This window comes from Mustela lutreola, chromosome X (genome assembly GCF_030435805.1).
Source record: "Mustela lutreola isolate mMusLut2 chromosome X, mMusLut2.pri, whole genome shotgun sequence".
NCBI classification, from domain to species: domain Eukaryota; kingdom Metazoa; phylum Chordata; class Mammalia; order Carnivora; family Mustelidae; genus Mustela; species Mustela lutreola.
In genome coordinates, this window is record NC_081308.1 from 131575315 (window position 1) to 131716371 (window position 141057).

The window sequence follows — 141057 nt, forward strand, 5'->3', positions numbered from 1 at the left end:
AAGGTTGGGGGCAAGTGGCGCCAGGAAATCCATCACTGTCACGGTGAGAGAGAAATGGTCACCGCATGTCAGGCCAGGCGGCGGGCGTGCCAGTGAGTGTCCCCAGGGTCGAGTGGGTTCAGGGAGACCAAGTTACATCGCACACAGGCTGGGCAGGCTAATGGGGAATTCGAAAGCCAAGGTCACGTAGCAGAAGCCCCATCATTTCAGGTCCTTTGTGGAACAAGGCACAGTGTGTCTACATGAAGGAAGCACAAACATCAAAAGTTGAATTCTGGAGGGTGGGGTTATGGACATTGGGGAGGGTCTGTGCTATGGTGAGTGCTGTGAAGTGTGTAAACCTGGCGATTCACAGACCTGTACCCCTGGGGATAAAAATATATTATATGTTTATTAAAAATAAATAAATAAATTTCTTTTAAAAAGTTGAATTCTCAACAGAGGGCCCCTGGGTGGCTCAGTCGGTTAAGCGGCTGCCTTCTGCTTGGATCATGATCCCAGGCTCCTGGGATCGAGCCCCACATGGGGCTCCCTGCTCGGTGGGGAGCCTGCTTCCCCCCTCCCTCCGCCTGCTGCTCCCCCTGCTTGTGCATGCGCTCGCTCTCTCACTCTCTCAAATGGGTAAATCTTAAAAAAAAATAAAAATGAATTCTCAACAGAACGTTGCCATGGGAGCCAGGGGGTGGCTTAGATGTCCTTAGCGGCAAGGCTTACTGAAGGGTCCTGTGGAGGTTTCCATCGGACAGACCCAGCACCTGGGCTCGGCCAGCCCTGCCTCCCGCTTGTCAGTGAGTCCTCCACCTGCTCGTCTCATCCGCTGTCATCGGAAGGACATCTGTTCGTCAGAGACAAAGGTGAAGGCAAAGTTAAAGAGGACACCGTCTCTGCCCACATGTGCCTGCTCGGTGTCCCCCAGGGCCCCTCCCTGGGGCATGCGTGTTGGCATGGGGACCATTGCAGTGACTGCTGAGATGCTTTTGAAACTGGGTACCTGGACGCCTCCCAAGTGTGTGGTGGGTCTGAAGCAAGCCGTCGCCTGGAGAACCCGACCTCTACCCCTCCCACGAGGCCCGGGCAAATGGTGTGGCCTGGCTCGGGGATGGGGGCCCAGAGGCCGGGTATGCCAGCAGGTGAAGAGCAGGGTGGCACTTCTTTGGGGAAACAGCTTTGTCCCGTCACGGTGTCCCTAGGGAAGCCAGCGGGAGGGAGGGGAAGATGTGCTTCCTTGGGTGGCCCAGGTAGGGGTGAGGGTAGGAGGGTGGTGGCAGAGGAGACCAAGCTCTTAGAGGGGCTTCGTTCTTCACCGAGTAGCTGAGGGGTCCCCCCCACTGCCGCCCACATTTGCGGTTTGCCTCGTTGCCGGACGCATCCTTCATTTGATTTCACCCCATTTCAGTAAATAAGCCTGAGACCCTTCTGGTTTTCACGACACTTCTGTGTCAGTCTGGGTCTGCAGAGGAAACAGGTGGCATGCCGAGATTCGGGTGACTCAGGACAGTTTCATGGAGAACTAGACACACCGCGGTGGGGGTGGGGGGGCCCTCTACCACGCCGGGGCCAGGGCGACACAGGCCAGGGCAGAGACTTCTTGAAGCCCAACCCCTTCTGGGCTGCCGGTCTCCCCTCCAAGGCCGTCAGATAAAATGTAGCACCACAACGATGTTTTAGTCCCATCTTGTCCCAAATACCACAGGAGACAGCTTGTACTAAGAAATTGTTGCACTGCTTATCTTAAATTCAGATTTAACTGGGTGTCCTGACTTTGTATTTGCTCAATCAGCTAACCCAACCAAAGCCAGGGGCCTGGAACCTTCTCTCCGTGCCCCCTATCTTCTCAAAGTGTGGCTTCCTGCGTCTCCTCCAGCCATGGTGAGCCCCAGGTTCTGGGTCCTGGGCCCGGAGTCTCACAGCCCAGCAGTCGGAGCCGCCAGAGGAAGAAGGCTGGTGGCCGTGCCACCCCTCCCTGTCTCCACCCGCATTCCCCACCCTCTCTGTCTGCTCTGTTTCTCCATCTTACCGCTACACGGCTGAGAAGCCAGTGGTTACCACAGGGGCCCTCTGCCTGCTCTTGGCCTAAATGGCTTAGAGGTCCCCAAAGCTGGGAGACGTCTCCGAAACCGTCTGCCCCAACCCCCTCATTTCACAGAAAGGAAACTCTAGAAGTCCGACTTGGCTGACAGTTGCATCAGAAACCCGGCCTCCCAGCCCCTGCCCAAAGTCCTGCCCATGGCCGTGGCTCGACCCCTCCCTGGTGTCTCAGCCTCTCTTCCTTGTGCTCCCATAACCACAGCCTGGGGATGTGCCCCCCAGTGAAAACAGTTGGGGTGCTTTTGCTGACAGTGGAGGTGACACAGGCTCCTTGGGGTGGGACCGTGGGAGTGGGGGTCGGTGGACACGCCGCAGCAATGTACTGTCCTTGGCGGGGCCGGTCCGGGCTCCATGCTGTGCACGCACCTCTCCCCGGAGAGGGGTTAGCACACTTTTCGCTTTGGGCCAGCCTGATAGGGGCAACGCGTGATCGCACCGTGAGTTTGCCTCCTGTGCCCACGTGCCCCGCTGGAGCTCCTGCCCTCGCTGGAAGTTTGGGGTTTGTTCTTCCTCATTCTTGACTTGTCTTTTTTCTTCTTAGTTTGTAGGAATTCTGTTTTCTATTATGAACAGTAACTGGCCATCTGGCATACAGATGATGAATGCGTTTTCTCAGTCTCTCGTTTGTCCCTTGACTTTGTGGATATCTTACAGTGCCGTGGCTAAAGGTTTGCACGGTCCCGGGTGTCTCTGTGTCCGTCTTTCTCTACATTGCTTTTGGGTTTCTGGTCTCGCATTGTCCAATCCTAACATCTCCTGTAGCTGCTTCAGATATTTTTGGCTCTGAAACTCTCATTATGAAATTGCTAAGCATAGGGGCACCTGTCTGGCTCTGTCGATGGAGCGTGCAGCTCTTGATCTCAGTCAGGGTCATGAGTTCAAGCCCTGTGTTGGGCATAGAGATTACTTTTTTTTAATATAATCAGAAAGACTCCCTGATGGGGTGTAAGGGAGGAGGGGAAACTGAATCCTCAATTTATTTTCTTTCTTTCTTTTTTTTTTTTTAAGATTTTATTTATTTATCAGAGAGAGAGAGGGCGAGAGCGAGCACAGGCAGACAGAATGGCAGGCAGAGGCAGAGGGGGAAGCAGGCTCCCTGCCGAGCAAGGAGCCCGATGCAGGACTTGATCCCAGGACGCTGGGATCATGACCTGAGCCGAAGGCAGCTGCTTAACCAACTGAGCCACCCAGGCGTCCCTAGAGATTACTTTTAAAAATTGTTTAAAACAGCAATTATAAAAATAGTTAAAATTTACGTTTAGCAATAAAACTGTTCAGCTGTCCTTGTCAACAGGCCGGAGCCATGCAGGCGCTCTCTGTGATCTCGTCCACTCGAGGAGAGGAGACCTTCTCCCTGTGAGAAGTTTCGTCCCAGCCCGGGAGGGCCGAAGCGCTGCCTGCAGGTAAAGCACTTCCCTCTCACGTCCGAGATCTCTGGAAGCTGCAGTCTTGGAAGAGCATAACCCAGGGGGTTCGGGTCCTCCGGTGTGATTGGAGAGCCCCCTCTTCCCCTTCCAAGTGGAGGCTTGGGTCCCGGGTCCTTTCGACAATCCCCATGGCCGTTGCAAAGACAAGCAGCCTTCCTGCTACGAGACCAGTGCTCTAACCCCTGAGCTACCCAGCCCCGCTAAGCAGCCTTCCTGCTAGCTGCCCCCTTGAGCCCCTGCGGCCTTTCTGCCCCGAAAGCTGGCAGCCACTGGGCCACATGGCTGCGAGCCAGGAGGCATTGCCTGCGGTGGCCGTGGGGCTCACGGACGCCAGGGCCTGGCCCGCGTGGGTCTGGTGAGCCGCCCGAGCCTGCCTGCTGTTTGCGGCCTGGGCCAGGGTGGCAGAACAGCTCCTTCCAACCATGGTCATGTTTTTCTAGTCTTTTCTTCCACTTCCTGCCCTTTGCTTTGATCTTTGCCCTCTGTTTCTCTTCAGAATCGCTGACTTCTGGTTTTACTTCTGTCTCTTTTCTCTCGGCCCTGCCTGACTGCCACTGGGGCCTCTGCCGGGGTGTGTGCACTGTCCCCGCCTCGGCTGGCTCAGGGCTCTTCCTCTGAAAGACACGAAACCTGGCAGATGAAGTGGGAGCCCCACCCCGGCCTTCCTGCCCCAGAGGTAACCCCCACCCAGGCTTGGGGATACCCTGTTCCCCCACCTGCTCATCCCTTTCCTGGGGGGAGAGTATGCACTAGCGATATTCGCGACTGTCTCACGTGCATCGTAACTTTCTATAAACGCCACGCAGGGTCCAGGCCCTTCTCCCACAGGCTGCAGAACTGGTCTCCTGGGGTGTCCAGTGATGTAATCCCTCCCTGGGTGCTGTGTCCATGCCTCCCTTCTGAGTATCTGCCTGTGCACAAGTCCCCAGATCTGTCACCAAGAAGTCGCCAGAACCACCGCCCGCCAGAGTCCCCATGGCTCCCTGTCACCCCCGGCACTCGGTGCTGGCCGAGGACTGACTGCGGTCCATGCAACGGGGCTGAACGGGAATTTCATTTCCTCCTTGGTTGCCTCTCCTGATCTAAAGTAGAGGTGAAAGCAGGGGGCTGGGGAGAGATGCGCACCCACGTTCGTAGCAGCATGAGTCCCAGTAGCAGCCCCAAGGGCCCGAGGGCTCATCGAGGGATGAACGGAGAAGCCAAACGGGGTCTCTCCAGGCAGCGGAACATTCTTCCGTCTTCAGAAGGCAGGAGCTCAGACACCGGCCGTGACCGGGGTGAGCCCGGGAGCTATTCCTCGGAGCGAGGGATGCCGGCCGCAAAAGGGCAGGTGCCGCGGGAGTCGATCCGACCCGGGGCGGGCGCCCGGAGCAGTCGGGCGCAGAGAGATGGGGCGCGGGATGGCGGGCGCCGGGGGGCTGGGGGACACCGAGGGGGCACTAGTATCCAGCGGGGGCCGAGCGTCAGTCCGGGAAGATGGGAAGGTTCTGGGGAAGGATGGCGAGGACGATCGCACCGCACGACGTAGGAATGCGCTTCGTGCCGTGGATCTGTGTGCTTGCGCATGGCTAAGGTGGCACATTGGATGGGCTCTGTATTTAACCACATTGTTTTTTAGAGTGAGCAGTGGGTTGGGGAGAGGAGGAGGGCCAGAGGAAAAGGGAGGGAGGGAATCTCAAGGAGGCTTCATGCCCCACATGGAGTCCCAACATGGGGCTCTATGTCAGGACCCTGAGACCATGACCTGGGCAGAAATCAAGAGTCAGCTGCTCAACCGACTGAGCTCACCCGGGACCCCCTAACCACATTTAAAAAAATCAGTGTTGATTCTTGCCACTGGCTAGTTTTGGGAGTATTCTGGAAGTTCTCTGGGCCTCACTTGCTTCTCTTGTTCCAGGACTGGGGGGTGGGGGCGAGCAGCTCAGCGGGCGTCTGTGTGGGTAAGTGCCCTTCGTGCCTGGCAAAAGCTGCCAGGCACTAATTAGGGGCTTCCTGTCTAGGAGAGCGAGTTCAGAGAAGCTGAATGACCTTTGAGTTCCTGTTGCTGCTACTTTGTTGTTTGTAACTGGAGCCCTCATCACCGGGACTCGGGATCCAAACATCATTTTGAAAACACACTTTTCAGTTGAGACAGAAGTCACATCCCGTACCGTTCCCCGTTCGGTGGGTTTTAGTCCACTCACAGGGTTGAACAACCACCACCGCTGTCTCCTTCCAGACGGTTGTCATCATCCGTCGCTCCTCATTCCTTCTTCCCCCTTCCCCCGGCGCCCACTCATCTCGTGGATTGACCTGGAACGCACATCCGGTGTAAATGTCTTTTGTGTCTGGCTCCTTTCGCTCAGCGTGTTTGCAAGGCTCATTCATTTTGTGATGCGTCAGTAATGACTTATCCATTCCTCTGTCACCACGTTCCCCCCTTTTGGCTCTTACGAAGAATGCTGCTGTGAACAATTCTGTATCCGTTCCTGGGTGCACAGATGTTCTCCCTTTTCTTGTTGCTATTGTTTCCTTACGGCCATTCTGGTGGGCGGGAAGCTTTGAAAAAGACATTCTTGATTTTCAAAAGCCTCCGATCAGAACTGTGATAGCACACGCTCTGGGATGGGGTGGAGGCCAGCGGTGGACGAAGGAGGCCCCCAGCACCAGCTCCACCCGGGAGAACCCCACCCTTGTCCGGTGAGCAGTTCGGAAATACCTGACATGGGAAACTCTTCCTCTCTGCCATTTGGATGGGCTTTTTTTTTTTTTTTTTAAAGATTTTATTTATTTATGTAACAGACAGAGATCACAAGTAGGCAGAGAGAGAGGAGGAAGCAGGCTCCCCGCTGAGCAGAGAGCCCGACACGGGGCTCGATTCCAGGACCCTGAGGCATGACCTGAGCTGAAGGCAGACGCTTTGACCCACTGAGTCTCCAAGGCGCCCCATCAGATGGGCTCCCTCCCCCCACCGATGATTGTTGCTTGTATCGTACAACCCCAACAGGTCAGGGTCGCTGAGCCTGCGACACCCACAAGGGACTGAGCCAGACCCACTGCAGATAACGCATGTCACCTCTGAGGGGACTTCAGCAGGGACACTGTCAGAAACTGTCATAGCGTATCAAAACTGCGATGTCCAGGCATATGCCGGCTACCAGACACACCTAAATAAAGTACGAGTGCACAAGGTTACACGTGAAAGACTAAGAGGAAAGACACACTTCAGCACCTGCTATCAGGCGAAATATGCTTTGGGGACCAAAGAAGAACATTTTGGGAACAATGTGAAAATCGTTTCGAGTCACATAAAGCAAAACCGGGCAGGACTGCCGGGCGAGATAGACGAATCCAGCGGCGGAGAAGGAGGTTTCTACGGGTTTCCTTGAGGGTATGTCAGTCAAACAGAAAATAGTTTGATGCCATTGCCGGAAATGTGAACAAGCCTGTGACTCTGGTTGCTCAGATGGGTCGGTGCCCCCCGTGCCTGTCCCCACGCCCATGAGTGGCATCAAAAACCAATGATGGCCTCATAGCCACAAGCAAGAAGCTAGTACGTTTGCAGACCTGCTGTCAGACCACGCTCTTGGAGCCCAGCGCAACTAGGTCAGAAGCAGTAACACAGGCGTCGCACGCTGCAAAGTTGTACAAACCACAGTGAGAATTTTTTTTTAAAGATTATTTATTTATTTGACAGAGAGAGAGAGAGATCACAAGTAGGCAGAGGGACAGGCAGAGGGAGAGGGGGAAGCAGGCTCCCTGCTAAACAGAGAGCCCAATGTAGGGCTCGATCCCAGGACCCTGAGATCATGACCTGAGCCACCCAGGTGCCCCTATAGAATTTTTAAAATACAACTACATTAATAAAAAAGAACTACATAATAACACTGGTGGGTGATGGGACTTCAAGTGAGCCTTACAGCAGGGGAAGGTGACATAAATTCTTTCTATGAGCCTATTAAGGGTATTACTTGAACTTTCCACACACGTACACTGGAGGCCCCAGGAAACCAATCCCCAACGGTAAACACTACTATGACCTCTATCACCACAGATTGGTTTTGCATGTTCTAGAACTTCCCATAAATGGAAACATATGACTTGGCACATCTATACACACACTAGCGTGTACATTCCTTTCTAGTACTAAGCGTCATTCCATAGTACTGAGTCACGGAAAATAAAGGGACCCCAGGAAAACCTTCTCTTTTTTGTCTCCTATTCCTGCTTCTGTTCTTGCTAGGAGCTACAGCCCCACCTTATACAGCACTTGGCCTGCTATGCACCTTTGCTTTAACTGGGTGACGTCTGTCCATTCAGCAGTGTGGCCTTGAGCAGATGGCCTAAACTCTCTGAACCTCCCCCCTTTCACCCCTAGAGTAGAAATAGTATTTGTGGCTTCACTGTATTGAACTCTGCCCACGGAACCTATCGTCTACAGGAGGACACTTTGGAGAGTGATGAGGGCACTGTGCAAGCCAGCGAGAGTGGGAGTTCATTCCAAGAGCGCAAAGATGAATCAATTAGGAATCATGTTGCCATTGTTAGTGATATTAATGTGTCAACAGAGAAAACCATGACATCAGTAGATGTCTAAAAGGTATTTGAAGTAATTCCACTTCTGGGTGTCGACTCCAACAAACGGAGACAGGGCCTGGAACAGACACTCACATACCAGCGCACAGAGCAGCGTGACTTACAGCAGGTGGAGGGGGCCGCCCAGGCACAGTCACCCGATGAACGGAGGATCACATGGGAGAGCCTACGACGGAATGTTATTCAGCCTTAAAGGGGAATAAAATTCTGTTTTTAAAGATTTTATTTGGGGGGGGCACCTGGGTGGCCCCATCAGTGATGGGTCCCGCTCTTGGTTTTGGCTCAGGCTGTGATCTCCATCCTCAGCTGAGTCTGCCTGAGACTCTCTCCTCCTCCCTCGGTTCCCCCCCACAAATAAATAAATAAATCTTAAAAGAGAGAGATTTTATTTTTAAATAATCTCTATTCTCAACATGAGGCTCAAACTCACAACCAGCAATGGAGAGTCATGGCCCTACTGACTAAGCCAGCCAGGGGCCCCAAAAGGAATAAAATTTTGGTATCTTTCAATGCCGATGAACTTCAAAAACATCCTGAGATAAGCCAAGAGAGAAAAGGGTACACAGTGTGTACAATTCCATTCTATGCGATGCCTGCAGTAACTCAGAACGACAGAAAAGTAGGATGGGGGTGCCGGGGGGCGACTGGGGAGCAAACATCTAATCGGGGCAGATTTCAGTTTGGGAAGATGGAAATACTCAGGGACAATGTGAGCGATTTGAGCTTAAACGGCGCTGAACTGTACTGTTAAAAACAGTTGAAATAGGGGCGTCTGGGTGGCTCAGTGGGTTAAAGCCTCTGCCTTCGGCTCAGGTCATGATCTCAGCGTCCTGGGATCGAGCCCCGCATCGGGCTCCCTGCTCAGCGGGGAGCCTGCTTCCTCCTCTTTCAGTCCCCCTGCTGTGTTCCTTCTCTCCCGGTCTCTCTCTGTCAAATAAATGAATAAGACTTTTTTTTTTTTTTTTTTAAAGATTTTATTTATTTATTTGACAGAGAGAAATCACAAGTAGATGGAGAGGCAGGCAGAGAGAGAGAGAGGGAAGCAGGCTCTCTGCTCAGCAGAGAGCCCGATGTGGGACTCGATCCCAGGACTCTGAGATCATGACCTGAGCCGAAGGCAGCGGCTCAACCCACCGAGCCACCCAGGCGCCCCAATAAGACTTTTTTTAAAAAGAAAAAGAAATATACATCCCAAGCCAAAAGGCAGTGCTATGCCTAATGGTGAAAGCCAGGAGCATTTTCATTAGCCAAGAACAAGATGGTATCCTCAAGATCACTGTTATTATTTGACACTGAAAAAGAGAAACACAAGGAGTGTATGTTGGAAAGGACAAAGCCAAGTTCTCGTTATTTGCAAATCAGATGATTGTACAGCGGAAAATTCCAAGAGACTCAACTGCGAGAGAATTTTAAGAAACTCGCGGAGGGCCCTGTTCTGTACCATTTCCTGCAGCTACGCCACAACGAGAGAAAGTAACCGACGCGTGAGGGAGCTGGGGTCGTCACTCTACCAAGCGTCGCTGGATGAGATGCCCGTCAGTGCTCCTCTTGGTGACAGCCCTAGCCCCCCCGTGGAGAGGGTTCCTGCCCCTGCCGCGGCTCTGACTGTGGTCGCAGGAGACATACGGCGGCCGCGAGCCCAGCAGGCAGCCCCCCTTGGTCCGGGAAGCGCCCTGCGGTTTCATCTGCCAGAATCATCTTGCCAGCTTGGATTCTAGTCTCTTCTCTGGGCCTGACTCAAGACTGGGCCCCCCGGGCTCTTCAGGCTTGTCCGACTTCGCCCAGGCTCGGAGCCGTGCAGGCCTGCGGGAGTGGACACACGCGCTGGTTCTGCCCGCATGGGCGACCACCTTGCTTCCATGACTCGGAATCCCTCTCTGCATAGCAGAGGCCAAGCCCGTCGCTTCTTAGGACTCCCGTGGTCCTTCTCCTTCTGCTTCCTGACATCCAGGCTGTTCATCTTCAAGCATGAGCCTAGCGCCCAGTTCACAGCACCGCCTGCACGAGCACTTCTGCGCACCCTTTGCCTCGCCCGTGCCACGGCTCCGGGCTGCTGGCCCTCCCGTGGGCGATCCTTGCAGCCGGAGCCTGCGAGACAGGCCGCTCAAAGGCCACGATCTCCTGGCGTGGCCCAACGGTGGCCACCGATGGCTCCGGCTACACCACGCTGGGAGCCCCGCCACTGAGTCGTGCAGAGGACCAGCCCACCAAATCCCCTCAAATGTCACGCCAGCTGGCACTCCCCGTTGCCAAGGCGCTGGCGTGACACAGCAGGGTTGCTGGGAGGGCCACTGCCACTCCCTTACGCCCCTCAGCAAACTCCAAGGAGAATTGGTTCCCTCGAGCGCGAGCGGGGCAGCTTTTGACCTCAGGATGGGAGCTACTCAGCCGGGACCTGAAACTGTGGACGGTCACCCGGCCTTGGGAGTCCGGGACTCACGCTCCCCGCCACTCCCGCACCCCCTGCGGTTCTTGTCTAGGAAGAGGAAGTTGCAAATCACTTGATTGTGTATTTCAGGAACTTCCCCCAAATCCATTTATCCAAACATTAAATTATTCGAGTAGCCTTTGTCGGGGTAACAGCTCCCGCCAGAGGACACTAGTGGGTGCCATGGGGCCCTCGTCAGAGGGCCTGTCGGAGGCCTGCAAGCGCTGCCCCCCCCCCCGGCCTTCCGCAGCCGCGCTCGGCCCCCGTCGTCGTCTGCGAAGGACCCGCCGAACCCGCTAAAACCAGCGCGCCTGGGCCTCACGCTCCCAAGAAGCTTGGTTTGGCCCAACTCGCAGGGGAGCGGCCACCACCGCGGGCGCGGGGGTCTGTCGTGTGCGACTGAAACCGATGTCCCTTCCTAGACCCGTGTGACTTCCTGTCGCCTCAAGGAGCAGGTCCAGGACCGGAATCCCTTCCCGCGCCGTCGTCAGCCTGGGTCAGAGCCGAGTAAACGGGCACCTCCCGGTTTCCGCCGCCGAGGCGGTGTTCTTCCTCATTGCACGGAGTCCAGTCAACTCGGCTTTGCTTGATCAACAGGTTTTCCTGGGGGTCACTTAAGGGGGCCCAGAACCCAGAGCTACAATCAGGATGGGCTGGGGACCCCCTCATTACCTTTGGTGGCTCTGGTGGAAAGAGACGGTGCGTGTCCTTAAAGCAGGTCGTGTTCGGTTCCCAAGTTAACTAGCCAAAGATGCAGACGAGTGTCCAAAGCCAGCTGGCCACACTGGCAGGGCCACATCTGCCCCCCCCCCCAGTCCCCGTGTGCCTCAGCTGGACGGGGCCTCCGAGTGTGGGAAGAGTTCGTGTCTTCTAACAACCGAGGCTTCCTGGGCTCCCACCTTACATGACCACCTTCATGGAAGGCAACATCGGTTTATTGAACAGGACTGTGAATTGTGCCTGTCACATGGCCGGGCCTCTGGCCCTTTACAGTCTGGATCTGTGCCTGGCAACTCCACCCCGGATACGATTTTTGTCCTGTTCCGTTTTTTTGCTTCTTTTTGAGACAGTTTTGGAGAGTTCTCTTTTTCAAAAAATGTCGTTCAGTTCATCAAGGATTTCAAAGGTATCGGCATAAAGTTACATGTAGTATGTAGTATTATTTTTTTAAAGATTTTATTTGACACAGAGAAGATTTGACACAGAGAAAGATCACAAGTAGGCAGAGAGGCAGGCACAGAGAAAGAGAAGCAGGCTCCCTGCCGAGCGGAAAGCCCGATGCGGGGCTCCATCCCAGGACCCTGAGATCATGACCTGAGCTGAAGGCAGAATTTTAACCCTCTGAGCCACCCAGGAACCCCAGTATGTAGTATTTTTAAATTAAATTTCAGACTCAGGCCAAACTTTATTTAGAAGGCTGTTTTAAAACTTCCCGCTGAAAGGGTGCCTAGTTGGCTTAGTGAGTGGGGCCATGCAGCTTTTCATCCTGAGGTTCTGAGTTTGAGCCCCATGTTGGATGTGGAGCCTCCTTAGAGAAAAAGTAAATAGTATAGGGGTGCCCGGATGACTCAGCGGGTTAGGCCTCTGTCTTTAGCTCAGGGGCTCAGGTCATGATCCCAGGGTCCTGGGATCAAGCCCCAAGTAAGGTTCTCTGCTCAGCGGGGAGCCTGCTTCCCACTCTCTCTCCGCCTGCCTCTCTGCCTAATTATAATCTCTCTCTGTCAAATAAATAAATAAAATCTTAAAAAAGAGTTAATAGTATATTTTTCAAAATTTCCAGTTGGAGTGTACAGAGAGGAAGTACTGTCTTTTCCTGGTTCATCCTAATTTCTTAGCACTGCACTCCGTAATCTATCTGATTTTCATTTCTTGGAATTGGTGAACAATTTCTCTGTGGCCCACAGCATGGTATTTTTCTGAATGTTTTGTATGTGCTTGAAAAGTGTGTATCCTCTGTTTGCTGGGCACAGTTCTCTGTGTATCAGATCAATGTTGGTCTTTTGCATCAAACATTTAAACGTTAAAAGATAAACTGTTAACAAAGAAAACACAACTGACCTTTCTTTTCTTTCTTTCTTTCTTTTTTTTTTAAGATTGTATTTATTTGGGCGCCTGGGTGGCTCAGTGGGTTAAGCCACTGCCTTCAGCTCAGGTCATGATCTCAGGGTCCTGGGATTGAGTCCCGCATCAGGCTCTCTGCTCAGCGGAGAGCCTGCTTCCCTTCCTTTCTCTCTGCCTGCCTCTCTGCCTACTTGTGATTTCTCTCTGTCAAATAAATAAATAAAATCTTCTAAAAAAAAGATTGTATTTATTTGCTTGACACAGAGATATCACAAGTAGACAGAGAGGCAGGCAAAGGGACAGGGGGAAGCAGGCTCCCCACTGAGCAGAGAGCCCGATGCGGGGCTTGCTCCCAGGACCCCAGGACCATAACCTGAGCCTAACGCAGAGGCTTAACCCACTGAGCCACCCAGGCACCCCCACAAGTGACCTTTCAAAATGATCTTGAACTGGGGATAGCCAGAAGCCTTGAAGTCAAAGATTAGTAAATTTTTGCATGGAAACTACCACGAATCAAGTCAAAGACACATCACAAACCAGGCGTATTCACAACACATGTGTGTGTAGGTCAAAGTTATGATTGGGAATACGGAAGGACCGCTCTGTACCAATAAGAAAAAGTTGTGGGAATCTGAGCACAGATATGACTAGATTGGGCACGGAAGGGAACTTTGGGGCACCTGGGGAGCTCAGTCAGTTGAGTGTCTGACTCTTGGTTTAGGCTCAGGTCATGATCTCAGGGTCATGAGATCCAGCCCTGTGTTGAGTTCTGAGCTCAGCGTGGAAGCTGCTGGAGATGCTTCTTATGCCTTTACCCACCATGCTCACAAGTCCTCTCTCTGGCTTGGTCTCTCTCAAATAATTAAATAAGTCTTTTTCTTCTTTTTTTTTTTTTTCATTTTTTTAAAAAGATTATTTATTTATTTGACAGAGAGAGATCACAAGTAGGCAGAGAGGCAGGCAGAGAGAGAGAGGAGGAAGCAGGCTCCCTGCCGAGCAGAGAGCCCGATGCGGGGCTCAATCCCAGGACCCTGGGATCAAGACCTGAGCCGAAGGAGAGGCTTAACCCACTGAGCCACCCAGGCGCCCTTTTTTTCATTTTTTTTAAAGGAAGGAACTTCAAAGTCTAGTAAAGAGAATAAAGGAGTGTCTGACCTCACTCCTACTGAAAGAAATGCAAATAAAAAGCAAACTCTGCTTTTTCGCTGATTAGATTTACAAAGGTGAAACTTTTGCTCCAACGCAGCCAAACGACCTAGTAATCCGGCTTCTAGAAGTCTCAGCTAACGATACCCTTGCCCAAGTCCACAAAAATACACGTGCAGGGATTCCAGATTGTTTATGGTGGTAGAGGCACAGACAGAAAAGCCGGGAACGATGCAGCTGCCGCCCCCAGAGTACCAGCTGAAGCTACGTAGAGCGTCTTCGTACTGTGTCGACACGGCAGTTTTGCCGAAGAGCAAAAATAAAGCTCATCTGCACGGAGCCCGGAAGGGGAGGTCGGCGAGTGTAGCTTGAGTCCTGGGAGGCGGCGGAGGTTCGTGGGGCCCGCTCCTGGCCGGGAAAGCGAGAAACGGTTCTTCTTGTTCTGTGCAGTTTGGATGTCTTTGTAACGAGCAGGTATTTTTAAAAGGCAAAGTTTGTTTAAAAAAAAAAAAAAAAAAAAAAGGACTCTAAAAAGTGTTCTGGCTAGGGAGGGGAAACAGGCCCCGTGGGGCCGGGACCCCTCTGATCCCAGGTTGGCGGGACTCCCCGCGGCTCGCTGGTCGCCGTAGAAACGAGCTGGAAGCGGGGGCGTCGGTGCTGGCTGGTAGCCGCGAAGGCAGTGACTCAGCAGAAAGCCCGGCCCATTCACTGTTCCGCCCGGTGACTTCCATTCTCTTCTAGAAAAACAACAGCCGGGAATGCTTCGGTGTCACAGTTGCAGTCTGGTGAGGGGACACGGAACGAAGGCGGCCGAAGTCGCCCCTCTCTGCCCGCGGCTCGTGCGCCCGGGCTCTCCGCCCGCCTCTCCTCCGGCCTCTCCTCCGCCTGCGGAGCCGCGGCCCACCCGGGCCCTCCGGCCAGAGCCTCCCCCGGGCAGCCTGAAGCCTCCTCGGGCTTCCGCGGCAACGGGCGGCTCAGAGACCAGGACTTGGCTCTCGGGGATCTTTAGGAAAAACGAAACCAGACCAGAACGACCCCCGCCCGCCGCTAGTGGAGGAGCTGGGTCGGAGCCCACTCGCTGCCTGGCCACGGCTCTGTCGCGGCGGGCGGTAAACCCGTGGCCGAGTTGAACATCTTGCTATTCTTTCTTTGTGAAGCCACCGCGCTGTGCTCACACTGACAGAGCTGAGGCCAGAAGCTGGGCTGTGCTGAGCCCCCGCGGGGGCAGGACGCGAGGCCAGAGCGTGAGGCAGGGTCGGGCGCGCTCGGAAGCGTGGCCGGGTCGGCGGTGGCCTGCCCGGGCCCAGGGCGCGCAGGGGAGACGGTACAGGGCAAATGGGAGAAGACAAGATGTGCTGGTTCTGGTTCCTCAAGGTGAAGCAATACTGGAAGAGATAATGGCTTGGAATTTTCCAAAACCCCAGACTGAAGGAGGTTACAAAATTACGAGCATTAAACAATGTAGATATAAAGAAAACCAGAAGCCGGCACAGGACAGTCAACCTGCTGGAAATCCCAGACAGAGGACTCTTCAAAGTGGCCCGGGAAGGCACTGTGACGGCCGCCGGCTCTCCAACGGAAAGACCAAAAGCTGATAGGACAGTGCCTGTGGGGGTTGAAAGAGAAAGATGGCCAACATGCAGGTCCATACCCAGAAGAGGAACCTTTAAAAGTGAAGGCAAAAAAAGAAAAAGAAGGAGGAGAAGGAGAAGAAGGTGGCGGGAAAATCAATACATTTCCCGCCAAGGTTGGGGCCGCTCGAAGCTAACCAGCCCATACTGTAAGAAGTGTAGCAGGGAGTTCTTTAAGCTGAGGGAAATGATCCTACACATGAAAAGAGACTCAACATCATCGGTCATTAAGGCTGTGGACATTGAAAGTGCCGGAAGATAGTACTTCTCACCGACAAGAATGGCTGCCATCAGACGGATGGATAGTACCAAGGCTTGACAAGAACATGGAGAAACTGGAACTCTTGTCCACGGCTGGGGGGATGAATCCTATCTTAAGAAAGTTGTCCAGGGCCACCTGGGTGGCTCAAAGCCCCGCATCGGGCTCTCTGCTAAGCAGGAAACCTGCTTCCTCCTCTCTCTCTCTGCCTACTTGTGATCTCTCTCTCTGTCAAATAAATAAATAAAATCTTTAAAAAAAAGAAAGAAAGAAAGAAAGTTGTCCAGGGGCGCCTGGGTGGCTCAATGGGTTGGACCTCTGCCTTCAGCTTGGGTCATGGTCTCAGGGTCCTGGGATCGAGCCCCGCATCAGGCTCTCTGCTCAGCGGGGAGTCTGCTTCCTCCTCTCTCTCTGCCTGCCTCTCTGCCTACTTGTGATCTCTCTCTGTCAAATAAATAAATAAAATAAAATAAAGAAAGTTGTCCAGGGTCCTACCGTATTCGCCCCAGCCCTCTTAATAAACACATGAAGGAAATGCACATTTCCTCTATAGCATATTTATTATGTACAATCTTACTTTGAAATAGACCCAAGTCTATGCTGTGGGACCCGCGTAGGGTGTTTGGTAATGTTTATAGGAGTAGTTAAAATCAGAATATTTATTGGCGTCTCCTATAGTGATGGTCCCCGCTCCTTTTCTTGACCCAATTTGCTGCTAAGAAATGAAGTAACTTGAGAAAGAACGGGAGGGAGGGAGGAACGGATGGATCCAGGATGGAAGAACCAGTCTGCACTAGGAAGGGAGCATGTGAGTGAGCGCACGTGAAAATAACAGCAGCAATGCCTTTGGGGGATTTAAAATATATGAAAAGAACAGTGTCAAAGGCAAGAGGGGATAAATGCAGGGATGCATGAGGGTAAAGATGAAAAAAAGGAGAAAGGGGGGGATGCCTGGGTGAGGTGTCTGCCTTGGGCTCAGGTCATGATCCCGAGGTCTTGGGATCGAGCCCCGCATCAGGCTCCCTGCTCAGCGCGAAGCCTGCTTCTCCCTCTCCCTCTGCTGCTCCTCTTGGATGGCGCAACTGCCTGAAAGCAGAACTGTGTGTGCGCCTGCATGTGTGTGTGTCCTGCGGGGGGGGCAGTACTGGTTCAAGGGCGCAGAGCTCATGCTGGTAGGATGGAAAAGCTCCAGTGTGCAGAGAGTGGGGAATGCTACATCACAGTGAAGATGTAATGCACAGAACTGTATACAAATACCCGGTGATATGTATTGTCATTTAAATTTGGCAACACACACACACACACACACACACTCCTACACACATCTTGGTAAATACATTAGAATGTTAATGGATAAACAATGATTGCCAGGCTGGATAAAAGCAGGGAAAAGGGGCGCCTGCGTGGCTCAGTGGGTTAAGCCTCTGCCTTCGGCTCAGGTCATGGTCCCCGGGTCCTGGGATCGAGCCCCGCATCGGGCTCTCTGCTCAGTGGGGAGCCTGCTTCTTCGTCTCTCTCAGCCTGCTGCTCTGCCTACTTGTGATCTCTCTCTGTGTCAAATAAATAAATAAAATCTTAAAAAAAAAAAAAAGTGGGGGAAAAACTCCAAGAAGATGCTGCTTAAAAGAGACATTATGTTTTTTAAAAAATTTATTTACTTGAGAGACAGAGAGGGACAGCACCAGCAGGGGACTAGGTGGACAGAGAAGCAGACTCCCTGCTGCACAGCGAGCCTGAAGCAGGACCGATCTGAGCCAAAGGCGACACTTAACTGAGCGAGCCACCCAGGTACCTCGAGACATTATATTTTTTAAAAAAAACAACTTTACTGAACTAGAATTGATACAAAAGGAACTGCACAGTGAAGGTTTTATCTGTGAAACCATCATTCCCCAAAGTTTCCTCATAGTCCCGGCAGCCCCTCCCGCGGGCACCACCGAGGAGCTCTCTGCGCCCAGAGGTGAGTCCGCACCGCCCAGAACCCGGAGCTGGTGCCATGGGCACGCGCTCCTCCGCCCGCTGGGTCGCTTCCCAGCTTCTCGCACAGCCTTCTTCCGTTGTATGGAGCATGCACTTTGCTTGTGCGGTTGCCTGATGTCCATGTGGGTTGTTGCCACCGGCCAGCTGTCGTGGGTAGGGACGTCGTGAGCATCTGTGTCCCGGTCTGTGTGTGGACGCATGAGTGCAGTTCCCCTGCGGAAATCCTGCAAGCGGAATGGTCACACCGCATCGTACAGGTGTGCAATGACCTTGTAAGGCACCGTGAGACCGTTTTCCAAAGCGACAGAACCGTCTTACAGTCCCACCAGCTGTGTGTGTGCAAGAGCAAAGCCGATCTGGAAAGCCCCGCGTGCTCACCGGCCGTTGAGATGAACACTTACTCCATGGTCCTAGTAACAAAGCTAGTGCGGTGTGGGTGTGATGGGTGTGGTGGGTGCGGCAGGACCCACGCTAGACAGATACCGAGTCCCTGCTTTCGTTCGGGGCGGAAAGATAGTCATTTTACAGCCTGCTGTGGGGTAAACGGGCTGTCCACGTGGGGGGAAAAGACCCCGTGATGTCCGTGCACCAACAAAACCAAACATCAACCTAAATGTGAGAGAGAAAGCAATGGAGCATCTTGGGGTCGAAGGAGACGGTCCTCCTGCCCTTGGATGGGCATGACGCTCTTCAACGGAACTAGGCTTCCCTGCAGCTACGAACCACTCACCAAAAGGCTTCATTGGGAGAGTGAAAAGGTGGACTCGTGGCGTCCAAGACGTCTGTCCTGCCTGCCCACTGAGGTTTAGCACCTCTTGTCCCTGCGGGGACACGCCCCCGAACCGGGGACACAGCTGTGAGCCGGAGACACAGCGCTCGAGCGCAGTGAAGATGGGGAAATGCGGGTACCGGGCTCGACGGGCCTGCACGGACGCCAGCCCAGGCGGGACAGCCCCTGGCTCGGCAGGAGGCCAGGAGGCCGTGGGTGGGCTCTAGTCACACAGGGGGACAGTCCACAGGAACGCAAAGCAATGAGGCCCCGCTGCGGGCCGCGCCGAGGAGCTCCGACTGCAGTCTATGTGTGGGGCTCTTCCGCGTGAGGGATCTTTCTAGAACGACGAAAGTGTCTTTGTACTGCTTTTAAACGTGCCCATGAGCTCTTTGGCACTCCGGTCACCCAAAGTTGGGCTGTAATTCCTGTCCCCCGGGAGTACAGACCGGTCTTAGCCGCTGGCTTCTCCCGATGACAGTGCCCAAAGACCAGGCGGCGAAGGTGACACTGCCTGCCCCGGGGCTCTCTCAAGACACTCTGCCTTAAATAAGTCAGACAGAGAAAGATAATTATCATATGACTCCCCCTGATAGGAGGAATTTGAGGGGCAGGGCCAGGGTCGTGGGGGGCACGGAGGGAAAAAATGAAACCAGATGGGACCAGGGAGGGAGACAAACCGTAAGAGACTCTTTTTTTTTTTTTTTTAAAGATTTTTATGTATTTATGTATTTATTTATTTGAGAGAGAGACAGTGAGAGAGAGCATGAGAGGCGGGAAGGTCAGAGGGAGAAGCAGACTCCCCGTGGAGCTGGGAGCCCGATGCGGGACTCGATCCCGGGACTCCGGGACCGTGACCTGAGCCAAAGGCAGTTGCTTAACCAACTGCGCCACCCAGGAGCCCCAAGAGACTCTTTCTTAAAAAATTTGTATTTATTTTTTAAATTTCTCTTCCGTGTTCCAGATTTCATCATTTATGCAGCACACCCAGCACTCCATGCCGTCCGTGCCCTCCCGAATACGCACCACCACGTCCCTCAGAGTCCACAGTCTGTCGTGGTTGTCTCCCCCTCTGATTTCCCCCAACTCCCTTCTTTGTAAGAGATTCTTAATCTCACAAACAATCTGGGGGTGGCTGGGGATGGACACCGGGGAGGGCATGCGCTACGGTGAGCGCTGTGAAGCGTGTAAGCCTGACGATTCACACACCTGCACCCCTGGGGCTAATAATACATTATGTGTTAAAAAAAAAAAAAAAAAAAAAAAGATGCTCCACCTCAGCAGCCAGCAACCTTGCTGGGAAGAGGCCACATGGTTACGTTCGGGGGTCTTCGCCCCAGCAGGGCCCGCGGCTGACCGTGGGGTGCAGGGGCCTCCGGATGGTGCCGACTCCCAGCCCTCACTCCGCCCCCACCGACGTGGAGTAGAGCAGATGAGGCGACCCGTCCGAGGCCTGTCCAGACTGCAGGTTCTGGGGCAAAAGGGAGGTCATGGTCTCAGCCCCGAAATTTTGGGGTGCTTCAGGGCAGACAGATCACGGTCTAAGCCATGCCTGCCACGTGGCTGGACACATACATGAAAAGTCACCGAGTCATGCAGACGCAGGTGGTATACTTTTCCACTTGCCGGTTGTCCCTCCTTAATGACGTCTATCAAAAATGCGCAGCCTCTGAGGGTCTGGCTCGGCCAGCCGGGCGGAAGGTGGGCGGTGGTACTGCTACACACTGACGCCGGAGGCTTCTGGCAACCGGGCAGCCCAGGTTCCATGTTCTCACTGAGGCTGGTGTGGTCTGTGAGACACAGACGAGGATATGTCCAGGGACAGCTGGAGTAGGGGTAAAAAGCTTGGGGGAGGGCACACTGCTAGGGATGTCATTTGGGAATGACCGATACACAGATGGTGTTTCGAGCCCTGAGGATGAGTGAGGTCAGCACAGGGGGGAGTGGAGGCTGCAAAAGGGGCCCAGGGCGCTCCCTCGCGGACTCCCACCTTCTCGAGGCTGTGCAAAGGAGACGGAGAGGGCAGTGTTTCAGAGATCGCAAGAGGAGGGCGGTCAGAAGGGTCCATAGGATAAAGTGAGGAAGGAGCCACTGGGTTTGGCACCACGATCATTAGTGTCCTTGACATAGCACTTGGGTGCAGAGTGGCGGGGTGGGGCAGATCAGAAGGGGTCCAGTATTCAAAAAACTATAAAGTACTCCTGAAAGAAATGCAGGAGGACACAAAGAAATGGAAAAACATTCCATGCTCATGGATTAGAAGAACAAATATTGTGAAAATGTCTATGCTACCTAGAGCAATCTACACGTTTAATGCAATCCCTATCAAAGTACCATCAACTTTTTTCAAAGAAATGGAACAAATAATCCTAAAACTTATATGGATCCAGAAGAGACCTCAAATAGCCAGAGGAACGTTGAAAAAGAAAGCCAAAGTTGGTGGCATCCCAATTCCAGACTTCAAGCTCTATTACAAAGCCGTGATCACCATAACAATAAGGTACAGGCACAGAAACAGATACATAGACCAGTGGAACAGAGTAGAGAGCCCAGATATGGACCCTCAACTCTATGGTCAACTCATCTTCGACAAAGCAGGAAAGAATGTCCAGTGGAAAAACAACAGTATCTTCAAAAAATGGGGTTGAGAAAACTGGACAGCCACATGCAGAAGAATGAAACTGGACCCTTTTCTTACACCACACACAAAAATAGACTCAAAATGGATGAAAGACCTTAATGTGAGACAGGAATCCATCAAAATTCTAGAGGAGAACACAGGCAGCAACCTCTTTGACCTCAGCCGCAGCAACATCTTCCTAGGAACAACGTCAAAGGCAAGGGAAGCAAGGGCAAAAATGAACTATTGGGATTTCATCAAGATCAAAAGCTTTTGCACAGCAAAGGAAACAGTCAACGAACCCAAAATACAAGTGACAGAATGGGAGAAGATATTTGCAAGCGACATATCAGATAAAGGACTAGTATCCAAAATCTATAAAGAACGTATCAAACTCAACACCCAAAGAACAAATAATCCAATCAAGAAATGGGCAAAGGACACGAACAGACATTTCTGCAAAGAAGACATCCAGATGGCCAACAGACACATGAGAAAGTGCTCCACCTCACTCGACACCAGGGAAATACAGATCAAAACCACAGTGAGATCCCACCTCACACTAGTCAGAATGGCTAAAATCAACAAGTCAGGAAATGACAGATGCTGGCGAGGATGCGGAGAAAGGGGAACCCTCCTACACTGTTGGTGGGAATGCAAGCTGGTGCAACCACTCTGGAAAACAGCATGGAGTTTCCTCAGACAGTTGAAAATAGAGCTACCCTACAACCCAGCAATTGCACTACTGGGTATTTACCCCGAAGATACAAATGTAGTGATCCGAAGGGGCACGTGCACCCGAATGTTTATAGCCGCAATGTCCACAATAGCGAAACTATGGGAAGAGCCTAGATGTCCATCAACAGATGAATGGATGAAGATGTGGTGTAAATACACAATGGAATACTATGCAGCCATCAAAAGAAATGAAATCTTGCCATTTGCAAGGACGTGGATAGAACTAGAGGGCATTATGCTGAGCAAAATAAGTCAATCAGAGAAAGACAATTATCATATGATCTCCCTGACATGAGGAATTCGAGAGGCAAGGTCGGGGGTTTGGGGGGTAGGGAAGGAAAAAATGAAACAAGATGGGATCAGGAGGGAGACAAACCATAAGAGACTCTTAATCTCACAAAACAAAGTGAGGGTTGCTGGGGCAGGAGTGTAGGGAGAGGGTGGTTGGGTTATGGACATTGGGGAGGGCATGTGCTATGGTGAGTGCTGTGAACTATGTAAACCTGACAATTCACAGACCTGCACCCCTGGGGCTAATAATATATTATATGTTAATAAAAAATTAAAAATTAAAAAAAAAAGAAGGGGTCCAAGACGGGTGCCTGAGTGGCTCAGTGGGTGAAGCATCTGCCTTCAGCTCAGGTCATGATCCTGGAGGCCTGGGGAGGAGTCCCGCATCAGGCTCTCTGCTCCGTGGGGAGCCTGCTTTTCCCTTTCCCTAACTCTTCCCGTTCATTTGTGCTCTCTCTCTCTCTCTTTCATCAATCAATCAATCAATCAATCAATCAATCTTTTTAAAAAAAGGAGTTGACGAGGCCATGGGGAGATGTAAGGAAATAGACAACTATTTTGAGAAGTTTGGCTACCAAGAGGAACAGGGGCATGTGGGTGGCTCAGTCAGTTAAGCATTAAACTTTTTAAAAAATATCTTATTTATTTGAGAGAGAATGAGAGAGAGCGAGCGAGCATGGGGTGGGGAGGGCAGGACAAGCAGACTGAGTGCAGAGCCCAACACAGGGCTTGACATCAGGACCCCGAGATCACAACCTGAGCCAAAGACACTTAACTGACCGAGCCACCCAGGTGCCTCCAGCATCCGACTCTTGATTTCCACTCAGGTCACGATCTCAGGGTTAGGGTTAGACTGAGCCCTGTGCCGGGCACCATGCTGGCAGTGGAGCCTCCTCGAGATTCTCTCCCTCTGCCCCCTCACCTGCTCACTCCTTAAAAAAAGTAAATGAAATAAAATAAACTGTTTAAAGATGAACAAAGAATTGGAGTTGTAATTGGAGAGAGGTGTTGGGTCGAGAGCGGATGCTACTGGGACAGGCGTGGTGATGCAGGAGAAAGGCGGGGCGACCTTAGGAGTGAAGAGCTCCTCAGAAGAGAGGAGAAACTTGTGACTCTGGCCATGGCAGATGACAAATACTAGAATAGCCTTCTGATTGTAAACAACTAGAATGCAGGCAAAATATTGAAAATAGGCAGTGCCAGACTGTGATCAGAAGGAAACCAAATGCAGCGACCCCAGTGAGCAGCCTGGACTTTGGCCTTAAGGCTCTTTCAGATCATGGTGCAGGAAGGGGTCTCCTGAGTTGAACCTGTGGCCTCCGTTGTTAGCCCTAGCAAGCCAAGAGTGGAGAGAAAAAAAAAAAAGAAAAAGATCAGAAACATCTGATTAATCCCGAAGAAGTCCGGAATGGAGGAGAAAAGGAACGAAGGACAGACGGGACAGAAACAAATAGCAAGAGGCGGCCTTAAAGCCGACCATTCAACAGGCCAATTAAAAGGCAGAGATTATCAGAATGGTTAAAAAAGAAAGAACAAACCACGTGCTGTCTACAGGTGCACTTTAAATAAAGACCCAGGCAAGTTCAAAGAACAGAACAGAAAAAAAGTATCGAGAAATCAGTTAAGCATAAGGAAGTGGGAGTGACTACACCCAACAAAGCTGATAGCAAAAGAAGGAACATTTCCAGAGATGAAGAGGGGTGTTTCCTGATAATAAAAGGGTCAGTTTGGGGCGCCTGGGTGGCTCAGTGGGTTAAAGCCTCTGCCTCCGCCTCAGGTCATGATCTCAGGGTCCTGGGATCCAGCCTGTATCGGGCTCTCTGCTCAGCAGGGAGCCAGCTTCCTCCTCTCTCTCGGCCTGCCTCTCTGCCTACTTTGTGACCTCTGTCTCTCAAATAAATAAATAAATAAAATCTTAAAAAATAATTGATAAAAGGGTCAGTTTATCAAGAACAAGTAACAGTGCAGGACGCCTGGGTGGCTCAGTTAGTTAAACGTCTGACTTCAGCTCAGGTCATGATCTCAGCGTCCAGGGATGGAGCCCTGCGTCGGGCTTCCCCACCCAGCGGGAAGCCTGCTTGTCCCTCCACCCCTCCCCCTGCTTGTGCTCTCGCTCCCTCTCTCTCAAATAAATAAAATCGTTCAAATGGAAAGAGCACATAACATTCCTAAATGTGAATGCAGCCAACGGAACTGTCTTAGATGTAGCAAAACCTGACAGAACCCAAAGGAGAAGGACAAATTGACAGTTACATTTGGAGACTTCGCTACTGTTCTCTCAGTCGGCCAGAGCAAACTGGGAGAGAAAATGAGTTAGGATACTGAAGACTTGGACACCCCTAGCAACCACCTCGAGCTAATCTACATTTATAGAACACACCACCCAACTGTACAATGTACGCGCTCTTCAAATAAACGTGGAACGTTCACCGACCTAAACCATGTGCTAAGCCATACACCAGGTCTCAATATTTTTAAGACATGAAATCAGAGTAAATTCTCTGTACTACAATGTAATTAAAAACACCTAGGGGCGCCTGGGTGGCTCAGTGGGTTAAGCCGCTGCCTTCGGCTCAGGTCATGATCTCAGGGTCCTGGCATCGAGTCCCGCATCGGGCTCTCTGCTCAGCGGGGAGCCTGCTTCCTTCTTCTCTCTCTCTCTGCCTGCCTCTCAGTGTACTTGTAATTTCTCTCTGTCAAATAAATAAATAAGAAAGAAAATGGGTTAAGAAATTTTAAGAAAAAAAAAAAACAAAAACAAAACACCTAAAAAGTGATAGGCAAAATCCCCAAATAATTGGAAATTACGTCTAAGGGGCGCTCGGGTGGCCCAGTAGGTTGAGCGTCTGCCTTCAGCTCAGGTCATGATCTCGGGGTCCTGGGATCGGGCCCTGCATTGGGCTCTCTGCTCAGCAGGGAGCCTGCTTCCCCACCTCTCTCTGCCTGACTCTCTGCCTGCTTGTGATCTCTCTCTCTCTGTGTCAAATAAATAAATAAAATCTTAAAAAAAAAAAAAAATCTCCTTCCCTGGGGCGCCTGGATGGCTCAGTGGGTTAGGCCTCTGCTTTCGGCTTGGGTCATGATCTTGGGGTCCTGGGATCAAGCCCCGCATCAGGGTCTCTGCTCAGTGGGGAGCCTGCTTCCCCCTCTCTCTACCTGCCTCTCTACCTACTTGTGATCTTTCTGTCAAATAAATAAATAAAATCTTAAAAAAAAAAAAACTCCTTCCAAGGAAGTCATTGGTTGAAGAAGTAATTAAAAGGGAAATTAGAGAACATTACGAACTCAATGATAATGACAACAGAACATACCAAAATGCACAGAATGTTCTCAAAGGGAATTTATAGCTTTAAATGCTTATGTTAGAAAAAAGATTTATTTACTTTTTTATTTTAAGTGATGTTTTACTGACCAAGGCATCCAGGTGCCCTGAGAAAAAGGTTTAAAAGAAACGATTTAAGGTTACACTTTAAGAAGCTGGAAAGGAGGGGCGCCTGGGCGGCTCAGTGGGTTAAGCCGCTGCCTTCGGCTTGGGTCATGACTCAGGGTCCTGGGATCGAGCCCCGCATCGGGCTCTCTGTTCAGCGGGAGCCTGCTTCCTCCTCTCTCTCTCTCTGCCTCTCTGCCTGCTTGTGATCTCTCTCTGTCAAATAAATAAATAAAATCTTAAAAAACAAAAAAAAAAAAGCTGGAAAGGATGAGTAAATTAAGCCCCAAATAATTTTTATTACTCCAAAATAAGCACAAGAAAGGAAATAATAAAAGAGTGGAAATCATCAAGAGAAAATGGAGAAAAGGAGAAAAACTGAGACCAAAACTTGCTTCTTTAGAATGACCAAACAAACTGATAAACTTCTATCTATGCTGATCAAGAAACAAAGAAAAGACACAAAACACCAATGCAAGCAATGAGGGGCCATCAGTGCAGATCCCGTGAAGGGTGGGTGAAGGGGTATTATCAACTCCAGGTCAGCTGAGATACAAGCAAATTCCTTGAAAGACACAATTACTGAAACAGACACAGGAAGAAACAAAATCCGAATGGCCCAGTTATCTGAGGGAATTTAATCTTAAGATTTTATTTTTATGTAATCTCCAGCCCCGACATGGGGCGCACACATGACCAACGGAGCCAGCCAGGCATCCCTGAAGGAACGGAACTTGTGGGCCCGGGTGGAGATGGCTTCATTGGTGAACACTGAGGGACCCCAAGCACTCCGAGCCCTTTAAGGACATAGGAGAAGGGAAGGCTTTCCAGCTGCTTTTATGTGGGCCCTGGTACCAAAACCAGAGACATGTTACCAAGAAACTGCAGGTCAATGTCCCTCAGGAACACACAGGCAAAAATTCCCAAGAGATACCGGCAGAGGTGAAAGACAGAATGACAGCCATTTCACACCCAGGTCTGAGAACAAGGCAATGACGTCCGTCTTCACCACCTCCACACAACACGGGTTCGAGGCCCTAACCAGCGCAGTTGGCAAGAAAAAGAAGGGAAAGGCATACAGATTGGAGAAGAGGCGAGAAGTACCTTTATTTCTGGAAGAAATGACTGCATATGGAGACTATTCCAAGATGTTTACCCCCAAAACGCCTAGAGTTTGGTCCATTCCTTGATTTTGGTACCAAAAGATGAAACAGAAACCTGCTGGAGCTATTAACTGAATTTCAGCAAACCTAAGTAACGCGGACACAACTCCGTTGCAGGGATCGAGCCTCACATCAGGCTCCCTCTCCGTCCCGTGGTTAGCGAGAAGACAAAATGAAGGGGCGCCAGGTGGCTCAGTGGCTCGCCTCTGGACTCCTGGTTTGGGCTTAGCTCGTGATCTCGGGGTTGGCTGACGGAGCCTCAAGATGGGCCCACGTGCTGGGCATGGAGCCTGCTTGGGATTTTCTCTCTTCCTCTCCTTCTGCCCCCCACCCGCAACCCAAAGGAAAGAAAATAAAATTAAGGTACCATCTACAATAGCACCAAACCCCACAAAAAGCTGCTGGCAGGCAGGGGGAACAATGGCCCCAGAGGACTTGTTGGGGGTGGGGCAGGGTGGCGGGTCTGACGCTGGGCTGGGTGGGCTGGGAACCCCGAGGTGAAAAGCATCGGAAAGACTCGAGCCTCTTAGGGCCACAAACTCCGGGAGCACAGCCAGAGATCGACACGTGAGCGTTTATTCCTCCCGGCCAGCTAGCACCTGGGCGGCGCCGGGCTCCGCGGGGCATGTAGTGTGACTGGTGACCGCAGCCGGGAGCCCGGGCCGCTTTCCGAGCCGCACAAGGCCGTGAGACCGACTCGCTCTTCGGAACGGGAGTCCCATCTTCTTCCTCCCTCTCTGTCTCGCTTCCAACTCCCACCTGCCAGGGGCCTCTCGCTGTCGGGGGAACTGGAGGTTAGGGCCCAGCCCTGAGTGAGACCCAGCCAGTGGGCTCTGGAGCCTGGGCAGGCTTGGCACCCGTCAGTGGGTGTCCCCCGGGGGGGGGGAGCGGGGGCCTGGCCAGCAGGCCATCACATTAGGCTTCGCCCCCCAGGTCCCCAGGGCAGCTGGCAGACACGGGCCCGATGAGAGGGGAACCCCAGAACAGACACGCCTCGCTTTTCCAAGTTACAAACGGCGGGGAGGGCCCCGGGACCCACAGGCTCTGTTCTACGGAGAGGCCCCAGTCCCCTGGGGCTTCAGCCACGTCCAGAGAGAAGCGTTAGGGGCCGCCCTGGCCAGCTCCCAGGGGAGCCAGCCCCCTGCTCCACGCTCCTGGACCGGCGCCCCCCCTGCTCCTCCCGGGCCTGAGCAGCCAGCAGCCCGGGCACAGGCATTCTTCTCGCGCCCCTCCCCCCGCCCCCCACCCCCCGGCTGCTGAGGACTCGGGAGAGCATGAGAACTTCCCGACTATGAGAACTTCGGCTTCCAGGCTTGGGTTATCCGCCGCGTGAACAGATCAGCTCTGAAACTCGTCACTCTCCTCGGGCCCAGGCCTGCCTTGGGGTCCCACACCTGAGCCTGTGGAAGGAAGGGCCGCCGGTTAGCACACAAGGGCCCAGTGAGCACGCAAGGGCGATGCCCCAGCTGCCAGGAGGCGGGGCCCAGGGCCCGGCCAGGCCTCGCTCTCAGCCCGGGGCATCTGTGCGATCAGGAGTTCCTGTTCCTGAGCACTTCTTCAAAGGCCACCTGGAAGGGAAAGTACCTGCTGGAGCTTCGCATGTTCTGGAAGCAACTGGAGGGGGGACTGGCACCCTAGGCTAAGGGAAGGTGTTGCTGTCGGGAGGAGTTGAGAAGGCTCCCACAAGGCCTTGTCCCCAAGCGGGGGGATAGCCCCGCTGCCCTGGAGCTGCCCCACACCCTCAGGGAACAGACGCTGTGCTGCTCGCCAGTCAGGAGGAAGCGGGCCGGGCGGCCCTGGAGTTAGTCCCAGGCTACCTCGGAGGGAGCCGGATGACAGCAGCTGCAGGCTGTCCAGGACCCCGTCCTCGTACAAGGCCAGCTTCCGCACCATCTTCTGTCGGGCCGGGTTGATGATGATCTGCGGCGGCTGCGAGGCCACCGAGCTGCTCAGGAGCGATCCTGGGGCGGAGAGAGCACCGTCTCAGCTTGGGGGGTGCTGTGCCACGGGCCCTGGGAGCTCCTCCGAGCCGCTGCTGGCCTCGCAGCTCTTCCCAGCCCCCAGCTCAACTTCCGCCCCTTTGGGACAGAAGTCCTCTGTGCCGTGTCTGCAGGAAAGGCCTGGAAGGGGCCGCACTGCTGCCCCGGCTCCCGGATAGGCCGGGAACCTGGCCCTGAACAAAGCCTTCCTTGTTCCTGGCTTTCAGGAAGTGAGCTCCTGGCCTCTTGTCACCCACCTGGAGGTCAAGGCCCAGAGCTTGCTGAGGACAGACTGGGGGTGGGGTGTGGGGACTGTCACCAAGAGAGGCCCCTGGTCCCTCTTCCCGGCACCTGTCCCCAGCTACCTTCCATAGCTGTCAGCTGCAGCCCCGGGCCACTCCCCCAGCTCGACTCCTGGGTCCAGCTGGCCTTCCCCAGGGGTGTCGGGGCCCACGCGGTGGCCTCTTGCCCTGCGCTGCCTGGCCAGGCCGGGTCTGGGGGGCAGCTCGGGGTCAGGCGCCAGGAATGCAAGGCGGCAGACAGGCCGGACACACTCTCATCACTCTCCACGGGCTGGTTGGGGCCCTTCTGGAGCCACTCTGGGGCCTGGGCTGGTGCTCCCGAGGGGAGCGCCCGGGGCTCCGGGGGGCTGGCACCACACGGGGCACTGCTGGGCTGGGAAATGTAGGAGTTCTCCTGCGGGGAAGAGGGGCTGCGGCCAGCAGAATCGGGCTCCGGGACAGGTCCTGCCACGACCGCCTGCAGCTTCTCTAGACTCTCATACACCTGTGGGGGGAGAAGGGACTCTCAGGGCGGGACAGGGCCCTGCCCCAGCATGCTGCCGTCCTACCACAGGGCAGCTCTGGGCCACCCGGGGACCTCGGGGCTTTTTATCCACGTCGCAAAGACTGCCAAGAAGTCACTGGCCACTAAAGCGAAGGACTGAGCGTGGCTTTTGTCCGTCTTCTGGAAAGCAAATTCACGGCCCTACTGCCCTCACACAGAGCCTCCCAGCTGCCCTAGCGTCAGAGGGAAGAAGCGGCGCTCGGGCGGGGGCCAGAGAAAACGCAGGTGCAGTGGCACTGGAGTGCCCCGAAGGGGGCCCAGTAAAAGCCCTCTGCTCCTCTCCATCTCCCAGGTGGGGTCTGGCGAGGGGCTCCAGCCACCCCAAGCAGAACTGAAGAGCGTGCTAAAAACGTCTGGAGACTCTGTCCCCAGGAAGCGGTGTGGCAGGTGCCTGGGTAGCACCCGAAACCTGGGGTTTCTGACAGCCACCCCCTGCCATGGGCAGCCGGTCTCAGTGGCTTTCCCTCCCTACCCCCACCTCCTCCCAGGGCTACCTGGGTCATGGGGGGTCTCCTCTTGGCCCGGCGGTGCAGGCAGCAGCAAGCCAGGTGGCCCAGGGCCAGCCCCAGCTCGGGCGGGCATGGGCCAGGCCTGGGGTCCAGGTGCTTCTTACAGATCTGGGCGGCAATGGGGGTAGCCCATGCATCTGTGGCCAGACCCGCTTGCACTGTGGTCCGGGTGCTTTTCAGAGTCACCCCGGCCTCCTCAGCCTCTTCTTCAACGAGGTCCTTCTGTGGGACAGATCCTGTGAGCTCAGCTATCCCTGGGTGGGCATGCCTCCAGCCCTCTTCCCCAGGCTCTCATCGCTGACTCCTGTGGTCCTTTCTGAGATTGATGAAGCACCCACCGTGTGCCCAGCTTTGCCCCAGGCCCCTGGGAGCCAGTGGTAGAGCGCCCCGGGGCCCACCTTCGGAGAGCTGACTTCCCGGTGCGGCAGAGACACCAACAAGCCTCTAAGGCAACGGGAAAGCAAAACAGACGGGCCACGGGGCTTCTGACTGGGGCCCGAGCAAGTGGTCACTTGGGAGCTGGGATCTGAAGGCACAAACCAGCCAGAGGTCAGAGCCAAAGAGGACAGGGAACACCCCGCAGAGAGGTACCCACGGGCGCAAATGAGGCTGGAGGCCATGCTGGCTTTTGAGATGAAGGAGGAAGCACCTGGGTCAGGGGGTGGCCTCTCAGGCAGAAGGAAAGGCTCAAACCAAGGCCCTGGGGCAGGCAGTGGGGAGCTGGCTGAGTCTGGGGGACAGAGAGAAGGCTGGTGGTGGCAGGACCTGGGGGCTAGTGGCCACATTAAGGGACTGGGCCTTCCTCCCAAGCACAGTGGGAAAGCGGATGGGCTGCCACGATCTCGTTTTGTCTCTGAGACATCGCTTTGGCCCCGGCATGGAGACGAAATGGGAAGGATGCAAAGAGGCCCAAAGACAGACCCGGAGGGACCCGGCACGCAGCCCTGGGGCAGCTACGACGAGGAGAGCGGCCCGAGCTGGCTCAGCAACGCACACGAGACGCGCAGACGGACGCAGACAGCCACCGGCTGGCTCCCCGATTCCAGCCCAGAGCCCCCGAGACGCGCTCCCGGACACACACAGCCCCGAGCCCGGGAGGGAGCAGAAGACGGCGCGGGGCCTGGACCGTAGGGAGCCGGTGCTGTACGCCGCGCTCCCGGCACGCGCCCAGGGTCTGTTCGCAAGTGGCAGAGCGGGCCCAGCGCGGAGCACCATCAGGCTGGGACTAGAGCCCGCGCCACCTCGGCCCACAGAGAGGCAGACAGAAGCGACGGGGTGGGGGTAGCCCCATTTCCCCCCACAGCCTCTCCCAGGGCCCTGTGTTCTGTTTGCCACTGCAGCTTCTGGCCCCGGAGCCCCCGGGATGGCCCTGCCGGGATGGCCCCTTCCCCTCTCCCAGCCCAGGTGGATTCTGGAAAGGCCCCAGCGTCTGCAGCAGACAGACAGGTTTTTCCTCAGCAAGGTCAAGGGAAGCTGCTTGGAGCCCTGCCTACTTTCATAGATGAGTCAGCAGTAGCCGAGGCTGGCTTCTGTGGGGCACTGATTCCAGATCATTCCACCCTCCAGGGCTGCACCTGTTGGTTATCGGGAGTAGCGCTTCCCGCCTCCCTCCCTGCTTCTCTCCCTCCTCCCACCCCCTCTCCCTGCCTGCCTGCCTCCCTCTCCCCTCTGCCTCCCTGCCTCGCTCCCCACTCCCACCCCCTCCGCCCGCCTGCCTCCCTCTCCAGTCCCTGCCCCACCTCAGGACGCTCACCAGGTACTTGGTCCGGGCACCATGCGTCCTCACGGCCCTCTGGCCAGCCAGGGTCTCCAGCACTACCTGGGGAGGGCAGGACAGAGGGTGTGGCGGTGGCTTCCGGGGCCGCAGCAGGGAGGGCCCCGTGTGGGGGGGGGGGCTGTGGGCTGGTGGGGCAGCCAGGCCCGAAGAGGCCACCGAGGCTGATGGGCACAGCCCTCGGACGAGCAGATCAGGACAGTGGTTTGGAGGGCTCACGTGAGGAAAAGGATTGCAAAACTGCAAACCGGAAACGAGATGCAGGCAGTGCCCCACGGGGCGGGAGGGCCGTGTCAGGGGCAGAGGGGCCCCAGAGCCAAGGCTCCTGTCAGCTTGCTGCCGGGTTGGCCTCTGGTCCGCTACGGAATGATCCAGGCCCTCCTGTCTTTGCGTTGCCGAGGAAAGGGGCCAGGTGCTCACCACGCCAAAGCTGAAGGTATCTGTGTCCACGGCCAGCCTCCCCGTCTTGACATAGTCCTCGGGAAGGTAAGCCAGGGTGCCACGCACGGTCTGCGTCCGGGCCACTGTGCTGCTCTGGCCGGGACTGGCCCCCGCAAAGCGGCTGAGGCGGGCCAGGCCGAAGTCTCCCAGCTTGGGCATCAGTCTCTCATCCAGGAGGACGTTGGAACTTGGGGAGGGAAGGAACAGGGTCAGGTCAGTCCTGGGCAGCTCCGCAGCCCATGCTTGCTGGGCCCTGACAGCACCGGACTCGGGGTGGCCCAGCTAATGGGGGGCTCCCTCACACGGTTCAGTCCCTGCTCGCCGAGGGGCGGGACGCCCGTCCTTGACCTCTGCTTCCACACCTGTCCCACTGCAGGTGCTCAGTGACCCAGGGCCCCCAGCTCTGCTGTCCCAGGCCTCAGGGTTCCACCCCCTCCCTCACCTCGGCCTCCAGCGGGAGAGGGCGGGCCTGCTCTCATGGGAGACACCCAGAGCAGGGCTCCTTGGGACTCAGAGGGCAAGGGCCTCTGCTGCCTGCTGGCAGAAGGTTTGGGAACATCATTCCCTTGCCACAGCCTCCATCCTCACGGCGCTCAGAGGCCCCGAGGGCCTGGCTTTGTCTCCTCCTCACCTCTTGATGTCCCCGTGGATGAGACTGGGGCTGTCCTGATGTAAGAACTGAATGGCGCGTGCTGTGCCCAGAAGGATGTCCAGTCGCTGAGGCCAGGAGAGTGGGGGGCAGGCCTGGGTCTAGAGCGGCAGAGCAAGCAAAGGGCACAGGAGAGGCTGTGAGGCCGTGGTTCCTTGACCCGGACTCTCCTTCCACCTGTCACTGTGGCTTCTACACAAGCCGCTTCATTCTCTGGGTCTCACTTTCCTCTTCTGGGAAACAAGGAGTAAAGTCTGCAGGAGCCGCTTCCCCAGGAGGCGGGCCCCGAGCTACTGCGCTGCTCTGTAGGAACGAGCACTGTGCTTCCCGGAGGCACCGGGACTCAGGGTGCTCTTCCTTCTCCCTGGGGCGACCGGGATGGTGTTAGAGGCATTCTCTCTGGCTCCCCCCGGCATAGCACGCTTGCCCCAAGAGCTGAAATGCCCTGCGTACCGCTGCCGGCCCTCGTGGCTTGCACATGCGTGGCCAGAGGAAGGTCAGCTTCAGGTCCAGACAGGGCGGCTCACTGGCCACTGCCCCCCGTCCTCGAGGGCCACGCTGACAAGACCCCCCAGCTACTCTGCTAGTAAAATGAAGGGGCATGAATCGGGGCCCTGAGTCCATAACCCCCTTGTCAGAGGCAGCACGACCCAGGCTCCCAGGCCTGCGGGAACGGCCCAGGGGAGAGCACGGGAAGGGTGCCAGGTGAATCGGGCGGCCCGCCTCGGGTCCAAGCCTGGGGCCCGGCCCCTGCCCGCTGGCAGGATCAGCTCACAGGGCCCGAGAGCCCAGGCCATGCACCCCGCTTCAGCCAGGCGCTGAGAGTGCTGTGGGCCCCGGGAAGGGGGCCCCGCCACGGACGGCTACCTGGAAGTGGAGGCGGTCTTCCAGGGAGCCGTTGGGCAAGAAGCCATAGACGAGGCAGTAGAAGCCGCTCTGAGCACAGTAACCAGCAAAGTCCACGATGTTGGGGTGACGGAACCTGCTTGGAAAAGCAGGACCTGAGCACTCTGGCCCCCAGCCTCCGCCATGCTTTCCAGCTGGTTGTGGGGGTGGGCCGGGCCTGGTGGGCTCTGGGGCCCTGACCCGGTTCTCCCTCCGCCCGTAGCCAGGAGGGGTGCCCCAGACTCACCGGGACAGCTGCTCCACTTCCGTCAGGAAGCTCTGCTTCACTGCGACCCACGGCAGGTCCGCCCCCTGCAGCCCCCGGCAAACGAGAGCGGAGAGGCGGCGTGAAGCTCCAGTAGCCCAGGCCTGGTGGCCACTCTCACTGGCTCCTGCCCCGGGCCCAGAACCACCAAGGGGCTGGGAACCTTGAACTGGGCAGTCAGAGCGCTGAAGGAGGTACGTGGGGAAGCAGAGGAGAAGAACCAGAAAGCGAGGGTCTGTCAATGACCTGCCAGGGCCTTCGCGGGGAAGGTACACCCACCTCCTTTAGCCTCTTCACCGCGTACGGCGTGTTCCTCATCACCGCCCGGTACACACACCCGAAGCCACCCTCTCCGATCTTCAGCTCCTCTGAGAAGTTGTGGGTGCCCTGGGAGATCTCACTGAGGGGCCAGCAAAAGGGAGAGGCCTGGGCTCCCTGCAGGGGGGACACTGGGCTCTCCCGGTTAGGCTGTGGGCAAAGATCCTGGATCAGGTGAGGTCCTTTGTTATTCCTGCGGTCTTAAAGTCACAAGTGCCCCCCAGCCCAGCTGCCTCCTGGCTGGCCCTGTTAGGCTGGCTGGGGTACCCACAGTCTACACTGTTTTGCTCCTTGTCTTGAATCTTTCCCTGGGGGCAGCACCAACCTACCTTGGTGGAGGAAGGGGCTGGGTATGGTGGTGGTGGTTGCTGGCGGGAGGCAGGGCTTGGGACAGGACCGAGCTCAGCCCCAGAATGGGTCTGGGAGTCTGGAAAAGCTTCATAAAGTTACCAGTGAGAGGCAGGCACAGAGCATGGTCAAGGTGGCCCTTTCCAAAGGTCCATCAAGGCCGACACCCGGGCCCTCTTACCTGGGGAGGGGACTGTGGCGGCTGACGTCGACAACTTCCGGGGGCGGGGGACCTTGGCCTCACAGGGTGCAGGGGGGCTGCTAGGCCTCGGGGTGCTGGTGCTGGGGGGCAGGAGAGGGGCAGGAGGGTGCCCTGGGACACATGGGAAGAGAAGGGCAGTTAGGGCTAGGTGGCGGGGGTGGGGGGGTGGGGGGGGAGTGGGGGAGGGAGGGGCCCCGTGGCAGGCTCCGGCCCCAGACCGGGGTCCCGGGGTTCCCCGGGGCCGGGCGCTCACAGGCTGTGATGATATCCCGAGCGCGGAGCAACTGCAGGTGCGTGAGGATGCTCACGAGGTCGGCCACGCGGGCGTTGCGGTTGATCCAGGGCCAAAGGACGCTGGCCGTGCGCTGTCCGGAGCGCTCACACAGCCGCAGCTCCGTCTGGTCGCGCACGATCAGGGCGGCTGCGGGCCGGGAGGCGTCAAGTCTGGGCGCCCGGGACCAGCGCGCCCCTCCCCCGTCCCAGCGTCAGCCCGCCCGCCGCCACCCACCGAACTGGCACCAGTCGGCGGGCTCCAGGGCGTCCATCACTTTGTAGAAGCGGCACATGATCCAGGGAGGCACTTCGTACAAGAAGTGCTGGGTGCCAGGGGCCGCGGGGTCTCCCGGCCCCGGCCCACCGGCCATGGCCGCCGCCGCCGCAGGGCCAGGGCCTTTCGGGGCCTCTCCGGGCCTCTGGAGGCCGCGGCGGGCGCGGGCCTTGGCCGGCCGGGTCCGCGGACACTGACTCACTTCCCCTTTAAGCCGGCCTCGTGCAGCGTCCCGCGAGACGGAAGGGGCGGGGCCCGGGGCCGCCGCCATCTTGCCCTCGGCGGCCGCCGTTTTCCACCCCGGCCCTCGGCCGCACGGGGGCGCCGCGCGCGGTTTCTCCCCGCGAAGGCCGCGCCCCTCGGTCCGGTTGGGCGGCGAGGCGCGCTTCTCGGAGGAGGGGCCGCCTGAGCGGGACTCTGAGGGGTGGAGGAGCGTGGATCCGAGCACCGGGGCAAAGGGCATGGCAAGGGCCGGGACGTTCCGGAAAGGGCTCGAGCCGGGCCTGGCGGGCGCCCTGGGCCGCCTCCTTATAAACTCTCGGGCTTCTTTCGGGAGGCAGCGGACATTGTCAGAGATCCCGGGCAGGGTCAGGCGTGGGTCACGGCCGCGTCCTATCCCTGTTGGCTGGCCCTGAGGCCGGGTGCAGGGAGAACCATCTGGAAGCTGGGACGGCGGGCTGCCCCGGCTCAGAGCGCTGTTGGCCGCCGCCTCCGCCCCTCGCATCGCATCTTTTCCACCCCAGGCCCCTGCTCCAGCAAGTGTTGGCGCTTTGCGGTGTTTGCAACTTTTCCTTCTTTGGTGCCTTCTTCCCACGAGCGCATAAAACGGGTTTACGTCTCTTGAAGACAGGCCTTCGGCTTCTCCGCTTCCTCCCTCCCGCGTCGTGCTTCCGGCTCCGGGGGCCCTCCCCGCCCGTGAGGACAGCGGGCTCCGGCCTCCCGGGCGCCGCGTGCGCTCCTAGCCTGTCTGACGCCCTCTTGGCCACCCGCAGCGCCCGGCCGCTCCTCCATTCCCACAGCCCCGTTACCCGGCCGTTTCCCCGAACGTCTCTGGAGTCCATCCTTCCCCCAGCCCACTGCTCCCACGACGCCCTCCTCCCCTGAGGACCCCCGGGAAGAACCCACCGAGCAGCCACAGGACCTTCGTCTTCTGTTGGTCCAGTCGGACGAGCGCTTGCATGGCAACGGGTCTCCTTCACTCACCACCCGCCCCCTCCATCCTGGCCCCAGAGGGCTCCCCTTCGGGAAGGCTGTCTTCTCAAGCTGGGCCTCCACGGGAGCCTCTCTCCCCGGAAGCCAGAGCCATGGCAGGTCCCACCCTGGCCCCAGCGGCTTCGCGCGGGCACGGCCTTGACGAAGACCGCGGACTCGGGCTCGGGCAGGGAGCACGCTCGCACGCCCGCAGCTCTAGCGGGGTCGCGCCTCTGTCCTCGCTCCCAGCGGGACAGCAGCTCCCAAGACGGGCCTGGCACGCGACACATGCCCAATACACATGGGTCGAATGCCAACCCTTTGTTTTAACCTTCAAAGCCAGGACGTTCGAGTGCACCTTCTAGCGGCTGTGCCCGCATTTGTTTTCCTGTGATGCTGGCCTCTGAGCGCTTGTTCCTTCTGCCTGCTGGGAACAGCTGTGGCCGGGCAGGCAGCTCCTGAGTGCCAGGTTGGCAAAAGGTCTGCAAACCCCACAGTGATGACAGCGACCCCTCTGGGCAAGGGGCCTGGTGAGCAGAGGCCACGGGAAGGTGTCAGGTTAGAGGTCCAGGGGCCAGACAGCCAAAAGCACCTGGACAGAGGGGGCACCCTGCCACTGCCCCCTGGAGCGGGGCACTTGTGTAGCTGTGCAGGGTGGCCGAGGCGCGCTGGCCTCCGGCCCTGGGGCTCGGCAGCCAAGCCTGTGCCAGGTCCTTCCCAGCCTGCCACCCCAGAGCTCCCCATGACATGCGGCAGCAGTGTGCCTACGAAGGTAGCCTTGGAAGCCAAGGGGAGGCAGTAAGGGTGTGGAGCAGGCTGGTCTTGCCTCCCAAGACAGTCCTGAGAGCGGCTGGTGGTGTTCAGGGACAGCCGGACGGAATCCGGAAACACAGCAGCAGGCTGTCCTGTGAGCTGATAATGAAAGCCCAGACCTTGAGTCACTTTCACAGAGAGATTTATCGAGAATGCTAACAGCACAGGATACAGTACTTCCCAACAAAAGGTGCAAACGCGTCACTTAGAAAGGCATGCTGAGTATTCTTTGCTTTCACACGTATTAAAAAACTTACAAAAATAAAATAAAACTGCGTGCTGCCCATCTTTTCAAATAGTAAAAGAACCTTATGAAAAAAATCACTTGATTTTACAACAAAAGACACAAACGGACATTTTTATGTAAATTTATAAGGCAAACTCTTTATATAATAAATAGGTTACAGGGATTCAGTGGGAGGGGGGTGTTTTTGAAACGTATACAGGTACATTCAGACAGGTTTACTGAAATGGTACAAATTTCCTTAATAAATTGCCTTTTGTTTTTAAATATATCAGTGCTTTCAGTCATTTGGCTATACACAAAGAACCTTTTTTTGAACACTACAAAAAAGCAATCAATATTTTTTGTTTTTAAAACGACCTACTTATTTTCTAAAGTAATTGTCCCAAAACACAAAAACTGAAGGTGAATGTGATGGAGGGCTTTGGAGCCATCTCTAGCCAAGTCTGTCCTAGGCTGCTCCCTATCCCGCACACACCTCTCTCCCACCCTCACCGGGCTTCTGAGCTAGAGCCCCTCTGTCTAGAGTGGCCAGTGTCCCTGTGACTCGGGGGGGGAGCAGCCACCTTGCCTGGTCCTTCCTGATACTAAACCCATGTGCAAATACTCATGAGAGTCAGCACTGTCTTCGCCTTGGGGGGGGGGGGCGAGCAGAGAGGGACAGGGGACAGGGATGTCCCTGTTCTGTGAGCCCAAAACAATGTCTGGTGGGGGTAATGGCTTTTCTCAGAAGGATCTGCTTTGGCCAGGAGAAGGGAAGTGGGGTTTCTCATGTCCAAATTGTGCTGGGGATCAGATGGCAGCAAAGAGAGTGCACCCCTCCACCACTGTCCCATCACCCAGGACGGTGAAGAATCTAGAGGTCACGTTACTGTTGTGTACTCTGGGACTGGGTGGGATGTGATGGGGGGTTGTCCTGAACGGTACCGCCCACCACCTGGCCCGTCCAGGAGGAGCTGCGTCAGGTGGAGAGTGGCCCATCGGTCCTGTCAACATACACCGGACCTGTGGCCACAGCGGAGGTCTCCAGGTAGACGGCCACCTGTATCCTGAGCTCTGCTCCTCAGGCCTGCCCTATGCCTCTCCCACTGAGGCAAGGTCGGCTCTGTCACACCCCTCCTGTCTCCCTTTGAAGGAACATCAACCTCGTCTGTCCTTAAAAATAATGATGATGCTAATAATCTCGGGAGTTGGGGGAAAGGCAACAGAATCCACTGGGTGGAACAAAACCTGGTTTTGCTCTGACTTTGAAAATGGCAACACATCAGCTGTTTGGTCCGTTGGCTTAGGCTTAATTACTTCGGGTGGCATCTGGCTGCTCGGGGCCGGGGTCACCTCTTCGGATCTCCCCTCCTGTGGAAGAAGGACAGCCCCTCTCATCTCGGTCACCATCCCCTCCCTCCAAATTCTTTTGTTTGTAAAGAAAAGGTGTCTAGAAGCATTTGTCTCTGGAACAATTACTTTAAACATGGTTACAATACAGACTTCAGTTCAAACACAGAAGAGATTTACTTAGCAAATTTCCTTTCACCCACCAAAATTACACAAATATAAGCCTCAACACCACAGTTCAGAGGACCAGTAGAGAGAACCTCATGTTTGGAACACAAAAGGAGAAATAAAAACCAAACCAAACCCAAACAGAAAAGCCCCGGAAGAAATGATGGAAGGATGAGGGAGGAGAGGAGGGCAAACACGTGTACGACACAGCACACGCTACAGTGTCCGGGTACACGGGAGCCCAGCGCGACGAGAGGGCTCGGCACACACTGAGTAACAGTCCTGGTGATATTTGGTCAAATATTCAGCAACTACTGACTCTGGAGCGGCCGCTATTGATTGAAGCAGTGACAAATCGAACGGAAAAGGAGGCCTTGGTAGCAAGGGAAGGAGCAGGCTTCAAGTTCTGCAAGCCTTTTTGCACTCCACCGTCCGGCTCCCCAGAAACACTCAACTGGGTGGGCCCTGCTCCGTCCAGGCGGGCAGGAGGTCACCGGGTGAGGCTAAGTTGGGCGCCGATTTCGGATCTCAGTCAGAGAGCGCACCCGTGGACACATGCGGACACCCACCTGTTAGCGGCAAGCAGCAGCAGCAACGGCCTCCTCGCCTCCTCCGCCCCCGTCCCGGGCTGGGCGGGCAAGGACACGGCGACGCACTGCTAATACTGAGCGCAGGCGGGAGCGGGCCCCAGACTGGGCCCAGAGGCTGCCCCAGCTCGGGTCCTCCGAGGGGCACGCGGGCAGCCTGGCCACCCGAACGGCTTACGAGTGTTTCTCTTTTGGTTCAGGCCTCAGAAGAAGTAACGACGCAGGGAGGGAAGCTTTTGGCCCTGGTGATTATAATGCTCTCTGCTTTGGAAGAATGAGTTTCTGGGTGGTGGTGGTGGTTGGTTTTTTTTTGGTGTTTTTTAATTACTTAAAAAAATGATCAAAAAGAACTGTTACGGCTAAACTCTCTAGCAGGTATTGCTCATTAAGAATTACAAAAGCAAATGCAGTTACTCGTAGGATCGGGAAAAAGAGAAAGGGTGTTTCTGGAGTCTTTGCTACCTCCTAGAGGGGACCCAGTGGACTCTCGTATGTGGTTGTGGGGTCCCTGGTGTCTACCCGGTGCAACTCACACATTCAGAGATGTGATGGGCCTCCCATCTGCCCTCCAGCCTCAGCGAAGTGGAAGCCCTACTGGCGGGGAGGCCCGCCGAGCTGGCTGGCTGTGCAAGACCGCTCTGCCTGCGCCCCTGGGAGGGCTGGGGGTGGGTCAGGCCAGCCCCTCCCTGGTGCACTCCAGCTGCCCCACGCGGAGGTCGCAGGGGGCCAGGTGGTACCAGCTACATTCCCGAATTTGCCAGGGCAAGGAAGCGCTCCTACACCCGCCCGCGCCAGCATCCCGGGACCTCTCTCACAAGCATGGGAGAAACAGTGCAAAACCCGGATGCTGCCCGGAGCCTCCTTCGCTTGGCACAGGGAAGCCCTTGAAAGAAGCGAGGAAAGACCACAGATCTGCTTGGACAGAGGAAGTGACCAGCAGACAGATTTGTAGTTTTTTTTTTTTTTTTGTGGTATTTTTTTTTTGTTTTTTTTTTTTGTTTTGTTTTTTGTTTGTTTGTTTTTATTTTCCTTTGTTCTATGCTATGGTTATCAGAAATATTGTAATTAAGCAACAGGTATAATTTTAACAGGTGTTTGTGTGTGTGTGTGTAGCCACAAGCAAAATGAGTGTATAATTGTGCAATATACAGATATATATATAAAAATTCAACTGCTCTGTGTGTCTAGTCAGTGCATTAAATTAAAGGGACAGAAAAACTAAAAGCAAAGCTAAAAAGCAAAACAAAAGCCCGGGATAGAGGAGACCAAGCAGGCCTATGCGTATAGCGTCTAAGATACTGGATATAATCAGGGTCACCAGGAAGAACACCTTTGTCACTGGACACACAAACACTGAAGGGAGAGGGACTACCAGTGAGCAGGAGCCAAACCTCTTGGCCTTTTCATCTCATTGTCTCGCTGCTGAGGACCTGAGAAAAGGTAAGCTAGAAGGGGGCAGGGAAGCAAAGGCAATTTGCAAGTTTCGCTAATGCTCTCCAGACTCAAAGGCCGGACTTCCCTTGGGGAGGGTCTGGGTGCCTGCTCTTGTGCCTGCCTCCCTCTGGCCCAGGGGCTCTCGCTGGTGAGGGGTGAGGGGGACACACACCACAGGACGTGCTCAGGCCTCTGTCGTCACCTCTGAGTGCAGAAAGGCGCATCACTTCACCTAGACCCTCGGCCCCAAGGACAGCAGACCAGGGGGAATGTCCTCAGGGGACAGGCAGAGACCAAGGGGGAGACCTCACCCTCACCTTCCTAGTTGCGGGGACACTAGTCAGAACTCCCTTTTTCCCCACCAAATCAGCACTTGGGGCACATCCTGCAGAGATGAGAAAGGAGCAAGAAACAGGTGGTGCTGGATGGTGAGGACGTCGCAGGCCTTTGGAGTCACTGGTGACACTGCTTCCCACACCAAGCGCGGGGCTTCTACAGCCGGGGGACCAGGCAGGCAGCCCCACAGGCAGGGGGCTCTTCAGTGCTAGGACAGGCCCGAGTCTCAGATCCAGCTGCTTCAGGCTGGACTCCCCTTTTCCTGTAGCACAAACATGGCAGGCCAAGCTCCAAATATTTTTAGATTGGCAGTTTTGCAAAAGCTTGCTCTTACTCGTTCGGAAACATCGAAATGCAATTTTCTGCCAAATGTTGTCTAGGTTTTCCTTCTGAATTGTTGTTGTTCACTTTCCCCCCTTTAATATGTAACTTTAGACCCCGGGGGAGGCAGTATCCTAGTGGTATATAACAATTAGACTATGCCTCTTCTAAAGACTGAAACAGCATCTGAAAGAGAAAGACGCAAAAATGGAGACTCGACAAACCCCTCCAGAGTGGACGAGTTTACTGCTGGGGAGAGCAAAGGTGGGACCCTTCCAGGGAACAGAGTAAGACTAGGAGCGCGACCCGGTGGGGCCGCAGGCGCAGGGGCTCCACCACAGGCCAGGCGACGCTGCCTTGCTTGCCCCCTTCCCCGACACCATGAGCCAGGACTCTGGGAACCGGCCAGGCAAACACCCACAGGGCTCTAAATGCAGCTCGCCTGCTGAGGGCTGGGCCATCAGTCCTAAAATCTGTGTGTGAAACTCCCATTAGGGAACAATTCAGAGCAACACTGACTAGAAAAGGAGAACCAGCCCAGCGACCTTCCCTGGCTCCGCCCACCCAGAGCTCCAGGTGCAGAGCTCTGGGAAGGGGGCACAGGAAGGGGGCCCAGAGCCTGGCTGCCAGGCTCCACCTGGTTATACCTGTGGCTCCCTCCTGCGCTGCTGCAGCTCACTAAGTTACTGAAATCCAGAGGTCCTGTCAGCTAAAGAAACTCCTTTCCCCCCAAGCACCATAGCTTGTTGCACGCTAGTACCTTCGTTCACGATCCCTGTCAGCAACCAAAAGCTGCACGGAAGAGCAGGTGACAACTTGGGCCTGGCTCTGGGTCCTGGTGCCACCGTCTGCAGCCTTTAGCCTGGAATGGTGCCCCTGAACAGACTGTTGCCCATCCCCGCACGGCGGGGGGGATCTCAGGAGTAGAAACCTGGTGCCAGCTGTGGCCAGTGTCCTTGGGCCACCACCACGGCTTTCCCCTTCCCGGGAGCTGAGGTCCTTGGGTAGTTTGGCACGGACAGACTGGGGAACAGGGCGTTTCTAGGTGTCGCCTGTGCCTTCTGATAATGGGAATAGAGTAGCAGCGGAAGGGAGCTGTCTTTGAGCCTGGCTGTGGCTCAGTGCCCTGGTTCACTACAGTGTCAAGGCCAGCGATTCCACTGGTTAGGGCAGGCCCACCAATGGGCAGGGCAGGGCAGAGCTGGGCTGGGCATTGTGGGAGGAGCTCAAGGGCATACAGCATTCTGTTGGGAGAGGAGGTAGTAACTAACAACTAGAATCAGGGCTGGGGAGACCAAAAGTGACTGTGACCTACCCCTACAACAGGCGTCTGAAAGCTGTTAGTTAGTTTTTAAATTCTTCACACAGTCCCTAAAAGATGCCCCCAATCTTCGTGATGTTCAAGCACACACAAAGTCAAGGTCACACCCCCAAACTGGGCTGGACATAGCTGGTGAGAATCCCATGGCCTGGCTTTCCCTCCAACCTCCTGTCAACCTGACCCAGGACCAGGGTCGTACGGGAGCTGCAGGGCCCCTGCCTGCCAGAGTAACAAACCACCAAGGCGACCTGCTTAATGGTGACTTACTTGTGATGCCTTTATTAGGTGAAAAAGTGGGACCGTGGAAGAAAGGGGAGGGGTGAGAAAGCCCCAAGGAGCCTCAGGGGCTGCCTGCAGCTTTGGAACTATAAGAAGCAGCTGGGGAGCGAGGGGGCTGAAGGTCAGGCTGGGCCAAAAGGAAATGATACTTGAATAGCTGTGCTCTCAACCACCAATGCCCAGTCAGCCCCTGAATGGTCTCACGTGGAAAAGGGGCGTGGCGGGCCCCACACTCTTCTTCCCAGGACCAGACGGTACTGAACTGACAGAGAGGCCGGCTCTGGACACTGGTTCCAGACACTTATTCCACTGGACTAAGTTTAATGCATAAAAACCCAACCGACCCGAACGGACAGCATCTCCAGGACAAACTGGCCGGACACTGTACTCGCATGGACAGGCATCCTTTGTGGGTGCCTGGAGTGCAAGGCCCCTTCAGGGTCAGGAGCCTTTTGTCCTTGAAGGAAGAGGGATCCTGAAGGACTTGCCCCCTCCTCCGACCCCCCTTCCCTTCCTAGGGAGGAGTCAGAAGTGAAGCCCAGAGGGCCAACAGCAGGGCGGGTCTGGTTGTGGGACTTGCTTTCACAGAATAAGGAAATGGGTACAAAAATGCTACAAAGGCCAACTATGATTCTGCAAACAGAATGGGGGAAAACTCCCTTGCTTCTAACCATTCTGGAAGAGACAAACGCGTTTTTTCCTTAAGCTACTGATTGGAACTGTCAGCTATGGTTCCTGATCACTAAGGGCTGGCAAGGAAGTGCTGGACGGTTAGGGTGTTTCACTCCTTCATGGTTACACCGCAGTAAGGAAGCCAGGGGACAGTAACTGAAATACACAAGACAACACGCACTTGACAGTTCATGGCGGCAGCTCGCATGGGGCGTGCTTGTGGGTGTTTCTGGAAGCATTAGACTGCTGTCTCACTTGCTACTTTGATAAGGTACTTCTCAGGTGGACAGATTTAGATACAAGAGACATCTCTGTAAACACAGAAAAGGACAGACCAGTATGATGACGATGTGCAGCTAGATAAGGACTTCCTGAACACAGAACGCAGGACGGGCTCCCAAATGGAGACTGAGCAATGAACACCCACAGCAAAGCCAAGCCTCTCGGCCCCCACACCGTCCCCCGGCACAGAGGTGGACATGTGTCATACACTGGCCCCACCCAGTCTCCAGCCAAAGCCAGACGTCTCCCACCAGAGGAGAACTCATGGTTACCTTACAGCAGGAGCAGAGAGGTGGGGGGGGGGGCAGCTCAGGCCTGGGGCAGCTGCATTTCTTCCCATCAGCTGCGTCGTCGCACCACACTATGCTAGCTGGGCCTGGCTGAGGCCAAGGTCAGGGCTGGGCTACTTGAGGACTATGGCAGGCCACGGGGGCCTCTGTGCTACCCTCAGCTCCCAAATCCAAATCTGCCCAACTTCTCCTGCCTGTTTCTCTCGAGTGGAAGGTTGGGAAGGCCTGGAATCCAAGGTCTTCCCAAGGGAAGGGCGCTCCCTAAGAGAGCGAGACCTTGCCGCCCTCTTGCCCTTCAGAGAGGCCAAGGCCTTAGGGCCAGGAGGACTCAGCAGAGCCTGGGGCTTCCTCAGGGCTCGAAATGGGGTGGGGCTAGGGCTAGAGCTGGCAGTGGGAAGGCCAAGGGCAGGGTGTGATCTGGTGGCCTGAGCTGGCCAGCATCAGCTCAGGTAAAGCTGGGAGCTGCGGGTGCCTAGTACCGAGGGGACGAACAAGGAGGGGCAGAAATGAAAAGATGCATGGAAGAAGGCAGAAATGGAAGGACAGAAGAGAAAGCAATCAGGAAGTCCTTATAAAATTGCAGCAAACACTTAGAGTTTCGGAGCTTCGTGGGAACCCTATGTGCTGAGCCCACTTTAAAACAAGCGCAGGTACAGGTAGTTGTGAACACCGTCACGTCTGGTGGCTTGAGGGACAAAGTGTCACCAATTCAAGCCCGTTTGCTCTCAGAGCATGTTTGTTTTGAAGTGGGAACATGAAGACTCAATAGTGCAAATAGTTCTAAGCTGTCCCTAAAGGAGTAGAATTGGAAAGTTTTGGAAGAACTTTTTCCCCTCTTTCCCCCTGGCACCCCAACTTGCCCACTAGGCCTCTACCTACCAGCCACAGACTGCTCGGAGTGACTAGGAATTCCATCGGCCCCACTGCCCTCCGCCACCCAGAGAAGCCCAGGAGCCCGGGGCCAGCCTGCCTGTGCCTCGTCCTGTTGCTGCCATGCCCCCACCCCCTCCCTCTCTCTGTCTCTCTCGCGCCACTCACTGGAGAGTGGCCCTGCGCCTTCCTCTCACCTGGCTCCGGCCAGTCCGCACCGGCAGCACAAGGACTGACCCCTTCCAAGCCAGGCCAGAGCTGGAGCAAACAAGTGCTACTTCCCTGTCTTGTGAAATATCCTAGTCAGTTTTGGGTTGGGACCGGCCTGGGGCCGGATTTGTGCCATCATGGGTGAGATCGCGCAGGGCCACAGCCACGGGCCATCTCTTGTCTTTTTCTCTAAAGGATCCACCTGTCTCTCCTGCCTCACACCTCCTTGTCCCAGTGTGGGTGGGGATGGGGAAGGCGGGCGAGCCGGAGGGTGGGGGTGGGGCAGGGTTGGCGGGGAGAGGAGAGCGGAAACGGGGGCACCAATGGCACTCGCTGTCCCTAATGACCACATGGGGGGGGCGGGGTGAGGTCGGATGGGAGGGGAGGTGCAGGCATACCCTAAGAAGCCTGGTCAACAGCTTGTCTGGTCAGTAGTATCTGCAGCAAGCCTTGTTGAAGGAGCCTAGTTTAGAAAAGTGCAAAGCTACTTCTGGCCCTGGTTAGGTCTTCAACCTGACTGTGCTTGTCAGTAAGAAAAACATCCCAATGCTCCAACTACTCCCACCCTGAAGCCACGAAACTCTAAGTTTACTGAAAGAAAAAAAAATATTTTTTATTTCAGTTAATCGGGAAGCTTTGTCAGAGCCCTACCCATAAGGAGAAGAGACAACAGCTGCCTTTAATCTTGTTGGTTTGCTCTGCGATCCGCCGGGGAAAGTCAGCTAACTCTCTCGGTCACGGGCGTCCGGCTGTCCACAGGCTCCTCTCTGTTTGGCCTTGGCATGGAGGACGAAACAATGTCTTTGCGCTCTCCCTCCCCTCGGTGTTTGTACTTGTCTGCGGCCGCGCCGGCGGTCGCGACTGCGGGCTGAGTCTTAGCCGGCTCCTTGGGGCAGCCGTCGCTCTCCAGCGAGCCCGCTCTAGCCATCTCCTCCTCTTTGCAGATGCCGCTGCTCAAGTCCTGGGGCTCAGGGGGGCTGCTGGGGTCCTCGGAGCTCTGCGGCTCGGGCGGGGGCGGGGGCGGGGGCGGAAGCAGCGGCGCCGGTGCCTTCGGGGGCTCCGCGTGGTGGTGGTGGTGGTGGTGCTCCTTCTTGGGGGGCGACGAGGCGCTGCCACCGCGCCCCTTCGGGCTGCTCTCCTTGCTCTTCCGCCCAGGGCTCTTGCAGGTCTTCAGTCCCTTGCCACTCTTCTCGCCCAGGGTGGACACCAGCAGGGGCTTCACTACCTCCTTCACGTCGATGCTGACGGCCTCCCGGGTCTTACGCTTCTTGATGGGGAGCACGGTCTCGTGCACGGAGCGGATGGAAGACTCCTTCACGGCTTTCTTCTTGGCCTCGGCGGCAGCAGCCGCCACCACACTGCCTGGCTTGCGCCCCCGCTTCTTGGGAATGGCCTGGGGGTCAGCCTCGGCTTTTCGCTTCCGGCCAGGGCGTTTGATAACCATGACCTGGGTGGACGTGGTGGCCCCGCCCCCTTCGGCCCTGCTCCCCGGTGAAGCTTGAAAAGGCATCTTGACGAGCAGCTTCCCGGGACTTTTCTCCAGGACCCTTTTCACCTGCACACCCTCTGATGCCGCTGCCTTGGGTCTCGCAGTGCCGCTGCCTTTGGGGCGTCCCCGGCCTCTGCCAGTTCCTGGAGCTTTGGGAGATTTGGGCTTCTTAGGTGGTTTCTGCTCTCGCCGGGAGGGGCTCCCTCTCCCAGTTACCGTGAAGTCAAAATCATTAGGGTCCAGGGAGGTGTCGCCTACCTTTTCGAAGTACGCAATCAACTCCACTTTAGAGCGAAAGGCTTTTCCCTGGGGACTGTGGGGACAAACGGAGAGACAGAAAGAATGATTAGAAGCTTCCGCGCTACTGTACAAAGATGGGGCAGAGCATAAGATGGTGAACTCTGTGACAGCACGTTCTGCAACTGACCTGCCTGATGACATGACTGCATGAGAGTCCCATGAGAGAAAAGCCCAAACAGGCGAAAACTAGAGGGGCATGGCCACGGTCCCACAAGAAGTGACTGGCTCGGTGGGCGGTGGGCACCTGTAGGGTGTGCTCTAGTGACTGGACAGCTGGGTGCCGGCTGCTCTGCAGCTGCTGCCTGGACGTCCCTGAGGGTCCGCCTGCCACCAAGGCCCCTCCTCTGGCCCCCAAAGGGGCCTGGCCTGGGGACCCTCCTGAGCCATCAGGCCGGGGGGGCCACTCTGCTGGCTGGGGCCTGGGCCTGGTCCGTAAGTAGAGTACTCCTTTGCTGGAACCTGGGCATGGCGCTTAGCCTCTCTGGGATCGGCTTCCTCATCTGTCTGCAGGACAGTGCTCCGCTCCCCCTTATCAGAGTTGTTGGAATCAAACGAGGTTGTCTGCAAATGTCCTTCCAAAACTGTTAACCTTTTCTGGATTGTCTAAGGGCCAGAACTGAAATGTACTTATTCAGTCCTCCTCTGAAGCTCTGGCTTGGAAGCTGCTGTTTGGACACAAAATGCCCAATGAGCAGACCAGCTCAAAGCAGGGCAGCGTACCAGTGACAGCTGGAAAGGCACAGGAGAGATGGAGAGGACGTCTCACGGAGCGGACTGAGCCCTGTGAATTCCTACTTCTCCTGGGTCATGAAGACACGTCACAGAATGACTCCCAGGAAGGGGAGAAGTTTAATAGGTTTCGAGAAGAGCCCCTCAGCTGACTGTTTTCCAGTGAGGAAATAAATGGGAGGAACCCAGAGAGCTCCGCTTGCCTTCCAAGCACAGGCTACTACATGTGGCGGGTCTGGCCTGAACAGGGCCTTGTGTCCTCAGGGGACCTCTCCTGATGTCCTCCCTGTGGCCCTGGGGAGGCCCTACTGCTCTGCTACCTGCTGATAAGACCTCAAGGGCTGGTGGCGAGAAGTCGCACTCTGCTACCCTGTGTCCATCTCACTCAGGGTGGCGAGCTCTGCACACCATCGTTCCAAATGTACCTGCTGCAGTCTTCAAGCGGTCTACTGAAGCCCCCAACACAAGAGGGGGAGACGCACACATTTTCTTGATCTACAAGCAACAGAGGGCTGCCACTCTAAGGGATCCGCACCAGTGTCTTAGCACCTGTCCCTGACCTCCTGCCTACCCAGCCTTCCCTGCTCTGCAGGCGGGAGTAGCCCCTACTTACTTGATCAAATACACATCATACTTCCCAGCGGAGCGGCCCGACTTCCTTTGCTTGAGCTTTCGGGTCCAACCTTCGGGCAGAGTGGGGTCGTCATACATGGGTCCCCGGTCACGAATGATGGAGCGCCGCTGTTTGGGGGAGGCAGAGGCTTCCGGTACAGCTGGGGCCGAGCCCGAGCCTTCTGAGGTCTCCGCTTTGCCTGCCTCTGCCGGTTCAGCGGAGTGGTGAGCTGGGGGCTGCAGGGGCTCATGCTTGCCCTCTTTGTCTTCCTTCTTATCCTTCTTCACCTTTTTGAGCTTCAGGGGTTTGTCCTTGAGGCCTTGGAGATCCTGGTCTTCTGACTTTTCTTCCCTGAAGTGTTAAATAAGCATGTAAGTGCCACAGGGAGCGCACGGATTTCTCAAGAAAGTGCGCGGAGGCAGGCAGGGCGTGCCACCGCCCGCCTGCCCAGGTCCTGCCACCGCTCCCCTTCATGGATTACTTTAGGGCCTTGGGGCTTTGCCCGACCCGTCCTGTGACCACTCGGAGTCCCCCTCCTAGCATACAGGAGAGCAAGCAGCCTGGACAGGGGACACCTTCCTGGGTGGAAGCAGCGTGTGGCTTCCTGGTGCAGCGCCGTGGAGGGGGCCACCTTACAGCCTGTGCTTGAGCACCCGCAGGCCGGACGGCTCACAGGAGACCCCTGACTGCCAGAGGGGGCTGCCCACCCAAAACACGGCGGCTCCTGTGCGTGCAGACCTGGCCTGGGCATGACTCTGGCTTCTGCAGTTTTAAGTTCTCTCAACTGCGTGCTTGGTAAAAGCCAGTCATGGGGCACAACATGACTTACTGACGGTGACAGAGCCTCACACTGCCCCCTTGGGAGGCGGGCACAGCACAGTGCTGTGGAAAGAACAAGCTTCGGAGCCAGACAACCTGAGCTCAAATCCTGACTCTGCAATTTTAAAAAATGGGCCCAAGCAAGTGACCTCAACATCCTGTGCCTTAGTTTCCTCATCATGACAATAGGTACCAACACCCCAGAGGGAGAGAAATCGCAAAGGCATTACGTAAACACTGGCCAACTAGGGCAACCAGAAACTGCTGCCCGGGGTTCTGGAGTGAGAAGAGAAGCCATCCGGGGTCTGATGAACTTTTATCATCGGACGTTCCCTTACCACGTGACCGCCCCGGGAAGAGCAAGGACGAAGGCACAGAAGTGCACCTCCCCACCCCGGGGCGGGCGCCTCCTGTTCTCCCGCACTGACAGAGTGGCTCCTTTCCTGGACTTTGGCTCCACGGGGCAGGGTCCCTTCCTTGCGTGCACTGGAAATGACCACCATGAGGCCCCGGACCCTGGAATCAGAGTCTGGCCATGATGTTCTCAGGGCAGGGCTAAGAGGGCAGAAACACGACCCGGGCTGGGGAGGCTCAGAAAGAATCATGGGCTTGGAACTGGCTGTCTGCTGGCCTTTTGGCAATTCATTCTTTTTTTTTTTTAAAGATTTTATTTATTTCAGAGAGAGAGAGCATGAGACAGGAGAGGGTCAAGAGAGAGAAGCAAACTTCCTGATCCTCAGGGAGCCCGATGTGGGACTCCCTGAGCCGAAGGCAGACGCTTACCCAACTGAGCCACCCAGGCGCCCTTGGCAATTCATTCTAGAAAAGAATAAGACTATTCTTGTCCTCAGTATCTCAGCCCTAGAGCTGCCCTGTCCCACAAGGCTCGTGTCAGTATTGGTCATTGCCTCCTGGCTGGTCTACCCCAAGCAACTTCCCCCTTGTTCACACTGTGGAGACTCCAGTGGAGGCACTGCGGTGCGCCCTGGAAACCAGACTCAAAGAATATGGGTGAGCTGCCAAAGGGGGGGTCCATATCAGGACTCACTTGGCACCATGAGGACATGCCTTTTCTAAAAGGCTCAGGTCAGGGGTCTGGAAACAAAACTGCTCCTGAGTTCCTCCCTATCCTGGGACATCCCCTAGCAGTTCAGGGCTCTAACCACGGCTGCCAGGGTCACCCCGATTCAGTCCGTGGCCCACGGATCTTTTCCTGCTGTGAAGTGAGGGTCTCTAAACTGCTACAGCACAGAGCTCAGTTTTCAATTCTCACAGTCTTAATGTCTCAGCAGGAAATGAGGAAGAATCTTGGGAAGGTAGGTGTGGTCTGTAGCCTGTATGCCCCATCTGAGAGGGGCGAAGGGGAGCTTGCCAGAGGCACAGTGGTAGATGGACTGGAATGACCACTTCTACACAGGCCACCAGAGGGGCACTGCTGAAGGCCATGGCTGCTCCCTGAACCTGGACAGTCCTGGAGTCAGGGGACAACACCGCACCCACGGGAAAGATCTCTGACTCCTCCAGAATGCTCATTTATATGCCCCAAATAGTTTAACCACCATAAGGTCAAGTAAAAAACCACATGCCCCAGCAATGCCTCTTGGAAACAACCAAGAGTATCAACGCCATCAGCGGCAATCCTTTCTAAAACTCTACCCTAGAGAGACAACCCCAGAAATGCAAAACAACAGGTATATGATATTTGTGATGGCATTGTGTTTCCTGCCCTGATGCTGCAGACAACTCGGGAGTGCTGCCAGCAAGGGATGAAGGAATGAATGGCTGCCACTAAGCCTACAACCTGGGTAGCCACGCAGGAGAGGGCTGCGAAAGAGCACCCCCGGCTCGCCCGCACCCTGTCCGCAGCCTCTCACGGAAGAAACAAGGGAAGAAGGGCTTTCTAGTCCCAGGAAGGGTGAGAATGAGGTAAGGTATTGGCGTGAGTCAAAACCTCTCTGAATCACGTGGAAGTTTACATAACCAAAATGAAAACAAAAGCAAATGGTAACAAAACCCTACTAATACGGAAGAATGGAAGCACAACCACATGAATTTAACTATACATCAAACTGGTACTATACCACAGAGAAAAGATTTATTTCAAATACCTCTGACCACAGTGCTCTGCACATCCTTGGTGGGATGTATTTTAAGGCCTAATATGGCACCCGAGCGCAGGGAACGCATCCCGTGTCCATGGAGGGAACCAGGCTGGCCCTGAGAGAAGTGGGTGGTTGTGGTTCTAAGGTGGCCTGTAGGGGCAGAAAGGCAAGGGAGTTCTTGGACGGAGAAAGAGAAAGTCAAAGGGCATAGTTGCTGGTCTGGCTGAAAGGGTTCCTTGCACTAGGTGACACTGTGACAAGGTGAGTGTCCAAAACAACAAACTGACTGGAACACAATGAGGAACAAAAGAAGGAAAAGCATATAGGAAGCAAGGGGGCTAGCCATGTGGCTCTGTGCCAGAAGAAGGTTCTGGGTAGCAGAGAGGCCTCAAGGGGGATGTGGAGAGCTCTGTCAGGGTGCTACTGGGGAGCCCTGGGCAGGGGCAGGGATGAGGGCTCTTATGTTCAGAGGGTCACTCTACTTGCTGGGTGGAAAGCAGACTTCAGGAAGCCAGAAAGGAAAGCAGGGGGACCGGTGGCCCTGGGTGGGGACAGTGGAGCGTCTGGGAAGTAACCAGGAGATGGAGCGACAGAGCTGAAGACAGGCTGGTGTGGGTGAGGGGGACGGATGAATGAAGGACCATGGCCAATGCCTATGAGGACAGTGGTGTCACTGAGGACAGGGAAGCCTGGGCCAGGAACAGGTGGGGGTTACAGTCACGTCCATGGTTAGAAGTTCGAGGACAGGTGAATATAGCTCATTGATACTAGCCACCGAGGAGAGACCCAGCTGTGCCCAGACTCTGACTTGGCCTTAAATGAACTGTCTTGGGTTTTCCTTTTTTTTTGGTAGATTTTTTTTCTTGTGGTAAACATTCATAAGATAAAACTTACCTTTTAAACCCTATCTAACTGTATAACAAATGAACTTTTAATAGCACCAAAGGTGAGGACTAAAAGAACCTTTAACTCAATCGTAATATTTTAGTTCTTTTAAATTAAGATTACTTGAATCAGGGGAGCCTGGGCAGCTCAGTGGGTTGAGCCTCTGCCTTCGGCTCAGGTCATGATCTCAGGGTCCTGGAATCGAGCCCCGTGTCGGGCTCTCTGCTCAGCAGGGAGCCTGCTCCCCGCCCCCTGCCTGTCTCTCTGCCTACTTGTGATCAGATGAATGAATGAATGAATGAATAAAAACTTTAAAAAAATTACTTGAAGCAGTTATGACAATAGTGATATTCAAATCTGTGCACCGAGGGGGCACACAGGTTTGTCACTCTACTTCTCTGCAAGAGCATACGACAAACACCTACAAAGCAGCTGGAAAGTCAGTCCACTGGGTGGAGACTGGGGGTAAAAATGATGCAAAACAGGAATCCACCTGCTTGGTCCCAGGGCAACCCAACTCCCTAAGGCCTCCTCACCTCACCAGGGGGTTACGGAGTTTGCTGAAACACACATTTAAAAAAAAAAACCTAGTCCTCTTTATCCTCCTTTGAATCAGACTATACACACCATACACACACATGCACACGCACACGCACTCACAAACCTGAAATGAGTAGGAGAACTGAGCGAGCACCTAGTTCACACATTCGTTTATTCTGGAGTTGAGAGGATCCCCAGAAAAACCACCCATCCAACTCGTCAGTGCTACAGATGAAAAGAAAAAGGACACGAAGTTCCCTTCTGCGCTTGGGGAACTTGTCTGCGGTCCTGGTTGAGCTGATGTATGTTCATCAACAGCCCTTGCCCTGAGCCAGACTCTGCCAGAGGCTGGAGCGACACGGCAGAATTACCATCATTCTCTGGTATTCAAGAGCCCCCAGTTTAGTCAGGGGAACAAAGAAGTAACGAAAGAACAGTGATACCCTTCCCTGTTCCAGGGCCAGGAGAAGCCCAGAGATGGGGATTCCCTGAAGGAGGAAGGCCTGAGCTGGGTTTCCAGGGTTGAAGAGTTCTACTGGCTGGCAAGGAGGGCTCAGGACAGACCAGTGACAGTGGGCGGGGGTATGAATAGCTCCATCCCTAGAGGCAGGAGTGCCTAATGACTCCTACCCCGCGTCACCAATGGCTCTGGGCTGGATTAAGATGGCACTTCTGAGGAGCCTTCCCCAACCCTATGAGCAAGAAGACCTCATGCCCCCCATGTAGTTGGAAATAGACCACTACACAGGTCAACCCCTCCATGCCCTGACAGCGTGGGCCTTCTTCACAGTCTCTCCATTCAACGCACAGTGCCAGGCACAGGAGCCCCGTGGGACCATCACAACCCAGAGGCTGTACTGCCTTTGCTTCTTTTGGTGACTGTATCCCTCTGACCAAGAGCTTCGAGGAGTGGGGGCTAGGCTTAGCACCCAAAGCAGGCACGGTCTGAGGAAGTGAATAAAGGGTGAGTTTGGGTGCTGTCATAGCCTGCTGAGCACTGGTGAGCTGCGTCCGCAGAAGATGAGGCTGGGGCAGTAAATGAGGGCCTAGGAGAATGGGCAGTGACAATCTGTGGTCACAGGGGCAGCATGAGGGGAATGGAGTAGGCTCCTTGAGGGTCAAGAGTGCACTGTATGCCCCTGGGAGAGCCAGGCTCGAGCAGCACTCTGTGGGCAGTGCAGCGACAGTGACTCAGGGAAACGCACAGTGCTCAGGTGGCGGCACGCTGGGAAAGCAGGGGGTGGGGCGGGTGACATCAATGGAAGTGGAAACTGTGCAGGCTGACAGCGGTATTTGGAAGCAGTCTCGGGCAAGTATTCTAACGATTAAGGAGAACACTTTCACATTATACGAATACATTAAGAGGGAAAGCTAGAAACCTTGTTCAAGTGCCTTCTTTCAGTGGCTCAAAGAACCACAGTGGTGTTATCCCGCATACAGTACAGCTGCTGAGTGTGAAGGAAGGGAAGGCATCAGGGTTCTTTCCCTGTGTTTGAAGAAAAATAATTGTAAGGGGCACCTCGCTGGCTCCGTCAGAAGAGCATCTGACTCTTTTTTTTTTTTTTTTTAAGATTTTATTTATTTATTTGAGAGAGAGACAGTGAGAGAGAGCATGAGCGAGGAGAAGGTCAGAGAGTGAAGCAGACTCCCCATGGAGCTGGGAGCCTGATGTGGGACTCGATCCCGGGACTCCGGGATCATGACCTGAGCCGAAGGCAGAGGCCTTAACCCACTGAGCCACCCAGGCGCCCCAAGCATCTGACTCTTGATCTCGGGGTCATGAGTTCCAGCCCCACGCTGGGTGCAGAGACGACTTAAATTTAAAAAGAAAAGAAAAGAAAATTACTGCCAAAGGGGGCCTTGCCTAGGCCCCCACTTCAAGCGTCACCGGAACTGCGCAACAGGACCCGCATGGGCGCCACGGCCATTTCAGTGTGTTATGTCTCTTCGCCAGAATTTGAACCAGAACTGTCAATGACTTTGTTAGTGAGCTCTAATCACGTAGCTTCGGTGTGGTCTACCCCTCCCATTTTCCCCGTAGCAACGTTTACTTTTTACTGTGTGACTTGTAGAACGTAGGAGTCTTTCAGGAACGCACGTACCACACTGAAGCACAAGGGCCCTCTCAAACCTTAAGTATCTACGAGGCAGGAAAGAAGGCTCTTGAATAATGAAACATCATCTAGTAACTGTGCTTCTAGAACACAAACGTTAGATCAAATCTTTCCTTTAATCTAGCGAAGGAAAATCAGAGTTGCGGGCATCTTGTTTTCAAGCCGCATTACTGTACCCCAAGGGGCCTGGTGGAGAGAACTGCCTGCACTTTCACAAGGAAAGAAACCTCCAGTAAGCCCGCAGAAGGCTGCCCTGGGAAGCTGTACCTGGCACTCGTGTGACACCAGGCCCCTGTACGATACAGGGGTGCCGGCAACCAACAGCCGGCAGGTGCGGCTGGCCAGACACCTGCGACTGAGGAGGGACTACTCAACCCCTAAGGATTTCAGATGAAAAAGATACCAGGTGAAAGCAGCAGCTAACAGGTGTTTTCCACCTGCATTGGAATCCAGCCCCCTCCCGAGTGAGCTCCCGGAATCCTTCCAGAGGCACAGCAATATCCTGGCCCCATTTCAGTCATGTTTGCACAAGGCCAGTTTCAGGATACAGCATTTCTCAGCACGGTTCATGTCTAGTCACCCATTCCACTGAGCTGCAGGAGGAGGCCAAGTCCCACAACGAGGACATGACCCACGGGGCCAAGGCAGGGGCTACTCCCAGGGCGAATGGTCGGGCACCAAAGGGGAGAAACGGCCGTCTTGCAGCAGCTACCTCCACCCTGCCGCGTCGTTCACTCCGTGCCTCCAACTCCCTCTACCTCCAGCATGCGCTGCAGACTCCCAGAATCAAGGAGGCTTCTGTGCACGGAACAGTAAAGGCAGCCGCGCCTGGAGATGCCAGCTGCAGTTCCTTTAAAGATCTGAGAGAAATCCAACTGGCACAGGAAGAGAGTGTCTCAGTGGTCTCTGGGGAGCAACAGAGTAAATGGGGTTCAGCTCCAAGGCTATGGCAGTAGAACCCGAAGTTCAGCGGCTCTGAATTCCGTGTATTTTTAAATACTTCAGCTTTCAGAAGATGCAAGAGAAGCTGTGTTTTGAAAAGCTAAATAAAATACAGCTCGTGATCGTCAAAGGGAGCTCCCTCCGCAAATGAAGGCGCCGGGCCCTACGACAGATCTCACGTCCACAACATGTGTCTGTCGCACAGTGGGGAAGAAAAGCAGGTTTACACAAACATTGCGACTGCGGAGAACGGCCAGGCAGTCCCTCTAAAGGTCAAACACAGAGTTCCCACAGGACCCAGCATCTCCACTTTAGCTGTAGACCCAAGAACTGGAAACAGGGACCGGATGAACCGCACACCCGTGCTCAAGGCAGCGTGGTACACAGGAGCCGAGATGCGGAAACGGCCCGAGGGCCCGAGGACGGATGACTGCGCAAGCAAAACGTGGTCCATCCACACAATGGAATGTTATTTAGCTTTAAAAAGAAATGAAATTCTGGCACAGGCCACAACATGTATGAACCTTGGGGACACTATGTGAGTGACATCAGCCAGCCACAAAAGGACAAATACTACCTAATTCTATTTACATGAAATGTTTCAAATTGGCAAATCCACAGAGAGAGAGTAGATCAGTCATTACCAGGGGCTGAGGGTAGTGGGTAATAGGGAGTGACTCCTAACGATTGTAAAGTTTTGGGTGTGTGTGTGTGTGTGCGCGCGCGTGTTTTAGTGGTGATAAAATGTTCTGGGACCAGATAGAGGTAATAGCTGCGCAACATTGTGGACGTACTAAATGCCGGTGAACTGTTCACTTTAAATGGCTGAATTTCCCAGTATGTGAATTGTATCTCAATTTTTCTAACACCCCACTAAAATGACAGCTGACTCTATTACCCTAAATCGTAAAGGTAGGTTTTACAATGCCCAAACAGTGCTCAGAACCCACAGCTGTCTCCAAGCAACCCTGTCTGGCTAAAGGTAGAGCCCAGGAAATCAACACTGCCACCCATCTGAGAGAAAGAGGCCCGCGTAGGACGGAGGGTGATATACACCAGACTAGACCAAGCCGATGTGCATGCCATCTCTGAAGCCTAGGACATGGTAACCATGGCAGCTGCAAAGAATTTAGTTCAAGAAGTTTAATGACATAAAAAAAGTTTAATGACTAGGCATTCAGCCAAGTTGAAGGTTGCTGGCGAAATATTCTGAGGGCATTTGATGAATCTTTTTTTTATTGTGGTACAATGCATGTAACATAAAATTTGCCATTAGCAGCACTTAGTACGTTCACGGAGTTGTGCAACCGTCACCACTAGCTAGTTCCAGAATATCTCATCACCCCCGGAGGAAACCCCCTACCCATTAAGCAGCTACTCGCCCAGGTCGCCTTATTGCCAGCCCTCAGCAGCTACTCATCTGCTTTCTGTCACTCTGGACTTGCCTATTCTGGACATTTCATATAAATGGAATCAAACGAGAGACGGCCTTTTGTGACCGGCTCCTTGACTCAGCGTCATACTTTCTAGGCTCATTCGTGTTGCAGTGCACATTGCGACTCGATCCGGTTGTTCGGGAACGGCAGGCTTCGTCCGTGCGCCTGCTGACGAGCAGCTGCCGGGTCTCTGCCTTTTAGCTGCTCTGAACGTCTGCATGCAAGTTTTTGCATGAGTCCGTTTTCAGTTCTCTTGGGTCTACACCCAGAATGGAAATGCTGGGTCATATGGGAATTCTATGTTTAACCTTTTGAGGAACTACCAGGCTGTTTTCCACAGGGTTTCCTCTGGTGTTGAAATGGGGCTGAAAATGGTCTGGAGCTAGACAGGAGTAGAGTAGGGTAGTGGCACTTTTAAAGTGCTGCCACTCTGGGACGCTCAGCAGGTAGGGACGAACTTTCAACCGAAGTCATCACAGGAAGACCAAGGGGCGGGGCACGCACAGGGCAGTGTCGCAGCCGCTCGCTCACTCAGTAGCTGACAATTCTTCTGGACACTGAGGATGAGCTGCGCTCGGGCCAGGAATGCTACAGCAAGAAGACAAGCTTTCTACCTGCACCTATGTCTTTATTTTATTTTATTTATTTATTTGGGGGGAGGTCGGGTAAGGAGGGAGGGAGAGAGCGCACACATGAGCAAGGAGAGAGAGGGAGAGGGAGAGAATCTCCAGCAGACTCTGCAGAGCCGACCTGGGGCTCCATCCCAGGACCCTGAGATGACCTGGGTCCAAACCAAGAATCGGAGACTTAACTGACCGAAGCGCCCAGGCAACCCCTACCTTCCATTTCTTATTTTTCTCTGGTGTGGTCTTCCGAGCAGAGTCGGTCATGAAACCACTGCAATTCTACCATGTGTTGTGACAGGGGAGATACCGAATTTAGGGGAAGAACTCTGGAATACGGACGCAGGGGCAACAGGATGGCCTGATGATGTGAGGTTACTGGGGCTGGGGTGGGGGCAGGGCCCAAGCTGGTCAAGCCGGTGAGGTTGTGGTCAGGAAGCGGCTTCCCCACGGCTGCACCACGAAGGCAACTGGAGAGGGAGCTGGCCGGGTGAGTTAAGAACGGGAGAAAACCAAGAACCCAGTCCTCACCACTGATGTTTCTGCTATTTTCTCTCTTCTCCTGGAAAGCCCATGTTGTTTGAATTTGCTCTCCATTCTCTAGCTTTCACATCTGGAAACTTCTCTTCCATCATGTCCTCAAGTGCCTTGGCTCCTGTGCCACGGGGTGCTCACAGTCATCACGTGCATGAACGGCTGGACACCTCCAGCGACAAATACGACAAATACCCAGTCCTCAGCATACCAACGGCCCGTCTCCACATGCGCTCACGTTACACTTGCCTTTTTGGGCCCAGCAATACGTTCCCACAGCTGCTTCTTCCCCGACTCATCCATTGATACTGGTTTCTTCTTACCTTTGTATACTTTATGTAAGTTTTATAGGTTTTCATCAAAGCGTTGGCTGCTTTTATCAAAAATCAGAATTGCCAAAATAAATTTTCAACAGAGGCAATGTATTTTTTGGGGGAAAAGAGGCAGAAAGGAAATCTCTAATAATGGAAGCGAGAACTCTGTAAGAGCCTCTCACTAGGATAGGTCACCTCCTACCTGCATTCTTAACAAGGTTCTTCTTCCCAGTGATGACATCTGAGCCCACCGAAACAGCCAACGACATAGAAAAAAAAGGGGCAAATCTGCCAGTGCTGGCGAACAGGAAGGGAGCCACTGACGGCTGCGGCAGTCTGAGCGTCTGCGCTGTTCTCCCCGGCTCAAATACAGGAGCGCAGGAGGGACCCACCAGGAAGGTCTGTGGATAGGATTCCCCAATAGAGCCCTAAGAAATCCTCAAGGCCAGAATAACAGGACCCTGGAGCCAGGCCGGCTGGAGTGCAGTCTGCTGGTGGCAAAAGGAAGGGTCTGGAATACCACTCGTACCCTCCAAAGAAAGGCCAGTAAGAGGCTGAGGCTTCCCTGGGCACTGCTGAGAAGGGGGACAGCAGAGAAAGGCTGCAGTGCCCCAGGGAGCCTGCATGGCTGGGATACCCAGAAAGCTACATCACAGATATGGATGGAGACCCCATTTGTCCCAGCAACCTCCCCGGGGTACACCCTGGGTCCCCATCCTACACTGGCCCTGGTTTTGGACGACAGGGTTCAAAGCCATGGGGGAAGCACTGGACAAGCAGAAGGGACGAAATTTCTACCCCACAGACAACATGCCTGGAGACAAGTATCGGCGCGTTCAGTCACTCCCCTTGTCTGAGTGCTAGCCAGGGAGAAAATGCCACGGGGAGCCCGGACACTGTTCTTCCGGTCCAAAGCCCGCTGGAACCCCCTTCAGAGCCTGACGTTTACCTAGAATAAAAGCATCCGAGAACAGCCAGAGAAAGTGTAGGGGACAGGGTCGTGACTTGCTTCCCATGACCACTGCATCACATGCCACACGACAGAATCGATTCCACATGGACTAGAGAAGCTTTAAATGGCTGGTTACAACCTCCCCCATACTTGCTCTCTCCCAACCTCTAATAAAACTGAGAATCAAAGGTAGGAGGAGGTGTGAAGGGAAGCCTCCCTCAAACAAAGGGACATAAAACCTACTCAGCAGCCTACTGGAGCTCTGGCCCCTGTCCCACCCGCCGAAGCCATGCTGGGGAGCTGAAAATACCCAGAGACCTCAGGCAGTAAGCTGGAGAGAAACAACTGGGTGGGGAGTCTGTCACTTTTTCCATTTCAACCCAGGAACTACAGAATCTCCTGCTGGGAAGTTCCCAGAAAGCCGGGTGGGCTCTGTGGGAGGTGACCGCTCTTGGGTACATACAGACCCAGGGAACCATGCAGAGCCTGAGCTGCGCCCTTCTCCCGCATCCCTGTGGAATGGCACATACGTCCCTCAAGCAGCTAGACTGAGCCTTGGCATAAGACATTTACTACCTCTCTCTGGTCAGAAAGACGAATCCAGATACTGCCGAAGACTACCGAAGGGTACAGCTTCTTTGACCGCACAACACCAAGCTCAAGACAGCCCGGGGGGAGACAGCAGTGAGAAAGGATGCCAAGAGACCAGGAAGAAAAAGCCAAGAACTCCCCCGCTGTACCAAAGCAAACAGAGTATCTGGAAATGACATGGTAACTTTGCAAACATATTATGGCAAAAAGAAAAAAAAGGGGGGGGGGACAGCTTAGGAAAGGCAAAGTCGTTCACCAAGAAGAGAATACGCTGCAAGGAAAAGGAGGAAATTCTTCACAACTTTGTGGGAGCGCGTTTTCAATAAGAATTCAAAGATGAGATGATAAAACACCGTGAGAAGAAAGAGGCAAATTCCCAACCTAGACAAACTGCAGACCAAAGCACATCATTATGGAACTAATAGATACGTTTAAAAACAGCCAGAATATACATAGCTGAAAGTCAGATCAGACAAACAGTGAACACAGATGAAAACAACGAAAGCTACAGCACTTAGAGCAGAGCTAACAGCACTGGAAGAGAGACAAAGACAATCCAACAGAAGGATAATTTGTGTTCCTGTAGTAGGGAGCCCCAGAATGGAACAGAAGATGCTACCGAAAATACAAGAGACCAGACCTGAAACAAAGATGAGCTACATTTGTACCTTGAGAGAACACAATGTGTTCCCAGGAACATGTGACAAGGAACACTTAGCAGTGAGACAGACTCTGGTCAACCTCCTCAACTTCCAGGATAACAGAAAGAACGCCCAGGCATTCCGAGGGGGAGAAACAAACACAAACACCTTCCAAGGCAGAAACAGCAGAGGACCGGGGCGCCTGGGTGGCTCAGTGGGTTAGAGCTTCAGCCTTCAGCTTGGGTCACGGTCCCAGGGTCCAGGGATGGAGCCCCAAGTCGGGCTCTCTGCTCCACGGGGAGCCTGCTTCCCCTCTCTCTGCCTGCCTCTCTGCCTACTCGTGATCTCTCTGTCAAACAAATAAGCAAAATCTTTAAAAAAAAAAAAAAAAGAAAGAAAGAAAGAAGAAAGAAACAGCAGAGGACCAGGAGTGCATAGCACCCACACAGGCGCAGGGCAGCGCAGGGCAGCACAGGGCAGCCGTGAGTGACACAGGCCCGGAGACAGTGGGCAAGGAGCTCACGTCCTGGCAGCGCCGTCCATGCCGCACTCGCGGGTGTGCACACGCTGCGCACAGAGGGCTGCGAGATGGGCAGGGGCCTGAGCCCTGGGGGAGCCCTCTCTGAGGGGAGCCTGAACCCAGGCCCGAAGGAAGTGAGGGGTGAGGGAGTGGGTCATGTAAAGCGGGGCCCAGGTACAAGGAGCAGCAAGAGCCACGGCCCTGAGCCAGGAACAACCTGGCCTATTCTAGGAAAGTGGAGAGGGGTGGGCTGGACCCCAGGGAATAAGAAGGGTCCGATGAACTCAAAATGAAGTGGGCCAGCCCGAGTAATTTTCAGGGCCCAGTCCAAAGTGAAAACGCAGGGCCTCTGCTTAATAAAAATGGAGGCATTCGAGATAGCCACAGTAGAGCAATAAACCAAACCTGGTTCTTCTAAGGCCGGGCCACTGTGTAGGCTACAGGCCCAGGAAGCTGGCTTTTCTTCCAGGCAATGGACTTCGGATTTCACTCTGAGAGGGTAAGAGGCCCCCAGAGGGTTTTACTCTGAGGACGGACATGACCAGATGAACAGTTTAAAGCACTCACACTAATGATGAAGTCACAGCGTGTGAGGCGGGGAGGGCAGGGAGGCGAGAGCTCCCGCACACACAGAGACGGCAGGGGCTGCAGGATGAGTTCGTGGTCTGGGCGCTGAATGTTTATCAGGGACCGACATCCGGGAAGAGAGGGGCAGGAAGCCGGCCCGGCAGAGCTGAAGTGCTCCACAGGCCCGACACGGCTCCTGAACAATTGGACAGAGAAGGCAGCGGTATGTGGGGGTGGTCATATCCCCACCTGGCTCCGTCACCTGGTGCTGCCCCGGAAACGGTGGTATGACCTTGGCGAGGAGCCTTTTGCCACTGAGGCCCAGCAAAGTGCAAAGGACCTGCAGGCCGCCCGCTAACCGTGCTCCCGGTACAAGAGCCTCCAGGCCGGTGATTCGGTGGCCGGTCTAGATGCTGGCAGTGGAGGGCACATGTGCACTGGGGGCAGGGGGAGCACAGACCAAACATTCTGACTTCCAAATCGGATGTTTTCAACATTGAGGCATTTCACCTTCTAAAGATCTAAAGGGCTGTTGGATATGTAAGGCTGCAGTTTGGGGAAGGGTCTGGGCTGGGGACAGGCATCAGGCGTCCTTAGCACCGAGGTCCGAAGAGGCAGGTGAGTGACAGAGGCACATGGACGCCAAGTGTGGACAGCCCTCCCCCCCACTATCTGTGGCTGTGATAAAAAGCAGTCAGCAAAAGAGACAGAGGAAATGAAGTATGATAACAGGTATCTTCCCAGATTACTGGTGGCAAGTGACAGACCAGCTCTAGCGGATTTATGCAGACAAATATTTGAATAATAGGCTATTGGAAGATAACAGGTGGTGATGTCCCCATGATATAAATGTACTTAATACCACAGAACGCTACACTAGCAAATGGTTCAATGGGTAAATTCTGTCATGTATATTCTACCGCAATAACAAAAATTAAGGAAAAAAGGCTAGTGGGTGGCCAGACGGTCCTTAGAAGGTTGGAGGAATAGGGTGGAGTGCACGTGGCTAGAAACAGTGTTCCAGGCAGGCACAAGGCGGCTAACACGGACTCTGCCACCCTGCAGGGGGCAGCCCTGACCACCAGCACCACGGCCACTTTGTGGCCCAGGAATCTGTCCTTTCAGCATCCTTTCAGATGCTCAGCTAGGGCTCTTCTGCTGGCTACGACCCCCTCTAAGGATGGGTCTGAACACGCCACTCACACCCATGCCCTTGTGCAGGCCTCAGGCAATTTACTTTGTAAAGGGCCAGACAGTGAGTGTTTTGTGTGGCAGACCGGAGGGTCTCTGGCAGAGCAGACGCAGCATCTGCTTGGTACACTGGGAGAACAGCTACAGACAAGCATAAAGGAAGGGGCAGAGCTGGGCTGCAATAAAACTTTATATATAAAAACAGGCAGTGGGCCAGATTTAGCCTGGGGCTACAGTTTGCTGACTGCTGCTGTGGCTCATAGGGAAACTGAAAAGGGAAGCATCCAGGGGCGCCTGGGGGGCTCAGTGGGTTAAGCCTCTGCTTTGGTTCAGGTCATGATCTCAGGGTCCTGGGATCGAGCCCCACATCAGGCTTTCTGCTCAGTGGGGAGCCTGCTTCCTCCTCTCTCTCTGCCTGCCTCTCTGCCTGCTTGTGATCTCTTGTCTGTCAAATAAAATCTTTAAAAATAAATAAATAAAATAAAAAGGGAAGCATCTGGCATTTAAGCGACTAGTCAGGTCACCCAGCCTCCCATCAAAGTCATTAAGGTGTGGGGGGGAGTCCCCCCCCACAGAGGGGGGCTTAGATGTGAGGTGAAGTGTCCAAAGAAAATAAAACTCAGCCAGTGACGCTGCACCAGGAAAGGGTGGGGTCCCCAAAGGGACACAAGGGAGGAAGGGTTTCCAGGAAGGAACAACCATGTCAAGAGGAAGACTCACCACTGGCCATGGCAACATGGACGTCTGCCAGGGAACATCCACTGGGGGTAATGAGACTGCTCTGTGGGCTATGGGGAAAGAAAACTTCCATGAACTGGGCTGAGCAGAGTAGGAGGTGAGGAGGGGAAGGCAAGTAGTCAAGTCTAGAAAAGCTTGCCCAAAGGGCTAATAAAACTGGGAGGGAAATGAGGAGGGAGTGCTCAGTGAAGATGGGAAATTCTAAAACTCGTTCATATGGTGATGGGCATGAGTCATGTGAGAGGAAAGTGACAGGGTCCCAGGGAGGGTGGAATCTGTGAGCTCAGAGCACAGGAAGTCTTTGTTACCAGGAGAGCTGTCCGTAACTGTCTGTTAGAGCTCTGTGGGTAGAGCAGTTTCCGGTGACGGCAAATTCCAAGCTGTGATTACAGCAGTGGGTGGCAGAACTCACTGGAACAGAGGAGGGCTTAAGGGCCGTCTACATGCATACGTAAGTCACCTGTGGGATGGAAGGGACTGGGATAGAGACACAAAGACTGCAGGCCTGGTACCAAATCCTTGGCAGAGGGGGACTGTCTGGGCAGTGAACAAGCCTGCAACAGGAGGTGCGTGGGCCGGGAAAGCTGAGTGGCAGGAGTGTCACAGCCGTGCTTTTCAGGCGGACATGGATCCTGAACACAGAAGACACAGCTTCTCCTCCTGTCTGAGGCCCATGGGCTATGACAGTCTGCAGGCTGTTCTTCTAGCGTGAGGTACTGGTGGGGAGCCAGGAATGAAAGCAGCAGATCTAACCCAGATAAGGCCTGGGGGCCTACTTAGGGTTCTCTTCGGGAAGAGATACTTGAACTGAGTCTTCAAGAATAAGCAAGAGGGCAAATGTGACAAGGGAGCCATGGACACAGCCAGCAGCAGGAGAGCAGTTCTCTGCAGCCGAGGGTGCACGTATGAGAGAAAGAGCAGCAAAGAACGGAAGAGGACAGAAAGAGGCAGGGGTCACCTCAGAGGCCCTGATGCCATTAGAAGACAGGGGTGCCATTCTTGGGTTTAAAGCAGAGGAGTGAGATTTGGCTCTAGGGACCTCATGGAAGATAGAAATGTGTAGGAGAGTTGGCAAGTTATTGGAGGAGTCCTAGTGAGATGAGGGCTTGGTGGCAAAGGAAAGGATGTAGAAGACACCGGTGGGAGAAATGAAGGAATGCGGGCAGTGAAGAGTGTGGCAGGTTACCCGCTTGCATGACTGCTGCTGCTATCGACGGTGACAGAGACTGAGGATGTGGCATCTGGCTGTTTCCTCTTCTGACCCACCCACCTTATTTTGGGGGAGTAAGGGGGGGTGCTGGGGGAGACAGTGGGTTGAGGAGAACAGGAAGGAGAAAAGAGGGCAAAAAACCTTCAGATGCCTTGTGTGGTAAAATCTGACCAATGCACAAAAACACCCCATGTGCTTTTTCTAACAGGAAGCAAAACAAGTTTTCTTTCCCGCATACTTCTTTCTGTGCTCTCTGTCGCCACCTAACGGGAAGTCAGCTGAAACCCGAAGACTTACCTGTGGACTGGTCAGCAGGCAACAGGAGGCTCCTGAGATGGGGATGGGCGGACAGTATCTGGGTGCAAAAGGACCTCTCCAGCTAACTTTAGATGTCTGACAACACCTCTGGGGTCCATGGGACCACCTTCTGGAAGACCAGAGGGTCCTGGAGCTCCCAGAAATGTTCTTTCATTAATAATACCTTGTTCAAGAGCGCCTGGGTGGCTCAGTTGTTTAAGCATCCGACTGTTTGTTTTGGCTCAGGTCATGATCTCAAGGTCATGAGATCGAGCCCCATGTTGGGCTCCACACTCAGCACGGAGTCTGCTTGAGATTCTCTCTCCCTCTGCCCTTCCCCTCACTTGTGCTCTTTCCCTCTAAAATAAATAAATAAAATCTTAAAAAAATAATACCTTGTTCAATCTAAGATCATTACCGTGACTTCACTCCCAGGATCAACTATCAAACTGAAGTATTCTGAGGAAACCACTGTGTAGTTATCCACGGACCCGTTTGGTGGGACAAAAACTGGGGCACCTGAGCTTGGCTGAGTTCAGTTTTAGGCTCTAGTGTTTAATGTACCTCCTTTCCTTCAGGGTTATGGATTTGGGAATGCAAAAAAAAAAAAAAAAAATCTTCCAGTGAAAAGTCCCAGCTACCGGGACAAGAGAAGAGCTGCACCCCCTGATGTGTATTCATATGGGAGAAGCGTTCCAGTGACCTATTAATAATCCCATCATGGGGGCCCGACCCTTATGTTCTCTTCTGACCCTAATTACCGCCCCAAAGCCCCAGCTCCATGTATTATCACTCTGGGGGTTAAGGTGTGAACACTGAATTGTGGGGGGAGGGGACACAAACCCACTTTTGTCCACAACAATGGTGATGTTTATTTTCTACTGTTAAATGGAAAATGAAAACGTGGTGGATGGCACTATGTACATTGTGTGATACCAATGAAACCCCAATCTGAGGGACGCCTGGGGGGTTCAGCTGTTTGAGTAGCGACTCTTGATTTCAGCAGGGAGACTGCTTGAGACTCTTTCCCCTCCCTCTCCTCTCCTCTCCTGTTCCCACAGATGCACGTGCCTTCTCTCTCTCTCTCTCTCTCATAAAAAAAAAAAAAAAAAAAAAAAAAACCACACAATAAAGATGGGGCTCCTGGGTGGCTCAGTGGGTTGAAGCCTCTGCCTTCAGCTCAGGTCAAGATCCCGGGGTTCTGGGATGGAGCCCCGCATCGGGCTCTCTGCTCAGCAAGGAGCCTGCTTCCTCCTCTCTCTCTCTGCCTGCCTCTCCACCTACTTGTGATCTCTGTCTGCCGAGTAAATAAATAAAATCTTAAAAAAAAAAGAAAAAGAAGCAACTTCAATCTAACAGACAGTAGTAGCACAACAACGAGAACGTATTTCACGCCACTGAACTATACACTTAAAAACAGTCAAGATGGGGGCACCTGGGTGGCTCAGTGGGTTAAAACCTCTGCCTTTGGCTCAGGTCACAGTCCCGGGGTCCTGGGATCGAGCCCCGCATCGGGCTCTCTGCTCAGCAGGGAGCCTGCTTCCCCCTTCTCTCTCTCTGTCTGCCTCTCTGCCTACTTGTGATCTCTGTCAAACAAATAAATAAAATATTTTTAAAAAACGGTCGAGATGCATGAGCCCTGTGTTGGGCTGCACACTCAGCGCAGTCTGCCTGGGATCTCTCTCCTTCTGCCTTCCTGCTCATACTGTCACTGTCTTCCTCTCCCCCCCCCTCTCAAATAAATCAATCTTTTAAAAAGTTGTCAAGATGGTAAATATGATATGCATCTTACACATTAAAAAAAAAACAATCCAAGAGAAGGCAAGAAAGAAGAAAAATAAAGAACAGAAATTATGGGAAAAAACGAGTGTACAAATACAGCAGGATAAGCAATCTAAATGCTTCAGCAATTAAACAGATGTTATTGGACGAAACAGATTCTTTTAAAACACAGCTATGTGCCATCTCCAAGACCTGCATCTAACCGATAAAGACGCAGAAGCGAAGAAAATGAGAAGTGGCAGTGCTGACCAAAACCACAGGTGGTGCAGCACTACTGCCCATCAGATGTAGTGAAACTGAAGGCAAAAGCACTATTAATTATAAGGACAGTCACTTTATAATGCCAAAGGGTTCAATTCACCAGGAAGAGAAAACTGTTTCTGAAACTGAAAACCTGGGCGCCTGGGTGGCTCAGTCAATGAAGCATCTACCTTTGGCTCAGGTCATGATGCCAGGGTCCTGGGACGGAGCAGCACATCGGGCTCTGTGGGGAGTCCGCCTCTTCCTCTGTCCCTCCCAGCCCATGCTTGTGCTCTCTCTCTCCCTCACTCTCTGTCTGAAATAAATAAAATCTTCTAAAAAACCTAAAACGTGGCCTCAAAATAAGTAATACAGCCCAAATTAACAAAGCCCATTAAGAAACGGATGTGTCCAACAGCAGAGAACACTGAGACATGTGTTCCCCAGCAGTGAGTAAATCACACAGACAAAATGACAGTAAGAAGAGAGAACACCTCTGTAACCCAGGGAGCAAGACTGAGGCGCTGCGCTTGCGCGGGCTCCCACCCTCCCACCGCGCAGCACACACTGCACGCAGGCTGCGCGCATGCTGCAGGGGCTGGGGTTACGTGCACTACATTCTCAGACCATACTGCAGTTTAGCTAGAACTTGATTTTTTTTTTTACGACAGTTAACTAAAACAAAACAAAACAAAACACAAAGCCACATGCTTGGACATTTAAAAAAAAAAAACCACATTTCTAATAACTGGAGGGCTGTCAAAGACTCATAAAGGGAATTGAAAAACGTTTTCAGCTGACTTAAAGTGATGACACCAGACATCAAAACTTGATGCGCGGGGCGCCTGGGTGGCTCAGTGGGTTAAGCCTCTGCCTTCAGCTCAGGTCGTGATCTCAGGGTCCTGGGATCGAGCCCCGTGTTGGGCTCTCTGCTCAGCAGGGGGCCTGCTTCCTCCTCTCTCTCTGCTTGCCTCTCTGCCTGCTTGTGATCTCTCCCTCTCTCTCTGTCAAATAAGTAAATAAAATCTTTAAAGATTTATTTACTTATTTGATAGACAAATCATAAGGAGGCAGAGAGGCAGGCAGAGAGAGGAGGAAGCAGGCTCCCTGCTGAGCAGAGAGCCCGATGGCGGGACTCGATCCCAGGACCCTGGGATCATGACCTGAGCCGAAGGCAGAGTCTTAACCCACTGAGCCACCCAGGCGTCCCGATAAATAAAATCTTTAAAAAAAAAAAACTTGATGCGTGCAGCTGCGAGAGCCTGCAGGTCAGCCTGGAACGCTTGTATTTGGAAAGAAGGCTGGAAATCAATGAGCTAAGTTTACAATTTGAGGAGCAAGAAAAAGAAAAGCAGAGAATGTTCTCCAAGAAAGGAGAAGATGTGACAGAGAGAAAAGCAGAGTGTAATGAGCCATAGGCGCACAGCAGTACAGGCCAGTAATGCCAGCAAGTTCGATCTTTGAAAAATAAAACCAACAAAATTCCACCAAGACAGGGAAAACAGAGAAGGTACAAGTAAACAACACTAGAATGAAAAAGGAGACATAAATACAGATGTTGCATAAGTTTATAAAAGTTACGCACAACTACATACTAGTAAATTTAGTGACAGATATAATGGACAAAAATATACCTTAGCCACACTGACCTGAGCAGGTGCAGGGAACATAAAATTAGGTTTCAAATTGTGTGTACGTGCACAGAGCACCTCACAGGAAATATATCAGACCTTGGAAGCAGCTGTTCCCCGCAGAGAGGCCAGGGTGGCACAGACAAAGGGTCACCCTATGGCGTGCACTTCCTGAGTTATGAACGGTGTGCATGGGTCACCCGTTCAACAGCAGAGTCAAACGCACCGGCAGACAAGGTAAGGCCCCCACCCGGCTGGGTGTGCAGGCGGGCCCTGCAGCTGGGGAGTCAGCAAACCCCATTATCAGTCGGCACTAGGTCTTCTTTCTCCTTCTTTCTGTTCATCTTTACAAATTTAGTACATAGAAATGGCATCTTCTTTGTTTTCAGAGGTGCCTCTATCACTGAGACAGAATTCTCCTTTCTTCACTGGCCACCTGCATCTCTTCTATAAACTTCCCGTTCACGCTCTCCATTGGTTAGTGGTGACTAGTGGTAAGTTAGCAATAAGAACTGTTACATTTGGGGCGCCTGGGTGGCTCAGTGGGTTAAGCCGCTGCCTTCGGCTCAGGTCATGATCTCAGGGTCCTGGGATCGAGTCCCGCATCAGGCTCTCTGCTCAGCAGGGAGCCTGCTTCCCTCTTTCTCTGCCTACCTCTCCATCTACTTGTGATTTCTCTCTGTCAAATAAATAAATAATCTTTAAAAAAAAAAAAAAGAACTGTTACATTCAAGTTTAGGCTGAAAAGGAAATTTTTAAATTTCCCCAACTCACAATAAACAACTAGGGAGCAGCCCAAGATCACTGCTCCCCACGCCCAGTCGGAGGCGTGACACCTAGGAGGAGTCTCTGGACAGCGATCTGCAGCAGAACTATCCAAACCCTTCAGACTCACCCAAATCCCGTGAAACTGCACCCAAGCATGCTGCAAGCATGCGCATTCACCGAACAGCCTGTCTGTCAAGCACCGGACCCTGGCGGTGGCCGGGGTCTGCGCAGAGCCTCGCTCAGAGCGGGCACTAACAGTGCTTCCCGCCCTTCCTCACCTGTTTTCCAGAACTCCAGAAGTTCTGGAGAAAGCTTTCCAGTTGAGGCACCATCAGTTCTCCTACAAGTCCATGACCCAGACAATACATGGTCCAGCCCAGAGCTCAGAGCAGGACACTTTTCAATACTCTTACAGTCATCACTTTAGAGTCTCACAGGGGTCAGAACGCAGCAGGGCTACCAAAGGCAGCACTGAGGCTCGAGGAGGAAGAAGTGACTTGATGGCTAGCAGGTGCAGGCTGGGATTTAATCATAAGGTGACTGGCTCAAAACCCTATGCTCGTCCACTACACTTCAGATAAAATTGTGAAAGTTGCATGTTTTTACCCTGCCTAGACCTCACACACTGCAGCAAGTCCCGGGTCACAAGCAACAGAAAGCAACTCTAGTTAACTTCAATCACAAAGCAGTTCTCTGGCAGATCAGGAAATGGAGAGACAACTCATGAACTAAGACCAGAGGAGCAGCTGCACCACTGAAAACACAGCCAAGATTGTACTAAATAAATGGGCCACGGGGCTGGGACACCCACCTCGGGCACCACCACCACCTCATCCCTGGACTGGCCACTACTGCTGGCTTCCTGAGGCGTGTGACACGACCACGACTTCTCTCAAGAGTCTAAGTGCCTGAGGATAGCATGGGTTTGGCCAAGCTTGGGGCTCACTATCATCCCGTGGCTTCCAGGAAGCAAGGAGAGGGAAGACCTGTCACCTGGGGCAGGCACTGCCAGCAGCTATCCCTCTGCACCCAGGTTCACCACTGGCCTTCCCAACAGGACCCCGCACTCAACTAAGGAAAGACATTTTCCAGCTTCCCAGCAGAAATGGGATGACTTTCTGGCCAAGGAGATGGTGGCAGACTGCATTGCTTGTCCTGTTCTTCGTGTCTGCTCTTGCCCCATGGACTGTGGGCAGACCAGCCTCCTCGCCCACTGGCTCTGCACTTGCTCATATGTCTGGCTTCCACTGATGAGACTGAGGAGGAAGAGACTTAAAGTGGCTTCTGTGTCTCTGCTCATTCCTTTCGGGAATGACATCCGCCTAAGAAGAGACTGTCCCTGACAGCTGTTTCTCCCTCTCCGCTCCTGGAACGACAGGCTTGGGAATAGAGCTGAACCCCATTTGGCAGCTGACCTAGACCTATGAGTGTGAAATAAATAATTGCTCTAGTCACTTTTCGTTCCTCAGTCACAACTGACAGATGTGGAGACGGAAATGAAAGTTACTCAGTGGGACTAGAGGGTGAGCCCGCAAGTGCTCTTCTGCCCCTCCTCCACACCTCCTTCCTACCTTGAGGCAAGGATGTGACAGCTAAGCCTGCAAATGCCATCCTGTGACCATGGGCAGCCTTGTGGATAGAAGGTACCTGCTTACGGTGATGGAAGAAAAAGACTGAGGGGCCCTGGATCCCAGATACTTCTGGAGCCTCTGCAGTGGCCATGGACACGCTGCCTCCAGACTTCAGGGCAAAGGAGAGAAGTCAATTAATCCTATCATAGGCTTTCTTAAGTAGAAACTAAGGACCACTTCTACCTAAGGGCCACAAAATGAGAGATTCAACACCAAAAAAAAGTATAAAGGTGCTCAGAAACAAACAAAACCCACACCAAAATGTCCACAATAAACCACATGTGAGGTTCACTTGTTACATGGCTTTTTCACCAAGTTATCACAATCACTATAACTCAAGTCACTGAAAAATGACAAAATAAATTCTGAGATTCTTTCTATTTCTGTTAGCTAAAAATGCAGCCTTGATTTGTTTTTTAAGTGAATCCAAGAGACAAAAATAAACCCAGATAATTCAGAATGCATTGAGGACAACACATATGCCTACTATGTGAGAAGCTCCCAGCATTATTTATTCTAAGAAAACTTGCTTTACTGCAAGAAATATAAAGAGCTTAAAAGTAAAAACAATTAATGACGTAACACACTACCTCCTCCAACACCCGATTCCTTTCCTTGCCTTCACAGTAGCAGGTGACATAACCCGACCAGAACAAAACCAGAAACACCATATATTGCTGAGACTCTGAAAGTTCAATTAGCCAGAGCATTCTGCTCTCCTAAACTAGAGCGACCGAGCAGGACAACGAGCAGCCCCAGCCTGCGGCGTGAGCCTGGACACCGGGTCCAGGAAGCAGGCATACATACATGTGGGCCTGGAGGCCATCTGGTGAGCCAGAAACTCTCCCCTTACGACCCCTGGGAGACTCAGGAGGCACTCCATCAGCCGCTCGTGCTGGGCACCATACTACACGAGAACATCCCAAGGAGCTGCTTGGGGTCTCTGCTCCAGAAGCTCGTAACACACTAGGGAAAGCACAACATGCCAGAAAACCACTGTCCTTTTTAGCTATGGGGGCTACCCTGGATGTCTGCAGGGGTCTTTACAGGCCCAAGGAGGGGAGCGGTCAGGCTCCTTAGGCCTGAGAGCTGGGGTGGGCAGTGTCAGCCTCTTCTCAGGAATCAGTTCCTGAGGTTCTGCCCAGTTGGGTGAAAAGCCATAAAGGCCATCCTCACGGGTACTTTAAGCAGCACATCTGTTGGTAAAACACAAATGTTGTTACACAAATACGAAGTCACAGATTGCAAAGACACCTGACAGTCTTTAAAACTCATTTCTCTGGTTTTGCAAAGCTACAACTGGAAAATCATGCTGTTAAATTATACACTCATAGAAGATGTATGTTTAAAAAGTGGGGGAACCGTATGGGTGTTATTTAGGCTTTCATCAATGTGTTCCATGTTTTTGGATAACTGCAAATCCCCAAAAAGTAAATCAAAGTAACCATTCCACATATCTGCCCTTTATGTGTACTTTCTGACTCCAGAAGGTTGGTTTGATTAACCCATAAACAAAACCGTTCCACTTGGCCACAGAGAAGCTAATGAGTCAACAGCAGAGCAGACTGCGTTCTATTCTGTCCCTCTCAGCATGAGTCAAAATCTTAGGGCAAGGTCCCACTACAGAATTCGGTCATCCATCCACGCATGCAGTAAGTACGCATGATCCTAGGCACTGGATAGACAGCAGGGAAGAGGTTAAGAAAATCCCTGCCCGCATGGGGCGTGGGTTCTAGGGAGAGGAAGAGGGCAGAGGGACAGAGAGAGAAAGAGAGAGAGAGAGAGAGAGAGACAGAACACAAATAAAACCAATGAGTAAAACAGCATATGGCAGATGGTAACAAGTGCTAGGCTAGATAGGGGGAACTGGTGGGGTAGAGGCAGATGTCAGCTTTCGGGGAGGGCCACACTGAGAAGGCGACACTTGAGCAGACTTGAAGGAGACCAAAAAGGGAGCCGTGTGAAACCTGGAGGAAGAATGTCCGCAACAGAGGGAAGGACAGGACTATACCCAAGGGTCCAGGAAGGGAGGCTAGGGAAGCCACAGTGATGGATGAGTGACAGAGAGTGGCAGGAGAGGTGATCACACCAGGCCACTGTAAGAACTTTGGCTCTAATTCTGAGGTGGGGGGGGCAGGGAGGGTCCTGCACGTTGCAGGACTGAACAGAGAGGCAGGCGGCAAGCAGCAAGATTGGAAGCTTGGACCAGGATGGGACCAGCAGAGACGGGAACTTGTCAGGAGAACAAACAGGGCCTGCGGACAAATGGGACACGGTGTGGGACACGAGCACCAGGCTTCCGGCCCAAGGAGCAAGAAGACCCGGCAAAGAGAAGGCAGGGGGAACTGGCGGTGGTGTCAAAGCCCAGGTCTGAACAGATACAGCGGGAGAAGCCCATCCGAAGACAAGCAGATACTAAGTCAGCACTGGGAGCGTGGGTCTGGAGCTCAGGGGACCCAGTTAGCCTGGAGACATAAATTTGGCAGCCAGGGCTTTGCAAATGGTTGGAGAGCCATGAGGCTGGATCAGATCACCTGCACAGTGTACGTAGAGAAGTATGAGCCCAAGGCCCATCAACATCACAGGGGCCCAGAGGAAGACCCAGCACCCAGTCACGAAGGACTAGCAAGGGCCTCTGAATACAGCGGATAATCTTGCTCTGCAGGGATGATACAATTAAGATAAACATGGCTAGTCACCCATTCTGTTAGAAAGGGACCAAAGCTGTGGTTTGGAAGCAACGGGGGTCAGTGTCGGCCCCGCTGAGAAGATAGACACTGCTGCAAAGTCTTGAGGGAGGGAAGGGGCTGACTTGTGCGGGTAACTGCGATCACCGACGTGGACAGGTTGGGAAAGAGAAGTAACAACCGACTCCTGGATTTAACAATAGGAAGGCCATCGTTCATGTTAGCGAAAGGCCTACTAGAGGGAGCTCAGGAAAGTGTGTAGAGACAGAGTGAAGTCCCGCCGGCAAAGGGAAGCAAAGAAGCTGGAAGGGGGGTGGGGTCAAGGGCCACTTTTGTCAAAGCTGGAGAAGCAGCAGCAGGCTTCAAGGGGGATGGGCAGGACCTGGCACTGCGTCCTCCTGACGCAGGAGAGGGCTGCAGAGACAGCAGGAACAGGAGCAGGAGCAAGGGCCGAGGAGAGGAGTGGGGTACAGGGCGGGAGGCAGATGCTGGCCCTGCTGATCTCTCTGGACCGCTTCCCTGCGCTCCGGGAACCAGCAGATGAGACAGCAGCCGCGAGAAGGTGTGATGGCCGATGAGGAGGGCAGGACAGGCAAGGAGAGACCGGGGAGCCGGCGTATGTTAGCCAGAGAAGTCTGGGGGCTCTCTCCGGCTGTGTGGCCGGTGATGACTGACTTTCATCAGGGTTAAGGTTTCGACAACACAGTATGACAAAGCATGAAGGTGGTGAGGCTGTGGAGGTGGCATGCCAGGGAATGACGACGACTGCCCGTGCCACTCACATCGGGAAGGACAGAGTGAGGATACGGGGAGGCCCGCCACAGGGAGCAGGTAGAGCCTTCAAGGGCACCTGAGCGCCTGCAAGGACAAAGGCTTGTTATCCAGCTGGGCACGGAGGTGCTCAGCTGCACACAGCTGGACACAGAAGGAGCTCTACTTTTGCAGATGATGGAAACGATTACGGGTGAGTTTTCTGGCACCAGCAGCTACTGTAAAAGTTGTCTGACTTTGAGAAAGAACAAAAAGTTGTGGCTATGCTTCAGAACATGTGCAGCTTTACGAAGCCATTTTTTAAAAAAAGATTTTATTCACTTATCTGACAGAGAGAGACACAGCAAGAGAGGGAACACAAGCAGGGGAGCAGCAGAGGGAGAGGGAGAAGCAGGCCTCCGGCTGAGCATGGAACACAGTGCAGGGCTTGATTCCAGGACTCTGGGATCACGACCTGAGCTAAAGGCAGACAGATGCTCAACGACTGAGCCACCCAGGCACCCCAAGAAGTCATTTTTAAAAAAACAGGCACAAGTATAAGTACTTTCACAGTTCTCCCCCCCCCCCCGTTTTTTTAAAGTAAGCATTATGCCCAATGTGGGGCATGAACTCATGGTAGGCGCCCCAGCACTTTCACTTTTTAAATGTTTCATTTCCATGTCTAGTCACAGCACAAGGTACAAGGAGTATGAGAAGAGACTTAAAGGAACCCTTGTTTTTTTTTTTTTTAAGATTTTATTTATTTATTTGACAGACAGAGATCACAAGTAGGCATGTGACCAAAAGCCAAGGGGCACCCAGGACCACCAGGCAGCTGTCAGCCACTGGAAGAGTCAGGAAGGATCTTCCACTAGAGCCTCTGGAAGGAGTGGGGTCCTGTGACACCTGCATTTTGGATTTCTGGCCTCCAGCACTGTGTAAGCTCTAATTCTCACTAGATGACTGAACCTTAACCAAGGATGCATGTGACTTCAGGACATCTGGAGGGCTCAGTCGGTGAAGTGTTGGCCTTCGGCTCAGGTCACGATCCCAGGGTCCTGGGATCCAGCCCCGCACTGGGCTCCCTGATGAGTGGGAGGCCTGCTGCTCCCTCTGCCCGCCACTCTCCGTGCTTCTGCTCTCACTTACAAATAAATAAAATCTTTAAAAAAAGGTAAGGATCCATGTTACTTCTACCCTCTCCCCCCTGACCGAAGAGGAAGTTCCCACCCAAAGTCCACCCTCTAGTGGCCACTCTCCATGCAAGAACTGCTTTTCCAGGGCTCTGTGCCCTCCTCCTCATGCAACCATGCTCTCACACCACCCGCCTGAAGGAGCCTCTGCGGCACCGTCGCCCTCCACCCCACGCTCATTTCTCCAGTCCCCATCACGGCTCTTCTCAAAGAGTTGTCTATACCTCGTCTCCACTGTGCTCCCCTCGGCAGCACATACACTATACCTGGTCTCTACTCCCTCACCTCCCACTCGCCCCAATCTGCCTTCTGTCCCCATTACCTCTGGTGAAGTTCACTACATCACAGCCACGTGCCTGCTTAAGATCCTTCATTACACACCGAACTGCACACACGCGTTTGCTACCTAGCCCTTCAAACCCTGAAGAAACAAAGTACAGATGTGGGAAGAGGAAGAAAACTCCAACAGAGAGGACAGCAGGTGCAGACTTCCAAACAGATATACTTCACAAATTTCCAGATGCTGGAAGGAGGCAGAGTATGCTGACTAATAGAACAGAGCAGAAGGTACTACAAAGGAGATGGGAACCCATGAGCCGGTTAGAACCCCGAAGAGGCTCTCGGAGAATCAGAGTAGACCAGGCACAAGCAGTGCCCCTTGGACTCTCATACACATGGATCACTCCTGGGGCGTCTGAGTGTCAGACTGTGATCTGGAAGATTGGGGCGGGGCACTTCCAGAAGGCTCCCAGGTGAGGCTAATGATACCATGGCTGATCAGTGGAGCACCTCTGAGTGGCAAGGTACCATTTTCTCCCATGGGCAAGAAACCAAAGGGTCTCTTCTAAATCCAGGAAGGGCTGGAATTTTCCCATCTTCCCAGTAAGGCTCCTGGCATGGCTGACAGGCCGAGGTGAAGCCCATCTCCATCTGGCCTCTGGGAGTCCATGGCACAAGGGCTGACTCCTATCTGCTTACCCTGCGAGGCCAACTCTGGTTAACCTGCCCCGCCCCCTACAGAACCCCTACTCCAAACCCTTGTTGCAGGAGAGACCCCACAGGAAACGGGAGACCCCCCCAGAGCAGAGGCGGTGCGCCGGCTACCCAGGCTGCTTGCTCCCAACCTGCATGGCTCTCTAGGGCTAGGGGAAGAGACCTGGCAGCATGGAAAAGAGAGTAACTCTGTCCCTAGAGGAAATATAATATCCTGGGGAAAAGTCTAGAAGACAATATAGCTATAAAACAGAACAGAAGCGTCCCCAAACAAGAAGGAAACAGACAATAAAAGAGTTCAGAGATTAAAAAGGATTAGCTACAAATACAAAACAACAGTAAGGCACTGTTTACAATAGGAAAAGGCTGAAAAGGATCCAAATGTCCGTCCAGAAAGAGCTGCTCCACTAGAGCGCAGTTCATTTACAGAGCAGAGTCTATGCAGCAGGCACACGGACGAGGAGGAGCAAACTCTGTACTGCCATAAAAAAGGAAAGAAGCTACAAGGATAGGGAATGTTCTCCAGGACAGACCAAGTGAAAACAAACTAAAAACAAAATGTGAAATGCCCATTATGCTAACCGTCTGGGTCACGAAGGAGAAACAAGAATGCGTGTGTACTGGCTTATCTTTTTAAGAGGAAACCCGAGACGGATGAGCAAAAACCTAAAATGATTACCTGTAAAGGGGGCGAAGAGGGGTAGAAACAGAAATGTTACTTTGGAGTATACATTTCTTTTTTTTTTTTTTTTAAGATTTTATTTGTTTATTTGACAGACAGAGATTACAAGTAGACAGAGAGGCAGGCAGAGAGAGAGAGAGAGGGAAGCAGGCTCCCCGCTGAGCAGAGAGCCCGACGCGGGACTCGATCCCAGGACCCTGAGGATCATGACCCGAGCCGAAGGCAGCGGCTCAACCCACTGAGCCACCCAGGCGCCCTGGAGTATACATTTCTTATATAGGATTGGCTTAAAAAAAATTCAAGTCTGTCCTACTAGATCCAGTAGACGTCATCTCACATTTCAACGCTGCTTACGTGCACATGAAGTGTGGGCATACAAGCCATTAATAAAAAGAATCATTATTACAGGGGCGCCTGGGTGGCTCAGTGGATTAAGCCGCTGCCTTCGGCTTGGGTCATGATCTCAGGGTCCTGGGATCGAGCCCCGCATCGGGCTCTCTGCTCAGCGGGGAGCCTGCTCCCCCCTCTGTCTCTGCCTGCCTCTCTGCCTACTTGTGATCTCGCTCTCTGTCAAATAGAATAAATAAAATCTTTAAAAAAGAAGAATCATTATTACAATTGTAACTTACTACTCTACAATAATAACTAAGTGAACTCCGTACTGCCATAAAAAATGAGAGAAGCTACAAGGATAGGGGATGCACTCCAGGACAGAGCAAGTGAAAACAAACTAGAACAGAAAGTATTCAGTGAAGTAGCAATTCCCCATATTAAATTAGGCTTGACTTTTGAACCATTAAATATTTCACATATTCCAAAAAGAGAAAAAAGCCAACAATACTGAAAATAAACCTAGCTGTATATGAAATCAATAACATAACCACACAGAAAAGAACTATTCCAAGTGACTTTCCCCCAACATATTATAAAGAAAGTCAAATATACAGAAAAATTTAGCAAGCTGCACAGAGGACACCCACATTCTCATCACCTAGACTCTGCCCTTGTTGACATGGTTCATCTAGCCAGCAATCCATCTGATTTTTGATGCATTTCTAAGTCTGCACACCAGTACACCCAAATACTTTTGGCATGCATATCATTAACTATAGTTGAAAACTCATTATCATTTTCTTAGGTAAAATTTACCTCTAGTGAAATGACAAATCAAAGTGTATCATTTGATGAGTTTTGTCAAAGGCATTCATCTGTGTAAGCCAAACCTTTTTTTTTTTTAAGATTTTATTTATTTATTTGTCAGACAGAGATCACAAGCAGGCAGAGAGGCAGGCAGAGAGAGAGGAGGAAGCAGGCTCCCCCCTGAACTGAGAGCCCGATGTGGGGCTCGATCCCAGGACCCTGAGGTCATGACCTGAGCTGAAGGCAGAGGCTTAACCCACTGAGCCATCCATGCGCCCCAAGCCAAACCTTTCTTTTCTTTCTTTCTTTTTTTTTTTTTTTTTAAGATTTTATTTATTTATTTGACAGACAGGGATCACAGGTAGGCAGAGAGGCAGGTAGAGAGAGAGGAGGAAGCAAGCTCCCCGTGGAGCAGAGAGCCCGATTCGGGGCTTGATCCCAGGACTCTGGGATCATGACCTGAGCCGAAGGCAGAGGCTTTAACCCACTGAGCCACCCAGGCGCCCCTAAGCCAAACCTTTCTTAAGAGAAAACATCACTATGGTTCCCTGGTACCATTTCTCATTCAGTCGTACTCAACATCCTCATCAGCATCTGGTATTGCCAATTTTCAATTCTGGCCATTCTGGTGGATGTGCAGTAGTATTTCATTGTGGTTTTAGTTTGCATTTCTCTGATGGGTAATGTTAAGCATGTTCTCATGGTCGTCATTCAGATGCCTTCCTTTGCGAAGTATCTATTAAAATCTTTTCCCCTTTTTATTATTGAACTGTGAGTTCTTTACATATTCTAAGTACAAGTCCTCTGTCAAATATATGATTTTCTATTTTCTCTATGACTTGTCTCAACTATTTTCTCAGTGATTTGTCTTTTCATCTTCTTCTTCTTTTTTTTTTTTTTAAAGATTTTATTTATTTATTTGACACAGAGAGAGCAATCACAAGTAGGCAGACAAGTAGGGAGGGGGAAGCAGGCTCCCCGCCAAGCAGGGAGCCCGATGCAGGGCTCGATTCCAGGACATCGGGACCACAACCCGAGCCGGAGGCAGAGGCCCAACACACTGAGCCACCCAGGCGCCCCTGTCTTTTCATCTTCTTAATGGTAGCCACTGAAGAGCAAAAGTTTTACATTTTAATGTTGAAGTTCCTAACCCTGGTACCTAAGAATGTGACCTTATTTGGAAATAGGGTCACTGGAGCTGTAATTAGACAGGTCATCCTGGAATAGGGTGGAACCCCAGTCCACTATGACTGGTGTCCTTATTAGAAGACAGCTATGTGAAGACACAGACACCTGAGGAAAACACCATGTGATGAGGAAGGCAGACACTACACTTGTGCAGCTGCAAGTCAAGGAATATCAAAGATTGTCAGCAAACCACCAGAAGCTGGGAAGAGGCACGGAAGTATTTCTCTAGAGGTTTCAGAGGGTGCACGGCCCTGATGACACCCTGAGTTTTAAGCCACCCAGTCTGTGGTATTTTGTTACAGCAACTCTAGAAAACTAACATGGATAGGGTCAAGGTCCTTTTTTCTGGTATATAACCATCATTTGCTATCATCCGGAACCATCTGGTGAAAAGGCTGTCCCTTCTCCCATTGAACTGCTCTGGTGTCTCTGTGAAAGATGAAAGGATCACTGCGGTACCCGGGGGGCTCAGTTGGTGAAGCATCCAACTCTTGGTTTCAGCTCAGGTCATGATCTCAGGGTTGTGAGACCAAGCTCCGCATCAGGCTCTGTGCCAGGCATTGAAGCCTGCTTCAGATTCTCGCTCTCCCTCTCCAATCCCCCCTTCTTGTTCTCGCTCTCTCAAACAAAAAAATGATCAAAGAAATTTGATCAGTTTCTGGGCTCTCTACTCTATTCCACTGAACTAGGTCTTTATCCTTATGCAAGTACCAAACAGTCTTCATTCCTATAGATTAATAGTAAGTCAAAGTCAGGTAGAGTAAATGTTCCAATTTTGTTGTTTTTCAATACTGCTTTGAATGTCTTAGTACTCTGCATTTCCATATACATTTTACACTCTGCTTGTCCATTTCTAGAAAAAGCCTGTAATTATGACTGGAATTACATCTAACCTACAGATCAATATGGGGGAACTAACATTGTAAATATCAGTCTTTCAAACCACGAACATAGTAAATCTTTCTATTTATTTAGGTCATTAATTTCTTACAGCAATGTTTTCAGTGTCAGTGTATAGACCTTATACATTTTTCATTAAATTATTCCCAATGCTACTGCATTATAAATTTTACTTTCCAATTAATTTTTGTATAATTGACCTTATGTCCTGAGACCTTGCTGAATTCACTTTTCAGTTGTAGTCGGTTTTTCTTTCTCTCTCTTACAGATTCTCAGATTTTCTACATTAACTTCAAAAGGAAACAGCTTTATCTCCTTTTAACATTAATGCTTTTTAAATCTTTTCTTGCCTTATCATACTGGCTAAAACCTCTACTACAATACTGAACATAAGTATTAAGAGTGAACACCTTTGCCTTGTCTCGGATTTTAGGGGTAGCATGTTCAATATTTTCCTATTAAGTATAGTTTATTTCAGCTTTCTTAAATTTATTGTATCAAATGAGAAAGTTCCCTTCCATTCCTAATTTGGTGAGTTTCTATTATGAACAGGCAGTGAATTCTGTCAAATGCTTTTCCTAAGTTTACTGAGATAATTATGTTTTTTCTCCTTTATTCTCTCTTTTCAAAAAGATTTTATTTATTTGAGAGAAAGCAAGCGAGCAAGCGAGAGAGAGTGCACGCGCAAGTGCATGTGTGCATGCACAAGTAGGGTAGTGGAGGGATGGAGGGGGAAGGAGAGGCCCAGGAGAAGCTGACTCCATGCTCAGTGTGGAGCCCAACGTGGGGCTCAATCTCATGACCCTGAGATCATGACCTAAGCTGAAATCAAGAGTGGGCCACTTAACCAACTGAGCCACCCAGGTGCTCCCTCCTTTATTCTTTTTTTTTTTTTTTTTAAGATTTTTATTTATTTATTTGACAGAGACAGACACGGTGAGAGAGGAAACACAAGCAGGGGGAGAGGGATAGGGAGTGGCAGGCTTCCCGATGAGCAGGGAGCCCGATGCAGGGCCTCGATCCCAGGACTCAATCCCAGGACTCTGGGATTATGACCTGAGCTGAAGGCAGAGGCTTAATGACTGAGCCACCCAGGTGCCCCTTTTTTATTCTCTTAATACAGCGAATTATAGAATGGTTTTTAATGTTAAGTCACATTTTTAAAAGATTTTATTTATTTATTTGTCAGAGAATGAGAGAGGCAGAACATAAGCAGGGGGAGCGGCAGGCAGAGGGAGAAGCAGGCTCCCCGCTGAGCAAGGAGACAGATGTGGGGCTCGATCCCAGGACCAGAGGATCATGACCTGAGCCAAAGGCACTTAACTGACTGAACCACCAAGATGTCCCACACCTTCCTCCTTTTCTAATATATGGACTTAAAGTTATAAATTTCCCTCGAAGTACTCCTATAGCTGCATCCTGTAAGTCTTAGTACATTTAATTTTCATTATAATTCATTATTGTTTGTAATCTTTTCTAATTTTTCTTTTGATCTCTTCTTTGACCCTATTCAGATATGTATTAATTTTTAATAAAGATTTTTATTTATTTATTTATTTGACAGGCAGAGATCACAAGTAGGCAGAGAGGCAGGCAGACAGAGAGGCAGGGAGCCCGATGTGGGGCTCTATCCCAGGACCCTGGGATCATGACCTGAGCGGAAAGCAGACGTTTTAACCCACTGGGCCACCCAGGTGACCCTAGATATATATTAATTTTTAAATAGTTGGGGATTTTCTTTTAGATCTTATTGTTAGGATTTCTAATTAATCCAATTCTGATCAAAGAACATAATTCAAACTTCTGAAATTTATTGAGACTCAAGTTATGGTCCAGCAAAATGATACACCGTTGAACTGTAATATGTACATTTGAAAAGAATATGTATTCTCCAATTGTTGAGCTATTCTATAAATGTCAATTAAGTCATTATGACTGATACTGTTCAGATCTACATCCTGATTTTTTTTGTCTAGTTCTAACAATTACTAAGAGTATTAAAATTGTCAAGTATAATTAAAAATTTGTCTATTTCTCTCTTTAATTTTGCCAACTTTTCTTCATGTATTTTGCAGCTTTGTAATTAGGCACATACATATTTGTGACTGTTAATGTCTTCCTGATAAAATGACCCTTTTCTCATTATGAAGTGTTGTCTCTTTATCTCTGGTAATATCCTTTGTTTTGAAATCTGGATTTTTTTTGGGGGGGGTATTAGTATTGCTACCCCATCTTTCCTATGCTTACTGTTTGCACAGTATACTTTTCCCTATTCTTTTATTTTCAACCTAGTGGTGTCTTCATATTAAAACCGCTTCTTGGGTGCCTGGGTGGCTCTGTCATTAAGCGTCTGCCTTTGGCTCAGGTCATCATCCCGGGGTCCTGGGATCAAGCCCAGCATCAGGATCCTTGCTCCACAGGAAGCCTGCTTTTCCTGTCCCACTCCCCTGCTTGTGTTCCCTCTCTCCCTGTGTCTCTGTCAAAACAAACAAACAAAAAACTGCTTCTCTTATAGACAACAGATAGTTGCGCTTTGATTTTTTTTTAAGTAGGCTGCTCACCCAACATGGAGCCCAACACAGAACTTGAACTCATGACCTAGAGATCAAGACCTGAGCTGAACCAACTGAACCACCCAGATGCCCTGGGCCTTGATTTTTAATCCAGCCTACAATCTCTTGCCATTTAACTGAAGTGTCTAGTTCATATTCATTTAACGTAATTATCTATGTGAGTAGATTTAGGGCTACTGATTCATGCTTTCGTTATGAGCATATTTTCTTATACTTCCTTGAGCATGGTTACAACAGCTGCTTTAAAATCCTTCTCTGCTAATTCCAACACCTGGGTCATCTTGGGGCAGGTTGCCATTGATCACCTTTTCTCTTAAACAGGGGTGGGCAAAGTATGACCTGCAGGCCCAAACTGACCCACTGCCTATCTTTGTAAATAAAATTCCACTGGAATGCAATCATGCCTATTCATTTATGTACTGTCTACGGCTGCTTTCACCCTACAACAGCAGAGTTGTGTAGCTGTGACACAGCCTATATGGTCAGCAAAGCCTAAAATAGTTACTATGCACAGAAAAAAGTTTGCTTAACCCTGCTCCTGAGTAAGGGTCACATTTTCCTATTTTTTCAAATGTCCAGACATCACAAATGATATACTGTCAGACTTTGGGTTCTGTTATATTCCAATAAAGAGTATCGATTTATTTGGCAGGCAGTCAACTTGACAGAATTCAAACTCCAAAGGTCTTCCCTATGGTGGACAACATCTATAATCTCTGTTCATTTCTTTTGCCTTAGCTGGAATTTAGCCAAGTTTATAAGAAGAATCTGGGCCCCCTGCCTATGGCTATCTGCCTTCCAGGATTTCTACTCCTGATTTCCAGCTGCTGTGATTGCTGTGAACTCTGTCCAGTGATTCTTCAATCACTAAGACAGCAGCTTAGTGGTAGTAATAACATTATAATTTTATAACTACTTTATGCATATTATTAGATAAAGCAAATAATAAGTATGTTAATTAAGAATCAACATCTTCAGGGCACCTGGGTGGCTCAGCTGGCTAAGCGTCCAACTCTTGGTTTTGGCTCAGTTCATGATCTCAGGTTCCTGGGATCAAGACCCATATTATCAGGCTCTCCCTCCCGCTCAGAGGGGAGTCTGCTTTCCCTCTCCCTCTCCCCCTCCACACATTCCCCATTTGTGCACTCTGTCTCTCTCTAAAATAAATAAATCTTAAAAAAAAGAATCAACATTTTCAGTGTAAGAAAAAGACACAAAAGGATAATATTAAAGATGAGCCCTCAAATGTTAAATTTCCACTGAAGGGCGTCTGGGTGGCTCAGTGGGTTAAGACGCTGCCTTCGGCTCAGGTCATGATCTCAGGGTCCTGGGATCGAGGCCCGCATCGGGCTCTCTGCTCAGCAGGGAGCCTGCTTCCCTCTCTCTCTCTCTGCCTGCCTCTCCATCTACTTGTGATCTCTCTCTGTCAAATAAATAAATAAAATCTTTAAAAAAAAAATTTCCACTGAAGACATCATTATATGTACATTAGTTAAAACCATTTTTCAGCATATTTTTTAGCTTAGTCCACTGAGAGCCTAGAGAGATTGTCACCCCAGTAAGAATGAGCACATTTAGCACCCAAATCTTGGCTCCTAAACACCATTTTCCACTAAAAGGAATCAAAACTCTTAGACAAGCACACATGCAAAAGGCACACACATGCTTTCTTGTGCCAGAAAGCAAAGAATCACTCAAAGACTGAGAGTATGCCAAGAAGAGTCAGGTGTCAGCATGAAGGGACTCACACTGGCCAAATCTGGAATACTCTGATAAAAAAAAAATAATGATTGTAGCTGAATTATAAAACACTCAATAAGTAAAAATCCATGAGTCCACACTGACCCGGAAGAGAAAACACAACAGCAGATAGTTTGCTACCATCTGAGGGTGACTATCACACCCACTCCTTACTCTGGAATTTAGTAATTAAAGGCAAAGATTTAGTACTTATGCTATCTTTTTAGAAGGAAATACAGATCCTCCTTATTTGATGAGAGAAAGTTCTTAACAGAATGCCAGTATTAAATGTAGAAGAGATGACAGAATTAGAAAATCCATCATTTTCTAACTCCCAAAGAAATAATAGATTGAGGCATGCAAGGATCATCAGTGAATGCTAAAATCATTAGATGAATAGTTGTTGGGAAACAGAATCCTTGTGTCATGCCAAAGCATCATACCACAAATTACTTATCAATTACAACAGAGAAGCTGCATCTGCATCTGGAAAGACCTGGCAACCATCTGCTTCTTCAGCCAAATGGTAAAATGTAGCATCAGGAACCACAGGAAAACTATCTAGTGTATGCCTCCTGAGGTAATACTAATACAAAATAATCTTGCCTAAAATGTTTACCTAAGCAAGCCCGTAAATCTAACCTCTCATTTATAATTAATTGTAAGCGATAAACAGGAAAAGAGACACGTGGAGAATGAGGGCCTTCTGTGAAACAACTGGGCTAGTGCTTCAAAAAGTCTACGTTGCAGGTGGACTGGAGGTGGGGAGGCTATTCTTATTAAAATTCTTACTCAAATGTAAGGTATAAATCTTAATTGCTTTCTAGTTCCCCTCTTCCCAAACAGCTGTAAGAATCACTTGGGAAAAACCAGAATTTAGAATAGCTGTCTGATAACAGAAAACTGTTAATGCTTTTAGATGTGCTTAGGGTACTGTGTCATACTGGAAAATGTCCTTATTTTTAGGAGATGTATGCTGAAGTACTTAGGGATGAAATGTCACAATGTCTGCGAATTCCTTTCAAATGGTCAGCAAAAAGATATAAAAATGCACACATCTAAACAGACCAAGCAAATATGTCAAAATGTTAACAATTGTTGAATCTAGGCAGTGGGCATACAGGCTTCACAGTAAGTAGAGAGAAAGATTTGGCTGAAATGAAGAATGTAACAGAAGGGATGGAAATAGAGTCTAGGAGATCTTCCAAAATTCGGAGTGAAAGAAAACAAAAGGAAAATAGGAGAAGATTGAGACAGAGGACCAATATAAGAAGTCCAAAATTAAGCTGAAAGGAATCTCCAGAAAAAAGAGAAAATGGAAAAATAAAACATATTTTTTTAAAAAAGAGCTGACAACAGACAATGATTTAATGACCCCAGTACAATGAATGAAAAAGACACAACTTCAGACACATTCTCGTGAAATTTTAAGACACCAAAGAGAAAGAAAAAAAAATCCTAAAAATGTTCTATGGAAGAAGAGAGAAAAGAAGGCTACCTACAAAAGAACCACTATCAGACTGACATCAGATGTTTCTTCCCTTAGTGACTTCGCATGTTAGAAGACAATGGAAGCAGTGCCTTCAAAGTTAGGAGGAAAAATGATTTTCAACTTGGAATCTTATGCTCAGTCAATAGAAGAGCAAAAGAAAAGCATTTCAGACATGCAGTGACTCAGAAGACTTGTCTATTAACAATGCTTTTGGCTGCAAGTAACAGAAAAGTCAAACTGGCTTACACAATAAGAAAATATATTCTCTCATGTAACTGGAAGCCCAGAGCCCTTCTGTTCCTCTGCTTCCCCATCCTTGGTGACAAAGAGCTGTCACTTTCCACTAAGTGAGGCTTAGTACCTCAATCTGAGGTTACACCAGAGCTGCTAACAGCATTCCTGATTTACGTCCAGTGAGGGGAAGTACAGTCTGCCCTGAACATACCATCAAAGCCCCTCCCTTCATTCTGAGTGGACCAACTGAGGCCACAGGTCCAACCTTAGTAACAGTTGCTACGGGAATGCAATGTGCAGAATGACTTCAGGATCCTCACTGGTGGTGGGAGTAAGGTGGAAAGGTGATCACACCAGGGTTCTGTTAGGAATCAGTAAAGAGGGAATGGACATGGGTAATCAACAAGAGTGTTCACTACAGTTTACTACCCACACACACTATCTCGGTAAGTTATTTTTAAAGATGTATTCCAGAAAACAAGGATAAGCCACGTAAAAGACATGGCTTCTGGGAAACAGTGGCTCCAACCCAAGAGCTCGTGACGGGAAGATCTAGGCGGCAGCTGTGTACAACCTTAGGGAGCGAGTACTTGCCCAGATTGCAGGAAGGGAACAGAGAGCTCTGAGTGGAATATCAGAGGGGAAGGGGAGCTGACACAGAGCCGCAGGCAAGAAACAGCATGGCTGAAAAGACTTCACAACAAGATCAGGGAATACTATTAAAGAAAAGCAAAAACCAATCAGAAAGAGTGGGAATATCTATACAAGAAAGTGAAGGTCCAAATATGAAGCAGGGGGTGCATGGGTGGTTCAGTGGGTTAATTAAGCCTCTGCCTTCGGCCCGGGTCATGATCCCAGGGTCCTGGGACATTGGGCTCTCTGCTCAGCAGGGGAACTGCTTCCCCCCTCTCTCTGCCTGCCTCTCTGCCTACTTGCGATCTCCCTCTCTCTGTCAAATAAACAAATAAAATCTTACAAAAAATAAACAAACAAACAAACATGAAGCAGGTTAGTTAAACTCTGGCAAGGATTTTAGGCAGGTGATGGAGTCTAAGAAAAGAGGATCCATTTACCTTGCTTGGTCATTCTTCTTTGAGTGGTCTAGCAACTGTGACTCGACCTATAAAGAAGGAAATGTAATCCTAGCATTTGTGACTTGGCCTCAGAGTAAACAATATTTTCATATGTGTAATAGTGTCAATGATGTTGACAGGTTTTCAACTTTGGAATTAACCTATGACCGCTTGGATGTGGTTGTAGGGCAGAACACAAATGTTAACAATTTTAAGAACTGATATGGTCAAGTGTAGTTTTAGGAGGTAAAAGTGGGGAAAAGGTGGGAGGAAAGGCAGGGTCATTAGTATCCTCATCTTTACAGAGGTGAAGTGCCATGGGTAAAGCTGATGCAATAGGAACCACTGAAGTTACAGAGAAAAGGTGAAAATGTGTCTCAACATGGGAGGTACTGTATGCTAAGTCATCCTCTTTCATTTCAGGGAGTTAATATAATTCCCCAAAGTTGGTAAATCAAGGAAGATGTATAAGCATATGATTCAATTTTGAAGGTAACCATCAAAGAAACTGAAAGTAGAAACAGTTAAAAGCTCTCATATCTGGGCTCTGGAGCAGGAAGAGGAAGGGGTAGGCAGCTGTTTTCACCATAACCTGCTTTGAGACAAGTGATATTGTTATCGACAGGCTGTAATATTTTGATAAAACTCAAAGCCCAAACAACCTAACCCTTCAATAGTTTCCTACTGCTCCGACATTAATAAGAAAGTCCTGCCCTGGGGTGCCCGGGTAGCTAGTTGGTTAAAGCATCTGACTCCCGATTTCCACTCAGGTCATGATGTCAAGACTGTGAGATCGAGCTCTGAGCTGGGCTCTGCTCAGCACAGTGTGTGTGAGATTGTCTTTCCCCTGTCCCTCCCCCTGCTCAAATGCACTGACTCTCTCTCTAAAATAAACAAAATCTTAAAAAAGCAGTCCTGCACCTAGCCCATCACCCTGTCTCCCTGCACCACTGCCACCACCCTCCTACTGTGCTTTAGGCATACAGGGCTTCCTCAAGGGCCTCAGACGGCTAAGCTCCTGCGGGGCTCAGGGCCCTCACATGCGCTCTTCTGCGTCAGAAAGCCCTCCTCCACTCCGCGTCCTGCCCGCTCCCGTTCACCCCTCAATTCTCGGCTTCCATACTGCCTCCTTAGCACAGGTTTCCTTACCCCTCACAAGTTGGACTGTCCCACTACTCACGCTCATCATGAACACCCCTTCCCTCCCCGCCCCCACCGCCACTTGTCGTCCTTCAGAGCACTTAACCTGCCGTAATTACATAATTGTCAATTACTCAAAATCTGTGTCTCCTGCCAAACTTAAGGAAAGGCACCAATCTGTCTCAGTCATCCTACGGGCTGCCTACCACGGTGCCCGAGCACGGCGCAGCCCTGGCTCCTTTGTGGATGGTATGAACGGCTGGATGACAGCCTGACCAGCCGCAGACCCTTCGGCAGAGAGCAGCAAAGCATGTGGTACTTAGACGGAACTGTGCTGGCCAGATGAAAAGTCACTAAATGTGGAACAAGACCATCACTTAGAACTGACTGTCACTGTAACAAATAGCTCTATGAAATGTGCAGTGTTTCCCGAATGTCAGTGAGGAAGCTGTTCAACGTCACCCGAAGTCCTGTGGCATCCGCTGCGCGGTGACGTGAAGCTTGGACTGAGGCCTTAGTGTTAGAGGTGGGAAGGAGGACTAGGCTCCGCAGGGCATGTTGAACGCAGATCCCCACAGGAGTTGCTGGTAAGGGAAACAGCAGAATCAAAGGAGTCTCCTAGAATTCTGCACTGGTAACAGGATGGATACTGACATTATTTACTGGGATAAAAAAAGACAGGGGGAAAGGCAGATCTGAAGTGGGGGGAAAGCAAGAGAACTGTTTGGGACTTGTTCAATCTGAACTTGTTCAGTCAACTCAAGCAGAAATATTACAGAGGCCACCCAGCGTGGGGGCTAAAGGGGGGGGAGTGAGAGATGCGGACACAGAGTGGTATCGTCAGGACACAGGCATACCTGTCGTTGGGAGCAATGGAGACATGGAATCAGTGGATATGCCCGTAATTAAACTGAGGCATAGACCTCCAAATGTCATGTATGTATCAAAAAATGATGGTATAAAGGGGCACCTGGGTGGCTCAGCTGGCTGAGTGCTGACTCTTGATTTTGGCTCAGGTCATGATATCAGAATCATGAGATCAAGCCCTGTGTCAGGCTCCACACTCAGACACTGTGCTGGGCTTGGAGCCTGCTTAAGATTCTCTCTCTCAGGTCGCCTGGGTGGCTCAGTCAGTTAAGTGTCTGACTAGCTCAAGTCATGATCTCAGGGTTCTGGGATCAAGGCCTACATTGGGCTCCCCCACTCAGCGGGGAGTCTGCTTCTCCCTCTGCCCTCCCCCACTTGTGCTTGCTCTCTACTTTTTAAAAAAAATCTTAAGAAAAAGATTCTTGGGACACCTGGGTGGCTCAGTTGGTTACGCAGCTGCCTTCGGCTCAGGTCATGATCCCGGCGTCCTGGGATCGAGTCCCACATCGGGCTCCTTGCTCCGTGGGGAGCCTGCTTCTTCCTCTGACTCTGCCTTCCACTCTGTCTGCCTATGCTCGCTCTCGCTCGCTCTCTCTCTGACAAATAAATAAATAAAATCTTTAAAAAAAAAAAAAAGAAAAAGAAAAAGAAAAAGAAAAAGATTCTCTCCCCCCATTCAACACACATGCACTTTCTCTCTCTAAAAAAAAAAAAAAAAAAAATGATGGTGCAAAGACATTATTAGCCAGACGTTATCTATCTGTAGATGCCACATTTATAGGTAATTCTCACTTTTCCTCTTTATTTTCTCAAAAATTTTTTCCACTGAGGAGCACCTGGGTAGCTCAATGGGTTAAGCCTCTACCTTCGGCTCCGGTCATAATCTCTGGGTCTTGGGATCAAGCCTTGCATCGGGCTCTCTGCTCGGCAGAGAGCCTGCTTCCCTCTCTCTCTCTGCCTGCCCCTCTGCCTATTTGTGATCTCTGTCTCTCAAATAAATAAATAAATAACCTTTTAAAAAATAGTTTTTCCATTGAACAGATACTATTTTTATAATTAGAAAATGCAATTAAGGGGCGCCTGGGTAGCTCAGTCAGTTAAGCAGCCAACTCTTGATTTGGGCCCAGGTCATGATCTCAAGGGTCCTGGGACTGAGCCCTGCATCAGGCTCCGCATTCAGCAGGTAGTCTGCTTCAGGATTCTCGCTCTCCTTCTGTGCCTCCCCCTGCTCTCTCTCCAATAAATAAATAAATCTTTAAAAAAAAATGCGGAGCACTGAGTGGATTAAAGCCTCTGCCTTCAGCTCAGGTCATGATCCCAGGGTCCTGGGATCAAGCCCCATGTCTGGCTCCCTGTTCAGCAGGAAACCTGCTTCTCCCTCTTCCACTCCCCCTGCCAGTGTTCCCTCTCTCACGGTCTCTCTCTCTGTCAAATAAATAAATAAAATCTTTAAAAAATGTATTCTTGGGATGTCTGGCTGGCTCAGTCGGTGGATCATGACTCTTGATCTTGGGCTTGTGGATTTGAGCCCCACACTGGATGTAGAGATGACTTAAAAATAAAAAAATCTTAGGAAGAAGTATCCTTAGGGGCACCTGGGTGGCTCAGTCATTAAGCATCAGCTCAAGTCACAATCCCAGTATCCTGGGATCGAGCCCCGCATTGGGCTCCCTGCTCAGCGGGAAGCCTGCTTCTCCCTCTCCCACTCCCCCTGCTTGTGTTCTCTCACTGTGTCTCTCTCTGTCAAAGAAATAAATAAAATCTTTTTTTTTTTTTAAAGAAGTATCCTTAAACAGTTTCGTAGCATTACACTTTGCACGGATTCTACAGACTACTGAGTGGGCTCATAAAGACACTTGGGAGAGTAAGCCGCAGCAGGCTCTGAAAGCCACACTGTCTCCCTTTATTGCGCCTGTGCTCTGGGGTCTCTCGAGGCTCTTCTCCCACATGTTGACTACTCAGGAGCTGAGTGCTCCGATGTTTGAGGCTGCACAGTACGATGTGCCCAGGTGTTCTTAACCTTCTTCTGCCATGGACCCTCTGGGCTTGGTGGTACCCTCCTCAGAAGAGTGGTTTGAAATGCATAAAAATAAATGTGCTGCTGAAGCGAGCACTGAAATGCATAAAAATAAATGCATAGGAACTGATTAACAGCATACGTCAACATGGGTGCTAGAGTAGTATGTGCTTCTTCAGGAAACCATTAAATAACTAAGTCTAATAACTACCCTAGGTCTGAAGAGTAACGAGGACAAATGATGTTTCTAAAATATCTGTAACTTTAATGTGATATGAAAGCATCTTTCATCTCCATTAGTGACTAAGTCACAGGTACTCCTAATACTACCATGGTCTATGGCCTACATATGTCATTGAAGGAAAACTGAATTTTCAGTGAGAGGTTAGTGAAAATCAAGAAGTATTTTTCCCATCCAAGATCACAGAACCCATGGATTCTCAACCATGACTCAGAACCCTTGGCTAGGAGGCAGAGGACCAGGAGGATAGCAGGAAGGCAAGACCTCAAAGGTAGATCAAATAGTAACAGGAGTTTTCGCCACATGGTGCAATTTCCAGAGTGATTTCCATATACATTTTCTGAATTTTCTGCAATGATCCTTCACTTGTTTAATTAAGAAAGAAACAGCTTAATAAATACTCTATTTTTATTTGTCTTAAATAATCTGGAAGAGTAGCTAATAAATTTTAGACAGCTGATGGGGCCCTTGGGTGGCTCAGACATTAAGTGTCTGCCTTCAGCTCAGGTCCTGATCCCAGGGTTCTGGGATCAAGCCCCACATTGGGCTCCCTGATCCTCCCTCTCCCACTCCCCCATGCTTGTGTTCCCTCTCTCGCTGTGTCTCTCTCTGTCAAAAAATAAATAAAATCTTTAAAAAAAATTTATACAGTTGCTTATAAGCTACATTTTTATAGGGTCGCCACTTAAAAAAGACTCTCAACTTTTCCTCACTCCTTAAGTATTATGACAACTTTAATCATTCCTATGTTCTTACAAGCTTAGAAAAAAAATTCACTAGAATTTTTTATTCTGGAGTTAAGTGGAACAAAACGACAAACTGTCACAACTGCAGACGTTTGTCTGTTTTTTGGTTTTGTTTTTTTTTTTGGCCAAGTCTAATTCCAAAAACAGCTGAAAATATTAGAGCAAATTAGGACTTAATACGGACTGATACCTTCTGCTGTTTACAAAAACACCAAAAAAAAAACCCACACAGAAATTCACATTTTAAAAATATATTATTAAATATCTATAGACAAGTTTAAAATTTAACTTATCAAAGTAATGTCAAAACTTAAGTATCACTAGAAGTCCTAGAAAAGCCAAAATGCTTTAATCGTTTCAAAAATAATCCACATGTAGAAAGTCAGTTTGTGCTTAAAAGTGCTTAAGCTCCGGTTTTAACAACGTGGAATGTTGCAAAGACGACGGGAACAAAGGGAAATGTGCATATCTCAGAAGCCTTCTTTGCCTTATTTCAAATCTAAAAATAAAACCTTTGGACTGCCCTATTAATAAATCTAGAAAATGGATGCCTTTTTTTGTAGAAAGCTTTCACAAACAAAGAAATAAAAATATCTTCTTGGTTAATAGGACCAAAGGATGTAAACATAAACCAGATGTCAATGCCCGTTTCTCTAAATTCCATTCTCCCTCTGGGCTCTGGTGGGGCTTCTGCTGCAAAGATGTTTCTACGGCCCAAGGAGACATGTTGAATGAAGGTCTACACAGAACGACACAGACCAAGCTCAAGAGCCAACTACAGAACAAAAAGAACGAGTTGCAGAATGGTACACAAAGCAGGAAAGCCTCTGGCACGTTTGTGAAGACAGTTTTGAGTGTTATACATTATTATGTGGGACACAGCACACAGCTTGCATGGAGAGTGTCCCCCGCTCCCTTTGGGGACAGGCTACCCTGGGGAGGCAGGGCGAGCTAGCACAGCCGGGACCTCACTGGGCCCGTCACACCAGAACCCCCGGAGGAGGATGTGAAGAGGGCAAAATGCTAACATATCTTAAGTGTGAGCAGAACATGCCCGAGCAGAGGGCCAGGAGGACGGCAGGAAGGCAAGACCTCGAAGGCAGAAGGGTCAGGCTGGCCTGCAGGAGGGCAGAGAAGCAGGCGCGCAGACAAGCAGCACAGAGCGCTCTTCTCTAACCTTCTGGGCCCGGGCTCGTGGGGCTGACAGTGCTGCCAGCCATGGCGGCTCATAGGGGTGGACCCCGTCCCTGACGAGAGAGTGAGCTAGCTTACGCACTGCTTCCTGCACCGTGAAAATCTTGGTTAAAAAAATAAGGAAAAATCAGAAGAGCTACGCAGCGGCTTTGGCACCAGAGCTGACTCTCCACGATACCAAGCTCCTCTCAGTATCAAGTATGGGAAAAGGAAGTGTGTTGGAGAAGGGGAAGCCCTCTCCTCACGGGTCTCGTGGAGGGAAGGAAGGTTTCATAAAGAGACCTGAAGTGGGAGTCCTGGGGACCTGATGGGTGGGTGGGAAGTCACTCAGGGCAGATGGCCTTCAGAGCAGCGTGGGATGGAATGGGGTCAGGATGGATGGCCAGAGCTCCTCATGCTGCCTTCTGGGGCTCAGGGACATCTCAGAATGTGGTGCAACTTAGAAGGAAAGCAGAGTGCATCTGGCACAGCTGGTGTGGTGTGTCTCGTTTCCTACCAGCCCACTCCTCAAACAAAAACGCTCCTTGCCCTCGGGCCTGGCTTGCTGACCCTGTGTCCTCTCTGTGCTCCAAATACCTCAGACCCAGCCCACCAGTCAGTTGTCTCTTGTCTTAGCCTCTGAACATGGTCTCTCCCCAACTCATACTTTCTTCTGAACTAGCTAACGTCGCCTTATTGTTCAGGTCTTGGTAGTCCCTTTTCAAAGAAGTCACTTCCCTGACCCTCACTTCCAAGTGTAGGCGGGGCCCCTCTACCATTTGTGTGCTCCCTCAGTGGTCAGCGCTCTTCCGCCATAGCATCTGGACCCTTGTAAAGTAAAGGTCTGTTTGCCCATCTGTATCTTCCTTTAGATCAGAAGATAGCTAAGGGTAATCCACAGCCATCTAGTACAGCACATGACACATAATACCATGCTAAACCGGTATAGGGTCAATTAATCAAGTGTTGCTCTGTAAAGAGCACAAGAATCGAAGAGAAACGAAGCGACAGCAATCCTGTCCTGAATATTTCCAGGACATTCCTTATGCATATTACAATACAAATAAGACAGAAGGTCCAGCAGCTTCAGGAGACCTTTCAACTCTGAGTCCCAAGGAGCCACTTCAACTTAGTACCAAAATAAAAATGCTCCATTTTCTTCAAAATTGACAAATGAGAATTGGCTGAAGTTCTGCTTGTCAAGTAAAGGGTCCTGCCTCATAGGCTCTGCTCACCTGATGTCACATCTGATGAAAGGGAAGCTTCTGAAGTTTTGCTTTCTAGCACTAACTGCTAAAAATTATTTCTTCCTAGCCTAATTAATGGCTCTCTAGTCTCTACAAATAGCACCGCAGCCATAAATTTGTGTGTTCATCTACTCATACGTAGTCTTTTCTTTAGAACTATGCAATTAACAGGGCACCTGGGGTGGATCAGATGGTTAACCGTCTGCCTTTGGCTCAGGTCGTGATCCCGGGGTCCTGGGATCGAGTCCCACATCGGGCTCCCTGCTCAGTGGGGAGCCTGCTTCTCCCTCTGTGTCTCTCTCTCATGAATAAAGAAATAAAATCTTAAAAAAAAAAAAACTATGCAATTAACGGGCCACCCTTGATTTAGCAATATCTCTCCAAGTTTAAAATGCATATACTCTTTAAGCCAGCAAGTCCCACATCTAGGAATTTCTTCTACAACCCTTAAAAAGAATGATATGGCTCTACAGAAATGGATATCAATCTCCAAGATACATTAACTAAAAACAGCAAATTTTGGAAATGTGCAAGGTGTTTTACCATTTGTGTAAAAACGCACACCCACCCTTGTGTGTGTAAATGCCCACAAAATATGTAAACACAATTATAAAATAGATAACAATATGAAGTATCTAGAATAGTCAATTTCATAGAAACAGAAAGTGGAAGAAGGGTAGTGGCCAGGTGGGGGAGGGGGAACAGGGAGTTAGGGTTTAATGGAGATGGTTTCAGTTTTGCAAGATGAGAAGGGTTCTGGAGATACATAATGGGGACGGTTGCACAAGAATACACTTAATGGCACAGAAGTGTACGTGTAAAAGTGGCTAAAATGCTAAATGTTACGTATATTTTACCACAATCTAAAAATTACACCCAGGTGCATGTGCACAGGCACACACACAAATAATTAATAAGAAACTGGTAACAATGGCTGCCTCCAGAGAGAGAAATGGTTATTTGGGGACAGGGTGGCAAGTAGCTCTTTAACCATATAACCTCTTACACAACCTTTTTTGTTCTGTACTATACACCCATTTTAAAAAGTTCATTTAAAAAACCCAGCCTATACAAGAAGCTTTTCTTAATTATAAACCATTTATATCCTTTATTAAGTAAAAAATATTTTTCAATCCAAATCAGGATTCCACTTCAGTTTTAAGGTTATTTATTAGATTTAAACGATGCAAGCTGCAAAAAATTACTTTTTCCCTAAGAATATATTCACCAAAAGCCTGCCTTTATTTTTATGAGCTATTACAGAAATGCTTCAAAATCATCATAGAAGAAAATTACCATTTTTATCAGTACACAACTTTTATTCCATCACAACCAAGCTAGCTGAATATAGAACTGTTTCACCAGCAAAAAGCCCTCATCATAATTCAAGACAAAAATCAGCCTGCAATGACACGAGTTAGGAAACAAACGGCGCTTATGTTGCAGTCTACCCTAAGCTCTCACTTCTGGGTCAGAATCTAAAACACACACACGCACGCACGCATATATGCACGCACATACACACACACACTCTGGATTCCTCCTAGTTTATCCCAAACCTACTTTGTGAAGATCCACTATTTTCTCGAGTCTTCTGGAATGAGCACTGGAGCCGTAGCCACTGGTACTGCAGCCTCTTTGGCCCCGCCCAAGCCAAGGAGAAAGCGGCACTTGCAGGGCCCCAGACTGCCTCTGCCTTGAATCAGGGGCTCCAGGACTTGTTGGGGGAATGAACAGATGATTATATGCTGACCAGCTAGCCATCAAGTCTCACAAAGAAAAACTTCAGAAAGAAAAAAGTAAGAGACACTTTGCTCACTCGAACTCAAGTCTCAAAGTGAAGACTTCACTAAAGGTAGAGACGAGGCGACTGCCCCACCTAACAGCTATGACACAACCAGCTAAGTGGGCTCTAGATCTCATCCCGACCCAAAGCTACACACGAAAGAGGCATTTTTATAACCATATGAAAAACAGGAAAACTTACCTATAATTCTTTTGTATGTATCAATATAGTACATCAATCTTTTTATAGGAAGAAAAATATACGGATGGATACTGACATGTTCTTAAGGTAGGAAAGGACTTTTTCTAAGTATAAAAGCGAAAGAAAAAATCCTAACAGAAATTTTGTATATCAAAAAAGACAAGCAGAATCAAAAGATATATGACAAGGTAGGAGTATCTGTGTAATGACAGAGAGTATCCTGGACACATTACAAGTTCTTACAGATCAACTGAAAAACAAATATCCTGACGGAGGAACGAAGGCAGAACACCAACAGGCAAGCAACTCCCAAACACCAAATACAAATGGCTGATGATTACTGAGGTCCGGCCCCAGTAACAACCCAAGGAGCACAGATTTAAAAGATGGGCATCCAATTCTGGGAGGGTGTGGGAAGAGGCACTTTCTCATACTGTCATGGGAACCGCAACAGCCACTTTAGGAGGCGATGTGGTGGTACCCTCAGCAATTCCGAGTCTAGGCAGCTGTTCTTCGAAAAGACTGGCACATGTGGAAGTTCAATCCAGCAGCATCTTTAATAGTGAACCGTCGGGAAAGTCAACAGGGGGACAAGGCATGACAGTAAGTCAGCACCAGATCACACCGCCACTTAACAGAAACGAGGCAGAGAGAAATAGATCACAAGAACAGATGCAAAATATGTATAGTATCAACCTCATTTTGTTAAAACACAAAATGTGCATATTTGTACAGCCTGAGAAGATTCACAAGGACCTGCATTTATAGTTGTTACTCTGGGTATCGCGAGCATGGAGAGTAATGGTGAGCTTTCGTCTTTTTAAATGGTATACTTTAAAATGGTTTGTTTTCTATAAAAGCATGCATTATTTTTATAATTTCTTAAAAAAGGAAAAAAAGAAAAATAATAAGAAACTTATCTAGTAAAGACAGGTTCTGTCCTTGCAGAATTCCCTTCAGTTTCTTGAAGCTCAAATGGCTGTCTTTCCCACTCGTAAGTAACAGATATTATTCTAAATATCTCTTCCTTTCTACATGTCTTGGAAGAAACTATTTAGACTGACCACTGCCTGTTTTATAAAATCCATTCATAATCTGAGAAAAAGACTATGAAAAACATAAACCACCCCCAGGCCTCACATCTACCAGAAGAAACGCATTCACTGCCATGATACATTTAGTCCACACCATTTCTGAGACAATGCACAAAGCACCAGCCACACAACTCCCACCAGCATAAATATGCGGTGTACAAAGGACGTCCTGTCAGCAGGGCCCAGAGTACACCCCACAGCAATAAAGCAGAAATGACAATTTGAGTCACAGGATCAGGGCTGGAACCAAATTTGGGACTTGGAGGCAGCGCAATGCTCCTCACTTCATTCCACACCTTCTAGTTTCCCTCACCCCAGCCCTGCCCTCACACAGTCCTCTAACAGGCCATGTTATGGATGGCCACAAAGCTTTAGACTCAGGTGTCAGAAACCACCAGAGAGAGACAACAAAGTGCTACCTGGGGGTCTCAGCCAGAATCACAATGGCAGCTTATGCATAAACTTACATTTTTTCTTAGGAAAAGGAATGGAAAAATTCAATCAGTACGTTCTGCCTTACCACATGGAATTTTGAAATCCAGGTGTCAAAACATCAAATGTGGAGTGACCACTGATTTTAAAAAAGCTTGAAATATTGAGCCTGACAGTTGAGAATTAAGGAACCACTCATTTTTACAAAATTAAATCCCACACAATGGCCCCAAGATGGCCAAAAGTGTGGCTTATAGAGCACCTGAGTGTCAGACCTCATATGGCTTGGATCCTCAGCTTTTCCAAAGGCACTCATTCTACTCTAGAGTCTCAAGAGCCAGACCCGTGTCTGGGTCCTCTCTTTAGTTCCCGTGGGAGGAGGGTAGCAAGCACAGCCAATAGCCGTGCGCTCTGTGGTTCTGTGACAGCTTTCAAGAAGCTGTCCTTCTAGGGGGCCGCATACCAGTTCCCGTGTCTGAAAATGTTTTACCACTGCTCACTAACATTGACCAGGAAGTCATTTACCCAAAACCAAAGCAAACAAAGCACCACGCTGAAGACCGCTAGGCAACAGCAGCAGTGGCAGGTGAAGAACTCACGCCCTCGGCTCAGCTGACCTGCTTCAAGGTGAACTGAAGTTGCAGATCACCAGTTCCGGCTCTAATCTGACGCCCGCCCCCAGATCACGCTGTGGCTACCAAGTAACCCTACCCAAACTGACCTTTCAGGGCTCAGGGAAGTGACTTTTTTTTATTATATGGCACAGTTTGGCACAGTTATAGCTTTAGTCTTTGGGGTACTTTTATACTGTCCAAGAGTAGTACATCTTGTTTTTTTTTTTTCCTTGTTTTGTTTTGTTTGTTTTTTTTTTTAAAAACAGATGGCCAAACCAGGACATATACTAAAAAAAAAAAAAGGAAGGTTACTTACCTGAGCCCTAACATTCCAGCTACCATGGAATCCTGTTGGAGCTGGTCTACAGAAGCAAGATGTATTCTGGGGAGTCACATGTCACATCAAAGCAGGAACTGGTGAGTCTGTATTTTTATGGAGCCTAAAACAAAGAAAATCGTAAGTTGAAAGCCCCCATTGTGCTGCACGACCTTTTTCCCAGGGCTATTTGGGACATTTTGAAGATAAACATATAGACAAAGTACTATGCTATTTCCCAGCTTACCTACTAGGAACAAAGGATAAACTGCAAATTCCTAGCCCATAACACACATACTAAAATAAAGATTCATGTGTGTTAGAACTGACACTATCACAAGTCACCTCTGAGGGACACTTTGGAACTTTGGCACTATAAAGCGTACTGTCAGTGGTGATCCCTGGTAAGTATTTCTTGCACTACATCATACAGAAAGGCTCAGGGAGAGAAAACATGTTCAAGAGAACATTCAACATCAAAATGTCATCCCAAAAAGAACACATGAAATCCAGAGGCAAAGTCTCCCTTCTTTTTCAAGCAGCTGAATTTGAAACGAGCTGCTGTAACATCACTTAAAGGAGCTTCAACCCTGAGGGGGCGGGGCGAAACAGCACCAACAGAAACCAAACGCCCTGGGAGATCCAAAGCCCTCCTCCAATATATGCAAGTCTGTTTCAGAGCGATCACTTTTAAGCCTCTCAGATCTGTTAAATCACAATGCTCAACAAACTAAGTTATTAGTTTGATAGTTTCTCTTTTGTTTTTGAATATATTCAAAAGACTTCTGTCATTACATTTTTCATCAACATAATATCATTTCCTTGTTAAAATCTAAACTGCCCCGTATTAGCTAATCTCTGGTTAGCGTGCTGGCCCAAGAGCAGCACTTTCACCTTTACACTAAAAAAGCCTCCAGTATACAATTTAGAGACTATTCACACTAATAATTACTCATGTAATTAAACCCAGAGAAAGGGCAACACCAACCAAGTCTTCTACAGCTGGTCTATAACTACTGGGATGGTACCTAGAATTATCTATTGAGGTGCAGTGAGGCCTTACAATTCCCTTAAACAGTGGAGTCACAGAATACTTTGAAATCCAGAAGTCAAGGTAACAGTACTACTCAGTTAGCTATAGAATAAAAATCAAACCAGTATCTTGGCTGGGAGGCCCTGGCAAAGTTACAACTTCTCATAGCCATGGTTTTTTACTTGTAAACTGAGGGAGCTGGACTAAGGTTCCTTCCAGCTCTGAAATTTTAAGATCTTTGATTAACTCAAGATTTCACGGAAAAAAGAGCAAGCAAATGAAAGCAGGTAAGTAAAAATCCAATGAAACAGTAATTTGCAGGTTCATATATATGATGCCCCCAGCTCCTAGGCAAGGAAGACAAGTCAACCCTTCCTAAGGCTTGCTCCCCAGAGTACAGACATCTGCAGGAACTGCAGAACAGCCATACTGAGGACACCTTCGCATGCCAGCAGACCCAACGTAAGTAAGCCCCGAAGAAGTTATAAAGGCCAAGGCTTTATTCTTGAGTAGAATGGCCACACACACCCCTTCGATACGGGAATGGGGATGCCCTGCCTGCCACCAAATACCCACTCCCACTCAGATACCCCCAACACCATACCTACCATCAAAAATGGCAGAACCAAGTATTTAAGTAATGGCATGCAAATCAAGATTTCAATAGGAAAGAGTTCCTTGCAAGAGAAAGGCAGAAGAGAACAGATAAAGGCAGAAGAGCATAACTTTGTGTAAGTGAGCCCAAGGAAGAAGAACCCATTCACATCTGTCCTACTGGAAATGAGGAAAAGGCACAGTGGTCACAGTGGTGACAACAGCAATCTGACTGGAGAAGGCTGGTGCAGAAGAATTGAGACAAGGTCCTTCCGTCGAAGCAGAAATAACGCTCTGCCCAAGAAAAAAGACTGTGTCTGCCGGCCACATGAGGCCGGTCTGCATGCATGTCACCGCAGCAGAGGGCAGTGGAAACAAGCAGGTGTCCCGATGCACTGCCTGGGACTTGCCACCAATCCAGGACTGTTTCCCCCACCCCTCCACCCCCGTGTGCTTAAAAAACTACAGTTGATCCTTGAACAACACAGGTTTGAACTGTTCGGGTCCACTTACATGCAGATGTTTTTCAGTACAGTACTATCAATGTATTTTCTCTTCCTTATGATTTTCTTAATAACATCTTCTTTGTTGTCTTTAAGAATACTGTATATACTACACATAACATACAAAATATGCATCAATCAACTGTTTAAGTTAATAATAAGGCTTTCGGTCAACAGTAGGCTATTAGCAGTTAGATCTGGGGAGGGGGGAGTCAGAAATTATACGTGGATTTTCAACTGCACGGGGGAGGGAGGTCGGGGCCCCTAATCCCTGCATCGTTCAAAGGTCAACTATAGTCACTACGAATGTCAAACATTTTCTGGGATTCTCTCCTCATAGATAACTCAGGTAGCCTGGCAACAAACTGCCTTAGCCAATTAAAAGATTTCTACTGACAGTCACCTTTATAAATGATGACAAGTTCCAGGACACGTTATTTATCATGCAAATAGTCCCAGGCAGGTTCGTCAGCAGTAGAAACTGGGCTAGAGTAAGGAACTAACAATTTTGCTTCTGCTCTTCTCTATTTTAGGTGAAAGAAGCAAGGTTCTCATTCAGTGCCCACATAGGGGATGGAGTATTCGGGTGGAGGCAACATTGTATTGGACTTATCTAGTCAAACTCCACAGCTTCCTTTTGTTAAACTCCACAGTTTGCCACTCCATCCCTTCTAGCTTTGGCCACACAGAGGCAGGGTGAACGGGAAACAATGACTCTGGCTAGAAATTGCAAAGAGAACACAAAATTGTATTCCAACCCTCCCAATACATCAACAGCACAAAAGTCAGAGTAGAGTTTGACTGCATCATGCTTTATCGGGTGAAATAAAGACCTGGTACTGTAGCTCTAAAGCACTCCAGGCACATCTGTAACAAGAAACAGGATGCCGTGAGAGCCCATGAAGCAAGAAAGCTGCAGGTCTCTTCAAGCTATTAGAACATACTGACTTCAGATGCCACCAGGCACTTTTCAGAGAAACTACATTCAGGAAGCTGCCCGTGCTGCTTAAAAGGCTAGAGGTATGATGAACAGCTAACTGGAGGGGCACTCGAGGAGGCAAGTGCATTGCCAATGATACAAAACAAAGCAGAGTCCTCGTCCTGGCACGTCATAGGCCGAGATGCACAAACCTTGGAATCTCTGTCAAGTGGGCTTGTGCGAGTGTATGGCTAGGAAAGTCCCTCAGTGATCTGCCACCAAGCCAACAAGCCACCAAGCTGACGTGCCACAAAGAGGTATCTATAACAACTTATTTAACCAACTGTACTCTACTAGATGGACTGTGTCCCTTAAGGTTCTCACGTGTCTGGGTAAGAAAATAAAAGCAAGTGTTTCCCGGGCTTCCTGACTGGCATTTGAAATAGAAGTCATAAAAGGTCTATAAATAAGCCTATTCCCTAAAGCCCTGGTGGGAATTCCTAAAAGACCGAAGAAACCTAGACATCGTTTTTTTTGTTTGTTTGTTCTTGTTTGTTTTTTTAAATAAGGATCCAGCAGATATCAAAAGACCCAAGAGGTCAGCTTACTCTTGTTGTTAACTGAAGTTGCTGAGACCCAGATGAAAATTCTGACCATGAAACACAAATTTCTTCTTAAGTAATAAGTGCCTATTAACAACACTGAATTTTACTACCACGGCACAAATAAGCTTAATTTTTCTGGTATAACAAAACACCTAAAACTTGTGAGAGTCTCCCAAAGTCTAAGCCACTTGGCATCAGGCGCTGCTAGATTTGCTTCCACCATCACCAAGCCCCCCCACGCCCCCCCCCGCCGAATTCGATCCTACCATCTCACAATTTGGGGTACTGATCCCCCACAGAACAGAGACACAATGTGTGAATGGCTCTGCAGAGTCCATTCCTGTTCCTGGAAAAAGAACCAGAAGCACACATCTGCCGGACCATGAGTCAGGAATATCACTTTTGTGGTGGAGCCCATTTCTGCTGTGACCAATCCACAACGAACACACTCAACACAGGCGACCACCACAGAGGTAGGTATTCCAGAGCAAGCTTTCCCAATCTCAGGTCCACTTAGCAAGGTCATAAACGGTCTCCTCCGTGAAAGCAAGTTTTTTAGACTCTTTGCAATGACATTAAGTCTTCAGGGCAAAACCACAGTAACACTGCCACACCACGTAAAAGTCACCTGAGTTTCAGTGTGGGCAATTCAGTTATAACCAAACTAAAAAGAAAATAAACTTTCAGGGGGCAACTGACAGGAACCACAGCGATGCGATGCACTTGCCCCATCTGGTAATGATGATCTTGAGCAGGGCGCGCTCCAGGACTATAGAAGCCGGTTACATACTATGTCCCACTCCACTTATGTAACTAGATGATCTCCGGCGAAGGGGGGCGGGGAGGATCGGAGGGCGCTCACATTCTGAGGCCACGGAACCCCCAAAGACCCTGGGGGCGCACTCCCACCGAAGAGCCTCCGGTGCTCCCGGACACACAGTCCCCTATGAAAGGTTCGTGATGGGAACTATAACCGCCTCTTTATGATGAGTTGTGGGACCAGGAACACAACGTCTAGTCCCTTTTGTGGGTGGGCAATAATTCCCACCTACTTTTCCTGCTAGAGGGGAGAGGAGATGGTGGACCGACTCGCTCGCACTGGGGGCAGAAAGTCATGGAATGGGCGAGAAGGAGGGGGGAGGCAAAGCCTGGAGATGGGGGTGCGCAGGAACCCTTGTGGCGCACTCTCCCGACGGGAGGCGGACTGCGCACGCGCGCCGGTGGGGGGGCCGAGTAACGGCACAGGGGGCGCGCGAGGGAGGGAGAGGGGAGAGCGCGATCCAGGGAGAGGCCGGGGCGGCGGGCGCGCGACGACGCCGCGGGCCCGAAGCCCCGAGAAGGGCACGACGCGCGCGCAGCCCCGACAGGCAAAACCCCGGCGACAGGGGCGCCCGCGGGGCCGGGGGCCGGGATGCGCGCCGGACGCGGGAGGGAGGGGGGCGCCAGGCGAAGTCGGCCCTGGACGACCGCGCCGAGGACGGTCACCGCGAGTGCGGGTGACGGGCCGGGGGGGGGGGGGGGGAGAGCCGTCACCGGCGGCGGCGGGAGGGGGAGGGTAGAGAGGAGGGACGCCATCCGCCAGCCGTGTCGCCCGACCCCGCGGGCCCCTCCCGCGCCTCGTCCCGCCCCTACCCTCCGCCCCCCGGCAAGGGTCCCCGCCCGCGGCCGTGGCGGTCCCACTCACAGTCTCTCCTCCTCGCCTCCTCCTCCTCCTCCGCTCGGCGCGGCAGCGGCGGCGGCGGCCATTTTCCGGACGGCTTTTACCACAGCCCTCTCTCTGAGAGGAGGGAGCGCGCGCGCCGCCGACGCCGGGACCCCGCACGGCCGACGTCGCGCCCCGCCCTCCCGGCCTGCTAGCGCGCTGCTGCACCTGCGCGCCCGCGCCCCGCCCCCGGCACCGCCGCGAGCCCTCCCGCCATTGGGTGCGGCGGCCAGGGTGGGGCGGGGTCTCGATGACAATGCTACCAATTGGCTGGGGTTGGTGTCCGTTCCCGCTAGGGAAAAGGGGGTGGAAACCCCGTCCAGCTCCCGATTGGTTGCCATCCACCGTCATTGGGGGAAAGAGGCGGCTAGGGCGCGGAGGGGCTGGTTTAGTGGGAGGAATTTGAATATTAAGGATTAATGGGCCCTTGCGGATGCTGGGGCAAGTGAAGGCCTAGGCTCCGCACGCCTTTTTTGCGTGGCCCTCCTGGGCCGTTGACCCGCTGTACACAAACGCACAAACTACGCTGCTGTAAGAGTTTCACCGCACCTGTATTTTCTCAGTATCCCCACCTTCACTAGGAGCAGCAAACTTGCCTATCCTGGAGCCTGACGTTGTTCCAGACAACCGACCTTCGTTTCAGGGGCCTACCCATTGCATTCTTTCATCTGGGCCTGCTGTGTGCCCGATGCCGTATGCCACACTCTAACAGGGTCAGGGAATAAATAACAAACTACAGCCGTGGTCTTCCTGAAACTCTGGTGGGAGAAGACTGTGCATGGCCAGGCTGCACCGAGATCTGTTAATTGTATCAGATGCTTTGGTGGAGGTGTGCAGAAGGGGCAGTGAGAGCACAAAGGAAGCAGCACTTAGCTCTGCCAGGAGGGGAGAGAGAACACTTGCTAGAAAAGGTGATTTGTAAACTAAGATCCAGGAATTCTGGGTCAGAAAAATATTTAGGAGTATGGAAAAAGTTTTATCCAATAGGGTGTGCAGGACAGGACTATTTCTCAAAGCAACCTTAATTGTATTCCACCTATCTAGTACATCCAATGCTCCTTGTACTGGTTCTGTGCTTAACAAGGAAACTTCTAGGGGTGCCTGGGAGGCTCAGTTGGTTAAGCAACTGCCTTAGGCTCAAGTCATGATCCTGGAGTCCTGGGATAGAGTTCTGCATCGGGCTCCCTGCTGAGCAGGGAGTCTGCTTCTCCTCCCTCTGACCCTCTCCCTCTCAAGTTCGCGCTCTCTCTCTCTCTCTCAAATAAATAAATAAAATCTTAAAAAAAAAAAAACAAGGAAGCTTCTAATTCTGATTTGGTGGCTCCCCTTCATTTATTAAATACCTGCAAATGCCAGGCATCGTTCCAGGTTCTGGATTCACAGTACTGAACAAGACAGTAAACATTCTTGTGGCAAAGATTCATACTAAGCATACAAATTAGTAATATAATGTCGCATAGTGATAAGGGTTTTGAGACACATAAAGCAAGAGTAAAGGGGGTGCTATTTAGAGATCTATAGACTTTTGCCTTTGTTTTATTCCCCCATATGGATATCTGTGGAGAGAAAATTCCAGGCAAGTTCAAAAGCCCTGAGGAGCTACTGTGCCTGGCATGTTGGGAAGAAAGTTTATGTGGCCAGAGAATAGCAGGGTATGCAGTTGGACAGGCAGCTAGAGCCACCATGGGAACTAGGAGCCTCTCCTGAGGTGAAGCCTTTGGAGGACTGTGAACTGAGAGTTAACATCATCAGATCCATGTTGTATGTGCAGTGTGGAGAGCTGTCCGTGAAGGACAGAACCAGAAACAAAAGTCCAGTCAGGAGACCCTGACAACCGTCTAGGAGAAGTGATAGTGGCATGAACTAGGTTCTGAGGTAACACTCATTCTGGATTTTCAAAGTCGAGTAGAAAAGATTAGATGTACAGAGAAAGAGAAGGAACAAGGATGATTCCTGAGTTTTCCACTGAGCAACTGAATGAATCGGTACCTTTCACTATGATGGTGAAAACTGTACAAAACCACATTTTCAGAGGTACATATCAAGAGTTCCGTTTTTTTTTTTTTTTTAAGATTTTATTTATTTGACAGAGAGAGATCACAAGCAGGCAGAGAGGCAGGCAGAGAGAGAGAGAAGGAAGCAGGCTCGAGGCTGAGCAGAGAGCCCGATGCGGGGCTCGATCCCAGGACCCTGGGATCATGACCTGAGCCGAAGGCAGCGGCTTAATCCACTGAGCCACCCAGGCGCCCCAAGAGTTCCGTTTTGACCATGTTAAGCTTGGGTGCCTATTAGATGTGCAAGTGGAGGTGTTGAGTAGGCGTTTGGGTTAACAAGTCAACAAGTTGAGCATTCAGCTCCAGAAGCTATAAAAGAGGGGCACCTGGGGGGCTCAGTCAGTGAAGTGTATGACTTCAGCTCAGGTCATGATTTCGGGGTCCTGGGATCCAGCCCCGCACGTCAGGATTCATGCTCAGCCAGGAGTCTCCTTTTCCCTCTGCTCCTCCCCCTGCTTGTGCTTGCTCCCGAATGTGTATGATCTTTCTCTCTTTCTCTCTCAAATAAATAAATAAAATCTTAAAAAAAAGAAAAGAAACTATAAAAAGAAACAGCAGAGTAAACCTGGAGAAAATAGAAGGCAATTAAGGATGAGTAGAAAAGGATGAAACAGAAACGAATGATAGGATTGAAACATCAAAAGCTGATTCTTCGAAAAGCTGAAAAGAAAAGCCAGCCCTTTAAGAACCTAAATATAAAGAGAGGAAAGACAAATTATATTATAAATGAAAAAGAGATGCAACCACAGATATATAGATTATACAATAGGTAGTAGACAAGACATAAAATTTTAAAAGGATATTATGAACAACTGTATGGCAGAAAATTGGAAAACATAAACAAAATGAACAAATTCCTAGAAAAGCACAGCTTACCAAAACTGACCCTAGAAACATAAAACCTGGATAGACCCTCTATAACCACAAAGAAATTGACTATGTCTACCCCCACCAAACAAACAAAAAAGGCTTGGAGAGCTTTGCAGTTGAAGTCTACCAAATTATTAATGAATGGGTAATTCCAACCATACACAGAAAAAAAAAAAAGTTCTCCAAACGTATTTTATGAGACTAATATAACTACTATAATAAGCCAATAAAAGTATGCTATAGGATATGTTAGATAGATGTAAAAATGCTAGACAAATAAACTGAATCCAGCAGATTATAATTATATTTCATAACCAAGTTGAAATTTATGCTAAGAATGCAAGGATGGTTTAAAATTAGAAATCAATCTTAAAAGATTTAAGGGGAACAAATTATACAATTATTTCAATAAATGCAGGAAAAGTGTTTAATAAAATACAACACCTACTTACGAGGAAAACAACTCAGAGAGCTATGAGTACAAGGGAGCTTCCTCAATCTAATCAAAGGTATCTATTGAGAAGCTCAGAGCCAACATCATATTTAATGGTGTTAGGTGGGAACAAAACAAGAAATAGAACAAGATCTATGGTGCAACATTATTCATGTAAAATAAAACACAGGTATCCTCCTCCAATTCTCTTTGAAACCTCACCCTTGGAGTTTCATCATGAGGAGAAAAACCCATTAGCCTCAGTAAGGGAAGATCAATCCCTGGTGTTTAGGGTTAGGGTTAGACATACAGACACATATATAGACACATACAGACACAGCCAGTAATAAAAAGCTGGGAAATGTAATTTAAAAAAAACACTCAACTTACTCTGGCTACAAAAATTATAAAACGGCAGGGAATAGCCTTAAGAAATGCCAAAAACCTATATTTAAAAACTATAAAACTTGACTGGAAGACATAAAAGAAGACGAAAGAAAGAAAGAAGAAAGGAAGGGAGGGAGAGATCTTGGAAGACGACATCAAAAACTAATGATGTATTATTGTATGGTGACTGACATAACACAATAAAGAAAATAAAGTACTAATAAGAGATTTAAAAAAGAAAGAAAGATGGAGCCCCTGGGTGGCTCAGTTATTAAGCATCTGCCTTCGGCTCAGGTCATGATCCCAGGGTCCTGGGATCGAGCCCCACATTGGGCTCCCTGCCTGTGGGAAACCTGCTTCTCCTTATGTTCCCTCTCTCTCTGTCTCTGTCTCTGTGAAGTAAGAAAAAACAAACAAACAAACAAATAAACAAACTACTGCATTCCTGGAAAGAAAGAGTTACATAATAAAGATGCCAATTCTTCATAAATTAATCTAGAGATTCTTTTCCCCAAGTCAAAATCAAGGACTTTCTGCGGACGGTAACAAGTTAATTCTAGATTGGGAAGAGTAAGTGCACAAGACTAGAAGTCAAGACATTTTTGAAAAAGAAAACCAATGAAGAGGATCTTGCTGAATTCCTTAGTTTGACTAAACAAGGCTTAAATAATACAATTTCACTTTTGCCATTGAAAAGTAGAAAAACAGTAGAGTTTAAAGTATTCACCAGTAGAATTAAAAATGTGTCATTTAAAAAAATGGGCTATAATGTTTATTAAATGGGTCCCCTTAAAATTTAGACTGTAAAAGATAAAAACCAGGAAAATTGGAGCACCTGGGTGGCTCAGTTGGTTAAGTGTCTGCTTTTGGCTCAGGTCATGATCTTGGGGTCCTGGGATCGAGCCCCACATCGAGCTCTCTGCTCAGCGGGGAGTCTGTTTCCCCCTCCCTCTGCCGCCACCCCTTGTGCTGTCTCACTCTCTAATAAATAAATAAATAAAATCTTTTAGAAAAACCAGGAAAATATAGTATGACTAGCAATTGACAGAAAACCAACTACCAGAAGGATTTTATCAATATGACATACAGAGCACCAACTCCTAATTGATCTGTCTAAAAATTCCTTGGACTGATAGGAATATTTACTTTTAAGAAAGCACATCCACAAAGACAATGGAAAATGAGAAGGACAAAACGGATGGTCTGGAGTTGTAGAACTAGCATCCCAGATGATAACAAAAAATTAAGAACATAAATTTGTTTCAAGCACTATGGAAAATTTCCTAAAGTTACTTATGAATTAGACACCTCAAAAAAAGTCTCAGTAAATTCCAAAATGTTGAAATCATGCAGTCCAGTCTCTGGCAACTTTATGATAAGATTCAAACTTAGGAACAAAAGAATGGGCAAAAGCAAAACAAAATAAAATGAAAAACCACTTTCCACTTGTAAGTTTTAAAACAGACTTCAAAATAACTCTGGCTGAAGAGGAAACAACAGTTAAAATGATAAACTTCAGAAATGACAAACAATGACCTAAGTTATGTAGCTAAAGTAGTCATCTAGAAAAATTAATAACCTTGGGGGGCCTGGGTGGCTCAGTCACTGAAGCATCTGCCTTCGGCCCAAGTCATGATCTCAGGGTCCTGGGACCAAGCCCCACATCAGGCCCTAGGCTCAGCAGTGAGTCTGCTTCTCCCTCTCCCTCTGTGATCTCTCTCTCTCTCCCAAATAAGTAAATAAAATCTTTAAAAAACTTAATAGCCTAACTACATGTACTAAGAAATGGGAAAATAGATGAGAAATGAATTAATTCTGATACATTATATTCACAGTTGTATGTGCACACACACAGAGGTTTTTTTTCCTTTTTTAAGATTTATCTATTTATTTATTTACTTTAGAGAGAGAGAGCAAGAGCGAGCATGTTTGTGGGGAGGGGCAGAGGGAGAGAGAGAATCTCCAGCAGAGTCCTCCCTGAGCTTGGACCCTGACCAGTGGGCTCAGGCTCACAGTGCCAAAGATCATGACCTGAGTCAAAGCCAAGAGCCAATGGTCAACCAACTGAGCCACCCAGGTGCCCCAGAGTAGGCTCAGAACCAGCAGGCATGTGGTGGAAGGCAACAGAACAAAATGGGACCGAACACATGAGAATTAACTGAAGATCCCAATACAGAATGACTGCAACAGTTGGAAGTTCCTCTTCTCTACCAGGTAGCTGAGCTGGCAGCTGGTGCAGGCCTGCAAGAAAAACCCGTGACCGTCCTCTATAGAAATGGAATGAAATGTCTACAGAGAGGTAGAGCCTCCAGCATGGGAGTTGGCAACTCCTGAACAATTTTCTCCTCGTTCTAACGTTTGGAGAATGTGAACTCTGTTCTTTGGTTCCCTGGCCTATACAGAAGACTCATAGCAGGAAAACAGACCTATTTTCCCTAAAGCAGATTAAATCCACAATAGCTATCCAGCATTTCTTTACTAAATATTAAAAAACCACTAAGAGGGGCACCTGGGTGGCTCAGGGGGGTTAAGCCTCTGCCTTCGGCTCGGGTCATGATCTCAGGGTCCTAGGATCGAGCCCCACATCGAGCTCTCTGCTCAGCGGGGAGCCTGCTTCCTCTTCCCTCTCTGCCTGCCTCTCTGCCTACTTGTGATCTCGCTCTGCCAAATGAATAAATAAAACCTCTAAAAAAACCCATTAAGAATCCTCAGAAATTTGAAGAAGGTCTTTGATATTAAAAATAATCAAGTATGACCTATAGAAAAAAATGAACTTAAAGGAATTCCAGAAAATGCAGGGATCATATGGAAAGAAATTTTTAATTTAATTAGCATATTCAGAAAACTAAAAAAGATATTGTATCCACAAAACAAGAATAGAATATTATGTAAAAGGAATGGAGAAGAAAAAATAATTACTGGAAATTAAATGTGATTATTGAAGTTCAAATTCCAATAGCAATATTGAAAGGCAAAACTGAAGGAGTCTGCTAGGAAATCGAACAAAACAATACAGACAAAAAATATGAGCAAAAATATAAGGACTAGGAAGAACAATTTGAGAAGTCCAGTAAGCAATTAACAAGAGTTCTTGAAAGATAAAAGTGAGAAAAAAGAACAGGAATCAGAATAAGTAACATCATCTAAATAACACTGATAAAAGATAATAGGGCAACAATTTTAAAAAGATAATAGGGCATGGTGCCTCGGTGGCTCAGTCGGTTAAGCATCTGCCTTTTGTCTTGGGTCGTGATCCCAGGATGCTGGGATCCCAGGGTGACCTGCTCCCTGCTTAGTGGGGGTTGGGGGGCGCGTCTGCTTCTTCTCCCTGCTTGTGGTCTCTCTCTCAAATAAATAAATAAAATCTTTTTTAAAAAAGGTAATAGGGCAATGTTTTCAGAATTCTAAGAAAAAATGGTTTTCAATCCAGATTCTACACCAGCCAAAATATCCATCAAATATGACAACGGAATTAAAATATTTTTAGATATGCAAGAGCTAAAAAAATTTCTCTCAAATACACTTTCTTAGGAAACTACTTGAGGATGTTCTCCAGCAAAACAAGGGTATAAGCCAAGAAAATGGAAAATGTGGGATCCACAAAACAGTGGATCTAATCCAGGACCACAGTGATAGGAAATATCAGGGATGCCAACTGGGCAGAAGGCCTGATTGGCAATCTGAGCAGATTGAAGTAGGAGAATGGCAGGCTCTGGGAGAGAGAACTCCAAGAATTCAGAGAAGAAAGGGCGTGTGTGCGTCAACTCAAATATGAGATGGTGTGATTGGGAGTTTGAAGAAAATTGAATGCGATGATGGTTAATTAGTACAAGAAAATAAAGGAAAGCACCTAGAAACAGGAAAACAAGAACTGATGAGAAATTTATGATCAAAATAAGAAAGAAAGTAAAATATGTCATAATTTTACCAACTAATGGTGCACAAGAAGAGAGAATTCACTGGACCTTGATTCTGAAACAACTCTCTTTCCCAATGGCCCAGGGTTCATCAGTTCAATTTATACAAAGGAAATGTAATCCTAAAATGTGTCTTCTTGATCTGGCATCAAAAATATTTACACAAATAGCATAACCCACATTCAGGTTATGATATCTTTGGTTTTCAACTTGTCTTTGGTTTTCAACTTGCAGAAAACTTGTTTATATACACAGAACATGGAAGGATAGGTTCTCATTGCAGGATGGCACACAGCCCTAACTCAGAAGGCCTGGGTGCTCCTGAGGGTGATCTTGGGAACTCCTGCCACACCGTATTTGATATTCATACTGTTATCTTTAGATGTTTGTAAGTATAAATATTACACTCAAACCTCTTCTCTTAACTTTCTTTAAAAAAAAACACATTTTATTGGGACGCCTGGGTGGCTCAGTTGGTTAAGCAGCTGCCTCAGGTCATGATCCCAGCGTCCTGGGATCGAGTCCCACATCGGGCTCCTTGCTCGACAGGGAGTCTGCTTCTCCCTCTGCCTCTGTGTGCCATTCTGTCTGCCTGTGTTCACGCTCTCTCTCTCTGACAAATAAATGAAAAAATCTTTAAAAAAAATTCTTTAAAAAAACATTTTATTTATTTGAGAGAGAGAGAGACAGAGGCAGGGAGAGGGAGGGGCAGAGGGAGATGGAGAAAGCAGACCCCCCACTGAACAAGGAGTGCTACACAGGACTTGATCCCAGGACGCCAAGATCATGACCTGAGCTGAAGGCTAATGCTTAACCCACTGAGCCACCCAGGTGTGCTAACTTTCAATAGTAATGTATCTTTGACCACTCGATAGCAGCTTCACTTGACTTTTGAACTGTCAGAATATTTACATCTCATCCTCATAAAGAGGAAAAGATAATCTCTAAAAGGGGAGAGAGTGGAGGCAAGACGAACAGAAACATCGGGAAACTGAAGGATGCCAGTAGGCGTTATCCATTTTTTCCCCTACCTGAATGTCATGGAACTTAAGGATATGATTCAAGTGTTCATCACAGTAAATATACAAGATGGGCCAAGAAACTGTTGACTCAAGAGAATACTGCCTTACCAGATATCCAAACACACTCTGTAATGAAGGGGGTGGTGCAGAGGGAGAGGAAGAAACAGAAAATCTCAAGCAGGCTCCACACCTAGTGTAAAGCCCAACGTAGGACTTGATCTCACGACCCTGAGATCATGACTTGAGCTGAAATCAAGTGTCGGATGCTTAGCCTACTGAACCATGCAGTCACCCATGGCTCCCCCTCTTCTTGTGTAATTCAGGAAGAACTCCTGCTGTGGCAAACTGTGGTGGGCAGTGACCGAGTTCTAACCAGGGTTAAGTTCAGGGATGTTCTCCAAGGGACTTCTGGGAAGCCACAGACGTTCTGCTCCTCCTGGAATGGATTGGGTCTGGAGGTGACATCTGAAACAGTGGCAGTAGCTCAATCAGGCATCAGGGATCTCTTCATGAGAACGTTCTCTGTGGTTAAGGCTTCCCCTACCATAATTACTTTTTCTGTTGCCTATAACACAAATTGTTTGTGACCCTGGGAGACTTATGACCAATTTTATTATTTCCCAGTTTGGGCCTTTCATTTTGTTTTCTTTGGGTTCTTTTCACCCCTTGCTTAGGTTGGCTGTTGTTTTATCTTTGGGTCTTGTTTTGGTGTTCTCAAAGAGCCAGTTTTGAGATTGATTTATTAGTTCTCTGGTTTCTCTGTGTTCCAGCTCAGTACTTTCTGTTCTCATCATTCCTGTTTTCGAGATATTCTGCAATTTTTTTTCTTAGACTTCTTTTAACCAAAGATTTTTTTTTCTATTATGGTTAATTTTAATTATTTTAAACATTTTGATTTATTTTTCATTACACACTCCCATTATATATAATAAGTAATATACAGCATTTGGAATTGACATATTAACATCTCCTCCCCTCTTCCTGCATACCATCCCTAGTAGTGAAATAAAAATTAACTAAGAAATGTAAAATAACAACTCTAGGTAAATAATATAATAATTGTTCTTTGGAGCTCATAACCAAAGATTTTTTTAAAGGGAGTTTTAAATTCTAAAGGTAGGCTTTTGTTCTGTTTTCCATTTTAATTAACATTCTATTCCAAGAATGTGTTCTGGAGTGCCTGGGTGGCTCAGTGGGTTAAGCCTCTGCATTCGGCTCCGGTCATCATCTCAGGGTCCTGGGATCGAGCCCCGCATCTCTGCTCAGTGGAGAGCCGGCTTCCCCAATCCCTGCCTGCCTCTCTGCCTACTTGTGATCTCTGCCTATCAAATAAATAAATAATAAAATCTTTTTAAAAAGAATGTGTTCTGTATTCTTTTCTATTTTTTGAAATTTCTTCAGGGCTCTTTCTGGCTTAATATTTGGTCAATGGTTATCTCTCACTCCCCTCTGCCATGATGCCAGCATGGGCTCTTCCTTGTGATCTCAAACTGGCTATTTTATCCATGAAGTTCCTCTCAAGAAAACAGAAACTATGTCAACTAAGGGCATTGAATGCCAGGAAAGGGGCACCCAGCAGTACCGGGAGGTTGATGTGGAAGAAGCTTGGTGATCCATCCAGGTAGGAAACCGCTGCCGCCCCTAAGGCTGGAGCTCCCGCCAAGAGGCCCTCCTTGTTTCCAGGTCTTCTCCCTGTTCCCCTCCAGCCTTAGGAAACCCATAGAACAGTATCTACTGATAAGAGCAGTTTTTGTTGAGAGATAAGGAAATCGGCCCACTTTTCTCCCGCCTCTTCTCTCTCTCCATCCTTGGTTTCCTTCTCTGAGTTTTATTTCTGTAGCCTTCTTTCTCATGGTTCGTGGTCTTGGTGGATTTCGTGTTCTCTGTTAGAAGAGCGTGCAGAAGAGAAATTTTCGAGAAGTTGCATGTCTGACAGTGTCTATGTTCTGCCTTTAGGTGTGCGTGATAATGTGGCTACTATGGAATTCCGTGCTGGTCATGATTTTCCTCCAGCGTCTAGAAGCAGGTACCTTGGAGAGGGTCTGTTTTCAGCCACGTGCTGGGCGCTCACTGGGTGTTTTCAACTGGGTGGCTCCCGTCCTTCAGTTCTGGAACTTCGAGCAAAGCTCAGTCTCACCCCAAGTCTTTGGAGAAGATTCTATTTATTAAAAAAATATATATATTATTTTTTTTTTTTTTATTTGATACAGAGAGAGAGAGAGAGCACAGCAGGGGGAGTATCAGGCAGAGAGAGAGGGAGAAGCAGGCTCTCTGCTGAGCAGGGAGCCCAATGCGGGGCTCAATCCCAGGACCCCAGGATCATGACTTGAGCTGAACGCAGACGCTTAAGGACTGAGCCACCGAAGAGCCTCTGCAAAAGACAATTCTGACCTCGAGGCCTGGATCTGTGTGCGGAGGATGGGCTGTCCGCTCTGAGCACACAAGTGGGAGACATTCATAGGCTCTCTCCATTCCAGGTAGCACTTCATGCCCTCGCCAGGTACAACAAGGCAAATGTCCTTCAGGGGATGAATGGGAAGCAGCCTGTGGTATGTCCAGGACAGGGAATGCTACTCAAGGACGAGCTGAGGGTCATCCCACTGAGTGAAAGAAGCCAGACAGAAAAGGAGTCTACGCCGCATTTATATAAAGAGTCTACACTCCGCTTACATAAGACCCTAGAAAATCCAAATGAACATGTAGTGATAGAAAGCAGAGCAGTGTTGCCTGGGGACTGGGCCGTCGGGACTGGTGGGGGGAAGGGTTTACCGAGGGGCATGAAGACTCTTTTGGGGGTGATTGCTGTGTTCATGATCTTGATTGTGGTGCTTTCACAGGAGTATACATGTGTCAAAATGTGCCAATTTGGATACTTTATGGTCTATTATTTTTTTACATGTGGTTTGAACTCACACCCCCGAGATCAAGACCTTAGCTGAGATCAAGAGTCAGACACTTAAGTGACCGAGACAGCCAGGCACACACCCCCCAAGTGTATACTTTAAGCACTACATTTGGATGCATGTAAGTTATACCTGAGTAAAGCTGTTCGAGGGGTGCCTGATGGCTCATTCTGTTGAGCGAAAGACTCACTCAGGTGGCTCAGGTCCTTTCCGCTCAGGTCCTGATCTCAGGGTTGTGGGATGGAGCCCCATGTCAGGCTTTGTGCTCAGCAGGGTGTCTGCTTGGGATTCTCTCCCTCTCCCTCTGGCCTTCTCCCACCCTCAAAATGAAGAAATAACTCTACTTTTTTAAAGCTGTTTGAGGGTGCTTGGGGGCTCCGTTGGTTAAGCCTTTGCCTTCAGCTTGAGTCATGTTCCAGGGTCTTGGAATTGAGCCCCGCATCAGGCTCTCTGCTTGGCAGGGAGCTTGCTTCCCCCTCTTCTGGCTCATGCTCTCTGCTGCTGTCTGTTGTTCTCTCCCAAATAAATAAATAAAAATTTAAAAACAATTTTATCACCTAAAGAAGTTTCCCCAAACAAGAGTTTAGTCCGGCCTACTTTGAACTTTCTCTGAATGGAATAATGCCAAGTTTGTTTCTTTATTTTCGCTAACCACCATGTTGGTGATACTAAATATAGTGACGGCTCGTTCGTTAGCATTCCTGGGTGATATTTCCGCTTGTGGATACACCACAGCTCATTTACCCGTTCTAGTCTCATTGGGCATTTGGGGGGTTTCCTGGTTTTGCTTACTACAGAAAGCCAAACGTCCGGCCCGGAACATTCTTCTTGGAGCCTCTGTCTGAGGCACACGCTGTGGTGTTCCATCCGAGCAGATCGAGCGACCAGTTCCTCCAAGCGACGTGGACTCATTTCCTCACATCCTCGTCCGCGCTTGGTACTGTCAGAGCTGGGACTTCTTTTATGTTTTGTCTTGTTTTAAAGATTTTATTTATTTATTTGACAGACAGAGATCACAGGTAGGCAGAGAGGCAGGCAGAGAGAGAGGAGGAAGCAGGCTCCCCGCTGAGCAGAGAGCCCGATGCGGGGCTCGATCCCAGGACCCTGAGACCATGACCTGAGCCGAAGGCAGCAGCTTAACCCACTGAGCCGCCCAGGCGCCCTGTGTTTATGTTTCTAATCTATGTGAGACTGACTTTTGTCTATGGTGTGATGTAGAGGTACAGTTTTGCTCCATTTCAGTCTCCATATGAATGCAGCCTCTGTCATATATCAGGGGTCCGCAGAACAAAGGGTCCTATTTCTACACTCTCTATTCAGCCCAACTGCTCTGTTTGTCCATCCCCACACCCTGACTACACTTCACTGAGTTCTGTAACTCTAGAATATGCTCCAAATCTGGAACAGTAAGCCTTTCCCCTCACCCTTCATCTTCAAGAGTGTCTCCTCTTTCGGCGCCTAAGTGGCTCAGTTGGCTAAGCATCTGCCTTCAGCTCAGGTCATGATCTCAGGGTCCTGGGATCGAGCCCCGCATCAGGCTCCCTCCTCAGCGGGGAGCCTACTTCTCCCTCTCCCTCCACCCCTCTGCCTACTTGTGCTCTCTAGCTCTCTGTCAAATAAATAAATAAAATCTTTAAAAAGAGAGTGCCTCTTCTATTCTTGCATTTCAGTACAAAGTTTAGAATCAGCTCGTCGTATGATGGTCTTGATAGGTATTGCCATGAATCTGTGAATCAATTTGGGGAAACAGTACCGAGTCTTCCAGTCTGGACATTTATGTAGATCTTCCTTAACGTCGCTCGTTAAAGTTTTATCATTTCCTCCCCAAAAGGCCTGCGAATCTTTTAGAAACGTATTCCTAGGTATTTTGCGTTTTTTAAAATGTTATTGCAAATGGTATATTAATTTTTAAAATTTCATTTTTGAACTGTTCACAGCTGATAGAAATATAGGTAAGTTTTACATATGGATTTTATATCCGGCAACCTTGTTAAACTCTCTTAATAACTGTAATGATTTATCTCTAGATTCTTTGTATTTCATAGTCCACATCAAAACACCTGTGAATAATGACAATCTTTTCTTGTCTTTAGCTTTTACTTATTACTAGGGCCAACATTACAACGCTAACAAAAGTGATAATGATAATGAGCACCCTTTACTTATTTCTGATCTCAAGGGAAAGCCTTCAACGTTTTACCATTAACTGTGGTGACTATAATTATTTTTATAGGGCTTTTGTTAAGGAAGCCCACTTTAATTCCCGGTATCCTGAGTTTTCTTTTTTAATTATGAATGGATGTTGAATTTTATTGAATGCATTTTCTGCACCTATTGTGATGATCCCGTAATTTTTCTTCTTTAACGTATTAATGTGGTTAATTACAATAAATTATTTTCTATTGTTAAACCAACTTTGCACTCCTGAGATAAATGCAGCATGGACAGTATGTATTACCATCCTTATATACAGCTAATATTTAAAAAAATATTTTATTTATTCATTTGACAGACAGAGATCACAAGTAAGCAGAGAGGAGGAAGCAGGCTCCCTGCTGAGCAGAGAGCCCGAACAGCTAATATTTTGCTTAGGATTTCTGTGTCTATGCTCATAAGGGAGCTTGCCAATAATTTCCTGCCCCATGATGCCTTTAATAGGTTTGGTGTCAAAGTTATGTTTGCCTTCTAACAAAAGTATATCCTCTTTTGTTATTCTCTGTGAGAATGTGTATAAAACTAGAACCATTTATTCTTGAATATTTGGTAGATCTTCCTGATTAAGTCATCTGGGCTTGGAGTTTGATTACTGATAAAAATATTTTATGATTATATGACTGTTTAGGGTTTCTGCCTCTTCCTTGTGTGTGTGTGCACGTGTGCATGTAGACATTTAGTTCTTTGTAACTAGGCAACTTGTAGGTTTTAATGTTTAAAACTGAGCATCATCTTTCCTTCCCAGTGAAACAAAAGGAAAATTTAAAAATAAACAGGAATGAAATTACAATGGAGAATGTCAGTTCCAGGTAAGATCCTACAGGTTCCTGTGATTTTCCCACTGACTGGCAGGGCTCAAGTCATCATTAGGAGACAATTTTATTTTATTGATTGATTGATGGATTTAATTTAAATTCTAGTCAGTTCACATATAGTGTAATATAGGCCTCAGGAGTAAGATTTAGTGATTTGTCGCTTAGATGTCACACCCAGTGTTCGTCACAGCAAGTGCCTTCCTTAACACACGTCACTCATTTAAGCCATCCTCCACTCGCCTTTCCTCCAGCAACCCTTGATTTTTTCTCTGTGCCCAAGAGTCTCTCATGGTTTGCCTCCCTCTCTTTTTATTCCCTTTCCCTGTGTTCGTCTGTTTTGTTTCATTCTTTTTTTTTAAAAAAAAAAAAAAGAAGATTTTTAAAAATTTATTTTAGAGAGAGTGCGTGCATGCGTGGGGGGGTGGACAGAGAGCAGAGGGAGAGGGACAAGCAGACGCCGCACTGAGCACAGAGCCCATCCCAGGCCCCATCACACAACCCAGATCATGACCTGAGCCGAAATCAGGAGTCAGATGCTCAACTGGCTGAGCCACCCAGGTGCCCCACATCTGTTTTGCTTCTTATGAGAGATTTTTATTTTGAAAGTGTCATCTTCGACTGCAAGGGTGTCAGTCAGAAGAGAAGCCATGTGGTCAAAATGCCCACAAACCCACGTGAACATCTCAAACCCACCCTTTGCTGACCATCTATGACCTCATTTTTAAGGTTCTTTTTCTTTTTTTATAAGAGAAAATGGACAATACCAGTTGGTAAATGCTAACTGTCCATACCCACGTAGAGACACAGTGTAATCTCTGAGCCCAACATCCGGAGAAAGGAGGAAAACAGCTAGAATTCGAGGCACCACCATGCAGGGGCCTGCTACCTTCCAGCTTCCAGCTTCCTTCTGCTAAGGGAGCAGAAGGTTTTTCTTTTTTCCCACAGAGCACAGTGGTGTTGATTCTGTAGTTTTTGTTGAGACAGGAAGGGATAAAAATACATTTGGAAAGAAAGGGGTAGATATGTTTTCCCACTGCATTCCGCTCAAGGTGCTTCCCCCCAAAATAACTTGGGAACCATGGTATGTATAGAGGGAGGGAAAAGAGACTTCAGAAAACACGGCAAATGAGCGCAAGAGGAAAAAAAAAAAAGAGTGCAACTTGCTCCCAGAGACTGCAGAACATTAAAAAAGGAGAGACGGAATCCAGGGGTGTCCCATTACTCAGCCCATCCTCCCGCCTCGTCGCCTCCTCCCCGGACGTCGTCATCCTCATCTGCCTCACCTTCGCCTTCATCTCGTCCTTCATCGGTATCTTCCAATCCTCCCTCTTCAACATCATCGTCTTCTCCTCCTTGCCCTCCTCCATCATGCACATCGGGCACCAAGCAGTGCTGTCATGGATTTGGCCAAATACCATCTTGGGTGACCCGTGCGGAGTCGTCTGCCCCTGCATGAGGCACGTCTCTTCCTGCTGGCGGGCTGCTGCCTTGGACTTGAACGTTTCTTGTCAGATCCTTTCCAGATTTCCATTTGATTTCAGTGGACTTTGAAGATGGATCGCCACTCTCATTCAGATGAAATTCTTTGGAGAGAACTTTATTTTCAAACTAAGGGTTTTCACCAAAATATATACTTTTTTTTTAAAAGATTTTATTTATTTATTTGACAGACAGAGATCCCACGTAGGCAGAGAGGCAGGCAGAGAGAGAGGGGAAAGCAGAGAGCCCGATGCGGGGCTCGATCCCAGGACTCTGGGATCACGACCTGAGCCGAAGGCAGAGGCTTTAACCCACTGAGCCACCCAGGCGCCCCTATATACTTTTTTTAAAAAGTATATTCTGCACCCTGATTAAATATCTTCAAATCCGGTCACTTCAACTCTTGTCAAATAACGCAGGGCCTCTTCATCCCCCTCCCCAAGCAGAGCCGACACTTGTGAATGGCTGACAAGTGTGGTTACCCCCAAATTTGGAATTTTGGCCATAAAGTCCGACCTCTTCCGAAGAAAAGGTTGGTGGAGTTTGCTTTATTTCTGTTCCGCTTTCAAAATCTCCTCGCTGGCCTGTTCTTTTAAATCTACCTGTTTCCTTTTGTACTTCATCAATCTGTTCAAATTGCTTCTTGCTGTTCCTTTTCTCCCTTCAACACGTGCTGAGAGGCGGCCTTCTCCTCCGGCTTGGGGGCAAGGGGCACTCTCCGTTTCTCGGGTTGAGGCGGGAGCAAAGACTGGCGTTCGGGGGCCGTGCTGTGAGGAAGTCCATGAGGCGAGAGAGGATGCGCACCTGGGAGAAGCTCTGATCGCTCTCTGCCTTTTCCTTTTCTGGGGATTTGTTCATTCCAACAGCACTTTTCAAAGCATTGGCGTGAGGTTGTTCATAACACCCATTATTTGAAATCATGACCGCATCTGCAGCTGCGCGTCATTTTCCATTCATGATACGGCTCCTCGGTGCCCTTCCTCGTGTCCTGACGAGGTGTGTCTGTGTCATGATCCTGCCGGGGAAGCTCCCACCTCAGCCAGGCAGTTCTGCTCCCCCCCCCCCCCCCGGCTCCATCGATCATGTCACCATGCTGGGGACAACGCCATCCTGTAGACAGTGATGCGGACATCATGTCTACGCCCGTGTCTGAAGTGGGAACGACACAAAGACCCAAATACAAGTGGGTGAGCTCTATTCCGAATTTAAGGAAAAGTGGGTTTTCTCTCAACTGAAGCAGGACTTTTTCATGTATTTCTTTCTAATTGAAGTTCACAACCATATAGCTCGTTAGTTCTCATGAGGAGTGCCATATCTAGCATTTCCTGGAGGTGTCGCTGGGACACGACCCAGGTGTCACTCACATAAGTCATAAAGAAATGGCAGATTTTTAGCCCTTGGAAAAGTAATATCCCTTATACCTATGGAAGAAATTTATCTAAACACGCCTTTCTCTGCAGCCTGTCCTCAGATTATGCTGAGTGAAATAAGTCAGGCAGAGAAGGCCAATTACCACATGGTTTCACTTAGCATGGAGGACAAGGGGAGATGGGGAGGAGAAGTGAAGGCAGGGAACTCGGAGGGGGAGACGAACCATACGAGACTGGACTCTGAGAAACAAACTGAGGGTTTTACAGGGGAGGGGTTGGGGGCTTGGGAGAGCCTGGTGGTGGGTGTTAGGAAGGGCACATATTGCAAGGAGCACTGGGTGTTATATGTAAACAATGAGTCTTGGAACACTGCGTGATGTACTCTATGGTGACGGACACGACACAATAATAATGAAAAGACGGTTGTTTCCACAGTTTGGAGGTTTCCCCCATGGTCACTCACCTCTGGGTAGCTGCCATGAGGGCAGAGCCTTAGCCCTTGGCAAGTCCCAGTCGTGGAGGTGAAGGTCCTTGAGTCTCTAGCCGTCCTTCCCAAGAGGGTGGCTGCTGACTGGGAAGCTGACTGTGGGTTGCCGCGACTGAGCTGGCTTCTGGGTTCTTGTCTGTCAAAGTCTGAGGGGCCACTTGAGATTTCTGGTCCCCTGGTCCATCTTGGTAAGTTTCTCTTGTCTTTCATGGTGAGAGACTGAAAGTCCTGTTTCTGGCAGTTGTGACTGTGTTCCAGGATACAAAGCTGACCGGGCTCCTGTAGCGTGTTTGTCTTCCAGTTTAGAAACAGCGAGCCTGGGTGAGCTGTCCAGTCTCCCAGAGTGAAGTGACACACCAGTCGCTCTTTCTTTGCTTCCTGTCTGGGGCCAGAGTCATTGTGCCCAAGGGTTAGCAGTTTCTGCAGGGGAGGGCGGGTGGGGGCCGGACAGGAGCCCTCCCTGGGGACTCGGGGCGCTGTCTACACTTAGCTTCTAGCTCTAGCTGCAGAACTGGTTCTGCCTGTTTTCTGTGGTCTTTGCCTTGAGCTCTGCTCCCTGGAGTCCAGGGGAGCAGGGCATGTGGTCCCTGGGGGAGTTCGGGGCACCTGTGACATCTGGGGCATGGCTATTGTGGGTCTGGGAGGGAAACAAGTGGAGTCCCAGCCAGCTCATGAGCCCAACCTCCACCCAGGCTCCGTGAAGCTGGTTCTGACTGCTTTTTCTTCATTTCTCCCCCTTAAAAGAACCAGGGGAATTTCAGGAAAATACACAAGTGGGCTAAGGCAGGATGCCAGGAGAAGCTGTGGACACCAGCATGACGTCAGAACCTTTCCACTGATTCCTAGCTTACCCTCCGCACACCCCAACAAATTCCCAACTTTATATAGTGCCCCCATGAAACGGGGCAGCTCCTGCACCTGTCAGTCTGCATGCACCCAGGGGTTCCTGAGCCAATGGGCTCAGCCCTCCGGGGAGACACTGAAACTTGGTGCCCAACAAAGATCCCCAATTCAGACACAGTCGCAGTGGAGGCACTTCTATCCCCACCGGAGGCCTCCTTGACAGTCTCCTGCATGTGGAAGGGTTTGAGGATACTCTTGGGGGGATGAAGGACGGGTTTTGCTCTGTATGCATGTCAGTGGGAGGAATTTCCCTGAAAGGTATCGTTGCTCACTTCTGGACGAAATGAACAAATGAGGACCACAGGAATTCCTTTTTCCATTGATTTCAAAGACATTTGAAGACTGGAGGAAAACCTTTTTAAAATTTAAACCCACACCTCTGATGTGAAAGTACCAGCTCCTTAAGGTTAGGAAACAAGAAACCAGACTGGGTTGGAGCCCAGGCAGGTTTCCTGAGCAAGAATCTCACCGCCAGTTCCCTCACAGCTCAGAGGGCTGTCCCCAGGATCAGGTGACAGGCTCTACAGGCCCAGGCCCCCCTCACACCCTGGGCAGGCGTGGTGCCAGTGCTGTAAGACCACCTCAAGTAGCCCGACTTCTCTTTCACCTCGAGGAGAGGGAACCACAGGAGAGCTACTAGGTCAAGGGTGGTGGATTAGGGTGGTTCAGGGAGGCTACAGCCAGGCTTCAAGGTCATCGGGATGGTCCTGGAATAGAGAGAGCAGGGAGGGCACTGCCCTGACAGCAGCCCCGTAGGTACAAAGACGGAGATGGGCCATTTCAGCTCATACCCAGGCCACATCCAAAGAGCTGGTGGCAGAGCAGGGAGTCGTTTGTTGTGATTTCTTTTATTTTTCCAAATAAACATACATTTTTGGAACTAAATTTGTATTCGATTTCTTTTTCTTTTAAGATTTTATTTATTTATTTGACAGACAGAGATCACAAGTAGGCAGAGAGGCAGGCAGAGAGAGAGAGGGAAGCAGGCTCCCTGCTGAGCAGAGAGCCTGATGTGGAGCTCGATCCCAGGACCCTGAGATCATGACCTGAGCTGAAGGCAGAGGCTTTAACCACTGAGCCACCCAGGCGCCCCTGTATTCTATTTCTTTAAGAAGGTCCAGGTGCACCTGGGTGACTCGGTCAGTTAGACATCTGCCTTTGGCTCACGTCATGATCTCGGGGTCCTGGGTTCGAGTCCTTCATTGGGGTTCTGGTCAGCAGGGAGTCTGCTTCTCCCTCTCCCTCTGCCGTTCTCCCTGCTCATGGGTTCTCTATCTCTCTCTCTCCCTCTTTCTGTCTCTGAAATGAACAAATAAAATCTTTTAAAAAAGAAAAGAAGGAACCAAATTGAAGGCCATCTAAGTGGCTCAGTTGGTGCAGTGACGAGCTCTTGATGTCAGCTCAGGCCATGGTTCAGGGTGGTGAGATGCGAGTCTCGTGCCAGGCTCCCCGCTCAGTGCAGAGTCTGCTTGTCCCTCTCCCTCTACTCCTCCCCCTGTTCCCTCTCTCTTAAATAAATAAATAAATATATATATATATATATATATATATATATATATATTTTTTTTAAAGGGCCCAAATTGTATATACTCCAGTCCCCGTCCAACATGGATCTGTCCTCCGGTACGCCTGTTCCAATATTCAAATAAGTTAAAGATATTGATCTTATAGGGGCAATATCATATCCTGGTTTCTTCAATGAACAAAGGTAATTTCCAAATGCTCAAAAAGGAAAACAGAAAAATTAATTAATTAACTAATTAAGTCATTGAATTTGTGGTTATCATACTCTAATAAGTAAAGATAAAATATGTATGAATAACCATATAAAACCAACTATGCTATTAGTAAAAGTCTGAACTGTAGTCATATTTCCTCAGTACACTCTTTCTCTCTATAAAGCAGGTTTTGGATAAGAGAAAATGAAAACTGTTTTTTTTTTTTTTTAATTGCCAGGATGTCCTGGTTGCTAAGTTACAGGATAAGGAACAAGGAAACACACATTGCTATCAGGCCAAACATTAACAGTTGTGGAGAAGCTTCGGGAGCCTCCTCCTGTATTAAACACTCTTCCTAGTATTTCAAGGGCCTTAACAACGTAAGAGACAAATGGGGAAGTGGCCTCAAGCCTGACAGAAAAGGGAAGACAGAGTTTCCCCTCCCCAGGCGCCTTCGTGGGGCCAATAGATGGCTGCCACAGGCTCCACCAGTCACGGGATCCTCTGGCCATGTAAGTGGGGCACTGGGTAGCTTCGCGTGGCTAAGGCCCTGGTCATTCCACTCACCTCCAGATGACATGACCTCTCATTATTTGTGATTAAAAGTTTTGGACCCCACTTATGAAGTCCTCGCTTTAGCTGTACAACTTGGTAAAATAAAGCCAAGAAAACCATCTAAAACTCCCAAGCTCCTTCAATACTTCTCAAGGTAAACCCTTGAATAATTTTGTTAATTTTCATTTAAAAGATGGTTCTATCTTCTCCCCGATCTTATTACAGTATAAAATATCACGTGAACACTACATTTGGGTTTTTGCAAGATTTGAGTTGTATTTATTATTCATTTCTTACAAGATGCTTTATTAAGTGGAACTTTCTAAACTCATGATACTTATGCTGTACACCAGATAAGTCATCACTTCTTACACTAAGTAGCTGTAGTTACATGAGTGTAATAGCAGGAAGTGTGTCATCCCACAACGTCACTCTGCTTTGTATAGTGAGTACTCCTTTATTCACCAACTGCGATTGTATTGCTCTTCAACGTCAGCCTACTTATCGTTTCTTAATCCACTGACTTGGCGACCTTGGGTGAATAATAAATTGAGGCGGCTAGCAATTAATCTCTACCTGTACAATCTCAAAAGGAATTACAATTAATACAGAGAACAGAGAAGTACTCAATGAGTTTTACTTCTATATTGTTGTCTGTGTATAAACTCCATTGGCCCTCATACCACTCAAACTCATGAAGTCACTCTGGTATAATTATTGTTTTGTGCCATGCCTGGTTGTTTTAATTACATTTTTAAAACTTAAAGTCTTAAAGCTTCCAATAGTATTGCCATCTGTACATCTTTACTGTGACAGCACATAAGTGTACATTTTCATAATACATATAAATATGTATTAAGTCAATAAATGTTTTAAAGACTTATGCATAATAGAGTAGAGAGGTCTGGGTCTTTAAGTAATCACCAGTTTTTCCGCACTGGTATTCTAGCCAGAGGGTAGAGGTTTTTCTCACCCTAGTAGGAATGGACAGCTCAAAATTCTGTTCAGAGGTGCTTCTCTGCCTCCCCTTAGCATGGTTACTTCACAACAGAGGTCAATTATAAGAAAATAAGCAAGCCAGCAAAACAAGTAGCAAAAGCTCTTTCTTAGAGCAGGAGCTAAAATTCCTACCGGTTATCATGTTACTTTGTCCTGTGGGTTGTTATCAAATATTGTGACTCTGGTTACACTGTCAAGGCCATGGGCATTTCTACTTCTAGGACACCTATGTTCTTATCAAGCAACTGACCATTCTCTTCTCACAACTCTCTTTGTTGGTTTTTTTTTTTTAATTAATTTATTTCCCCCCTCCCCCCTCCCTCCTCCCCTCCAGCAACCCTCAGTTTGTTTCCTGAGATTAAGAGTCTTTTATGGTTTCTCTCCCTCTCTGGTTTTGTCTTGTTTCATCTTTTCCTCTCATTCCCTCTGATCCTCTGCTTGGACACAACTCTCTTTGACGTGGGCTTTTTCCAAGATCAGTCCTCAAATTAATAATGCTGACGAGAGTTGTCTCCATGCCACGGCCTTGCTAGATGGAGGCTTTGTTGTGCCAAGGGTTACTCCTTTGCTGGCTTGGGTGACACCCTGTGCGGTGCATATGAGTAACGGGCAGTGTGGGGAATAACGAGGCATGATCCCAGTGTGCTGGGGTTATTACAAACAACTCGATGGGATTATATAAAAGCTACATTTATTAAAATTTAATTTAAATATGTTAAATTATTAAATTAAAATATTAAATTAATTAAAATGAACTTAAATATGTTCTGGTAGAAAGGAATAAAATACTGATACATTGCAGACGAATCTCAAAAGCATGATGCAGAAATCATCAAAAAGTGAGTCAACAGGTAAATGAGTAAATAAAATGCAGTCTGGCCGTGCAACTGGATGTTATCCAGCTGAAACACGGAATGGCGTTCAGACACCTGCTACAACATGAATGAACCCGGACAATATTCTGCTGAGTGAGAGAAGCCAGACATAAAAGGTCACATTTTACATGATTCCATTGCTCTGAAATGCCCAGAATAGGCAAATCCACGGAGCCAGAAAGCACATTATGGTTGCTAGGGGCTGGGGGCGGGGAAGCAGGGAATGGCAAGTAACTACTAACGGGTGCGGGGTTTCTGTTTGGAACAAAGAAAATGTTCTGGAATTAGTGATAATTTTACATTGTGAATGTACCAAATACCACTGAACTGTATGTTTTAAGATGGTTAATTTTACGTTAGATGAATTTCACATCAATGAGAAAACACTTGGGACACCTGCGTGGTAGAGTCAGTCAAGCCCTGGTTTAGGTGAGGTCATGGTCTCAGGGTCATAAGATCAAGCCCTGTGTCAGGCTCTAAGATCAGCACGGAGTCTGCTTAGGATTTTTCTCTGTCAGGACACCTGGGTGGCTCAGTGGGTTAAGTGTCTGCCTTCGGTTCAGCTCATGATCCTAGGGTCCTGGGATCGAGTCCTGCATTGGGCTCCTTGCTCAGTGAGGAGCCTACTTCTTTCTCTGCCTCTGCCTGCCTCTGCCTGCCACTCTGCCTACTTGTTCATGCTGTCTCTGTCTGAAGATAAATAAATAAAATCTTTTAAAAAATAAAAAATAAATTAAAAAAATATTTTCTCTCTCTCTCCATCTGCCTCTCCCACTCATTCTCTCTCTCAAATAAATAAATCATAAAAAAAGAAAAGAAAAGAAAAACACTTAAAACCTGTTTTGGTACTCATATAACTTCTTAGAATGAATTTTTAAATGCACTTATTTTTACACAAGAGCTAATACGAGCAGTCTTGGCACAATGACTTTTATACCTTCTCTGAGATTATACTATATGATATGGTTTAAAATTCCCTTGTTTATTAGCAGCTTTAGTGACACATGAAATGGACAGATTGTCAGGCTCGAGGTGGTTGGAGACAAATGGCCCAGCAGGCCAGTGTCATGGTTTATCAAGGGGTGACAACACAGACACCAACACTCAGGAAGGCAATGCTGCTTTCAGAGGCTCTACCAGAGACCTCAGTGCCAACCGTTCAACAACTTCTTTTGGGCCCTTAGGTTTTCTCTTAGATGTGGGGATGACAGAGCATTTCTCACCGGACGGATGGACTGCTTCCCAAGACGGCCACCTCTGTCGCCCCTGCTGTGGGCTCCCTGTTGCAGTATGGCGTGAGCACCCCGCTTCTCGGCCAAAGGTAGAGTCTACTTCCCTTTCTCTTGCCCAGGCCTGGCCTGGCAACTCGCTCTAACAAAACGTGGCACAAGTGACACCGGGTGACTTCCAGAGGAGGCTTCGCCCTTCCTGTGTTTTCCCTCTCGGAAGTCAGTACCAGCACGGGAAGAAGTGTGAGCTGTCGCACTCGGGAGGCCAGAAGGAGAAGCCGTAGAAGATGAGCTGCCACACGATGAGAACCGTATGGCAGCCGGCGCCAATCGCCAGACTCGAGACTGGGGCCATCTCAGAGGTTCCAGCCTCCTCGGCTCTGCTCCCAGCTGAATGAAGTCGCAGGAGGGACCCCGACCAACACGGTGCAGAGCAAAGAACCGGCCTCCCCGCCCCGCCCCCCTCCCCAGGTCGGTCAGCACATAAACCTGCAAGAAATCACAAATGATTGTTATTTTAGACCACGGGGTTTTGGGGTGGCTTGTCCGTGGAAACACTTGAGATCCAGACCAAATCACGGAATACATGTGAGCTCCTGAGAACTGCCCAAAAGTTCTTGAAAAACGTGCCTGAAAAGCTTGCAGAGGAGTAAAGCTGAGGATGGCTAGGACCAATTCCAACCAGAAGCAGATGACTTCCTGGGGCAGGCGGCTGGCCCAGGACCAGTGGAGTAAGGCATAATTACAAAGGCCTTTCAGGGAACAAGTGAAACTGATGAGGGAGAGCCAGCTGTCATTATCTGTCCTAGAATATTTCTGGCATTGTCCTTAGTGCTCCATTTTCTAGTAGTCATAGACAACGCAATCTTTTCTTCTCGCTCTTTCTCTTTTTCTCCATTTCAAAGGTTATGCTTGTGCGGACTGGCCTGGGCGGCCCACTAACATCAGGATCACGCTAGATTTCATGGAGCCACCACTGGAGAGAGAAGTATTACAATGCAGAAAACATGTAAGAAAACTTGAGGGCAGGGACCACGGATCGAGCTTCAGATGCTTGCGTAACGCAGGGATTCAAAAGCTCACACCTGTCTTTTGAGAGAAGAATTTGTGCCAAGAGCATATTCCCCTTGCCTTGTATTCATTCGAATTTGTCTTGGCATTCTGACCCTGCACCCCCCAAATTCATGTAATTCTCACATGCAAAATACATGCATTCCATCCCGACAGCCCCAAAGGTCTTTATGAGCTCCAGCATTGACTCCAAAGTCCAAAGTGCAAAGTCTCATCTAAACATTGTATAAATCAGAAATGGGTAAGAGGTCTGAGTCACCCTGAGGTGGATTCCTCTCCAGCTGTGAACCTTTAAATCAAACAAGTTCTGTACTTCCAGAATACAGTGGTAGCACAGGCAGAGGATAAACACTTCCGATCCCAAAAGGAGAAATTGGCAAGAAAGGGCTGCAGGATGGCGGGCAAACAACAGCAAATCTGAAGTTGTTGGATCTTCTAAGATTTAGTTAATTTATTTGTGAGACAGAGCAAGAGAGCACAAGCAAGAGGCAGAGGGAGAGGGAGAAGCAGACTCCCCACTGAGTGGCGAGCCTGATGCGTCCCTGTCCCCACGGCTTTGCTGGGCATGGCCCACATGGCAACCCATGCTTTGGGCGGGGGTCGTTTGGCCCAATGCCCCCCACCCCCGGCTTTGACACCGAAGAGGTAGCAGCAAAGATCTCTGAATAGGCTTTGGGAGACAGAGCAAGAGAGCACAAGCAAGAGGCAGAGGGAGAGGGAGAAGCAGACTCCCCACTGAGTGGCGAGCCTGATGCGTCCCTGTCCCCACGGCTTTGCTGGGCATGGCCCACATGGCAACCCATGCTTTGGGCGGGGGTCGTTTGGCCCAATGCCCCCCACCCCCGGCTTTGACACCGAAGAGGTAGCAGCAAAGATCTCTGAATAGGCTTTGGGGTCCTTCCTTTGTCCGGAAAAATAGCTCTCCAGCTGCACCCCCCAGCCTGCCTTCCTGTCTGCCCAGCTCCTTCCCCTCCAGCTCCAGCCGCCAGTTCGCCTGCTGCGGGGGCTGACGAAGCCTGGGCTCTCGCACCCACACTAGGCTCCTCACCAGAGGCCCTGAGTGTTCTCTTCCTGATATGCTTATTTGTGTCCTGCAATACGGCCAGGCCCCAGGCCGAGAATCTTCCGAGGTTTCAAGTTCTGCTTCCCTTTGGATTAACCATTCCATCTTACCCATTTCTTCTCTAATTGTGCCGTCAGCACTCAAGACAAGCCAAGCAGCACCTTCACTCTCTGCCGACATTCCCTCAAGCGAGTGCACAACCCCAGTACTCACAGGACAGCACCACAGGAACACAGTTCACTGGCGCCTGGGGGGCTCAGTGGGTTAAGCCTCTGCCTTCAGCTCTGGTTGTGATCCCAGGGTCCTGGGATGGAGCCCCGCATCGGGCTCTCTGCTCAGCGGGGAGCCTGCTTCCTCCTCTCTCTCTCTGCCTGCCTCTCTGCCTACTTGTGATCTCTCTGTCAAATAAATAAATAAAATCTTGAAAAAACAAAACAATTCAGCCAAGTTCCTGGCCATTTCCTGAAGCTGGCCTTTCCAACAGCTTCCCAAAGCATGTCCTCATTTCTGTGCTACTTTCCACCAACACCCGGCTCGGGACCCCCACAGGCGCTCTGAGAAGGTTCTCTGTCCAGTTCTCCTCTGTAACTTCTGGAACCTCATCAGAATCCCCCGTGAAGGGCCCTTCATGGCAACGTAGCTTTTTTCCAGATCATGCTTCCAGACGCCAGCCGCTTGCCATGATCGACTTCCGAAGCTGTTTCAACACCCTTAGGGATCTGTGAGACCAGGACCCCAGAAATCAGTTGCTTACGGGGCGACAGGTCGGAAGTCCGAGACAAGGGGGCCAGTGAGGTGGGATGAGGGCCCTCTCCTGGGTCACAGACTTCTCAGTGTGCCCTCACCGGGCCAAAGAGGAAGAGGTCTTTCTTCCGTCCCTCTTCTAAGGGTACAGTCTCGTTCTCCAGGGCTCCGCCTTCATGACCTAATTACTTCCCAGGGGCCTCACATCCTAAAGCCAGCACACTGAGCATTGTGATCTCAACGTAAGGGGGGGGGCACAAACGTTCAGACCATAGCAGAATTATGAGACATGTATAACTAACGTCAGGTGCGGTACCAAGTGAAAGGAGAACTTGACCAAGGCCATTGTATCATCCCTAAGCATCGTAGTGCTGGCCACATGCTGTGCCTTTCCCCGATGGCCACTGGGTTTCGAGCTAAGTGCGTTGGTCAATCAGAGTCGATCCTCTTGCTTGCTAGACTATAAGCGGAGAAATCGATTTCATGAGCACAACCTCACCAGGAATGTCACTTGCAAAAGTAAAGCTTAAGTAATCAGACTTGGACACCCAGGCTTATAGACCAAGGTGTGGATGGACCGCACAGAAAATAGCCTGGGGCTCCGCAACAATGACGCGGAGAGTTGCCACAAGAGAGAGCAGCCAGCAAGCCGCTCCACCGGAGAGGGAGGGATGCGGCCAGTCAGACCCGTCGGGGACAAGCTTTTCGTCCTTGGTTCCAACTCAGAGGCAGCAAAACCATTTCTAGAACAATGGAAAGGAAACATGTCTTGCCGTGCTGTGGAAAAAAGGCAGGACAGATAAAGAACACACGGCAACAGATAAAGGGAGTACACACACACGCTGCAAGCAAGGGGCCTGAGCAGCAGGACCCACTACTGGTAAAATGGATTCACCCGGGGCTTCTATTTGGAATATCTTTCCGTATCAGGGGCGGCCAAAGGGAGCCATATCGTCCAGGTACATCTTATTGATAATGTTAACTGCATGTATATCGTGTAAGCCTTTGTTCAATTCCCACTGTCTGTGGGAATGAAAATAAGAAACCAATTAACTGGACCACAAATTGAACTCATGATCTTAGTACAAAACAGAAAAAGACAACAGAGGCAACAAGGATGGACTAACGCACCTACAAATGGTCCCAGTGGTACATTTGATGCGCACTTCACCACAATCTAAAAGTCAGTTAGAAAAAAAAAGATAAGGAAATCGCTTTCTGAGTTCAGGTAGGAGTAGGAAGACAGCAGAAAATCCGAACTCCCCCGCTTCGAAAGGACCAGGGCCGCCCTGCCACAGCCGCGCGCCCGCCCCGTCTACTGAACGCGGGAAGCACAATCGGCAACCGGGGACCTGTAGGACCAGAGGCCACTACTAGACTCAAGTGAAATTCTGCGCGCCGCGGGCCTCCGGGACGCCCCCAGCAGGATCTACTCTTGCAGGACGCGGCCCGACCCTGCGCGGGGACAGCCGGGGACAGACGTGGGAAGGAGCCGGGCTGAGGCGGGCGAGGGTGCAAGTTCGGCCGAGGCGGAAACGGAAGCGGCCCGGGCGCTGCGCGGCGCCATCCCGCGGGGCGAGGCGCTCGGCGACGCCAGCAGAGGGCGCCCGAGAGCTGGAGCGAGGCCGGGGTGGCCCCTCACGCCCGCCGGGCTCCCCCCCCCCCCTCCCCCCCCCGGCCCGAGCCGCCTGTTGGGAAAACAAGTCTCTCCAAGCCCAGATCCACAGATCCACTTGGCGCTCGGGAGGCAGTCAGACCGCGCACAGACTCCGTTCCTTCCAGGAAGCCTTTCTGAGGCTCAGTTTATCCCAGGAGGGTATATTGGCCGGGGGACTCTCCCCAAGCTGGCTCCCGTGCCCCTTTGCCGTTCGCCCACGGGTTCTAGGCCAACGGAGATGCTCCAGGCTCACCTTGACCCTCTTTGGACAGACAATCCTGGAACGTGTGAACACCATGAATAACCTCTACCTGCGGATTTGTTCCCCAGCCCCCCAGGCTCCACACCCGGCGTGGGGCCCAGCGTGGGGCTTGAATTCACTGCCCGGAGATCAAGATCTGAGCTGAGACCGAGAGTCAGGAGCTCAACTGCCAGAGCCACTCAGGCACCCCCATATACGCGTGGATTTAAACCTAGAGTTCAGATCGAATGTGCCAGTTAGCATGCACTATGCCATCTCTCCCCTTCCTCTTAGCCTGAAGACCCGGATTTGTAAACCCAACTACTCATTTTCTCTGACCTGGGGTATAAAGAAGCCAGTCTGCAATGCTAACAGGAAAAGAGAACCCTGAGTGCCGGGCTTGTGGCTCCGGCCCTCTTCCCACCCGAGGCTCCAGGCTCCGGCAGAGCCCACAGCTCCCCTGGGCCTCATGGGCACACAGGCTGCTCCATCAAACCCCGGAGAGTTACGAAGTGATAGGCCCTGGCCCAGCACAGCTTCAAGCCCAAAGCCAAATGTGTGCTCGGCCTGTTTGCAGCGGTGCCAATGGGGACACTGACACCTGTGGAGTAGAGTGCCAGGGTTAGAGACGCTCGAGTTGCCCTATTAGACAGCTCAGTGTGAACAGTTTAAGGACATCTTTGTGTTCCTTGGGAGTTCTCTTACACGTGGACCTGAGGGAGCACGTCTCCCTCCATGTGATCTGCTATTCCCAAGGAGGACTTTTACCACTTTCATGTTGCCAGGTGGACACATGCGTTCACTACAGGCTTCGATGGAGTTAATATAATGGAGAATATATATTTTCCAATTTTAATTGTGGTTAAATACATATAGCATAAACTTTGCCATCTTGATCGTTTCCTGGAGTACAATTCCGTAGTATTAAACTTTGTACAGTCAAGCTTGCCAACTTCTTCATTGTGTGAAACTGCAACTCTTTTTAAAAAATATTTTATTTATTTATTTGACAGACAGAGATAACAAGTAGGCAGAGAAGCAGGCAGAGAGAGAGGAGGAAGCAGACTCCCCACTGAGCAGAAGGCCCGATGTGGGGCTTGACCCTGAGATCATGAGCTGAAGGCAGAGGCTTTAACCCACTGAGCCACCCAGGTGCCCCGAAACTGCAACCCTATACCAATTTAACACGAACTCTCCATTCCCCCCTCCCCCAGCCCTCTGCACCCACCCTTTTACTTCTGTCTCTATGACTTAGACCTCTCTAGGGGTCTCATATAAGTGGAATCATACAGTATTTGTTCTTTTGTCACTGCTTTTGTAGAATATATCTTTTTGAAGGCTCTTTATACACAAACATGAAATGGTTTTAAATGACAGCAGAAACTAGAAACAGTTTAAGGATTGGCTCTGAACTAGATTGTAACTATGGACCAGATTGGAAAGAAATACTTCTTTTTCTCCAAGTAAAAACAGGAAAAATGGATTAAGAAAGACGAGGAACCAGAAATGAAGGAAGGGAAAATGAAGCAACACAAACCCAGTAGGGTTTTCTGGAGGAAACTGTCCTAATAGTGTAAGTGAACAAAACGTGTGTTGCTTCGCAGTGGAGGCCTGGTGAATTTCAATTCATTCAAAATTCAGATATTTACACCAAAACTTTCAGCGGGGACTTATTGATTCTGTTTGTGTGGATACAAAGACCTCCGGGGATGAGCCGCAAAGGTCCGAGGCTTACTGGGGAGGACAATACAAACAAGGCTTGAAAACTAACAAGGTTGTAGGGCCCAGAAACCGAAGAGAGACAACGTGTGGCCAGTTTTGTGATCAGGGCTCCCACGTCTCTGTAGATGCAAAACTCTTCAGATTTTCTACTTCTTGAGCCCATTTTGGTAAGCTAAGTTTCTTCTAGAAGTTGGTCCTTTTCACCCAAATGTTCACACCGATTGGGATAAGTTGTTGGGCATAGTCTCTTTGAGTAACGTCTATGGGTCAAGGGGACAGGCCCTGTTTGTTCCTGACATTGGCGGTTTACACCTGCGTTCCTGGCGCTTTCAGCCTCCCTCCGCCAGCCGAACCCCTGCTGCCTGTGGCCCCGACTTCTCGGCTGAGGACAACCTCCATCCTTCTAGTTGCTCAGGCCCCAAACTCTGGAGTCGGCCTTGGCTCCTTCCTTTCTCCAACTGCTTCCACCAAGTCCACCAGGAAATCCTGTTGGCTCTACCTGCAGAAGCTTCCAGGCACCCGACACTCCTGCCTATCCTGCTGGCCTGGCCCTTCCATAGTGAAGCCATCACCGTCTCTCACCTGGACCGCCCGAGTGCTTCTCACCTGATCGCCCCACTTCTGCCTCAGCTGTTTCCCCTCTCAGGACAGCAGCCAGGTCACATCGTGTCCCGTTTCCCTGAAAACGGTGCAGGGCTGTGCATCATTCCCAGTGAAAGCCAACATGTGAAAAATGGACTCCAGGACACACATGCTCTGGCCTCTGCCCCCTCTCTGACCTTTCTTCTTTCTAGTCTCCACTCACTCTTCTTTTGTTACCCTGGTCTCCAGAACAGGGAGGATACTGTTGTTTGAAGATCCCAGGCATGTTCCGGCCCCAGGGCCTTTGCATTTACTTGCTCGTTCTCTCCTGGGTTGTCTTCCTCCGATCTCTACATGGCCCCCTCCTTCCTTCCTTCCTTTAAGTCTTTGCTCCCATAGCCCTTTCTCAGGGAGGCCCCCCGGATGCCCTGTGAAAATGGACACCCATTCCCTTTCTACCCTGCCACCCCCAACCCCTGTGTCCCATTTCCCTTTCCCTGTTCTCCGTCCTACTTGTCACAGCTTACTTATGATGTCTGGTGGCCACGCTCTCTTCCCCTGATACTCGATGAGTATCTGTGGAATGCATGGTTGACTGAATTCTCTATATCAAATACTGTGCTGGAACTTTTCCAAAGGATGATCTCCTTCAAGCTTTACAGCAAGTACATGTCATCCCCTTTTCCTGATAAGGACACGTGCTCAGAGATGGTGACTGACTCGCTCAAGGTCACAGAGGGCAGGCGTGACAGCACTCCAGGAGGCCCACAGCAGATGGGGGGAGATTAGGGGCCTGAGCTGAAGAGAATGGAGATTGGACCACAAAGAGGACATTGGCCGGAGGGGGACTTGGTCAGCTGGAGGGTGAAGCAAATCTGATTGTTGTCGGGTTCTGAGGTGAGCAGTTCAGGATGCCGTGGGACAGTCACGGGAACGGGGAAACTGTCCAACCCTTGCCTTTGGACTTTCTACACATGGTGCGTGTTGACGGATCTCCGAGGAACTCACAGTGGGAGAACTTTTCCAACCAGAAACCAAAAAGGAAACAGAGTCGCATTTGGCCACATAAAAATTAAAAGTCGATGTATGTAAATCTATTTGAAGGTCAAAGGCAATGGATGGTCTTTGAAAACGTTACGCCAGCTGCAAGAAAGCAGACACAAAAGGACAGACACCGTAGGAGCCCACCTCTGTGAGGCGCTAGAGGCTGCGGGGAGCTGGCCGTGTCTAATGGGGACAGAGTTCCGGCTTAGGACGAAGGGAAGCGCGCTGGAGACGGATGGTGTGTTGTGCTGTACACGTGCAAGTGGAGCACATGGGAAATTTGACCTGATGTACGTTTCATCGCACACACAAAAACGTCACAGACAAATGAGCCAACAGTCCCTTGCCCTGCAGCCTGAGCTGTTTCCAACACAGCCTCCGGCCCGACCCTGCAGGATGCAGGGCGCGGACTCGGCACCCCCACGCCGCATCCTTTGGGAGCAGCGGGGTCAGAGACCAGGCCAGCCTGTCCTCTTGCAGCTTGGCAGCGAGGGTGTGGCGACTCGGGCAGAGTGGTCGGTGTGAGCCCGAGTCTCTCGTCTGTGAGAGGCCCCTCCCCTTCCTGTGCCTCCTGCTGCTCCGCACCCCCATTTTGGCCCAACTCCTCGGGCTCATCCCCCTCTCCAGTGCCCCTCCCCGGGGACCCAGCGTGGGCCTCGGGGAGCACACGTGGGCGTCCAGGTGCTAGGTGACTTTCCGGGGCAGTAATCTGCTTTACGCTAAAATGAGACTTGATCTTCTGTTAGCCCTAATCATCAATTAGCACCCCACTCCCAGCGATGTGACAGCCCGGGGCTCACCGCTGACTCCAGCTCCTCTGGCCTCCGCCTCCCCCCGCCCCCTCCCCAGGTCCTCGGGCAGACCCAGCTCCATCATCAGGGTAATGCTAAACAAGGGCCAGCTCTGGGGCCCAAGCGGGAGGCTCCCCCACACATCCTGCTTCAGTTCTGCCAGACCCCCACTGAGATGGTCCCTTCCACACAACAGGGTGGCCCTGGATTACTCTGGTCATCCCGTGGGGTCGGGGGCAGGCAGGATTGGTCATCTCCCGGCAGAAAGAGGGTGAACCTGGCCTGAGAGGGAGGGGTTGGCCCGTCCAAGGCCACCCTGCCAGTCCCTGGTGGTGCTGGGCAGAGGCCATCCCACGTCTGGTGTTCAGAAGGGGCCAGGCTCGATGGTGACCTCAGAGAAGACCCACTTTTATTTTTGTTTATTTTTCTATTTTTAAAGATTTTATTTATCCATCTGAGAGACAGAGAGTGAGCAAGTTAGAGCGAGAGAGAGAGAGTATAAGCTGGAGGAGGGGCAGAGGCAGAGGGAGAAGCAGGCTTCCCACTGAGCAGAGAGCCCGATGCCGGGCTTGATCCCAGGACCTCAGCATCATGACCTGAGCCGAAGGTGGTCGCCCAATAGACTGAGCCACCCAGGCGGGCGGCCCCAGGAGGTCACTTTTAATTCTGACGTTCTCAAAGGCTCTGATTCTTTGACCCTGGTGGGGTACGGGCAGACAAACCTCCCTGGGACCCAGGAGGAGGGAAAGGTGTAAACCTCGTCACATCAGGCTACGCTATGAGGCCTGCGCCTCACAGGGCGCCTTGAACCTGCTGTGCTCATGCTAGCTGCCCCTGCTTCTCATTCTCCTGGGTCGTTCCTGGAAGTACTGCTGGGCCATACAAGGAGTGGCCAGACTGCTTCACAGTCGAATTTAAGAATATATCCATCACCCCCCAAAAGAACCCCTGTTCCCACAAGCAGTCACAGTCTGCTGTCCACCCCCACCCCCGCCTCTGGCAACCACTCATCTGTTTTCTGTCTCCGCGGACTTGCCTCTTCTGGACATTTCCTCTCCATGGAATCATCCAGTATGGGGGCTTCCGGGTCCTCCTCCGCAGGCCAGCTCCTGGCGCCGCGGCTGGAACCCCGTCCCTGGCTACGGTGCACGGTGCCCTGCTGCACGGCCAGGCCGCGCTCTGTTCATTCATTCATTTTTCTCCTGTTTCTACATTTTGGCTTCCGGTGAGCAGTCCTGCTCTGAGTGCCCCATACATGTCCGGGACATATATCTTCACTTCTCTTCAGCAGATATCTAGGAGTATAAGTGCTGGGGACACGTTCCCTGGGCTTTCCAGCTACCCCTGGGCAGTGAGCCCAGCTTTCCAGGCTGCCAGTGGGGCCTGGCAAGACTGTGGTCAGGACTCCTTCCTTCGATGCTACAAGGAGCTCCTAGCCTGACCCCAGGCATGTGGCAGACGCTGACCCATGCCAGGAGCCATTCTCACTTTGGGTGGCCACCCTGGGGCCCCACGGGGCTCCAGCCCCCAGGGAGGCAGCCAAGGCTTTCCCTCCACCACCTGTAGCAGCGGCCATGTCATCAGGAGCCGTAGCCTGGGGTGCTGCCGAGTCACGGCACTGAGAGTGTGCCCAGGTCTTGGCTTTCCTGAGTTTCAGGCCAACCCCAAGGAGGTGACGGAGGCAGCTGAATTTCAGGACTGTGCAGAGAGGAGCTGGCAGGACCCATGAGAGAAGATGTGCTCCCCTGTAGACGGGGACAAGGGCTGCAGACATGGACAATCAGCATGTCAGCCAGACTACAGTGGGCGAAGAGGACCCAGGAGGCGGCCCGTCGGAACACTCTGTTGACAGGTTTGCTTTGAAGGAGGTGTGGTCGGGAGTGGTCCAAGGAAAGGTCATGAACTCAGGGGACAGAGACTTGAGCAGGTGGAATGTGAATGGGTGTGGGCACCTTCGGGGGCTCCGGAAAGGCTGCTTGGAGGGCTCCCCCGTGAGCCCCCGCCACCCCACGAACCCTCTGCTGACGTAGCTCATAGGGAGCAGGCAGTGGAAAGCAAGATGCACAGTGCAGCCTCTCCCCGCCTCACGCCAGTCCCCCTTCGCCGGGCTGGGGACCCCCGT

The 141057-nt window shown here is 50.2% G+C and overlaps 2 protein-coding genes and 3 long non-coding RNA genes across 12 annotated transcripts; 1 reads left to right on the forward strand and 4 right to left on the reverse strand.

Annotated features, from left to right (window-relative positions):
• The first annotated feature begins 13647 nt into the window (after positions 1–13647).
• Positions 13648–16114, forward strand: LOC131820797 (uncharacterized). Its single transcript, XR_009349788.1, has 2 exons — positions 13648–14199; positions 14467–16114. It is a non-coding gene; the product is annotated as an uncharacterized LOC131820797 (long non-coding RNA).
• A 635-nt stretch (positions 16115–16749) lies between these two features.
• LOC131820796 (uncharacterized) lies at positions 16750–27836 on the reverse strand. The gene is made up of 3 exons (XR_009349787.1): positions 25480–27836; positions 19940–24706; positions 16750–19835 (listed from the first exon to the last, which is right to left on the reverse strand). It is a non-coding gene; the product is annotated as an uncharacterized LOC131820796 (long non-coding RNA).
• Positions 27837–27843: 7 nt separating this feature from the next.
• IRAK1 (interleukin 1 receptor associated kinase 1) lies at positions 27844–36705 on the reverse strand. Of its 7 annotated transcripts, none has more exons than XM_059156553.1 (14): positions 36492–36705; positions 35073–35240; positions 34799–34930; positions 34599–34705; positions 34231–34434; positions 33934–33998; positions 33669–33783; positions 32784–32902; positions 32132–32339; positions 31691–31756; positions 29923–30159; positions 28948–29368; positions 28421–28564; positions 27844–28003 (listed from the first exon to the last, which is right to left on the reverse strand). In XM_059156553.1, the coding sequence occupies exons 1-14, from the start codon at positions 36544–36546 to the stop codon at positions 27942–27944; spliced, it is 2103 nt and encodes a 700-aa protein (XP_059012536.1). In that variant the 5' UTR covers positions 36547–36705; the 3' UTR covers positions 27844–27941. The 7 variants fall into 7 exon arrangements, 6 of the variants coding, with proteins under 6 accessions (XP_059012536.1, XP_059012533.1, XP_059012535.1 ...); XM_059156550.1 differs by lacking the exon at positions 36492–36705 and adding an exon at positions 35328–35666 and having other exon boundaries at positions 34599–34696; XM_059156552.1 differs by lacking the exon at positions 36492–36705 and adding an exon at positions 35328–35664 and having other exon boundaries at positions 34231–34419; positions 34599–34696.
• A 6660-nt stretch (positions 36706–43365) lies between these two features.
• On the reverse strand, positions 43366–105927 carry MECP2 (methyl-CpG binding protein 2). 2 transcript variants are annotated; one of them, XM_059156424.1, is made up of 3 exons: positions 105773–105927; positions 48848–49198; positions 43366–47518 (listed from the first exon to the last, which is right to left on the reverse strand). In XM_059156424.1, the coding sequence occupies exons 1-3, from the start codon at positions 105832–105834 to the stop codon at positions 46435–46437; spliced, it is 1497 nt and encodes a 498-aa protein (XP_059012407.1). In that variant the 5' UTR covers positions 105835–105927; the 3' UTR covers positions 43366–46434. The 2 variants fall into 2 exon arrangements, with proteins under 2 accessions (XP_059012407.1, XP_059012408.1); XM_059156425.1 differs by lacking the exon at positions 105773–105927 and having other exon boundaries at positions 43366–47354; positions 47464–47518; positions 48848–48931.
• On the reverse strand, positions 97131–100554 carry LOC131820739 (uncharacterized). The gene is made up of 2 exons (XR_009349758.1): positions 100435–100554; positions 97131–98532 (listed from the first exon to the last, which is right to left on the reverse strand). It is a non-coding gene; the product is annotated as an uncharacterized LOC131820739 (long non-coding RNA).
• Positions 105928–141057: the final 35130 nt, after the last annotated feature.

Bases quoted from the DNA above. Each gene is read 5' to 3' on its own strand.
- MECP2 (XM_059156424.1), bottom strand. From the start codon at position 105,834: ATGGCCGCCGCCGCCGCTGCCGCGCCGAGCGGAGGAGGAGGAGGAGGC. The intron at 49,199-105,772 runs GTGAGTGGGACC...TTAACACTTCAG, and splicing joins GGAGGCGAGGAGGAGAGACT to GGAAGAAAAGTCAGAAGACC. The intron at 47,519-48,847 runs GTAAGTAGGGGC...TTGTCCCCACAG, and splicing joins TATGATGTGTATTTGATCAA to TCCCCAGGGAAAAGCCTTTC.
- IRAK1 (XM_059156549.1), bottom strand. From the start codon at position 35,637: ATGGCGGCGGCCCCGGGCCCCGCCCCTTCCGTCTCGCGGGACGCTGCA. The intron at 32,903-33,668 runs GTAGCCGTCCGT...CTGCCGCTCTAG, and splicing joins AAGACCGCCTCCACTTCCAG to ACCCAGGCCTGCCCCCCACT. The intron at 29,369-29,922 runs GTAGCCCTGGGA...CTCCCCCCACAG, and splicing joins GGAGACCCCCCATGACCCAG to GTGTATGAGAGTCTAGAGAA.